Source organism: Schistocerca nitens, chromosome 5, assembly GCF_023898315.1.
Source record: "Schistocerca nitens isolate TAMUIC-IGC-003100 chromosome 5, iqSchNite1.1, whole genome shotgun sequence".
Classification (NCBI taxonomy): Eukaryota; Metazoa; Arthropoda; class Insecta; order Orthoptera; family Acrididae; genus Schistocerca; species Schistocerca nitens.
The window spans coordinates 370,382,978-370,527,156 of record NC_064618.1 but is presented as its reverse complement, the minus strand read 5'-3'; the positions used below and the strand labels follow the sequence as shown (position 1 = coordinate 370,527,156).

At 40.5% G+C, this 144,179-nt stretch overlaps 2 protein-coding genes across 3 annotated transcripts in view; one reads left to right on the top strand and one right to left on the bottom strand.

The window, feature by feature from the left end:
• LOC126259622 (putative RNA polymerase II subunit B1 CTD phosphatase RPAP2) overlaps positions 1-6,718 on the top strand; it is a 39,446-nt gene extending 32,728 nt beyond the window's left edge. Inside the window, exons 7-8 of one of the 2 annotated variants that reach the window (XM_049956541.1) lie at positions 3,110-3,306; positions 5,119-6,718. In XM_049956541.1, coding sequence (XP_049812498.1) covers positions 3,110-3,287 — 178 coding nt within the window. In that variant the 3' untranslated portion in view covers positions 3,288-3,306; positions 5,119-6,718. Of the gene's footprint in view, positions 1-3,109; positions 4,518-5,118 lie in introns of those variants that run through there. The other variant, XM_049956540.1, reaches the window with a different exon arrangement.
• A 25,414-nt stretch (positions 6,719-32,132) lies between these two features.
• On the bottom strand, positions 32,133-143,440 carry LOC126260963 (RNA polymerase-associated protein CTR9 homolog). Its single transcript, XM_049958488.1, has 21 exons — positions 143,300-143,440; positions 143,014-143,112; positions 125,403-125,642; positions 124,740-125,008; positions 122,614-122,809; positions 122,359-122,466; positions 95,732-95,851; positions 95,231-95,541; positions 80,606-80,814; positions 80,345-80,526; positions 75,671-75,851; positions 74,218-74,366; positions 58,564-58,680; positions 56,491-56,636; positions 51,808-52,015; positions 51,163-51,392; positions 50,164-50,299; positions 49,760-49,905; positions 43,418-43,837; positions 36,267-36,349; positions 32,133-32,412 (listed from the first exon to the last, which is right to left on the bottom strand). The coding sequence occupies exons 1-21, from the start codon at positions 143,342-143,344 to the stop codon at positions 32,378-32,380; spliced, it is 3,630 nt and encodes a 1,209-aa protein (XP_049814445.1). The 5' UTR covers positions 143,345-143,440; the 3' UTR covers positions 32,133-32,377.
• Positions 143,441-144,179: the final 739 nt, after the last annotated feature.

The following is a 144,179-nucleotide window of genomic DNA, read 5'->3' as shown; positions in this document are numbered from 1 at the left end:
CTCAGAGATGTCATCCATGTCCTCCATATGGTGCCCTACTACAGTCCTGAGGTGTAGATCGACATAGAGGCTTCTCATTCAGGAAAACTTGGATGGGAGGGGCTATCTTCAGTGCTCATCACAGTGAAGAAGATGTGACAATGCAACACGACAAGTCACGGACAAGATGTAGATCTAAGATGCTGTAGTCAACTGTAAAGATAAATTGTGAAACAGAGGGTCACTCTTTCTCTAGCAGAGAGAGCAGTGCTACAATCTGTGCTTCATCCCGTGGGGCGTAGCGGTTAACATCACTTGCAGGTGTGAAGTGATCACCATTTGAAATCCAGTCACCATTTGTTATTAGTATTTATCATTTCTGGGAGGTTCTTGAAATTGTTTGCATATCTTGGAATATTCTATTATTTAGCAGTACTCTCCATCCAGGAGGCAGCTCTGTTCTCTCTGTACATGGATGTACATAATAAATGTGCTTTCAGTGTTAGGTGTATTACTCTGACACTACTCCTCTTGAACTGGAACTTGATTGTGGCCATGAGGTGTGGTGAGTTGCAGCAGCTACACTAACATTGCATATTCCATCAGTAAGGCTCTACTGAAAACTGAGCATAAAGGAAAGTTAGGAAGAAGAAGAAGAAGAAGAAAAAGAAGGAATTGCTTGAAGACTTCCTGCAGTAATTGTGTTATTTGCTTTTCTTAATCATAGAAATTGTTCTTTTGTTTTTGATAAAACCACAGATGTGTTCCAGTCACTTATACCAAATACAAGTTTATCTGTTTCATAGTCAGTGGAAAAAATACTATCATATATGTTAAATTAACAATGAGAAAGATAAGCAGTACTTAACCTTCAGGGGGTGGAGCTTCCAATACAATCAATAGAAAAGTCTGTAAAAAGATTAAAAAATAGTATCCATAGCTTTCTCTGGGGAGAGAAAAAAAGGCAGAAAGTTGGTAGTGGCAGAGAAAAAGTGTGTGTGTGTGTGTGTGTGTGTGTGTGTTTAAGAGGAAACCCAGGATGTGTAAAAAGGAAGGATACAATATTGACAGAAAAGACATCAGACAATTGAAAAGGTAAAACATAGCAGTTACCACAATTCAAGGATAGTAAGAAGCATGAATTGGTACAAATCTATAAAGAAAACAGCAGGTGGAGAAATAGCCATCAAATAACAGCAAAATGATTATGAAATAACACAGAACACGATTATCATGTTTTTTTCCCCGCAGACTTACTTTTTTTTTTCTTTTAGTTGTCCTATAACTGTCCGTAACCAGGAATAGCAGTGTCAGCTAAAAGAATAAGAGTAGAGTTTGATGAAACTTTTAATTAGTCTGACTGTAAAGATCATTGGCTTAATTTCTTATTTGCAGGTGTGCTTTCTCAGTTATTTAGTATTTAGGTTTACCAATTGTAACATTCAGCAACAGGAGTAGAAAGAGCATTCAGTTTACAAGAAATGAGAAGCACAATTTAAACTGACAAAGTAATTTGTATTTGTCAGCACAGAGACAGATTCAGCAGGTTACAATTGAATCGAAGGTAAGATAAAAGTGTATATAGTTTTGTTTAATAATTCACCAGAAAGAAATTAACACAGAAAACTAAAAATCAGAGCAGAAGAAATTGGGAAAACACTTATAAATAAAGTGCATACAGAAGAAAACTCTTTCTTTTATTTCGTAGACCAAAGGTGCTGGAAAGTATGGCTTCAGTATTTTGTATTTGCCGAAATAATTTAGGAGAAGTGCAGCAGCACTAGTGTCTTCTTGAAGTTGTTAAATTGTACATTATCCATTGTTTGCATCATATAAACTGTGGGATGAGTATCTGGAAAGCATTTACCATGATACAAAATTTAATCAGAGGCAACATTACTCTGTCACTGTGTGAGACAGGCAATTCAAACAAATGATAGCAAATATATAAAATCATGGTGATTAACAAAGAACCATCATTTTTGTCTTCAAAACTGATTAAATGAACTACATAAAATTAAGAAGACAAGACAGCTGAATGGAATCATGCTAAATGGGGAATTTTGACTGATTACGCGATAACACAGTGAAGCTCCTTGTCCAAAAATGATAGCCTGTATTTAAGTTGAATACACTAGGTACAGTATTATTTCTTCTCTTTTTTTTTTTTTTTTTTTTTTTCAAAGTAGAAAGATATTTTCCTTTGTTATCAGAAAATGTGCTTAACTATAATAATATGACTTTTACACCTTGTTTTCCAGATTTATTTATTCAATACACAGTGTCATTTGACAAATTTTCCATGTAAACTCAGCTTAGCTCTTTTACGTTTTGAACATTTTAAACTACTTTAGCTGTGTCTGTATTGATGCATAGTGTGAATACAACTGAACTTTTCTACTATTTTGTACATGAAATGTATTCCTTTAAAACTGTGTTACTGAACTGCCCTGTTGTCTCTTGGTAGATCATTCTGTGTGGTCGGTTTATCTCATATGGCCTTTATCTCTTAATTTTCTTCTTTAGCAAGAGGAAATGTTTATTGCAAAAATGTTGGAATCATTTCCTCTTTTAGGCCTATCTCAGCATTACAGTATTTGACGGTACCCTTATTTATTTGATTCTAGAACCACTTGTGGTAAATTTTCTGTACAGTAATATTTCAATTTTAACTGGATCTTGTGTACTGAAACTACATACGAGGGTTCTGCTGTATGTGTAGGTTTGGCAGCGTGCGTGTGCACGCTCACTTACACACACACACACACACACACACACACACACACACACACACACACACACTATCGCGCGCATGCCTGTGCATGCACCTGTTGTTTATTATCTGTTGTGTGGACCAGTTATGGGGAGTTGTATTGCAATGTGGCTTTGTTTGCATGACCACGAACAACTGCATATGAAAGCTTAGCAATTTATTACTTATGTACCATTCTGGAGGTTACACCAGTGTGAATGTAAGTTTGTTATTTCAAAATAAAATTATTCATCGCAGTTTGATCTACAGTATTCAATAGAAAAATGATACGAGTGTGATTGTGTAATCACTGGAGAGAAAACTCTGAATCATATATTTCTTACAGTTCATATATACCGTATTTCTTTTTCCCCCCAGGCTGTCACTCAGGGACAAGCGGATCAAGGCTGTGTTAGAAACTGAACAGTCGAAGAAGTACATGACTATGATGCTGATGGTTTTCCAAGAAGATGCTGGATATCTGGAGAGACTTGTGGCCTGGTTGATGGATATTGACTATCTTTTACAACAGCATAGTGGCAGAACAGGGAGTTGAAATTGTTGGAATACAACTGGTATTAATATTTTGATTGTGTGAAATGCCATTAGAAATAAAGTGAACTGGAAAAATGCTTCCTTTACTATAGCAGCTCAGGAGCAAAATTTAATGAATGTTGTCTGTTTTCACCACCTAGTGTTATCAAGTTCACCTATTTCAATGTGCTCCATACTGAAGTAGCACTACAAATCAGATGTAAAAGATAATTTTATACCTTCACTTTTCCACAATTTAACTGAAAAATAGAAGTATTTGTAAAAAATATTTTGCATAACAATTTTATGTAATACGGGTGTGAAACCATTCCACAGATTATCACTTTAATTTTTGAACACCATATTTTTACATGGCAGATTGGGGTAAGTCTGCAAGCTAAGTTATAGAGTGCAAATTCATTTAATGATTATCCAAATGAGGAGGATCTTAATGGAAGATCCTTTCAAGTAGCCTGTCAGAGTGACTCCCTTTGGAAAATGTTGGAAATAGTTGGAAATATTCTACTACCAAATGCATTTGAACATACATTATATAGTGATGCTGACATTTTTTTCTCAGGTATGACCTGACGAGAGAAGAAATAGTGTTGCATGGGAAAGTATCGTACAAATTAACCTCTGCTTTTGAGCAGATACAACAGTTATTTTTCGCAGTGCAGAGGGACAGATTCACACTGCAATAAGGCACGTATTAATTTTACAAACATCATTGCAAGAAGGCTTAAAAGAGAGGAAAGATTAGAAAGGCTGTAACATGCGCATGAGAGAGGATGGACCTTGAAAGGCAGTTGAATATGAAAAAATAATATTCTTGAGAGTGATATCAGTTGGTCAATGAAGTCTGCAACAAGAAAAGGTTGCAGATGACTTAGAGTATGGAAATGACAGGTGGAAAATATCATTTTCAAGATTAATATATTATGGATCAGCTAGAAGGTATGGTTTTTCATAACTCTTTAAATCTGACGTATTTTCATCCACCAAAAAAGGATCACGTATTAAATGCAAAAAGACCCATCAACAATAATATGACATATGTAAGCAACACTTATGCCAAAATACTACAAAACTTGCTATAGAAATAATTTTATGGAGATATCGATCTCAAAACTTGAAGCTTGGAATATTATCTTAAAATGCATAAATTGATCTCGGAACTGAGCTAAGAATCTATGAAATGTACATGTTGTTGAGAGGGAGAGGGGTTGTTGAGAGAGAGAGAGAGAGGGAGCATGAAAAAAAAGCTGGACAAATGTGAATAGGATTCACACTATGAGAGTTCTGTACAAGCTTAATTATGTGTACTGATGATGATGATAATTTTGTGTGACTTAGTGGCCTGGTGCGAGTCTTTCTACTGGATGCCACTCCAGTGACTTGCCTACCCCAGTTATCCAACTTGGGAAAGGGGACCTACAGTTTAACATTGAATCTGAAACACACGTTGTTTTTGGTGACTCCTCACATCATTGAGAGATAAAAACGGGGTTAAAAAGAAGACTGAATACTCTGCGATCTGACTGAGACTTGATCCAGTGACCTCTCTGTTTCCAGGCAAGTGCTTTACCACCAGATCGCCAGGCCCAACATATATACAGATAATTCATGTGTAGATTTTTCATTGCCAGGGAACAGTAGATGTGTGTACCTGTCATATATTTCAACATGATGCCCATTTCTGAGAAAACGGGGACTAAACTGATGGGCAGACAGACAGATGGACAACAAGTGGTAAAAAAGTTATATGATTAATTACAAATTAACAATTTCCAGATTTTTTCCTTTACTTGTACTATGAAATCTTGGTTTTTGTTAATATTTCATGGTTCTAGGTCAACAGGAAGCACCTCTTCACAGCACTAAGGGACTGTAGACCTTGGCAAGTGACATAAATTTCAACTTAATACATCTACCCATTCCTGAGAAAAAGGGTTCTTAACAGTCAGTCGGTCAATCGGACAGATGGACAGACAGCGAAGTGATGCTACAGGGGTTCCTTTTTAACTGTTTGAAGCACCAAACCCTAAAAAAGAATAGTTCAAGTGAGATGCAGAACAACAAAGAATTAAAAAATATTGACCCTAAACCAACTGAAAAATTGGCTTCGTATATTCCCAAAAGGCTGAAAGTAGCTGTAAAACAAAAGGACTATATCATGATATTAGAGTTTTGTGCATTTCAGCTGTGCCCAGTGGTAAAACATGGTTTAATTTTACATGACATGGACAGTAAATATTTGTAATTTACTTTGTCTTACTTCTACATAGCATATAATAAATGTCAGTGTAAAGATGGATGATATTGAAGTTACACAGACTTTCACATGTTGTGTAAATAAAAATACCTGTTCTTAAGTTGGAAATGTATTTATCTGAACAGCTTTGTTAAAATGGTTGTGCTTAAACATCACTGCTGTTGTGTAACAATAAGCCTGTAAAAACCTCAATATGACTTTTACTATATATTTCTGGTACTCCACTGTATGGTCATTATTTTATTATGGACTATTCTGTGCTATTAATACAACAAAAATGAACAAAAAGAGAAAATTTTTGTTAATACAGAGATGTTCAAATTATTAGGCTCAAGTTCCGTACAAGAGAAAAGACAATACTGTAATGTATAGCTGAGATAACTTGGAATTGAAACAGTTATTATTCAATGTGCATTTTATTATTCTTTGCTTTCATATTATCTTCTTTACCATTCTTCTTATTTGCCCAGTTTTCACAAAATTTTTGTACTGAAACATCATTATGCCTTTGTTATAACTGCAGATTCCGTGAGTTTCCTGTTCACAATGGCCCATTATTTTTCTGTGAGGTTCATTGAGGACCCTCCAATTAAATCTTTAACCTGCTCACAGTCTTCTGCAAAATCTTCAGTCTGTTTGCTCTTTCTCAGCAAGTGTACTTTCTTTCATTGAGAAACAGTAAAATACTTGTGACTTTTCTGGTTAAAATACCTTTTGTCTTATCCATAACCCCAAAAGTATGAACAATTACGCATCTGCTTCCTCTGTACCAAAGTAAAAAATGATGTGATAAAGGAACAAAATAATTACACAATCAAGGAAATACTTATAACATTTCTGAAGCTAAAAAAATTAAGCTTTGATTGACACCACTGTGTGACAGTCAACTGGAATACACGACATAATAGTAAGTGAAGTGTCAGTTACATGAATAGTCTCATTTTCACTAGCAAAAGTTAACCTCTAAACCACAGTTTCTTCAACTTTTCTGTTAGTGACGCCTTTCGTGCAGACATTTTCGATGATCCCCCCACTCCCAGCTACAAATGTAATTCCTAGTAATTTTATACAAAAATAACCAGTGTACCAGTTCCTATGCTTTTTTTTCCCCCCATTAACACTACTCCAATGCAGCAGATGTGGTTGCATTTGTGTAACACAATTATTGTACCTTGACCACAAATATTTTTTTACTGAATAAATTTTCCTTACATCTTTTGGCCAATGTCATTATCAGTGGATTTCACAACAATAATAAACCATTAGAAATCAGTTATGGAGGTAAACTATATTAAAATTCACAAGTTCAAATGCACCCAAATTAATATAAAGTACCTCATCACAATGACTGTCACCAAACTTAAGTAAGGGAAAGAAAAGGGCAAGCAGTGTCCAACGTTAAAACAATTTAATATGCAGTAACACTGTAGCAAATGTTCGGTATGTCCTTGAAATATGTACATGCCATACCTACCAAAGGTTTACTCTGTATGTGATAAGTAATCAGTTATACTGGATAGGTTCATGATAAAACTACTGATACAACTACTATAATACCATGCAACGTGAAGTCCATCGATCTTGTGCATAACATTACATGTTCTTCAATGAAACAAGTAAACTTGAAATTAAATAATAAATAATTGTTATATTATCACCTGATATATGTGAATTCACACAAAAATTTTAAATATAATAATGCAAAAGCAGTACACAAGACAGAACTAACTGCAATTTGTGTGTTAATGTAAAATAAAATATAATGAAACCACAAATAAGCTCATCAGACAAAATATTAGTCATTCCCCCTTACAAGGGCACACAGGCCACTTTGAAGCACTGCAGATGGTGTTGAACTGATACCAGGCAGTCATGTGATCCTCCACTGCTGATTTTAATCATGATAGTGAAGTAATGCGTATGTGCGTAGGTTGTCTGGAATCATGCAGTAACATGTATCATTGTGCAGATATGCTCCTGGTCACACTGTGAATGCATTTACCTATTTGTTCATGTACCAATATGGAGTGCCAAAAGTGTCTACAAGGAATGGTGTACCACTTGTAGCACAATGTAAGAACGGTTGTCAAAAGATCCTAACCAACAGGGGCCAGAGACGAGTGTATCATTTTGTCATTGGTAATTTGTTTCGAGCCCAGTAAGGATTTCTGCTGTCAGGAAAATGCAGGTTCATATCAACCAGTTTCCAAGTGAACCCTACAAAAGGAACTACATGTAATAAACCTTGGAGTTGGGTACCTCACAAAAGGGTATTGCTGACAGTGGCACAGAAAGCTGTGTGCCTGCCATGGTCCAGACAACATTGAAACTGGACAATAGTTGACTGAAGAAGTGCAGTGTCAATTTGACGTCTTTTGAAATGCTATAAGGCAACGGCAGCCTAATAAGGCACTTAACCTGCGGGGTATGGATGGTGTAGTGAGAGATGGAAGGGGTTCTCTGATTTTTAGGGGGTGTTTTGTTTTGTACAAGATTCTTTTAGTTTATTGTGAACATGGACCAGAAAGTTTATTTCAGCGTTTTTGAAAACCAAGTAATGCCCCGTGACCCATGTGATGAGTATGCTGTGGACATGCCTATCTTTTACGATGACGACAGCTGTGTTCACAAGACATGCATAAGCATCTTCCTGATTTGATGAACACTCAGGCACCCTATTGCAACTTGACTGGCCGGCTAAATTACCTGATCTTAATCCCATAGAAAATGTCTGACACTATTTGGAACAGTAAGTAACATGTAACAAACAGCCCCCCCTCCCCCAATTTAGTAGCTCTGTAGGATCTATTCATCAATGACTGGTTGAAACTGGATATGGGATACTTCAAACACCCTTGTGTACCCTTTTCCTCACTTAATTGGGGCCATTATCAGGGCTAGAGGTGGTGTTACAGGGTATCAGTGTGATGTCTTCTGGGGGTGAATAATATTTTGTCCAGTGTGCTCATACTGCCTATGACGCCATGAAACTTGAGGCACATAGATCACCTGTGTCATCTCGTGAATTTTGTAACAAAACAAGCTCGCTCATAATTCCATAATCATAATATGATCAGATGATCCAAGTGGACACATCAAATAATTGAAATTACTGAACAGATTGTGTCATGTATGAGGAGGAGAAACGTAGTGAGAAGAAAATTATTATGTGCCGTTTTATTCAACCAAAAACATAGATAATGAAATGTGTGACACAAAATTATGCTTGCAACAAACTATCACAGAGACACTGAAGGGACTACCAAAATAATAGACATTCATCCATGACATAACATAGTACCTATAAAAGAACCAGAATTTGTGGATAATGCTATAGAATGTAAATGTGTCACCACTTATAAACAGACAGAAGAAAATTGCTACACCGAGGATGAGTTGTGTGACATAAACAAAAGTCGGTAGGCATGTTTCTACATCTGAAATACACTACTGGCCATTAAAATTGCTACACCACGAAGATGACGTGCTACAGACATGAAATTTAACCAACAGGAAGAAGATGCTGTGATATGCAAATGATTAGCTTTTCAGAGCATTCACACAATGTTGGCACCAGTGGCGACACCTACAATGTGCTGACATGAGGAAAGTTTCCAACCAATTTCTCATACACAAACAGCAGTTGACCGGTGTTTCCTCGTGAAATGTTGTTGTGATGCCTCGTGTAAGGAGGAGAAATGCGTACCATCACACTTCCGACTTTAATAAAGGTCGGATTGTAGCCTGTCGCGATTGCGGTTTATCGTATCGCGACATTGCTGCTCGCGTTAGTCGAGATCCAATGACTGTCAGCAGAATGTGGAATCGGTGGGTTCAGGAGGGTAATGCGATGCTGGGTACCAACTGACTCGTATCACTAGCAGGTGAGATGACAGGTATCTTATCCGCATAGCTGTAACGGATCGTGCAGCCACATCTCAATCCCTGAGTCAATGTTTGCAAGACAACAACCATCTGCACAAACAGTTTGACAACATTTGCAGCAGCATGGACTATCAGCTTGGAGACCATGGCTGCAGTTACCCTTGACACTGCATCACAGACAGGAGCGCCTGCGATGGTGTACTCAACGACGAACCTGGGTGCACGAATGGCAAAACGTCATTTTTTCGAATGAATCCAGGTTTTACAGCATCACCATGTTCGCATCTGTGTTTGGCAACATCACAGTGAACGCACATTGGAAGCGTGTATATGTCATCTCCATACTGGCGATTCACCCGGCGTGATGGTATAGGGTGCCATTGGTTACACGTCTCGGTCACCTCTTGTTCGCATTGACAGCACTTTGAACAGTGGACATTACATTTCAGATGTGTTACGACCCGTGGATCTACCCTTCATTTGATCCCTGTGAAACCCTACATTTCAGCAGGATAATGGACGACCGCATGTTCAGTCCTCTCACTCCAGTCAGAATGCAGTGCTGTAACAATGTATCCATGTGTGTACATGTTTCAGTAGCTTGTCAGCTCTCAAGAAGGTCACTGTCTGAAAACTTATCAATGGTTTTACTCATGTTTGCATTCCTTTTGACCACTCAATTATTTGGTGAGTGGTAACTTTTAATGTTCCCATTAAAAGGTCTATTGTACTCTACAAACTTCTACAGTTAGCTGTTTGCTTTGTCTGACTGTAGTGTAATGTTTTTTCCTGTGCAGTTGATAATTTTAGTAAATATCTTGTACACTGTGCATAGAAGATCTATAGTCTCCTATGCATGCCATGTTTGTCTTCTTTCTTGTGGAGTAATATAATTACAGCCTTGTTCTAGTTTAGGGTAACTATCTTCCTCTGCAAATATTTGATAAAAGTTTTTCTCCTTTCCTATAAGTTTGCCTCCATATGTAAGACATTTCTGTCGAAACACAATCCCATCACCAAGCAGCTTAACTTTGTTTGTACTTTGAATGGCTTCATTTCATTCTCCATCACTTCTATAATCTCATAATTTTCATTGTCAATACTCTGTGCTCCTGATTCATATTTTTAACTCTGCAAATACACTCCTGGAAATTGAAATAAGAACACCGTGAATTCATTGTCCCAGGAAGGGGAAACTTTATTGACACATTCCTGGGGTCAGATACATCACATTATCACACTGACAGAACCACAGGCACATAGACACAGGCAACAGAGCATGCACAATGTCGGCACTAGTACAGTGTATATCCACCTTTCGTAGCAATGCAGGCTGCTATTCTCCCATGGAGACGATCGTAGAGATGCTGGATGTAGTCCTGTGGAACGGCTTGCCATGCCATTTCCACCTGGCGCCTCAGTTGGACCAGCGTTCGTGCTGGACGTGCAGACCGCGTGAGACGATGCTTCATCCAGTCCCAAACATGCTCAATGGGGGACAGATCCGGAGATCTTGCTGGCCAGGGTAGTTGACTTACACCTTCTAGAGCACGTTGGGTGGCACGGGATACATGCGGACGTGCATTGTCCAGTTGGAACAGCAAGTTCCCTTGCCGGTCTAGGAATGGTAGAACGATGGGTTCGATGACGGTTTGGATGTACCGTGCACTATTCAGTGTCCCCTCGACGATCACCAGTGGTGTACGGCCAGTGTAGGAGATCGCTCCCCACACCATGATGCCGGGTGTTGGCCCTGTGTGCCTCGGTCGTATGCAGTCCTGATTGTGGCGCTCACCTGCACGGCGCCAAACACGCATACGACCATCATTGGCACCAAGGCAGAAGCGACTCTCATCGCTGAAGACGACACGTCTCCATTCGTCCCTCCATTCACGCCTGTCGCGACACCACTGGAGGCGGGCTGCACGATGTTGGGGCGTGAGCGGAAGACGGCCTAACGGTGTGCGGGACCGTAGCCCAGCTTCATGGAGACGGTTGCGAATGGTCCTCGCCGATACCCCAGGAGCAACAGCGTCCCTAATTTGCTGGGAAGTGGCGGTGCGGTCCCCTACGGCACTGCGTAGGATCCTACGGTCTTGGCGTGCATCCGTGCGTCGCTGCGGTCCGGTCCCAGGTCGACGGGCACGTGCACCTTCCGCCGACCACTGGCGACAACATCGATGTACTGTGGAGACCTCACGCCCCACGTGTTGAGCAATTCGGCGGTACGTCCATCCGGCCTCCCGCACGCCCACTATACGCCCTCGCTCAAAGTCCGTCAACTGCACATACGGTTCACGTCCACGCTGTCGCGGCATGCTACCAGTGTTAAAGACTGCGATGGAGCTCCGTATGCCACGGCAAACTGGCTGACACCGACGGCGGCGGTGCACAAATGCTGCGCAGCTAGCGCCATTCGACGGCCAACACCGCGGTTCCTGGTGTGTCCGCTGTGCCGTGCGTGTGATCATTGCTTGTACAGCCCTCTCGCAGTGTCCGGAGCAAGTATGGTGGGTCTGACACACCGGTGTCAATGTGTTCTTTTTTCCATTTCCAGGAGTGTAATTAAAGAAGTTCTGCAAGTGGCTTGTACAGTTTTCTCTCCATTGTTAGTTACTGTGCCATCTTAATTAAGGTTGGCTGAAAATTTGCATGTGTGATCCCACACCTTCAAAGGGTGACAATATCTAGATTACATTCCATAATTACATAGAATCAAATGAGATGATGCATCAGAACTAATATAAAGACAAATCTTTATTAATTAATGAGTGTGAAAACTTGAATATTCATTTTGTGTGTGTTTCAAGGGCGACCAAGAGACAATAGAATAAAATGTTCCATAGAAATAGGGATATTTTTTCTGGTTTTTGAGAGTTGATAGATAACAGCACTCACAAATTACAAGCTATTGCCAAACATGGACATTTCCATTAAAATCAAGTCTTTTTGTAAGAAAAGCCTGTCTTCACATGCAGGGGGCATACCTGCAAGGCGAATTTTGGCGGCAAAAAGTCACCATAGCCTCGCAAACTAACATCCCAGAATAGTCTTTTTGGAATTTGTGCAAAGAACCAGTTAGATTGGTCATAAAAGAAGTGCCCCTTTGTTCTGTAGATCCTTTTCTTAGGACAAGTAGTTTAAAATAAAATCTGTCAAGAGCAGTTATTCTCACTTTCTAACTGGCCTTCAAGAGCAAGGCAACACTTCCGCAGTTCAGCCTCCACACAACATGGATCTCCAGTTAGGTCCATAGAAGTTTACCTGAGAAGTGAAACCTCAAAATGTTAGCAAAGGCTACCAGTATTCAGTGAGGAATTATTTTGATTGTCTTACTTGGAACAAGTACTAATCTAATCTAATCTTATTGTTTGCTAATAATGCTTAAAAACTAAGGAAGTTTTTACAGTAAGTGAAAGCCACGGTCTTTTAGCCCAGCAGACAGGGTTACAGTGCAAAATACCTTTTCGCTTCTTTCAAGAAGACCAGAAAAATTAGTGACAGCTGATTCTTGTTTTTCACTAAGCTCTTAGCATAGTCAGTCTGTAAAGATTACTCAGGTAGTGTAACTTTGCTTCATTAATACAAGTGTAAGACATCAATGAAATGGCAAGGGGTCAGCTATCTCAGAGTGTGGGGAGGAATGAGAGGGTTATAGAGATGGAAGTCTACAGAATAAGACCCCAAAAGGGTTGCTGGAGCATGCCAGAAATACTGAGTCACCAATGAGCACAAGGGGCTGATGCAGAAGTTTGGTGTTGGGCATTGTGGAGTGGATGCAGTTCTCAATGACACAGTTAGTGCCTAAATACCAACATCTAACCAAAGTGACACTCGGTGCACATAACAAAGGCCAAGTTTTTGATCCTTCTAGATTAACTGAGCCAGTGCTGCCTCTGAATTACTCAATGGAGGCTAGCCAGGGAAATAACACCAAACACCCTAGCATTTCACAGATGCAGTAGGCTGGCATCTTGTTAGTGTTAATGGGCATGAAAGAAGTTATGAACAATCAAATGGAAATCATTAACACAGAATCTGATGAGGAAGCTGAAATAACCAATAATAATGTAGGAAAAGACAAATTGCTACTTACCGTTTACAATTTGCAGACAGGCACAATAAAAAGGCATTTCGGCCCGAGATGCTGGAGTTGGCAGTCATGTGTATGTGAGATGTGCTTGCTTGTGTGCCGAATGGTGTGTGTGAATGGCGTGTGTCCCCCTCTTTTACTAATGAAGGCTGTAGCTGAAAGCTTATGTAAGTGTCTTTTAATTGTGCCAGTCTGCAACTTGACATGTCTTCTTTACAGTGAGTAGCAACCTGTCTTTTTCCTACATGGAGTTTAATAACAGGATTAAATTACAATGATGCACAAAACTTATAGATGAACGTAATTTTCACATGATGTGTCACTGCGAAGTAGCACAGCTCGATGAAACCTGAATCATACATAGGAAGACCTGCTACAGTATAATGCAGAAGGTAACTGAAAGAAATATAAAATGAGACAAATGGAAATAACACTTTTATTCAAAGACAATAATTACATATATGTCAATGCAATTTATGATGAGGTTAATTGTCCCTGCAATTACATTAATATTTGTGGAAATTGTGAGACTGAAAAATAATGGGCAGAATGAAACCAAACCCAGATGATGCAGACAACAGTGTACCAGCATTAAGTAATACAGTTTACAGGGAGATGATGTATAAGTAGACCCAACAGTGGCATCTCTCATGTCAGTGGAAACCTTAGTGTTATGTTAGTCACTGAAGATCCATAAACTGAAAAGGAAACAAATAAAGTGTAAGTATGCCTTATCTATGCTAAAAGAAGTTGAAAAGAGGAAAAATGATTAAGTTTCAGGGAACAGATTGACTCTATCATGGCATCTGAGTTCATTCTGGACATACTGTTGTTACATTGATGCATGAGTGGAATGAAAACTAAAAGAAGGTAATATGAGTCAACAAGCAAAACTGGACTGTGCATTATGAACACAGAACTTGATCACTGCCATCTTGTCCACATGGCAGTAACCAAGCATACTGTTCCCATCCACCAAGCTGGTTTAACAGTGGAGCACTGCGATGGATGTAGATCTGTCTGCATAGACAAGTATGACTGTCTATTGCAGGCAGTGCTGGTGGCTTGTATATTAATGCATCAGCTTCCATTATCCTGAAACCACAGATTGCAGTGGGTGCTTGAATGCTATTGTTTTGTGTGTGTGTGGAGGGGGGAGGGGGGGGCATGCATGCAAGTGTGCTGCTATCAGATACAACAAACAATTTGAATTCTAGTTATTCAGAGCAATCTGAAAAACAACCACACTACATAAGAAAAGTTTTAGAGGACAAGGTACTGCCCCACTCTCAGACAACTCTATGTGTCATATTTCAGCATGACAACACTAGACTACGTACGTCTAGTGATCTTCAAATCTGTTTCAAAGAGTACGTACCTCTTCCATTGGTTGCATTTTTGTCCTTTGATCATAATGTGAGGGACATTGTAAGCAACTTGTTTGTCATGATACTGCAGAAACAACTGGTTATGCTTTGTAAATTAACACACAAATAGGGGCGAAGATTTCCCAGGTATATATATAGTCCCTCTTTAATTACATGCCATGACCCGTAGAAGCTCTATCTAGTTTTCAGCAGAGGGGACTTCACACTGATTTATCTAAGTCAAGAGATCAAGAGCAATTCTGTAATCCCCATCACTTTCATGTTATCATGTACAAAAACACTGTCAAGTTAATACTAGTCACATGTACAAATTTGACGCTGCAATTTTCACAAATGTTAATGAACACTCTTGTCTCATGCAAGTTTGTTGCGTTTTCACACAGGAAATCACAGTTGCATCAGCAACAATTTTCTAGGGCTGAACTCTTCTCATAAGTCTGGCACAGTGATGTACCAAGTAGCCAAAAAAATTAAATCATGGACTTTGCACTGCCCCACAGGATGAAAAGATTTATTGAGTTTAATGAGTGTTATTTTGAGAAAGTAGTACAAGTAGGAATGTGCTATTAACCTTCCCTCTAAGACATTTCTCATATAACATCTGCTATATTGTTATTATTATTATTATTTTAAGATCTTCACTGTTTGTGATTTCAGTGTTTTTTCTTAGTACATTCTGCAAATTGGTTTATCTCCATACATAATATAATGGTCATTCCCTATTTAGCAACTTTAGTTTACTCAAGACATTACACAATTTATATGGGGAGAGTTTTCTTATAAAATTTATGAGGATATAGCACTATTTGAATTGCACTACTGCAAGTGGCGATTTTATGGCAAAATTCTCAAGGCTTTATGTGCACCAAATGGAACAAATCCTAGAGTTTATCTGGAAGATTCATATGATGAAAAAGACTTACTTGGGGAGGGAAAGGGAGATATTTTAGTATACTGTATGAAAAATGTAAGATTTATAATTCAAGCTATCAGAATATTAGCCTCAAATACACATAAAGGATGCCAGGCAGCTGGGGGTTTGTACACTCCATGGCAAAACTTTACTGTTTCATAATGTTTTGCTTATGGACACTAACTAATCAAATAAAAATTCTTCCAGCGAGATTATTTTTGTAACTGAAAATTATGTATGGCAATGCATAACTACGCAGTTTTCAATTTTCTTGCAATAGACACATTATTAACCTCAGTCCTTATTTGGAATATACAGGATGGGCAAGAAGTCCCCAAACCCCCGTTTAAGATCAAATGGTGTTATGCTGGTTGGTAGCTATGTTACTTCTTATCATTTGTTGGAATTCATGTTTACATGTTTCCAGTTGCAGTTGAGTATTAATTTCTGTCCATGGCAGATGTGAGCATTCATAGTTACACTACTGAGGAGTGCTTAGTGACAAGCATGTGGGTGCATGAACAACACCACACAGGTCAGACAATGAGACAGATTATGGGAGCATTCCAGGAAAGATTTAATAAGGCATAACCATGAAAGGCAGCACTTCTGGATTGGGAAAGATGTGATTTTGCTTTTGACAGTGTTAAAGACAGATCATGGAACAGAGGGAAGAAAGACGAGAAGAAACGTGTGCTGGAGTCTCTACTTTGGCTGAACAATCTCTTATGAAATCGATGTGTAAACATGCTTCAGAACTCGTTATACTGAGGACAACATTGTGAGATCATATGAAAAGACTTTAAGGTCAGACCTTTTTGACCGACGTTCGTAAATGAGTTATCAGATACATACTGGAAAGAGCATGTTTTAGCACATCATGCTTTCTTAACTCAATTTCCAAATGCAGTGAACCACACCAAGGTTATGTTTTCAGATGAATGAGCCATTTATTGTAGCTCACATGCTAGAAATATCCTCATTTCGCAGTTGAGTTAGAAAGGAAACCACCTGACTTAATGATGTGGGCAGTGATGATGTTGCAACATCTCCTTGAACCATATTTTTTTTGAAGAGACTGTGGATGACACAGATTATTTACACATGTTACAAACATGGTTAGTATCTCAGCTTAAAGAAAAGGGGCCTCACAGAATGCATATGGTTGCAGGAAGATGGAGCACTTCCTCACTATGCTCTTGCAGTGCATAATTCCTACATGAACACTTTCCAGGACAGTGGGGAGGTTGTGGTTCATCAGCCACAACAGGCCCCTTGAAATGGCCACCAAAGAGTCTTGACCTCATCATACCTGACAATTCTTTATAGGGAGTCATTAAGGTGCACGTGTTTGCACATTGCTGTGCTACAAACGAAGAACTGCACAGTGCTATTGAGGACAAATTTCGCACTGTAACTCCTGCTCAAAAATATGTAAAGACCAACATGATGGTGTATGGATGTGTTTACAGCATGTTGGGGAACATCCTGGTATGTTGGACACTTAATACGTAAGTACTTGTTCTAAAATGAATGAAATCAATTAGCATTTGATACTACAGGGACTTCTCACCTACCCTGTACATTTTTACTGTGTTCAAATGCATTGCTGGAGGATTAGAATTTTACATAAATGTAATTAATGAGACATCAAAGGACTTGAAGAAAGTCTGCAAGAAACATAAAATTACAACTTTACCATCACCCCTTATGGAATTTTAGAGCAATTCCTTATGATGTGTGGAAACTTGAAGCAAATAAAGTACCATCACTAAATTTTGTCAAATTATTAGAAAAATCACAAAGCACAATAAAATGCGATGTGTTAATAAAGCTGATCTGCAGTAACAGGTGGTAAATAACTTCAACTTCATTTTACCACAGGATCACGCTTGGATGGGACCAGAACAATCTCTGCCTACATGGTGGCCCCACTTTTCATATTTCATGATGGAGCAATATGCGACGTACAAAAATTTGAGATACAGGAATCTGATGACAGAGTTAAAATAACATTTATTAAGGCATAATGATTCACTTACTGTAATTATGCACAAATTACAAAACTGGTAGTTGATTTCATCTGAATCTAAGTTTGGCAAATATCTAGCATAACTGTGTCATCATTTGGAAGGGACCTGCTGGATGTGGTAATATTAAAAAGTTCTTTGTCAACAAGCAGCAGTTAATAAGTGTAGGTATGTATGTATGCACTAGTAGTAATAAAGCTGTCCTCAACCCAAAGTTCAGTTTGACTACCACGGTCCTTCCTCAGACTGGACTGATTTACCCAACCATTTATCATAAAGTAAGTATAATATCTTATGATAATCCCCCCTAATATAATACTACCGGGAAGTATAACATCTTATGACAAGCACCTATTTTGTGGCCACATCTCAGTCATACAAATTTTTTCTTGCAAAGCTATATAGTTCCAGTATTAAATTAGTGTATGTTTTTTAATTGTTACTTGCAAGAGAATGGTATTTCATAGTGGAGTGTATTGAGTTCCAATTTTTGCTATAGCAATTAACAGCATAGTTAACAGCTGTCAAAATATTGGTCCAAAGGTATAGGGGTTTCATCCCTGGTCAGTCCTGGGATTTTTATTGGCCATTTATGACTTCTGGCAGTGTTTGTAATGTGAAAAATGCAAGTTGTACAACAGTCCAGAGGCCACATTACACTATAGGTCTTCCTATAATTGGCTGGTTAATTCAGTTCAAAGGTCGGAGAAAGGCAAGGATATAGCATCTCCAATAGGACTACTGTGACGTTCAAACCAACATTAAGGTTGGTGACAATTCTTTCTTTTTTTTAATAAGTAGTTAGGAGCCTTGGGCAATGTCATAAATACAGAGTCTTCTGTGGTTGGTGTCAATCTAATTAAAATACCACGCTCATGTTTTGGTCATAGTGCAGTGGTTTTCCTCAAAGGGTGTAGAATGATTTAGCCATTATACCAGTGGTCTGTGATGAAATAGATTGAGGGGAAATATGGAAGATTATTTCTGGATTTAAAATAAATAAATAAATAAAAGCAAGACATAGGAAACGAAATGGAACAATTTCCGGCAGCTTACTTAACTCATCTTAACACATGTTGTGGGTGATAATGATCAAGTATGCAAGGTGCTTCAGCAAAGAAGTCATCTGATTTTCCAGATGCAGGTTTTGTTACGCCTAACCTTTTCAAGTGATTTAATATCAGTTAAATTCATGTCAGAAGTCAAGGGTACACAAGTGAATAGTATGGGTCTGAAGATTTATTTATAATTTTAGAATGGAATTATAAATTTTAAAAAATGGCTCATTTTACGAATCCAAGCAACTTACATGGCTGGCTAATAAAAATGCAACACTGGGAATGAAATTTGATGAGGGGTATTCAATAAATAAGGCAACACTTTTTTTTTTTTTTTCTGAAAGGAGGTCGGCTTTATTCAGGATTTCAATATGTCATATTGTTCCCCGCTATCTTGGCTACAAAACTCTACATATCAAAATAGCCTCTGTTCTATGCAATGGTCTTGTGCCACATTACTGGGAAGTCCTGTATGTCCACATGGTACCACTCTACTGATCAACGTCGGAGCCAACTTCTTGCTGCATCAATAACCACCCTAACGTCCATGTACTGCTTCCTGTGAGCGCATCTTTCACTGGGCCAAATTGATGGAAGTTGGAAAGTGTGAGATCTGGGCTTTAGGATGGATGAGGAAGAAAGTCCAATTAAGTTTTATGAGCTTCTCTTGGGAGCACAGACTTGCCTCAGGCCTTCCATTGTCATGGGGAAGGAGAAGTTCATTTGCACTTTTGTGATGATGAACACGTTGAAGTCGTTTCTTCAATTTCCTGAAGGTAAAACACCACAATTCAGAGTTAATCATTGCGCCACCAGGAAGTCCACCAAACAGTCCCAGAAGGGTGACACTGTGACTTTACTAGCTGGGGGTGTGGCTTTGAACTTTTTCTGGAGAGGAGAGGTGGTGTGGAGCCACTCCATAGATCACTGGTTCGAAATGATGAACCCATGTTTCATCATCAGGTTTATAACTTACAAGATGGTCTTTCATTGCTCTCTAGTGTCTTCTGTTAGGCAGTGAGAAATCCAGCAGGAACACTCTTTTGAGTATCCCAACTGGTGGACAAGTGTATCAGCCGTACGAACAGAAATGTCCAGTTGTGCAGCGAGGTGTTTGTTTGTGATCCAGTGATCGCCTTGAATGAGAGTGTCCACACATTCCAACGTTGCAGGAGTCACAGTTGTGTGCCACTGGCTGGCTATGGGAGATTGGACAGGTTTGCTTGATCTTGCAACGATGACAGACACCTCACCCAATGACTCAGTGGTCTGTTGTTCACTACCAAGTCTCCGTAGACATTCTGCAAGTGCCTATAAATATCTGCTCTCATTTTGCACCAAAAGAAGTCAATGACAGCTCCCTGCTTGGAATGCACCTTCTTTACAGACGCCATTTTGAATGCTATGTATAGCACTGCCACATATCAGTACTTCATGTATCTATAGGAGCTGAAGTGGGAATATTCCACAGGCTCCTGTAACAAATCCTGCATTTTTAGAATTGAAAATGGTCAAGAAAAAAACGTGTTGCATTACTTATTGAATTCCACTCAAAATTACCTTGTTTCTGTACAGTAGGAAGCATACATGACTAAATTTACAGGCTATGTGGTGGTGGGAGGGGGGGGGGGGTATACCAGATGTGAAATTTAGTACACAGAGCTGCCACTCCTGATGACTGTGACAACGAATCTAACACAGGTGCTCAATGAGTTGAACAGAGCTTGGGTGACAGATGTAGGTACAGCATTCTATGCTGCTTCACCTCTACATCATAGTTCATCAATTATACTGGCTAATGGGTTGTGTCTCGTTGTAGCCACGTGTGGTTCCTGAAGAGGGGCAGCAGCCTTTTCAGTAGTTGCAGGGGCAACAGTCTGGATGACGGACTGATCTGGTTTTGTAATACTAACCAAAACGGCCTTGCTATGATGGTACTGCAAACGGCTGAAAGCAAGGGGAAACTATGGCCGTAGTTTTTCCCAAGGGCATGCAGCTTTACTGTATGATGGCATCCTATTGGATAAAATATTCTGGAGGTAAAATAGTCCCCCATTCGTATCTCTGGGTGGTGACTACTCAGGAGGACGTCGTTATCAAGAGAAAGAAAACTGGCATTCTATGGATCAGATCTTGGAATGTCTGATCCAATAATTGGGCAGGTAAGTTAGAAAATTTAAAAAGGGAAATGGATAGGTTAAAGTTAGATATAGTGGGAATTAGTGAAGTTCGGTGGCAGGAGGAACAAGACTTCTGGTCAGGTGAATACAGGGTTATAAATACAAAATCAAATAGGGGTAATGCAGGAATAGGTTTAATAATGAATAGGAATGCGGGTAAGCTACTACAAACAGCATAGTGAACGCATTATTGTGGCCAAGATAGACACGAATCCCACGCCTACCACAGTAGTACAAGTTTATATGCCAACTAGCTTCGCAGATGACGAAGAGATTGATGAAATATGATGAGATAAAAGAAATTATTCAGATAGTGAAGGGAGACGAAAATTTAATAGTCATGGGTGACTAGAATTCGACAATAGGAAAAGGAAGAGAAGGAAATGTAGTAGGTGAATATGGAATGGGGATAAGAAATGAAAGAGGAAGCCGCCTGGTAGAATTTTGCATAGAGCATAACTTAATCATAGCTAACACTTGGTTCATGAATCATGAAAGAAGGCTGTATACATGGAAGAACCCTGGAGATACTGGAAGGTTTCCGATAGATTATATTATGGTAAGACAGAGATTTAGGAACCAGGTTTTAAATTGTAAGACATTTCCAGGGGCAGATGTGGACTCTGACCACAATCTATTGGTTATGACTTGTAGATTAAAACTGAAGAAGCTGCAAAAAGGTGGGAATTTAAGTAGATGGGACCTGGATAAACTGAAAGAACCAGAGGTTGTAAATAGTTTCAGGGAGAGCATGAGGCAACGATTAACAGGAATGGGGAAAAGGAATACAGTAGAAGAAGAATGGGTAGCTTTGAGGAATGAAATAGTGAAGGCAGCAGAGGATCAAGTAGGTAAAAAGACGAGGGCTAGTAGAAATCCTTGGGTAACAGAAGAAATATTGAATTTAATTGATGAAAGGAGAAAATATAAAAATGCAGTAAATGAAGCAGTACGTGAAGCAGGCAAAATGGAATACAAACGTCTCAAAAATAAGATCGACAGGAAGTGCAAAATAGCTAACGAAGGAACCTCCCCATTGCACCCCCCTCAGATTTAGTTATAAGTTGGCACAGTGGATAGGCCTTGAAAAACTGAACACAGATCAATCGAGAAAACAGGAAGAAGTTGTGTGCAACTACGAAAAAATAAGCAAAATATACAAACTGAGTAGTCCATGCGCAAGATAGGCAATATCAAGGCTAAGCTGAGCTCGGAAGCGCCGTGGTCCCGTGGTTAGCATGAGCAGCTGCAGCTGCGGAACGAGAGGTCCTTGGTTCAAGTCTTCCCTCAAGTGACAAGTTTAATTTTTTATTTTCATTTTATGTGACAAACTCTTATGTTTTCATCACTTTTTTGGGAGTGATTATCACATCCACAAGAAAACCGAAATCGGGTAAGGTAGAAGAATCTTTTTACCCATTCACCAAGTGTACAAGTTAGGTGGGTCAATAACATATTCCTGTCATGTGACGCACATGCCGTCACCAGTGTCGTATAGAATATATCAGACGCGTTGTCCTGTGGAGGAATCGGTTGACCTATGACCTTGCGATCAAATGTTTTCGGTTCCCATTGGAGAGGCACGTCCTTTCGTCTACTAATCGCACGGTTTACCAGTGCGGTCGCAAAACACAGACACTAAACTTATTACAGTGAACAGAGTCGTCAATGAACAAACAGACAGATCATAACTTTGCGAAAATAAAGAAATTAAACTTTTCACTGGAGGGAAGACTTGAACCAAGGACCTGACGCTCCGCAGCTGCCCACGCTAACCACGGGACCTTGGCGCTCCTGAGCTCTAATAACCTTGATGTTGCCTATCTTGCGCATGGACTACTCAGTTTGTATATTTTTCTTTTTTTTCACAGTTCCACACAACTTCTTCCTGTTTTTTCGATTGATCTGTGTTCAGTTTTTCAAGGCATATCCAGTGTGCCAACTTATATCTAAATCTGAGGGGGGTGCGATGGGGAGGTTCCCTTGTAAGCAGGGATGGCTAGACGACAAATGTAAGGATGTAGAGGCATATCTCACTAGGGGTAAGATACATACTGCCTACAGGAAAATTAAAGACACTTTTGGAGAAAAGAGAACCACTTGTATGAATATCAAGAGCTCGGATGGAAACCAAGTTCTAAGCAAATGAGGGAAAGCAGAAAGGTGGAAGGAGTATACAGGTCTATACAAGGGCAATGTACTTTAGGACAATAAAATGGAAATGGAAGACAATGATGAAATCGGAGATATGATACAGCATGAAGAGTTTGACAGAGCACTGAAAGACCTAAGTCAAAAAAAGGCCCTGGACGGAGACAACTTTCCATTAGGACCACCGACTGCCTTGGGAGAGCCAGTCCTGACAAAACTCTACCGTCTGGTGAGCAAGATGTATCAGACAGGCGAAATACCCTCAGACTTTAAGAAGAATATAATAATTCCAATCCCAAAGAAAGCAGGTGTTGACAGATGTGAAAATTACCGAACTATCAGTTTAATAAGTCACGGCCGCAAAATACTAACATGAATTCTTTACAGACGAATGGAAAACTTGTAGTAGCCAACCTCAGCAAAGATCAGTTTGGATTCCGTAGAAATACTGGAACACGTGAGGCAATACTGACCTTACGACTTATCTTAGAAGAAAGATTAAGGAAAGGAAACCTACGTTTCTAGCATTTGTAGACTTAGAGAAAGCTTTTGACAATGTTGAATGGAATACTCTCTTTCCAATAAGGTGGCAGGAGTAAAATACAGGGAGCAAAAGGCTATTTACAATTCGTACAGAAACCAGACGGCAGTTATAAGAGTCTAGGGGCATGAAAGGGAAGCAGTGGTTGGGAAGGGAGTGAGACAGGGTTGTAGCCTCTCCCCAATGTTATTCAATCTGTATATTGAGCAAGCAGTAAAGGAAACAAAAGAAAAATTTGGAGTAGGAATTAAGATCCAGAGAGAAGAAATAAAAACCTGGAGGATTGCCGATGACATTTTAATAATGATGCTGTATGCGCAGAAAAAGGACTTATCTGAAAATACACTGTAGAGATGCTCCTTTGCCTAGTATTGTCAAAGTGTACGTCACTGTTGGTACAGCTCCCTCTGTTACCGGGACAAAGGAAGCTGCAAAAAATGGTTATTGTGGTAGTAGTCTGTGGTGGTTCAGATGTTGTCACAATGTCCACATGGATATTTACCTTGCTACAACTACACTAATTTCCTGAATACAGGCATGTGACCATGCACAGCTAATCAAACAATGTGTACGAGGGGCAACTGAAAAGTTCCCAGCCCACCCATAAAATACTTGTACTAGCCAAATGTCAGATTAGCAACTAATAGTACATTTTTTTGCTAGGTTATGTAAAAAATTTTTCATTAATATTTTTTGTTTCAAATATTGGAGTATTAAGTGTCCAAGGCATACACATTTTGAAAAATGGATAAAGAGAACAATTTGCAGTACCTGCTGAAAATGGGCATGAGTGCACAGGAGAACCATAATGACATGATGGGAACAGAGGAAGATTCTCCCTCCTATCCCAGCTAGCACTCAAGCTTATTTCAAGGTGGATATTGAGTTTAGGTTCAGTTGAAAATTCAAGATTGAAAAATCAACCTGTTACACAGCTTATTTCAAGGTGGATATTGAGTTTAGGTTCAGTTGGAAATTCAAGATTGAAAAATCAACCTGTTACACAGTTTACATCAAGCTGTAAAAATTTAGCTTGAATTAAAATAATTTTCCCAAGCTTGAAATAAACTGTAATTTCCCTGGAAGGCTGTACAGCAGATGCGCGCGCAGCATAGCTTCCGTAGACGTAGACAGGAAGCGCCACAAGCGTTTATAAGCCTTGCAGTTGCACTGACTCTGCTAGGTTTACGGCCATTTTATTTTTGTGATGTGCGTTAATGATTGTTGACTGTTGTGAAGTTTGTTTTATACTGGAAAATATTTCGGAAAGTGTGTGGCGTCCCCTGCCTTACTGCTACACCGGGTCTGAAGAAGATATATAGTGTATTACAGGTACGCGTGTGCATTTTTTCTCTAGTGGTACATTAATATTACAAATGTTAAATATTACTATGTAACGTAAAGAAATATATTCTTTATATCTAAAAAGAAAGATGATGAGACTTACCAAACAAAAGCGCTGGCAGGTCGATAGACACACAAACAAACACAAATATACACACAAAATTCAAGCTTTCGCAACAAACTGTTGCCTCATCAGGAAAGAGGGAAGGAGAGGGAAAGACGAAAGGATGTGGGTTTTAAGGGAGAGGGTAAGGAGTCATTCCAATCCCGGGAGCGGAAAGACTTACCTTAGGGGGAAAAAAGGACAGGTATACACTCGCACACACACACATATCCATCCACACATGGTCTTACCTTAGGGGGAAAAAAGGACAGGTATACACTCGCACACACACACATATCCATCCACACATGGTATGTGTGGATGGATATGTGTGTGTGTGCGAGTGTATACCTGTCCTTTTTTCCCCCTAAGGTAAGTCTTTCCGCTCCCGGGATTGGAATGACTCCTTACCCTCTCCCTTAAAACCCACATCCTTTCGTCTTTCCCTCTCCTTCCCTCTTTCCTGATGAGGCAACAGTTTGTTGCGAAAGCTTGAATTTTGTGTGTATATTTGTGTTTGTTTGTGTGTCTATCGACCTGCCAGCGCTTTTGTTTGGTAAGTCTCATCATCTTTCTTTTTAGATATATTTTTTCCACGTGGAATGTTTCCCTCAGTTATATTCATATCAGAAATATATTCTTTTACGTAGAAAAATTGAACCTGGATGAAAGTGAAATGGATTACCAGCTAAGAAAACATATTACAAGTTGTTCAGCAAAAAGAGGTCGTTTTAAACTAGCTCTCTAGTACGTGGCACCAATAAATTAAAACTTAATGTTATTTTACCTTTTTAAAATCTTGCCTTTATATATATATATCACCCTATTACATTTGTTTACTTGTAAATACTTGCGTGTGTCACACCATGAATGAATTATCATGAAGTGTGAAAAGTTTCTTTGCTAATACAAATAGTAATGACATGGTGAACGGGAAAAGTGCATCAAGAACCAGTCACTACATAGGTGTCAGTCTTTTTTATTTGCGTAGCTTTGACTGGTCTTCAATTGCTCTTAATTTTGTTGTTCCCTAGGTGAAATAATACTGCAAGGCCTACTGGTATTTCTTACTTTTATTGTTAGGCTATTTGTAATGTGGCTGAAATCTAATAAAAGGCAATATTAAAATATGACAAGGAGAACATTTTTTGTTCTTTTACATTTCAGTTCCACTGAACTGGTAATTTCTTAGATTCATTTCGATTTCATCTTTTATTTCATTTTGATTCAGTTTTACTCCCCGAAATATAATTGTGGATAGAATAAAATGTCTACTTTTTCTAAACGGTAGTTTCCTTATAAGCTTACAGTATGAGGTGTATATGATTTCAAGTAATTGCTTCTTTATAATTCAGATTAAATGGTCCTGAAACTGTTAGAAATAGTGATGTGTGGCTTCTTCATGAAGTCATCGCAAAATTACCCAAATGTCATCTTTACTTTCAAAATTTCAAACAAAAAGATATTTCAAATTACTTTAAAAACTGGAATGAAGTCACCAAAAGCAGCTGCTTACTCTGTGACGTTTATACTAGTTAATGATTCTTACTACGTCAGTGAGTTTGAAGTTATTTTGCTAATCTGGGGCATGAATTATATTTAGGTTGATCAGTTTCAAAGTTTTACATTTTTTATGTTTGGGTATGGCTAACATTTTCTTTTACCTGTTACAGGAGCATTATACCAGCAGAAGTCAGCGATATTTGATCCTGCTCTGGTCTGTGTGCTGGGGCTGGAGGGGCTTCAGAATAATTAAATTTTAAATTAAAACAATTTTAAACACTTTGAAAATAAATTTTTTTAAACATACATGTCTTGATAATTTTTTTTCACACCATTTCCATTCTGATATTTATTTCATTAATTAGGTTCAATAAATTCAGATTAATAATTATGTAGCTTAAAACAAGCTGTAAATACCAGGCTGTATTCCACGTGTGTAGATACAGCTGGAGCCAAACTTGATAAGTCAAGCTTGAAATATAGCTTGAACTCTGCCAACTTTGATGTTTGTTTCAAGCTTGAATCCAACTAACAGGCCGGAATATTCCAGCTTTGATCAAGCTTATAAACTTGAACTTTACATCTGGAAACAAGTTTGAAACCGGCTTACTGTGCTATCTGGGATTCCACTGTGAAAAATTGGATTGCAGAATTGTAGAGCAACACCTCTGACCAAGATGCACCTCGCGGCGGAAGACTGTTAAAGGCCAATTTGGAGGAAAATGTCACTGCAATCCAGGATATCATCATGGCAGACTGGCATATGGCAGAATACTACATTGCTGAGTGTGTGGGCAATCTTATAAATGCATTGGACACATCATAAGTGTAGTACTTCACATGCATAGGTCTCATGTTAATGGGGTCCAGGAATGTTGGCAGCAGGAAACAAACACCAGGACACATCTTGCCCGCTAAAAGCTTGACCCTTTTGAGACAGATACTGGGACATTTCACAGTTTTATGACAATCGATGGGTTCACTACTTTCACCCCAAATCCAAGGTACAGCAGAAATATCCCTCCTCACCCACTTCCATGAAGTTAAAATCAGGGTGTTATCCTCAATGAATACCCCAAAAAAGCTGGAACAGTGAATAGAGCATACTGTGCTGCTCAGCTAATGCATTTGAGAGAGGCCATCAAAGTTAAACATGCCGGGCTGTTGACAAAATGAGTGTTCCTTCAACAGGGTAATGCGCCCGCGCACCCACCTGTCTCTGCGATGTCTGCCATCAAGTCCTGTGGCTTTGAACTGCTTTGGTACTCGCCTTATTCACACAATTCGGCACACACTGACTCATCTCTTCCCCAAGCTCAAGAAACATCTATGTGCAACCAGCTTGCAATCAGACAATGACATCATGGCTGTGATGGGGGACTTTTTTTTGCCATGCTGTAAGGAGGGAATAATAGGCATACAGCATCAGTGGTGAAAGTGTGTGGCCCTAAAACAGGACTACATTGTAAAATAGCCATGAACATTTGGACTACTGGCAACCTTCAATGGGTGGGACGAGAGCATTTCAGTCACCCCTCGTACATCCATTTGGTATTGTTATGTGGGGCCATTGAGATCCAGCAAAGCTTAGAGTACAGTCCTTCTGAACACACAGATTCCAGAGAAGAAGATTAGGATTTAAAGTCCTGTCGACATCGAGGTTATTACAGACTGAACACAAGTTCAGAATGTTTCAAGAATGGGGAAGGAAATTGGCCATGCCCTTTGAAAGGAATCAACCCAGAATTTGCATCAAGATATTCAGCAAAATCACAGAAAACCTTATCAGGATTGCCAGATGTAAATTTGAACCATCATCCTGAATGTGAATCCAGTGCGCTAACCACTGCACCATGTCACTCGGTCACAGATTCCATATTTGTATGACAGTCATGAGACCCCAACAAACACAAGTAGCAATATTCTGTAATGAAAAACTGCAGTCTCAATAGATCATGATCCTGCCACTGTCTAATTCTGAAATGTGCTGAGAGATGTTTCTCCTCCTCACACAAGCTATAACACTATCTTCTCACTACTGACCAACATTCAAGAGTTACTTCTATGTGAGAAACCTGCTGCATAATCCTTCTTTATATACAGAAACTTGTATGGTTGTGCTGAGATACTAATCATTTGCACATCCAAGGGTATAATAAACTTCATGCCACCTTCACTGTGTGGTAATTTCAATTGCCATCAATGTAATTAACTAAGATTCGATGCTGTTATTTGATATGTTGTAATATTCACGTGGATACTATTAGGTGAAAAAAGTTTCTGGTGGTGCACTTAGCTTATATCAAGGACGTCGGCTATTAGGTATACAGAATGCTTCGGGAAGGAGACATTAAATAATACTTTCCAGAGTGGCTACAGGACCAGAATTTGGTAATGTCCGTTAAGGATGCTGTAAAAGCTCTGGATACTGGAGATGTATAGGACATATACTAACTAGTGGAGTGCCACCCGCATTGGGGAAACCGTGAGACCAATTGGCATCCGCATATCAGAGCACAAACTATAAAGCTCGAGTACTTACAAGACAGTTGTAGACATGCACTCACAAAATAAGAGAACAAACTGAAATCTTCATGCAGCCTAACACATACAGAGAAGATAGCAACAGGCTCCTGACTTCCTTCTTGCCAGTGATCCCAGTGTGACAAGCAAAGTGGGATCACTGGGCTATGGTATTATTAGACACTGCCATACTCATCTAAATAAATAGCAGGTGTGGAACTGGTGTTACCTTCCTGCAACTAACAGAGTGATAACATAGCTCTCACAAGCTTGTCGCCAGTTGCAAGCAAGCAGTGTAACTCATACATCCTCTTACCCTCTTTTACCATCAACCAGTGCACTTACAGACCATAAAATATTAGGAAGTGGTCTTATAACACCTTTACAAATAAATGAATTGAAGCACCCACTTCAAGGAAAATCAGTCTGTATGCAGACGGCAGCTACACCAATACCAAAGTGACATTTATTTTAGTATTCTACTACTTTATATGGTGACATGGCAGTATTACCAGAAAGATATTACTGAGAGCATGCAATGTTGTTTATGATTTTCTGTTTTGGCTGCAACCTTTCAACTAACTGATGCTTGCGTAGCAGCACTGACCAGGAAAAGTCACTACTGCTGCAACCACACCGAATGCCATTATCAGCTTGTGCTTCATTTCACCACTATGGCCGGACTCACTTCACTGGTACAACAACCAGGTAGACAACCACCAGGTAGACAACCGGCAGTGTTACTGAAATCCAAGATGCTCCAGCATTGTTCGGACAGGGCGTGATGCCTGAGGCATCTGCATGTCAATACACTTGACCTTAGCATGTGCGAGTACTGGCTGCTGAGGAGTGGGCTATTGCATCATCATTCTACTGCTGTCTGTAAGTGCAGTCACTAGTGTCCATCAATCTATGAGACCACCAGCTAATACGACTCAGTTGTAACCACTGACACTCTTAGCATATTGTCAGGCATCACCACCAATTATCAGGGGGCCAGAGTTTCTTCCCTGGATGAGACCAGCTTTGCCACAAGTCACAGCCAGACCAGCCAGCAACATCACTCAGCTGTTGCTAAGGTGTTCGGCAGGACTGCTTGGTCAGCACTGACTCACCATCAACAGTATGCTAGGTGCCTGTTTAGCAGTGTTCCAAGACATGCTGCATTGTTTACATACTATGGCAGGGAGCTTCACAGCACACTGTTGCCAAGAACCATGGCTTCAATGCCCACCTCCTGCATGGTGCATATGGGCACTGGACCTCTGGTGTACGCTGTACAAGAGAAGTAAATCAACTAGTTCCAACTAGAGTGTAGCTCCTGCTTCCCACTTGAGAACACACATTCCTGTGGCGAGGAGACCATACCAGCCAGCCTGACAAACCTACTAGTCTCCTTTCCCCTACAACAGGTATGACACTACCAACGCTGCTGCGTTGTCAGATACGAATGACACTGAGAGGAGTACAGGTTCTTGCCCGGAAAAAGTAAGAGTGTGTGTGTGTGTGTGTGTGTGTGTGTGTGTGTGTGTGTGTGTGTGTGTGTGTGCGCGCGCGCGCGCGCGCGCGCGCGCTAATTATAATCATTAGCCCCATCGTTTTAACATAACCGCTCCCTGGGAACACAGTTGTCAGCCTGAAAGAATCAGCAAAATTCCAAAGCCTCTTTTCTCCCACAAAATATACTGATTAACAAACATAATAGTTCTTAAATAAAGAGGTTTAAAGGTTCTAAACATTTTGAAGAACTCGCCAGCATGACTTGTGGTGCATACAGTATTTCCTTCTTATTGTTTCAATACTGTCTTAGTTCAGTCCAAACCCAGCATTTGTGACAAATGCCCACGAGTCGTCACTTTCCATACAGTGACAGTTCCTTACAATATGCTATTTTTATAAGTTTAAGTTATTCCCCCAAGCCTCAGTCTTTAGTATTATTGTTTGACCCCAAGATGAGGGTGACTTACCTGCCCTTCCTCTTACATCTTCCCAATCTATTCCCCTCTCTTCCTTGAAGAAAGAAATAATAGCCCCTGAAGCTAGGATGGTGTCATCACTTTTATTGTTCTATGCATCTATCGGCAGTGCTAAACATTTCGCCTCGTGAAGGTAAGCTCTGGCCAACAATTCTGACTCACTTCATTAGTTTTTTCAACTGAATTTTCGTTTTATATATAGAAATGTATTATATCACTGTGACTTGATAGAGAATCGTGGTATTTACTGAAAGATGTTCGACACCTTATTTATAGCCTCGGGGACAATTAGTCAAAATTTGAAAAATTCAAACAAAAATTCTAAGTAAATGGTATCTTTTGGTCACAACATTATTAGCATCACAAGTGTTTCCCTTGCAACAATAGTAGATGTAAGGTAGTATTACATGTGACATTTTCTTTAGGGCTATTTTCACTTATCACTTCAAGCTTTCAAGGGCAGTCAATGTCTTAGCTATTTTCTCTGTTGTCTCTTCCTTGTTTCTCTGCCAAATCAGTCTACAGTCTTAAATGCCTAGCTTTACAGCATATTCGAGGCACTGTTGCAAACGAGAAGAGATTAAGCCTTAAACTCCCTTTTTTTCCCCTCATATTCCTTTATTGCCCTTCAGAGTATTCAGAAATATACCCAGCAAATAAAATTGTCCAAAACATCCTTTTATGATACAAAGGGAAACTGATGTCCTCCTTTGAGTACCAGGGCACAAGTAGGGAGAAGGGGAGGAGGAGGAGGAGGAGGAGGAGGAGGAGGAGGAGGAGGAGGAGGGGGGGGGGCAGGTGTTGAGCCTGTATTATCAAGGAGTCAAAATTACGTCTCATGTTCAAATATAAAGTAAATAGAACATTTTGAAAGACAGTGTATCTTTTAAAATTTGTACACACATAAAAAACATACTTTACATGCATATGTAAATAAATTTATACAGGTCAGCTAATCCTAAATAGTAATAATGAAATATTTTATACAGTTTCATTAAAATAGTACTTCTTTTTGAGTCTGTTGTCATTACACAACCATATATTTTAAAACCATGTTGTACTTTGAGCACAGCATTTGTGTATGCAACAGTATATGAAATAATCCACCGCAAAGGATTAAAAATATGTTCCAATGTATGCTGAGATCTTTCAGTCACTGCCACTGCCAGAATTTCTCTCAGCGTCTGCAAGGAAAAGCAGAAAACATCAAATAAATACACAATAATGTTTCAGTGTTGTATGGCATTCGAAACAGAATTGAACATGGATACATATTTCCTTTATCTTACCATCACTAATGCTTTAGAGCAACAAAACAATTTTTACAAGCAGACAATAAAAAAATAATTTTATTCCTTTATAACAGTGGATTTGCTTCCACAGAAACCAAACAGCCTCTTTTTTCCATAATGACCTCTGCAGATAGAGTCACAACAATTCGGTTCTCTCTCCAGTTTATCATAGTGCAATCGTCTACTGTTCCTCTTGTAATTGGCTTAAAATCCTTTATTTTCCCACTTCATTATACCATAATCTCCCTGGGTTCCAAATGTTATTGCTGCCTGTTGGTGTGGGCACATAAGTCAGTAAGGGAAGTGTATAAATGGAGCAGATATGAATGGGGAATCGTTCTAGCGAAAATACAGACCATGTATGGAGAAATCCACTGACAAAATATTTTTAAAAAAGACAGATTGTTATGAACTAGCACCTAGGAATGACCATCTTGGAAATTGTAAAGCTCACCATCTGTTCGCATGCTACTGTCATGAGCATCTATGGAAATTGGCTGATGGTCAGTGAAACCAAGTGCAGGCAACAAGGTATTGGATGCCCATATCTTGTCACAGAACACAGAGGTCAGAGGTTTGTCCACTCTGTAAAGCAGGATAGGTGGCTGATGTGAGGACAGTGTACAATGCAGGAACAGGCACAAATGTTTCTGAACACACCACTCAGCGCGCTTTGCAGACCATGGGGCTCTGCAGCAGCTGTCTCCTATGTTTCCATGCTGACCAAACAGCATCATGAATTATGATTGCAGTGAGCATGGGATCATTGAGGCCTGAGTATGGATCAATGGAAATGAGTCGTCTGGTCAGATGAATCATCAGACTGATGGTCATGACTGAATTCACCATCATCAAGGCAAACTCTAAACACACACTATGCCATCGATGCAGTATTATGCTGTGGGGTACATTCGTTTGGGCTTGAACTTTACTTTGGACCACTTGAACAATGCCAGATTCATGCAACACTGGTTTGCAGAGAATGATAGTAACTCACTACTGGGTGCTGACTCTGTATTCACAAACCACTGGTCCACAATTTCCGGGAATTGCGTGACCTGTGTCTAGGCATCAGGTGCCACATACCTTCAGAAACCTATCAAGGACTTGTCAAATTCATGCCACAGAGAATTACTGCTGTACTGCATTCCAATGTTGGACCAAAGCACTATGAAGCCAGTGGTGATAATGTTTTGGTTTGTCAGTGTTTATTATAGTACTTGATGAACTGAAATATGAACTTAAATATGTCTACCCAGTGTCTCTTACACAGAACACTGCTGGCATATTTTTAAGTTTTAAAGATGAAGATTCTGAAGCATGTTCTTATGCAGCTACTGGTTGAATAATTGTGATTTGAAATAATAGGAAAAATAGACGGAAGACCAGGGTCTAATGACAGTATTTTCAAAAGAGATGCAACACAACCTGATAGCACAAGGAGGCAGATAGAAATTGGTCTTGGAATATCCAAATATATCATACTAAAATTCATTTTAACTGATTTAGGGTAAAATGAAAGATCTAAATTTGGATGGCCAGATGGGGATTTGATCCCCTCTCTTCCTGAATATAGTGTAACTTTAATGTCTTAACCACTGTGCCATCCCACTCCGAAGCAATGTACGAAAAACTAACTGCACCAAGCAAAAGAATACCAGGGAATAACGCATATAAAAAGGTTTGCAGTGAATAGGTATACGAATAGCAAAATTTGCACAAGTTTCTCTACAAACATACGAGGGACATTCAGTAAGTAAAGCAACACTTTTTTTCCTTAGGCAGTTTTGAGTGAAAAAAATGTGGAATTTGTTGTGGGATATCAAATATTCCCACTTCAGCCCCTTTAGTTTTATGAGGTTCCGATAGGTGGCAGCATTATATGCAGCATTCAAAATAGCATCTAATGGAGAGGTGTTTCAAATAGAGAGCTGTCGAGTTTAGTTTGATGGAAAACCAGAGCATTGCAGATTTTCATAGGCACCTGTAGAATGTCTACAGAGTCCTGGTAGTGAATAAAAGCATGGCGATTTGTTTGGTGAGGTGACTGTCATCGTCACAACAAGGTCACACGAACCTGTCCGATCTCCCACGTGCCGGCTTTCCACACACAGCCATCACTCTTGCAATGTTGGAACATGCACACACACTCATTTGTGGTGAGCAATGGATCCCACTCAAAGACCTCGCTGCTCAACTGGACGTCTCTATTGATAGTGCTGACACATTTTTCCACCAGTTGGGACACTTAAAGGTGTGACCCCACTGCGTTCCTTGCCACCTAACAGGAGACCATAACAGCAACAAAGAACCATCTGTGTGGGATTTTTTGCACATTACGGAGCTGATCGTAACAATTTTTGTCACACATTGTCACAGACAATGTAACATGGATTCATCATTTCAAACTGTAAACCAAATGGCAATCCACGGAGTGGCACCACACCACTTCTCCTCTGAAGAGGACATTCACAGCCACACCCTCAGCTGGTAAAATCACGGAGACAGTTTCCTGTGACTCTGAAAGGATTATTCTGTTTGACATTCTCCCTGAGGGTGCAATGATCTACTCTGAAGTGTATTGTGCTACCATCACGAAACTGAAGAAATAACTTCAGTGTGTTCACTGCTACAAAAATGCAAACAAATTTCTCCTTTTCCACGAGAACGCAAGGCCTCACCCAAGTCTGTGCATCCGACAGCAGTTTACAAATCTTCGTTGGACTGTTCTTCCTCATCCAGTCTACAGCTTGGCTATTGTACCTTTTGACTTCCATTTGTTTGGCACAATGAAGGATGCACTCTGTGTGCAGCCATACGTGGATGGCACGGAGGTTGCTGATGCAGCTAGATGTTTGCTTGACATCAACCAACAGAGTGGTACCACGCACACATACAGACCCTCCCAGTAAGATGGCATAAGGCTGCTGCATTGAATGGCGATTATGTCGAAAAATAAGGTTTTGTAGCCAAATGACTAGGGAATAATATGATGTATTGGAATCCCGAATAAAACCAACCTGCGTTCAGAAAAAAATATATAGCATTACTTATTGAATCCCCAGCATATGATATGATTTGACAAGTGATTTACAAATCTGTTATTTTGGTGGAAAATATGTCATATGAATAATTAAAGCACAATGTATCAACTTCACTGAATGATGTTAAGTGCTTCCTGTAAGATGGTTCTCTTTCAAATCCTACCTTATGAAAGAAGCAACAACTGTAGTTCCCTTATCTGTGGATTCATTGTAGCAGTACCATTATTTGGCCTTCAAGATCTCCTGACTTATCACTGTTAAGATTTTGTGTATGGTATGGGATGAAGTGAAAACTGTACAGAAGGTGGGTATATGAGCTCATCTGCTAATACTTTCAGAAAGGATGTACTCAGACAAGTAATGCAATATGTTTTCATAGTTCTACAGTAGTTAAGTAACACTGATGGGCCACTTTAATGTAAACTGTAGTAAATGTTTTGCAATAAAAATGCAAATCTAATGTAGATAACTGTAATCAGACAAATAAATAATACTGTCGTGCAAACACGACTCACAACGTAAAACTATTTCATAATGATGATAAAACATTTACAAGTGATTTTACTAAAACCCTTCAAAATAAAACATTGCCTAACTTGACTATACCGCTTTAAGTAACCATTTCTATCACTTCCTGGAACACTGAACTTTCCTCACATTTGTTATGAAACAGTCTACAGACTATAATGACTTTCAACTGACCTGACCCTTTTGCGGCAGGGCTGGACCGTCTTGATCCAGCTTCACTCCCTGATCCAGATTTTTTTGATCCAGGAGACCTCGATCTGATTTGAACAAGCAAACAAAACACAGAAATAAATAATCACAAAATTTAAAATACACTGCTCAAAAGAATTAGGAGAACATGACTTTGGGCATCTGGCTTGAGAATTGGGTATGTTACCAAATTATACCTGTATCTTTCACAAATAATGTACACAACAAAACATTATAACATGCTTGATCATTTATATAAAAAGAACTGAAAAGTGTGACAGGTGTTCGAAACAAAGTGCAAACAATAATTCATCCCATCATCCTGGGTACTCTTCACTGGACTTTGCAAGCTTTAATAACTTGTATGCCCTCCGTGAGCACTTATCACTGCCTGGCACTTTATGCGAGATGCTCTGTGTAAGTCTGCAAGGTAACCCTGTAGCATCTGTGGTGTCACCAGAAGGCACCACACTTGCTAGGTTGTAGGCTTCAAATCGGCTGCGGTCCATCGGTACACATAGGACCTGCGAGTCACCACTGTCGACACTAGCAGACCGAGCGCTGCCACTCAGCTGGTCTTACGAGACAAGCTATCGCACTGGCCAGTTCTACTGCCGACTTTAATAGGAACGGCTCACTTGTTATAGCTTCAGAAATCTCATTTCCAGAGACACTAGTTAGCATAGCCTTCAGCTAAGTCAGTAGTTACAACCTAGCCAGGCGCCACATACAGTTTATGCATTGACAATTGATCTATATGTGTGAAGCAATCAGAATTGTAAAGAGGTATTCGCAGTTCAGTCTATAACTGCACTTGTAAATATTATTGTGCAAACTCAAGATTGACGTTCACCCCTGATGCTGAATTAAAGCTAAGTTTTTAATTGTATTCCTGTGTACTAACTTTCCAATCACCTAAAATGTTCCAGATACATCCCGCCAAGTATAGTTCATTGATCCTCACGTCAGCCTACGTGTTCAACGCATGTAATTAATGGCCACACCTAGCGATCAGACCATGAGTCAAATAGCGTGACTCAGCCAGGTCACCCTTTTTCCACGAGGCCCATAGTTCCGTCTCATACATAACAGCATCCATTCTATTTCTTCAATAAGAGCCCATGATAGTTCTTGGAGAATCTGTGGTGAAACGGGATGATCATGAACACACCTGTCAAGATGTCCCACAAATGCACGAAGGAGTTTACCTTGGGACTCACCACCAGATGTTCCAATACCTCAATGTCCAGGCTTTGCAAGACATCCCTGCTGATGCCCACCACATAGGGCCTGACATTACAAGGAACTCAGGGCCACCACCGCATGCAGCGGCCACCACCGCATGCAGCAGCCACCACCTGGTCCAACAGGATCTATTCGATGTACTGCCTGGCGATATGGTGACTACGGCCAATGACAAGATATGTGTAGCTGTCAACATTGAAGCCTCCTCACAACATACAGAACTTCAGAAATCTGTCAATTTCCTCAAAAACTTTCAGCATAGGAACATGGTCATCACCTTACATCACAGGATATCTGGATCATCTGTGAATAGAACATTATGCCAGTGACATAGCTGCCAGTTGACAGGGGAATGACAGAACTGAAGGCAAGCTGCAAGATGATTATTTGTCAAGTGGGGTACTCTGACAGGTCATCTTGGCTGTAATGTCTTTTCTCATTACCTGTTAATGACAGTCTGATCGGATAGTCAGATATCGATCTTCGGTAGGGTTGTAATGCATCAGTGACCTAGTCCAATTTGCCTTGTGTAGTGACCTGTCTCTCTGTAGTGTATCCACAACCTATGGATGACATGGAGAGGCACTGGCCTCTGCAGCAACACAACAGAAAGTCCACCCTTTTTGGATCAAAAAGTCACCCTTGCAACTTGTACTACACTAAGATGTAGCATTTCATGACCTTGGTAGAATACAATGTCCACAAGTGACAACTTCCAGCTGTGTACCTTGCTAGAAAACACTGGGACACCAGTACTCACTTCTTTCTGAGGGGTCACCTGACAATGTAATGCATAATGCAGCCAACAGATGGCGAATGACTAACTGTTGCCTAAATTGAAAGTGAAGATCTAAAGCCATGCAATAAGAACACACATATTGCCTGCATCAAAACAGAGTTAACTGGAAGATGATGAACCTGCTCCCATGATTCTTTTGACCAATGTAGCAACACATACCAAACAAAGTTTTTTTTTTATTTTTTTATTTTTTATTCCAAAGTGAAAATTTTCTTTCACAAACTTGAACATTTTATTTGTGTATCCAATTTTTCTGTTTTAAACTAAGCTGCTTTGATGAAATGTACAACATCAAAATAAGTGTGATGCCACAATGCTCGGAAAACAAATGGAAAAAATCTGTTCTTCAGAAAGAATCCCACAGAGCATTAATTTCATTCAGTACAATAGCAATAATAATTCAGTTCTTCAATGACAAGTTTCTCTCAACCAACTTAGGACTTTCTTATTCTGAGTGCAAACGATTATAGTTATCTTTTCTACTCACAAAACTGCATTAAAGATGCATAGGTGTGTATGAATGTTGCTAACAACTACCTTGTTTTATAAACAAAGGAAAATCCAGGATGAAATGTAACTAAACAATGGAAGGAATAGTTGCGACTCACCATATAGCGGAGATGCTGAGTCACAGAAAGGCACAGCAAAAAGACTGTCACAATTAGCTTTTGTCCAACAAAGCCTTTGTAAAAATTAAGAGAACATACACACACGCACACAGACACACAAACGGAGGTCACACCACATGACCATAGTTTCTCGCAGCTGAAGCCAAACTGCAAGCAGCAGGGCATTATGGGGGATGCAACTGGGCCGGGATACAGAGGAGGTTGGGGCAGGGAGGCGTAGGGATAGCAGGAAAGGTGTGGAGGATGATAAAGTTCTGCTGTGAATGTGTAGGAAAGTGGGGCAGCTAGGTGCAGTTGGGAGGTTAGATGCAGGGCGGGGGAGAGGGGTTAGCAGAAAAGGAGAAAAATAAAAGGACTGGGTGTGTTGGTGGAATAGAGGGCTGTGTAGTGCTCGAATGGGAACAAGGAAGAGGCTAGATGGGTAAGGACAATGAATAACGAAGGTTGAGACCAGGAGGGTTACGGGAACATACGATATATTGCAGAGAGTGTTTCACCTGCATCATTCAGAAAAGCTGGTGTTGCTGGGACGGATCCAGATGGCATAGGCTGTGAAGCAGTCACTGAAATGAAGGATATCATGTTGGGCGGCATGTTGGGCGGCATGTTGAGCATCATGGTGGTCCCATTCCTAGGCCACGGTTTGTCGATGGCCATTCATGAGGACAGACAGCTTGTTGATTGTCATGCCCAGATTGAATGTAGCACTTGGTTGCAGCTTAGCTTGTAGATCACAAGACTGGTTTTATATTTAGCCCTGCCTTTGATGTGATAGATGATGTTTGTGACAGGACTAGAGTAGGTGGTGGTGGGTGGGTGCATGGGTTATGCCTTGCATCATGGTCTCTTACAGGGATCTGAGCCATGAGGTAAGGGATTGGGAGCAAGGGTTGTGTATGCATGGACGACGTTATTGTGTAGGTTCAGTGGATGGCGGAATACCACTGTGAGAGGAGTAGGAATAATAGTGGGCAGGACATTTCTAATTTCAAGGCACAACGACAGATAGTTGAAATCCTGGTGGAGAATTTAATTCAGTTGCTCCAGTCATGGATGGTCCTGAGGTACGAGGAAAATACCTCTTTATGATCTGATGGTGGGGCTCTGGGAGGAGGTGGTTGACTGGAAAGATAAGGCATGAGAGATACGTTTTTGCACAAGGTTGGGAGGGTAATTATGACCTGTAAATGCCTTAGTGAGACCCTCAGTATATTTCAAGGGAGATGGCTCGTCACTACGACGTGATGGCCATGGGTGGCTAGCCTGTGTGGAAAGGACTTCTTGGTATGGAATGGATAGTAGCTATCGAAGTGGAGGTACTGCTGGTGGTTGGTAAGGTTGATATGGGCAGAGGTTCTGATATACACGTCTTTGAGGTGGAAGTCAACATTGAGGAAATAGGACCAGGTGAAGCAAATGGGGAGGGGGGGGGGGAGGTGTTGAGGTTCTGAAGGAATGTGGATTAGCTGTCCTCACCCTCGATCCAGGTCATGAAGATGTCATCAATTAATCTGAACCAGATGAGGAGTTTGGCGTTCTGGGTGTTTAGGAATGATTCCTCTAGATAGCCCATGAATAGGTTGGCATAGGACGGTGCCATGTAGGTGCCCACAGCTATCCCCTGGATTTGTTTGTAGGTAATGCCTTCAAAGGAGAAGTAATTGTGGGTGAGGATATAGTTGGTCTTGGTGACTGGGAAGGAGGTGGTTCGTCTGGAAAGGTAGTGTTCAATAGAAGTAAGGCCATGGGCATTAGGGTTGATAGTGTAAAGCGAGGTGACATCAATAGTGATGAGCTGGGCACCGTGTGGTAAAGGAACAGGAACTGCGGAGAGTCGGTAGAGGAAATGGTTTGTATCTTTTATGTTGGAGAGTAGGTTGCGGGTAATGGGCTCAAGGTGTTGGTTTGTGAGAGCAGAGATTCTCTCAGTGGGAGCACAGTAACTGGCCACAATGGGGTATCCTGGGTGGTTAGGTTTATGGACTTAAGGAAGCAGGCAGAAAATAGGCGTGCAAGGAATAGTAGGGGTGAGGAGAGAGATGGACTCTGGGGAGAGGTTCTGGGATGGGCTTAAGGATTTTTGAGTAGAGACTGGAGATCCAGCTGGATTTCTGGAATGGGGTCACTGAGGCAGGGTTTGTATGTGAATGAATCTGACAGCCAGTGGAGTCCTTCTGCCAGGTAATCCTTGTGGTTCAAAACAAGTAATTGTCAGCGGGTAGGATTATAAGGTCGGGGTGTTCTTTGGTGATGGATTGCAGACCTTTCTGTGGATTTAAGATTGATTCGCATTTTGAGGAATTTGGGGAATGATGGTGAGGCAAGGTTTGAGATTAGAAATTCTGGAATGTTAACAGGTGATGATTTGGGGGCAGTGAGGGTGGATCATGGTTGGATGGAGGAGTGAACTGAGTCAGGCAAGGTTCAACACTGGTCTTTGGTTTCGTCTGGTTGGTGACTCAGTACCACCCTGGACTGGAGCAACTAAATTACATTCTCTGCCAGGGTTTCGCCCACCCCTCTTCATGCCCTGAATTGAGAGAAATGCCCTGCCCACTATCTTTCCTACTCCCCCCACAGTGGTTCCGCTGGCCACCGAACCTACACAATATTCTCATCCATCCCTATACAACCCCTGTTCCCACCCCTTACCTCATAATTCATATCCCTGTTAACAGACCATCATGCAAGGCATTACCCATACAGCCACCCACCACCACCTACTCCAGTCCTGTCACAAACATTATCAATCCCATCAAAGGCAGAGCTACCTATGAAACCAGTCATGTGATCTACAAGCTAAGCTGCAACCAATGTGCTGCATTCTATGTGCACACGACAACCAACAAGCTGTCTGTCCACATGAATGGCCACCGACAAACTGAGGCCAAGAAACTGGACCAGCCTGTTGCTCAGCATGCAGCCCTACACAGTATCCTTCAGTTCAGTGACTGCTTCACAACCTGTGCCATCTGGATCCTTCCCACCAACATCAGCTTTTCTGAACTGTGCAGATGGGAACTCACACTGCAATATACCCTACGTTCCCGTAACCCTCCTGGTCTCAGCCTTCGTTAGTCATTGTCCTTACCCATCTAGCTTCTTTCTTGTTCCCATTCTAGCACTACACAGCCCTCTATTTCACCAACACACCCAATCTTTTTACTTCTTTCCCTTCCAGTTAACCCCCCCCCCCCACACGCCCTCTCCCCCACTCTCCATCTGACCTCCCATCTGCACCTAGCTGCCCCACTCTCCACCTCTTCCCTGCATGCTCCAGCAGTACTTTATCATCTCCCACCCCTTCCCTGTTATCCTTCCCCTCCCCGCCCCAACCTCCTTTCCCCAGCTCGCAGTCTGGCCCCATATGCAAGAGACTGTGGTCATGTGTGTGTGAGTTGTGTTTGTGTTACTGTGAGCGTGTGTGTATGTTGTCTAATTTTTACAAAGGCCTTGTTGGGCAAAAACTAATTGTATGACAGTTTTCGTTGTACCTTTCTGTGACTCAGTGTATCTGCTGTATGGTGAGTAACAACTATCCTTTTCATTCTATTGCTATGTAGTCTACAATGTTACTTTACCAACTTAACCAGACTATTTGTCAACACTATGTAACAGCTTTCACATGGTTCTCTCTTTCAATACTCATTTGAAGTCAGTGTGTCTTGCGTGGTCCAATTTTCAAGAGCATTCCCAAAATATGAAAGCCATATTTTATAAGGTTTAAATAGAAAGTAAACTAAACATGTTTCAACATACTTAATATCATTATGCTAGGTAGCCACTTGAACACAAAAGTGACGACTTGTGTATCTGTATCTCACCACTGTGGAGATGGAAATGAGCTCTCCAACAGAGATATCAACATGCACCTATTTTTAAGCTCTCCCCTCCCCTTCCTCCTTTTTAATTGTTTTTACCCATTTCATGTTCTGTTCCAGATCCTTATCGCATGCACTTTTTCTCTCACATGTTATTTCTTTCCTGAGTATTTGCTATGAACACTTTTTTTATTTCAGCAAGTACCAGTAGTACTCTGAAATTTTAATCTTGACTGTTTGACAAGAGTTAATTGCTGATCTCTCCCAGTCCCTTGTCTCTTTACATGTCCGGAGTTCAAAGTGACATTTCCTTCCCTTCAGTCGCCTGTACATGTGCCCTTTCTTTCCTATGCTTTTCATCTTTATCCTAATGAAGGAATTTAAAAGAAAATTCCAAATACTAGATACGCAACCTTATTTTTAAATTTGATTGTCTCCACCAGCTGTTCACAATTTGGCACGCAGAAGGATTTCAAAAATGTGATTACATTTCTGGTCACACAAACTGCAGTAATGATTTCATTGTGAAGCAAATCAATAACTTCCTGTTTCATTTTTAATAATATATGGTCAATTCCTTAGATATATCAAAATTTAGAATTAATGAAAGAACAATTATTTATACAATTAAGTTATTCTCACCGTGATTTTGACTTTGCTGAACCACTTGGTGAACCACTTCTGGATCTTGATCCTGATCTAGATCGTGAGACACTTTTCGATCTTGATCTGGAGCGTGAACCACTTTTTGACCTTGATCTGGAGCGTGAACCACTTTTTGACCTTGATCTTGAACGTGACACACTTTTAGATTTAGATCGAGACCGTGACCTCGAAGCAGATCGGGAGCGAGATGGGCTCTTAGATTTTGAATGACTCCTTGATCTGGATCTTGAAACAGATCTGCTTCCTGAACGAGATCTTGAGCCACTACCAGAACGTGACCGAGAGCGAGATTTCTCTGATCTTGAGCCTGATCGAGACCGAGAACGGCTCGAGTTGGATCCAATGCGTCTCTTCTTTCCCTTTGGTGGCCGATCACTTCCACTTTCACTGTCACCACTGGAAGGTCCAAATTAATTCATTAATTATAATTCATTACAACTACTGCAACTGTTTACACATACAAATAAATATCAACATATAATTCATTTGCCTATTTGCTGCACTAAAACACGGTGTGATTTTAAACTCCCTTGAGTAAAGATTAGAGTAATACCTGGCATCAGCTATACACTAAGAAAAGATTTTCAGTATCTTCATGACCATTTTTTTTTTATTACAGTGACAGAAACTGAAAGTGTTACATCATGAACACAATGACCGAATGTTATCAAACTGATGCTCCAGTATGTCTATGTCTTCATGATATGTTAATTAAAATTTCATCCTTATGTGAGCTTACTTTCAGCATAGAAAAAAGCCATTGTTACAGTAGGAGAATGGTATGCATATGAGATGGCTATTGGGTCTGTAACATTAATGGAACTTCCCAGGAAGAGATCATAATGCAGCATTGCAAAACAATGAGCACTTGCAACTTTTCCCCACCTTTTGGACTTTGAGAAAAGTCTAATCATTAGCATGAGAAACATACTGATGACTGCAGACTGAGTGGTCACACTAGATGGACTCAACCACAAATCATTAGGAACATATCATTGAAAGCTGGGTTGAGAACTCACGCTGCCGTGTGCTGATGCCATATCACAAACAACAAAGATTTGCATGGTGTCAAGCCAGGGTTAAATGGGAAATCAAAAGGCATTCCATGGTGTTCTGCAATGAGTCTTGCTTCTGTTCCAGTTCTACACCAATGTGTTCTCAGACGAGCTAGTGAAATGTCACACAGGATGCAACAATTCTCGAGACTCATACCTCTCCAACTCCTGTAATCATGGTCTGGGGAGTTACTGAATATGACAAGACTGATTTGATAATTATTTAAGGGTGGCCGATGCTTGCTATCTTGTGATGAGAATAGATAACCCTGCTGTCACTTCATAACAAGGTGGTTGTTGTGGTCTTCAGTCCTGAGACTGGTTTGATGCAGCTCTCCATGCTACTCTATCCTGTGCAAGCTTCTTCATCTCCCAGTACCTACTGCAGCCTACATCCTTCTGAATCTGCTTAGTGTATTCATCTCTTGGTCTCCCTCTACGATTTTTACCCTCCACGCTGCCGTCCAATACTAAATTGGTGATCCCTCGATGTCTTAGAACATGTCCTACCAACCGATCCCTTCTTCTAGTCAAGTTGTGCCACAAGCTCCTCTTCTCCCCAATTCTATTCAATACCTCCTCATTAGTTATGTGGTCTACCCATCTAATCTTCAGCATTCTTTTGTAGCACCACATTTCAAAAGCTTCTATTCTCTTCTTGTCTAAGCTATTTATCGTCCACGTTTCACTTCCATACATGGCTACACTCCATACAAATACTTTCAGAAACGACTTCCTGACACTTAAATCTACAATCGATGTTAACAAATTTTTCTTCTTTAGAAACGCTTTCCTTGCCATTGCCAGTCTACATTTTATATCCTCTCTACTTCGACCATCATCAGTTATTTTGCACCCCAAATAGCAAAATTCCTTTACTACTTTAAGTGTCTCATTTCCTAATCTAATTCCCTCAGCATCACCCGATTTAATTCGACTACATTCCATTATCCTCATTTTGTTTTTGTTGATGTTCATTTTACACCCTCCTTTCAAGACACTGTCCATTCCGTTCAACTGCTCTTTCAAGTCCTTTGCTGTCTCTGACAGAATTACAATGTCATCGGCAAACCCCAAAGTTTTTATTTCTACTCCACGTATTTTAATACCTACTCCGCATTTTTCTTTTGTTTCCTTTACTGCTTGCTCAATATACAGATTGAATAACATCAGGGAGAGGCTACAACCCTGTCTCACTCCCTTCCTAACCACTGCTTCCCTTTCATACCTCTCGACTCTTATAACTGCCATCTCCTTTCTATACAAATTGTAAATAGCCTTTCGCTCCCTGTATTTTACCCTTTCCACCTTCAGAATATGAAAGAGAGTATTCCAATCAACATTGTCAAAAGCTTTCTCTAAGTCTACAAATGCTAGAAACGTAGGTTTGCCTTTCCTTAATCTTTCTTCTAAGATAAGTCGTAAGGTCAGTATTGCCTCACGTGTTCCAGTGTTTCTACGGAATCCAAACTGATCTTCCCCGAGGTTGGCTTCTACTAGTTTTTCCATTCGTCTGTAAAGAATTCGTGTTAGTATTTTGCAGCTGTGACTTATTAAACTGATAGTTCGGTAATTTTCACATCTGTCAACACCTGCTTTCTTTGGGATTGGAATTATTATATTCTTCTTGAAGTCTGAGGGTATTTCACCTGTCTCATACATCTTGCTCACCAGATGGTAGAGTTTTGTCAGGACTGGCTCTCCCAAGGCTGCCAGTAGATCTAATGGAATGTTGTCTACTCCGGGGGCCTTGTTTCGTCTCAGGTCTTTCAGTGCTCTGTCAAACTCTTCACGCAGTATCATATCTCCCATTTCATCTTCATCTACATCCTCTTCCATTTCCATAATATTGTCCTCAAGTACATCGCCCTTGTATAGACCCTCTATAGGCTCCTTCCACCTTTCTGCTTTCCCTTCTTTGCTTAGAACTGGGTTTCCATCAAAGCTCTTGATATTCATGCAAGTGGTTCTCCTTTCTCCAAAGGTCTCTTTAATTTTCCTATACGCAGTATCTATCTTACCCCTAGTGAGATAAGCCTCTACATCCTTACCTTTGTCCTATAGCCATCCCTGCTTAGCCATTTTGCACTTCCTATCGATCTCATTTTTGAGACGTTTGTATTCCTTTTTGCCTGCTTCATTTACTGCATTTTTATATTTTCTCCTTTCATCAATTAAATTCAATATTTCTTCTGTTACCCTAGGGTTTCTACTAGCCCTCATCTTTTTACCTATTTTATCCTCTGCTGCCTTCACTATTTCATTCCTCAAAGTTACCCATTCTTCTTCTACTGTATTTCTTTCCCCCATTCCTGTCAGTTGTTCCCTTATGCTCTCCCTGAAACTCTGTACAACCTCTGGTTCTTTCAGTTTATCCAGGTCCCATCTCCTTAAATTCCCACCTTTTTGCATTTTCTTCAGTTTTAATCTACAGTTCATAACCAATAGATTGTGGTCAGAGTCCACATCTGCTCCTGGAAATGTCTTACAATTTAAAACCTGGTTCCTAAATCTCTGTCTTACCATTATATAATCTATCTGATACCTTTTAGTATCTCCAGGGTTCTTCCATGTATACAACCTTCTTTCATGATTCTTAAACCAAGTGTTAGCTATGATTAAGTTATGCTCTGCGCAAAATTCTACCAGACGGCTTCCTCTTTCATTTCTTAGCCCCAATCCATATTCACCTACTATGTTTCCTTCTCTCCCTTTCCTACGCTTGAATTCCAGTCACTTATGACTATTAAATTTTCGTCTCCCTTCACTATTTGAATAATTTCTTTTATCTCCTCATACATTTAATCAATTTCTTCGTCATCTGCAGAGCTAGTTGGCATATAAACTTGCACTACTGTAGTAGGCGTGGGCTTCATGTCTATCTTGGCCACAATAATGCGTTCACTATGCTGTTTGTAGTAGCTTACTCGTACTCCTATTTTTTTATTCATTATTAAACCTTCTCCTGCATTACCCCTAATTGATTTTGTGTTTATAACCCTGTATTCACCTGACCAGAAGTCTTGTTCCTCCTGCCACTGAACTTCACTAATTCCCACTATATCTAACTTTAAGCTATCCATTTCCCTTTTTAAATTTTCTAACCTACCTGCCCGATTAAGGGATCTGACATTCCATGCTCCGATCCGTAGAACGCCAGTTTTCTTTCTCCTGATAAAAACGTCCTCCTGAGTAGTCCCCGCCCGGAGATCCGAATGGGGGACTATTTTACCTCCGGAATATTTTACCCAAGAGGATGCCATCATCATTTAAGCATACAGTAAAGCTGCATGCCCTCGGGAAAAATTATGGCTGTAGTTTGCCCTTGCTTTCAGCCGTTCGCAGTACCAGAACAGCAAGGCTATTTTGGTTAGTGTTACAAGGCCAGATCAGTCAATCATCCAGACTGTTGCCCCTGCAACTACTGAAAAGGTTGCTGTCCCTCTCCAGGAACCACACGTTTGTCTGGCCTCTCAACAGATATCCCTCCGTTGTTGTTGCACCTATGGTACGGCTATCTGTATCATTGAGGCACGGCACGCAAGCCTCCCCACCAACGCCAAGGTCCGTGGTTCATAGGGAGGGGGAATAACAAGGTTACCAAATGGTAATTGAAGCAGGATACTGTAAGACCCCAATCTGCAGTTCATGCAAAAAATGCCTTGAGGATGTTGAAGGTTCTAGACTGGCCTGCCCAGTCCCCTGATTTGTCACCCTTAATGCATGGCTGGAATGCACAGGGAAGTTTCCAGCCATTAGTCTTCACAAACCTATACAGCATGTGTTTCAGGCATGTAAGAAATTCCTCATGATGACAGAGGTTGTTCGCTTCCAAACCACAAAGAAAACATGGCTCTGGGGATCATGCATCATTCTACTACTGATTCTTATAATGGACATCATTTCCTAATATAATGAAAGTTTTATCATTTAATAGCTGTTATCTGATGAACATCTTCAGAAAATATGATTAATTTGGACTGATTTTTCATGGTGTAACACTTTCCATTCCTGTTAGTTAGCTTCTGTACATTTTTGCAGACACTGTAAAATGCCAAGAAAATCAGTGCAGAAAGCAGTATAATGAACTGCTAACTGAAGAAAATTTGTAAAACAAGGATATAGTGTAATTTCAAAACTATCTGTTGAAGTTATGCTGGAACTCGTGAACAGTACTAACTTCTTCCAGTAATTTAGTGACGATAACATGAGTAACTCAATGGAATGTTACTCTCAGGAAATTAAATTTTGGAACTGCATTTTCAGGAACATCCAAAATCACAACATAAGAAATATACTGGATATTAATACAGCAAAGCATAACAAAGTTCATATAAAACAGCATATCTACAATTTTTAAAAAGACAGTTCATGCCCTTCTACCAGTGTAAAGTTACAGTTAACTGGTGTTGGGGAATCTATTTTATGGCATAAAGGTTCTCTGGAATCACCTTAAATTTTAAGAATAATGATTTAACAGTACCCATTTGTTAGAAGAATTTTGTTATAGAAAAATGCTCGTAATCCGTATCTTATTTGGTGGCGTGACTTATTCTGTTATAAGAGAGCAATGGTCAAAGAATCTTAAATCTTTAATCTTAATATTCTCTGCATTCAGGCTATTATTTTTCATTCCTGTATTTTAATTATCTACTAACTTACTCGGATGCTAGTAACAGAGAAAACTGTAATGCCAGTAGCTGACTTTATTAAACTTCTGTAAGTACGATGGTTGTGCAATGAATATAAATGAAAAAAAATCAAGAAAATTAGGAAGTTCACAGTTTAACAGTCTATCAATGTTGAGCTCATTAGAGGGAAAGCACAAGCTCAGGTTGGAGAATGAAACTGGCCTAGCCCTTCTGGATGAACCATCCCTGTATTCACCTTAGGTGATTCAGGGAAATCATGGAAAGTGTTTAACTTGGAAGAACAGACAAGGAGTTTGAAATAACAGCCTTGCAAATAAATTTAAATTACACACAATGGCCATCCACCTAACTGGATATGGAAACCTCTCAAAAATTTACTGATGAGGAAGCTTTAATTTTACTGTGGTCACCCCAGAGTATTTCACAAAGCTAGTGCACTATAACTGGGAAACTCTAGCAAGTTTCTTAAATTTTCAGGTATCGACATCCGATGCCAAAAAATCTATTGGTATACATGTGTTGCTCTTCCAGCAGAAGGCACTCAGACTCAAGCAGTATATCACTGCAGTATTTTTTCAAACAGCTATGGACAAATCAGCAGCAAAACTTACCCACTAGCAATCTTTAACTGGTGACTGTCACTGTCAGATTCGCTGGTGGAAATTGTAGCTTTTGATACAATACGGCTCTTAAGTTTAGCTGGAATTCCATCGTCATTCTTCTTTGCCTTTCTAACTTTTGGTTTTGGTTCCCTTTCCTAGAAAAAACATTATTTCGTAAGAAATCACAGAGATGGGTTATCAATTATCTGTGAGCTAAATCTAATTACATTTGAGTATTTTGTACAAAGTCTGTAATATATTTCAATTTAATAAAACCTCAGAAAACAGATACAAAAATAGCCTAGTTTCCAATGAAATATATATTTTCATGAGTGTATTTTTTGTCAAAGGGAAACATTGGCATAAAGTTTTTTCTTGTTTGAAAATATATCATTAGATAAAAGTTATCCCACCTTCCGTGGCTTTCGACCCCTTGGAGCCTTCGGACGATCTTCATCAGATCCAGAGCTGTTATCTCTGGCATGTTTATCACGCCGTTTCTTTGTTCCAGGACCTTTCTTCCGGCCTCGCTTCTCTCCATCAAGATTACTGTTCCACAAAAATAACAATGTAATTCCAATTCCATCTTAAGTAAGACTATTTAAATAAAATGTTGAAACATAATGCGGAGTTCTAGAACCTCATTCTGCTGATGTTCATAAGAAGTAAGAGAATTATTAGATAGACATTAGCCTATATGTAAAGGGTATCCTATTTAAATATTGGATTAATGACTCCGACTTAAGTCAATTGACCACTTTGTCAAATGACAAAATAATATCAAAAACATGCGTGATTCTTCGTCTATCAAGAGCAGTCAGTCTGCAGAAGAATATACAACAATAACAGAAAAAGGAAAAATGCAGAGAGATAGAATCAAATAACTATACAGATAAAACATTACTTTCATTTCAACTGTACAGTGTATATTCTTTATAATATATGTTTTTTACCCATATGCTGCAGTTCCAGTACTCATTTTGACACAGATAAGTCTATGATTTAAATGCATATGAACTAAAATTGCCATTTAAAAGAAATACTGTCATTAATGAGGTCTGTTATACCTCTATATAGATGGCAGCAAAATAATTCAAAAGCAAACATATTTAAAGCTCACAAAAAGTGAAATTATTTGATAAAACACTCAGACAATGCATACAAAACTCACTATGTCGGAAAATTATAAAAATAATAGTTCACAGAGAGGAACACTTACATTACAAGCAGTACCAAACCTCTTGTACTAAAAACATGCAGTAAGTTTAAAACCTTACCGCTTATATAGACCCTACATCAGGGTTGTAGATGTAATGGTTCCCATAGGCAATGTGTATTAAATACCCACATAAAATATCAGGCTCTGTAAGTAAGGACCAAATTTAATTACAGAGAGAAAAATTGTTACTCACCTCTTTTTACGTTTCTTTCCTTTCTCACGATTGATTTCCTTATCAACATTCCCTCCATCACTTCCTCCTGAATCTGAAACATATACATCAGTCTTCTTCTTTCCTTTCTTTCCAGGCTTTTCAGCTGGCATCTCACCAAAGAGAAGTGCATTCTTTGTTTTTTCTCTGAACTCTTGGCGTTTCTTTAACATCTCCTCCATTTCCAACCTTCTTTTTTCTTCCAGTTTTTTCTGTCAGACAATAAAACAGGTAACCAATAAAAACCAACGCCTGGAATATTGTAGGTACTATCACTAAAATGCCTGTGGTAAACTGTATAGTAACTCTGCATAGTAAATGTCAGTTCAAGAAACTCAATTTTCAGACACCAGCCATTGTCAGACTACATCTATTTTCCAGTATTTCTGCAATCACATTATATCCAGAAGGCACTTGCTGCTAAGTAAACACTTTTAAGGCAGGAAAATGTATCTGATTATCTATCGTTCAGATTAACCAGCCATTTAGAAAAAAAGGATATGGATACACAATAGTTTGTCACAGTGATCTCAATGACTAAATAGAATTTTTTTTAAAACTATCATTTCATTTTACAGAGAGAATGATCTATGACTGTCCATAAAACTTCTGAATTATGCCTCCTACCTGTTCCTCAACTTGTTTAAGCCTAAAGGCTTCACGCTCTTCTTCTTGTTTGCGACGCAGTTGTCGTTCTTCTTCATCTACTCTACGGGCACGTGCCACATGATACTGAGCTTGTGACAACAGATCTTGACACTTATTAGCTTCTTGTGCTGCTATGTTAACATCATATCTTAAACGATCTCCATGTACTGATAAGTACTGGAAATATCTGAAATATCAAATTAGTTTTAAGAAATCAAATACGTACCATTTGTTTACAGAAAACCACAAAAACATAGAAGATTCTATATTTACCCCATTTGGAGGAGGTAGAAATGTAAAAAATGTGAGGCAGAGAGAGGGGGCAAAAAATTTATATTGGGAGGAAAGCTGGAGGAAGGAAAAAAAGAATGACAGTTTTGAGCAGATATGTTCAACACAGTAAAGGTATAATGAGACTCATATGAAGAAGCCTTAAGTGCAGGGAGTAAACATGTGGCAGTATTAATGACAGATGCCAGCTTGAAATTCCTTTAAAAATGTGTAGAATTCTCTGCTACACAGACACAATTTTTAACAGAATTCACCAAACTGTGCACAGGAATTATTGCAGTAAAGATACTGGTACCTATGGTTATTGGTTACAAGCTTGGAAAAGCAGTTTTGCCAAATCAGTACTTCACTTTTAGCAAAAGGCATTTGGCACTATTCAGTCAGAAAATGTATCATTTCACTAACAGTTATGAATTTAGGACTTACCGATGGCAAATTACCTGCATTATTCACAGGTTGAGGCTTTCAAGAACATGTGGCGGAAAGACTCACAAAAAAATCATCCAACCCTGACAAAAAGAATTAGTTGCATACAGGAGGGACAGAGGAAAAAATAATCCTAAAACGGGATACAGCAGAATAAGCATTGCACACAAAACCTCAATGGAACTTCCTAGTAAAAGTTTTTTAGATTGTTATGCTTCATTTGAATACTAAATATGCAGATGCTCAGAATTTTCAATGACAAAATGTTCTTTAACCATTCAGTTAAAAATGTAATCCTCAGCCTGCAACACACTAAAATTCGTATAGAAAAAGGGCAGGGTATGGAGAGATAGATAGATGGAAAGAGAGAGAGAGAGAGAGAGAGAGAGAGAGAGAGAGAGAGAGAGATGCAGTGTGTGCCACCACTCAGACGACGACACCAATCCGTGTGTCTAGAACCTCAACCTATATGACAATGCAGATCTAATGTTCCAGAGCTCGTTATTATGATACTTCTAACTCACTAATCAACCACCTAGTATGAAAATAACTCTTTGTGATTCAGACTAATCTCAGAATGGGTATAATGGAATTGTTGAAATTTAACAGCCATGGCCACAATGATGGATCTCCTGATGCTACATATGCCTGTTGTAAGGGATTACCCAGAAAGCCTATAGTTTTCTCTTGGAAGAGAGCAGTCTGACTTGGCATATTCCCCATTAACCCCCCCCCCCCCCCCTCCCCACTCCTAACAAAAACACCCTGAATGAATTTTTCGATCTGCAGTGGAGCATGCACAGTTATGAAACTTACAGGCAGATTAAAACAATGCGCTGGACCAGGACTCGAACCCAAAACACTGTCTTTTCAAGAGCACAAGAGCAGTGCTCATATCGATAATTATCCAGGCACAATTCATGACCCAGGGACAGAAAGTTCGCTGAAACCAGATGTAAACAGTAATGAAATCCTAAACTCAGATTGGAATGTATACCGCAGAGACAGGCTGGACAGTGAAGGGGGAGGCGTGTTTATAGCGATAAGAAGTGCAACAGTATCGAAGGAAACTGACGGAGATCCGAAATGTGAAATGATTTGGGTGAAGGTCACGGTTAAAGCAGGCTCAAACATGGTAATTCGATGTCTCTATAGGCCCCCTCGCTCAGCAGCTGTTGTGGCTGAGCACCTGAAGGATAATTTAGAAAATATTTCGAGTAGATTTCCCCACCATGTTATAGTTCTGGGTGGAGATTTTAATTTGCTGGATATAAACTGGGAGGCTCAAACGTTCATAACGGGTGGCAGGGACAAAGAATCCAGTGAAATTTTTTTAAGTGCTTTATCTGAAAACTACCTTGAGCAGTTAAACAGAGAACCGACTCGTGGCAATAACATATTAGACCTTCTGGTGACCAACAGACCCGAACTATTTGAAATAGTTAACGCAGAACAGGGAATCAGCGATCATAAAGCGGTTACGGCATCAATGATTTCAGCCGTAAATAGAAATATTAAAAAAGGTAGGAAGATTTTTCTGTTTAGCAAAAGTGACAAAAAGCAGATTACAGAGTACCTGACGGCTCAACACAAAAGTTTTGTCTCAAGTATAGATAGTGTTGAGGATCAGTGGACAAAGTTCAAAACCATCGTACAATATGTGTGCCAAGCAAGATCATAAGAGATGGAAAAGAGCCACCGTGGTACAACAACCGAGTTAGAAAACTGCTGCGGAAGCAAAGGGAACTTCACAGCAAACATAAACATAGCCTAAGCCTTGCAGACAAACAAAAATTACGCGAAGCGAAATGTAGTGTGAGGAGGGCTATGCGAGAGGCGTTCAATGACTTCGAAAGTAAAGTTATATGTACTGACTTGGCAGAAAATCCTAAGAAATTTTGGTCTTATGTCAAAGCGGTAGGTGGATCAAAACAAAATGTCAAGACACTCTGTGACCAAAATGGTACTGAAACAGAAGATGACAGACTAAAGGCCGAAATACTAAATGTCTTTTTCCAAAGCTGTTTCACAGAGGAAGAGTGCACTGTAGTTCCTTCTCTAGATTGTCGCACAGATGACAAAATGGTAGATATCGAAATAGACAACAGAGGGATAGAGAAACAATTAAAATCGCTCAAAAGAGGAAAGGCCGCTGGACCTGATGGGATACCAGTTCGATTTTACACAGACTACGTGAAGGAACTTGCCCCCCTTCTTGCAGCGGTGTACCGTAGGTCTCTAGAAGAGCGTAGCATTCCAAAGGATTGGAAAAGGGCACAGGTCATCCTCGTTTTCAAGAAGGGACGTCTAACAGATGTGCAGAACTATAAACCTATATCTCTAACATCGATCAGTTGTAGAATTTTGGAACACGTACTATGTTCGAGTATAATGACTTTCCTGGAGACTAGAAATCTACTCTGTAGGAATCAGCATGGGTTTCGAGAAAGACAGTCGTGCGAAACCCAGCTTGTGCTATTCGTCCACGAGACTCAGAGGGCCACTGACACGGGTTCACAGGTAGATGCTGTGTTTCTTGACTTCCGCAAGGCGTTCGATACAGTTCCCCACAGTCGTTTAATGAACAAAGTAAGAGCATATGGACTATCAGACCAATTGTGTGATTGGATTGAAGAGTTCCTAGATAACAGAACGCATCATGTCATTCTCAATGGAGAGAAGTCTTCCGAAATAAGAGTGATTTCAGGTGTGCCGCAGGGTAGTGTCATAGGACTGTTGCTATTCACAATATACATAAATGACCTTGTGGATGACATCGGAAGTTCACTGAGGCTTTTTGCAGATGATGCTGTGGTGTATCGAGAGGCTGTAACAATGGAAAATTGTACTGAAATGCAGGAGGATCTGCAGCGAATTGACGCATGGTGCATGGAATGGCAATTGAATCTCAATGTAGACAAGTGTAATGTGCTGCGAATTCATAGAAAGATAGATCCCTTATCATTTAGCTACAAAATAGCAGGTCAGCAACTGGAAGCAGTTAATTCCATAAATTATCTGGGAGTACGCATTAGGAGTGATTTGAAATGGAATGATCATATAAAGTTGATCATCGGTAAAGCAGATGCCAGACTGAGATTCATTGGAAGAATCCTAAGGAAATGCAATCCGAAAACAAAGGAAGTAGGTTACAGTACGCTTGTTCGCTCACTGCTTGAATACTGCTCAGCAGTGTTGGATCCGTACCAGATAGGGTTGATAGAAGAGATAGAGAAGATACAACGGAGAGCAGCGCGCTTCGTTACAGGATCATTTAGTAATCGCGAAAGCGTTACGGAGATGATAGATAAACTCCAGTGGAAGGCTCTGCGGGAGAGACGCTCAGTAGCTCGGTACAGGCTTTTGTTAAAGTTTCGAGAACATACCTTCACCAATGAGTCAAGCAGTATATTGCTCCCTCCTACGTATATCTCGCGAAGAGACCATGAGGATAAAATCAGAGAGATTAGAGCCCACACAGAAGCATACCGACAATCCTTCTTTCCACGAACGATACGAGACTGGAATAGAAGGGAGAACTGATAGAGGTACTCAGGGTACCCTCCGCCACAACCGTCAGGTGGCTTGCGGAGTATGGGTGTAGATGTAGATGTATGGATCGTGCCTGGATGTTCAGCTGGTAAGAACACAGGCCATTAAAATCAAGGCTCCAGGTTCAAGTCCCAGTCCAACTTACAGCTTTAATCCGCCAGGAAGTTTCACAACAATGCCTGTTTCATCCGTTCAAATTTAAGGCATCTTCACACAGTTCAAGAATTTTCAAACTGAGAAAAATACAACAATCTGTAACATGAAACTTTCACATCCACACTTTCCCATTTTAGGATTAGGGCACTTAATTATTTCTGCTATATGATAATATTATTCTGAGCTTAATTTGTACACAGAATGAATACTCAGAGAAATAATAGGAATCAAAAGTACTTGTGTGATAGTCCAAGCTCATGGACAGCCTGCAACACTGTCTCCAAAGTGGACTTCTGATCTTCCAGAATTTGGGTAGCAAGCCTCTGCAGCACAAGGGCAATATTATAGAGGAGTACTGTATCCTGCGGAGCCACACGTCGAGCCTGAAAAATTGAAATGGTGAGCTGTAACTCTACCACTGTGGTATAAAAAGCTCACAAAACATCAAAACAAACTCCACAACAATGGGTAAATATGCATACATGGTTATTGAAGTCTTGAAATATTTTCAGGATACCAACTGCAACAACATACAGTGTGCCTAGTGTGTTTTGAGAAGCATATTATTCTACTATCTTCTGGAGAAAAATTACTTCATTAGATGATGAGAGAAGAGCACATCAGCATATAAAGAAGGCATCATTAGGAAGAAACATATTTATAAAAATTATATCAAGATTTGTACCTTGACTCATACGAACTCGTATTTTCATTTCTGTCTCCACGACGATCATTCCTAGGAAGTATGAGAGAATCACCATCATTGCGATTGCATTTGTCCTCCAGATTGGTTTCCTTCAAACATCACACCCAGATGCACATGAGCTACAGTTTTTCTGGCTACTTTTTCTGATACTTGTTTTTTTTTTCAATGTTATTTGTAGTTTAATTCATCACATAATTACAATGGATCACTTCCATCTGCTATGCACTATCTTTTCCTTTATGGTGCAAAATAGAATAGTATCTGAAGTACATTGTACTTGAGAAATTTAGTTCATCACTATAATGACAAGATGTTTCCGAGGATTGTTTTCTTACACACATTATGAGAACAATGAATTCTATTTGATATTGTAGAATGCCTTACCGAGTATCTCATTTAGGGTAACAGTTCTTAGCTGATAGCAAATTTCACAGATGCATTGTTCTGTCTCTCTCTTCATGATGGGGGACTCTACAGGCTTTTCAGTCCTTTCAACTGCAATGTATCATCTCTTCACTATAAGTAATGAAATATTATCTGCAGTACATTGAATAATGAATGTTCACTGACCTTTTTGATTTTTATAGTTACTGCCACACACTCAACACAGCCTGCAGAGCCTCAAAAAAGAAGGCACAGAGAAAGACAGCAAGATAGATAGATAGATAGATAGAGAGAGAGAGATTTCTGTCACTTCACTTGCATATGAGATTGTATGCTATCAGTTTTCTTCATTAGTCAGGATTACCAGTCTCTTTTCACTCACACTGCTGTGTTCTGCCAGATTCCTTGAAAGGTAGTCTCTGTGTTTGCTTTTGTATATCACTGTGGCATATCACTCTTGAAGCATCAGTGCCTATCTTGTCAGTCAGCCCGATGGATCCCTCAGGCTAGTCAGCCAGCATAGAGAGTGGTGGCCCATGACAACAGTGAACGATTTGCCAAATAAATACTGCTGGAACATGTAGATGGCCCAAACAATTGCAAGATACTCTCTCTTGGTTGAAGAGTATTTATCTCAGACTTTGAGAGAGTACTAGAAGCACAAGCTAGTACCTTTCAGCACCTTCCCCAATTTCTTTTTCTTTTTCTTTTTTTCCTTCTGTATTGCTGTCAAGTTAAGATGAAAATTTTCTGTGATTCGAAAGTGACTGTGCTGTATGGCACAAACAGGAAATATGTTCAGCTGACAGGAACCAGTTGACATTTTAATCACATTATTACACACGTATCAACATAAGAAAACAAAATTTCATTGATATCAATGGCACTTGTGTGCCAAGTCAAGACATTTAAAATTTTAAAATAAAAAACTATGAACATTTAAAAATATGTGATACACAAAAGTATCTAAATACTGGTACTATTATCACATGCTTCTCAAACAACTGTTTCATAGCCAAGAACTGCTTCAGTGTCTCATTATCATCTGTTGCACTTACACTTAAATCTCTATAATGTCTGGAATAGAGTCATTTATTAATATATGTTTTTATCTACTCTGAACATTCCCACTTTAATTTGTAATCATATTTTCTTATTAACCCTATCAGAACTTACTACACCTATTCAAGTTTAATCACTAAAGTAGGACCTTTAGTTACCTTAAGAAATGTCATTTTTGCTTCCTTCAGCTTCCCTGCCTTAAAGTAGGCTCTAGCTAGATACTGCAACACTTCGACATTGTGATACTTGTAGAATTTTCTTAGGCAGTTTTCATACTGTAAAATAAACATAACAAATGTTGATTATACACTAGTGAAAAGCTCAATACAATGAGAAATCATTCAATGAAGACACAAAACAAAACAGAAGAATTAAAATTTAACAAAAAAAAATGGCTCTGAGCACTATGGGACTCAACTGCTGAGGTCATAAGTCCCCTAGAACTTAGAAATACTTAAACCTAACTAACCTAAGGACAACACACACATCCATGCCCGAGGCAGGATTCGAACCTGCGACCGTAGCGGTCGCGTGGTTCCAGACCGTAGCGCCAGAATCGCTCGGCCACCAGCGGCCGGCTAAAATTTAACAACCATTCATCAATTTAAAATAATATATTAATTTAGCTATATCAGTATCTTGATCTAGAAAGGCTTGATCTAATTTAAAATCTTAATACATTCAGAGATTCACAAATGGGAATAAAATTTATCAAATTACAAGAAGACAGAGTTGGATGGTCAGTACTCACCTTCAGGATACAAAAGTGAGTACCGCTGATATACACACATAAAATTACAAGAACTTAATAAATATTCTAATTTTCAGTAGCATTATTTCCTTCCTTGCAGAGGAAATAGGGAGAGGTTGGTGAAGGTAAGGAAGGAGGGCAGTTCACTCAAATCCCAGAGAGTGAAGAACCTACCAGTTGTGAGGATGAGTGCAGACTGGACAGCACGCAAATTCTCTGCTTGGGGGAAAAAAAGGGCAGCAACCAGAAGAGGAGGACAAAATGGAAACATACTTCACTGACAGGAAGGGCATGTGATGTTATTTCAGAGATTGTAATATTCGGCAAAATTTACAAAGAACTTGCCAATGTGAGCCCATTTATCAGTATGATGTTTCACCTTCTCTTGCCTTTACGCATGCACTAATTCAGTTGGGACAGGGGTTATAAAACTGTCATATCCTTTCCTGAAGCAGGCTGGCCAACAACTGTTGATATTCTGGTTATTGGCACTGGGACAGAGTTAACATTTGAGCTGATCTTGCACGTGTCCTATCAAGGCACATATGGGAATCTTGCTGCACAGAGGACTACGATAACATCACGCAGAAAGTTCATAGAAAAAAGTGCCATGTGTGAAAAAGCATTGTCCTGTTGAAAAATGGCACCTCAATACTGTCACAAGAGAGGTAACACATGAGGAGACATGATGTCCATGACATTCCATTTTGCCATCATCAGAATTCCCTCAATCACTACCAGCCACGACCTGAAGTCAAACCCAATGGCACCCCTCACTATGACACCAGTAGTAACACTGCTGGACCTCTCCAAAGCATTGCAGAAAGGGGCCTCTCCCCAGGTCTCCACAATGTTCACCAACTGGGGTAATATAGAACTGTAATTCATCACTGAACATAATACAATGCCATTCATCAGCAGCACATGTTTCCCAGTTACGGCACCACTCAGCTGCCTGTATTGTGGTGTTAATGGAAGCCTATGCATGAGACAGTGAATCTCTAGTTCGGCTGCTGTTAGTTTCTGATGAATGGTGCGGGATAACATAGAGGTGTGGATGTGAAGGTGTTACAATGTGCTTGGCGCACAATATGGTAATCTCCCCTTGAAGTGATCAGATGTGGTTGACTGGAACCATTATGATGCAGTCCAACATCAGGCCACTCTCATATTCAAATGCCCCACAAATCTGCGTAATGCACAATTCCAATAGCAAGCCAAATGGAGGCCCACAAAAAGGCCTGTTTCAAACTCTGTCCAGTGCTGATAACACCATCTTAACAGACTACAGCTGCACAACACAGAAATTCAAGAAACAAGAATTCTCCCCATATTTAGAGTAGCACGACATTCGATATTGCCACCTGAGGCAAATCCATCCTATTGGCCTTTATTGAATTAGAATAGAATCTGTGAAGTCAAGTTGTGAGATGTGTCGCTCACAAGAGTTAAAGAGTCCAGATAAATTCATGGTCTGTACTATTTGAAGTGTTGGGATGGTTCCTCAAACAAGGCCATGCCCCATTGGCTGACCAATTGTATTTAAACATATCTGTGTACATTTGTATGTCTCTGTATATGTTTTTTCTTGTATGATGCTCCCAATTTCTATAACATTGTAAAAATGGTCCTTGAACAGCTAAATTACCACCAGCACTACAGCTATAATCTGCTCGAAATTTCTGTGTGGCTGGGGTGAGGGTGGGGTGGGGGGAGGAAGTAGTTATAGACACACACAGATAGAAGAAAAGTCTGAATGTAAACAGTAAATGGGAGAAGGAACTTGTGCAAATGTGACAGAAAGGTAAAGAAGGAGAAGTGACTAGTGAAACTAAAATCACGCAATGAGTTTAAATGTCAACATACAGTAAAACCTATTTTTAACAAATTTCTGAGGACACAAATATTTTTTTCCTTAAAAAGGATTTCCTTTACATGGGGGTTTTACCAGAGTAAACAGAAGGAGGGACCCAGAATCATAATCTGGCATGTTTAGGTGATATAAGTGCTTTTTCATTACAAAATTACCATATCTTGTGCCACAAATGTAAATGTGGTCAATATGTAATCATCACACTTTTCATAGAACACATCCTTTATTTGAAACTTCCTGGCAGATTAAAACTGTGTACCGGACCGAGACTCGAACTCTGGACCTTTGCCTTTCACGGACAAGTGCTCGGTCCGGCACACAGTTTTAATCTGCCAGGAAGTTTCATATAAGCGCAAACTCCACTGCACAGTAAAAAATCTCATTCTGGAAACATCCCCCAGGCTGTGGCTAAGCCATGTCTCCGCAATATCCTTTCTTTCAGGAGAGCTAGTTCTGCAAGGTTCGCAGGAGAGCTTCTGTAAAGTTTGGAAGGTAGGAGACGAGATACTGACAGAAGTAAAGCTGTGAGGACGGAGTGTGAGTTGTGCTTGGGTAGCTCAGTTGGACTTGCCTACGAAAGGCAAAGGTCCCGAGTTCGAGTCTCGGTCTGGCACACAGTTTTAATCTGCCAGGAAGTTTAATATCAGTGCACACTCCGCTGCAGAGTGAAAATCTCATTCTGGTGACATCCTTTATTTATTTATTTATTTAAATCGAGAAGATTTGTTTATTTGTTCTTCCAGTGCATTGTACTGAAAGAAGTTGTCATTACAGTTAGAACTCATTCAGCTACATTAAAAGAGGAAATGAAATTGCTGAGGATAACAGCCCTTGCATAGTAGCAGCAAAACTTTGTGGAATGGTCTCGTTTTCATAGTCATCATCTTCATCAGCTCCTAACTCAGTGTTCTTTCACAAATATTTTGCACATTTCACTTGCATCAATTTCAGGTTTGAAAGTAAGGATATCATCATCACAACAAACAAATTTCTGGAATAACACATTTTCAGAAATGTCAGTGATCCTACTCCATTCTTCTTCTAGAACAATGCGGTCTTGAACAGCAACTGATGTACTGCAATCAGTCTTTGTGTACCTTAAAAACAGTCTGTTGTGTTAATGGAATATGATTTTGCAGGACATAAATTACAAAAGATGCTGGTTTCATCAGTGTTGAAAATGGCTGTACGCTCACAATTTTGTATCAGTTGTGGCTATGTAATGTTCTTCCAATAGTTTACACTTTCTAAGACCTCAACATCACTTCCTCTGTTTACACTTTGAAATGACAGATCATGCCTTTTTTTAAAACAATCCAGCCAGCTTTTCAATGCACTGAAATTTCCAACACTGATCTTCATGGAAATTTCATAAGCCTTCTTTCACAACATGTTTCCATTTACAGGAGCTGTCACTTCTCATTCCTTGAACCCACTTTAAAAGAATATTTTCCATATCACCACATGCAGACAAATGAATGGTCTTGCTTTTGGATATGCAGGAAGCAATAGCTTCAGCATTCAAGAACGCTTACTTATTTTCTGGGTATGCCACACATGTACATGCAGATGGTGTTAAATCTTATTTCGTCGTCATGTCGAAAAGTTTTATATTCCAATTGTCTCTGATATTCAGGATGATTGTCAGCTTTTGCTGAATTGTAAGATTTCTAGGTTTGCAGCTCATAACTTCACAAAACGGACAATTTTGACAATTCAATTAAAAATTACACTTTTCACACTTCGTAGAATCAGTAACTGTGATGTCAGGTCATACTAGGCAGGGTGTAAATCTCCTTCTGTTTCATTCAGTGCATCAGCTTGTATCAATACAATAGAAGTCAAGTTAATGATCTACGGAATGTGCCGACTGACAGACAATTACCATTTACTATGTCACGTAACACAAAGTATGACTTTTGTGAAACAAAGATATCAGAAACTCAAACAGACATCTGCGGAAGTGCATAAAAAGTGGATTTGAATTTGCAGAGTGTTTCAAGTTTATTCCTGAAAAATGGAAGTTTTCTTAAAGCAGGGCTTGTTAAAAATGGGACAGTGGGGAGGAACGTCATTGTTCTTATGGGAGTTTTGCCACAATCAATGTAAATATTTGTTAAAAGGGGAATTTTCTTACAAGTGGGTTTTGTAATTCAGAGTTTACTTTGTAAGGACAACAAAAAAATCTGACGATTTGCAACATCCCCTGCTTGATGAAAATAATAATACTTCTGGGCAACAAAATACGATAATTAATGCTTTAAACAGGATACTTCAATGAAATCACATCTACTTACATCATAGGCCAATGATCTGTAGATGAACATAACAATCAAGAAGAAATCCACATTAAACAGCAGCAGGCATGGTAAATATTGGTTCGGAGTGTACATAACAGGACTTTCTTGATAAATTAAGCAGATATGCAATAACTTAAAAGGCTTTACACAATGAAACTAATGTAACAAAGGAAAGAAATAATATAACACACACTGCAAATCACATGCTAGTTGAATTTGAAGTCATAGCTGTTGCCTTTTTAACTTCCTGCAAAAAGACTTGAGAAAATTTGTCATAACAGGGACCAGAACTCCTGGTCTTCAAAATAGAAAGACTCCACAGATTCACTGGACATGGATGATCTGAACTTTGTTCTATTTTTCTTCACAAGGCTGCAAACACGTTCGCATTCTGCATTGATATGGGTAAGAATAGAGAGCATTACTCTAGAAATTCAGTTATACTTAAGAAGCCCATTGGCTCCAAGAATTCTCTATATTTGTGCCCAATTGGAATCTCGATTTGCAGCCAAAGTGTCATCTACTTGAAGATCTGTAAACTGCCTCTGAAGCTCATTCACCACCTCGCATAACAAGAAAGAGAACTTTTCCAAGAAAAAACAAATGGAAGAAAAATATTCATCTTCAGTTTAGTCCAACCTAACAACTTGAGCATGATTTAAAACATCATCGTTTAGTAGAAACTTGATGATGTAGTCACAGGCAGTACAAAAGTAGTTTCTCACTGATGAAAAGAAAAGGGATTTATCTGTATCCTGGAGATCATTCACTATGTTCGAAGTCTGAATGCCAATAACTAACTCATCATCACTTCTCTGATTTTGAATAAGGTTGTATTCAATTTCAAGCAATGAGGAGCTTTTGACAATTTTACACTTAACAAATTCGGTGAACAACTGCTATTACAAATCCATTACAAGTTCTAACAAAAAGTGAACTTGAGGGGAAGAAGTCTGAAGGCCAACATTCAATTTGTCCAATACAGGAATAGCCACAGGAAGGAAAGTACCAAAGGCCTTGTTCAAGTTTGAGGACAGGAACGTAAACAATTTTTCCTCCCAAGCTATAACAGAAGTCTTACTTTTTAGGATGGGTTTCTCACATCTGGAAGAACATGCTATTCTCTTAGGAGCATGTGTAGGAGCAAAATCAAGAATTCTCTTCTTGTGATACTCTTTGGATCCGCTTTGTTCAACTCTAGATCCACTTTGTTCAGCTTGCAGAAATTCTTTGGGTACATAATATTACTTCCTCACTGAAGAAAAGATGTGGTTCCCACTGATAAAGTAAGTTTCGAAACATCTGCTTAAAGGTAACCACCTGGTACATACGTTTCAGAATTTTCTTTGCCTCTTTATTGTGCAAGTTTTGAAATTTCTGAAGACTTTTTTTCTTTTGATACTCTTCTCTAAGAAATAAAACGCATCAACAAGGACCTCATCCACTTAAAGTAGTAATCTACCAGCATCTTTCTCAGCTGCTAGATTAATCAGCTTAACTTAATCATCACCAACACTTGGTTTAAGAATTGTGAAAGAAGGTTGTATATGTGGAAGAGACCTGGAGACACCAAAATGTTTCAGACTGATTATATAAAGGTAAGACAGACATTTAGGAACCAGATTTTAAATTGTACAACATTTCAAGGAGCAGATGTGGACACTGATCACCATTTATTGTTTGTGAATGGTACATTAAAAGTAAAGAAACTACTGCAAAAAAGTAGGACTTAAAGGAGATGGGACCTGGATAAACTGAAACAATCAGAAATTGTACAGAGTTTCAGAGGGAGCATTAAGAAGCGACTGACAAGAAAAGGGGAAAGGAAGACAGTAGAAGAAGAATTGGTAGCTTTGAGAGATGAAATAGTGAAGGCAGCAAAGGATCAAGTAGGCAAAAAGAAAGGGCTAATAGAAATTCTTGGGTAACACAAGAGATGTTGAATTTAACTGATGAAAGGAGAATGTATAAAAATGTAATAAATGAAGCAGGCGAAAAGGAATACAAACATCTCAAAAATGAGATCGACAGCAAGTGCAAAATGGCTAAGCCGGAATGGTTCGAGAACAAATGTAAGGATGTAGAAGCTTCTATCACTAGGGGTAATATAGATGCCGCCTACAGGAAAATTAGAGAGACCTTTGGAGAAAGGAGAACCACCTGTATTACTATGAAGAGCTCAGATGGAAAACCAGTCCCAAGCAAAGAAAGGAAAGCAGAAAGGTGAAAGAAGTATACAGAGGGTCTATACAAGGGCGATGTACTTGGGGGTAATATTATGGAAATGGAAGAGGACGTAGACGAAGATGAGATGGGAGATATGATACAGCATGAAGAGTTTGACTGAGCACTGAAAGACCAAAGTTCACACAGGGGCCTGGGAGTGGACAATATTCTGCTAGAACTACTTTTAGCCTTAGGAGAGCCAGCTATGAGAAAACTCTTCCATCTGGTGAGCAAGATGTATGAGACAGGCGAAGTACCCTCAGACTTCAAGAAGAATATAATGATTCCAATCCCAAAGAAAGCAGGGCTGACAGGTGTGAAAATTACTGAACTACCAGTTTAATAAGTCACAGTTGCAAAGTACTAACACAAATTCTTTACAGACGAATGTAAAAACTGGTAGAAGTTGATCTCGAGGATGATCAGTTTGGGTTTTGAAGAAATGTAGGAACATGTGAGGCAATGAAGACCCTATGACATATCTTAGAAGGTAGGTTAAGGAAAGGCAAACTTATGTTAGGATTTTTAGACTTAGAGAAAGCTTTTGACAATGTTGACTGGAATACTCTCTTTCAAATTCTGAAGGTGGTAGGGATAAAACCCAGGGACCGAAAGGCTATTTACAATTTGTAAAGACACCAGATGGCAGTTACAAGAGTCGAGGGGTACGAAAAGGAAGCAGTGGTTGAGAAGGGAGTGAGACAGGTTTGTAGCCTATCCCCAATGTTATTCAATCTGTATATTGAGCAAGCAGTAAAGGAAACAAAAGAAAAATTTGGAGTAGGAATTAAAATCCAGAGAGAAGAAATAAAAACCTTGAAGGTTTGCCAATGACGTTTTAATTCTATCAGAGACAGTAAAGGAGTTGGCAGAACAGTTGAACGGAATGGACAGTGTCTTAAAACGAGAACATAAGTTGAACTTACATAAAAGCAAAACAAGGATAATGGAATGCAGTTGAATTAAATCAGGTGATGTTGAGGGAATTAGATTAGGAAATGAGACACTTAAAGTAGTAAATGAGTTTGGCTATTTGGGGAGCAAAATAACTGATGGTCGAAGTACAGAAGATATAAAATGTAGACTGGCAATGGCAAGGAAAGAGTTTCTGAAGAAGAGAAATTTGTTAACATCGAGTATAGATTTAGTGTCACGAAATTGTTTCTGAAGGTATTTATATGGTGTGTGGCCATGTATGGAAGTGAAACGTGGACAATAAATAGTTTGGATAAGAAGAGAATAGAAGCTTCCGAAATGTGGTGCAACAGAAGGATGCTGAAGATTAGATGGGTAGATCATATAACTAATGAGGAGGTTCTGAACAGAATTGGGACGAAGAGAAATGTGTGGCACAACTTGACTAATAGAAGGGATCGGTTGGTAGGACACATTCTGAGGCATCAAGGGATCACCAATATAGTATTGGAGGGAAGTGCGGAGGGTAAAAATCATAGAGGTAGGCCAAGAGATAATACACTGAGTAAATACAGAAGGATGTATGTTGCAGTAATTACTCAGAGATGAAGAGGCTTGCACAGGATAGAGCAGCATGGAGAGCTGCATCAAACCAGTCTTTGGACTGAAGACGGCAACAACAGATTAATCAGGTTGCAAATGCAACCTACAATGGCAATACCTGGTTGAACTGTCTTCAGAACTTCTGAAACCCAATTTTTGTGTTCTATCATAACAGGAACATTGTTGGGACAGAAAATCACACAGTTTTCATTTGTGTATGGTATGAGAATTCAGCTGTGATAACATCAGGTTACTTATGTTTTGCTCTGTTGAGCCCCTGTTTAATGCTAGTATAGATAGCATAGTGTTCTCTACTTCTTCCCACAGAATACCATAGAATGTAACAACAGAATACAACTTGACATTCGTATCATTGATTCAAATCTGTTGCCAAAGAAAATGGTCTGTTCTGAAAGCACTTAAAAAATTAAGAGGAAGCATTTTTTGCCATTTTATTTACAATGCATGTTGTTTTCATGTGACCAAAGCTATATTTCTTTGTGACTTCTGATGTGGGAAACATCACCTTAAATAAAGCACCAGCATGATCAGCCACACTTAAGGGCACACTGTGTTCCACCAAGAAGGAAGTAAACAGACACTCGACCCTATTTATGTCACTGTCAACGTTTCCAGACTTGTCGAAAAAGGTGTTGATTTTCTCGTTATCTCCTTTCGATTTAACATAACTTACATGTTTACCACACTTCACATGATTACTTAAATCGTTTCTTCCACAACGTGCAATATTAATATCACACCCACATACTGTGTAAAAGGCAAAATTTTCTCCCTTTCTTGATTTTAGCATGCATGGAAAATCATCAGAGCTTGATTCTTTCAATGCCTGGAAGTACAGTTTCTTGTTGGATTTATTCACAAATTTGGCAATAGGAATACAGCATATGACAATTTCTGAGAACAAATGTCTTAGTGTTTACTGAGACATCGAAAGGAACCTGGATCACTGGACATCACATAAAATTATAACAAACACTCGAGGCATTCAAACACTTCGTTGAAACATGTCAACACACACAAAGTCTTAAACCATTAAATGAACATGCCACCAACCTCGTGAACAAAGATTACACACGTGGTAAAAAAAACACACACACATATGGAACGAATGTAATTAGTCCATACGTGGTCAAAGTTTATGGGTTAAATTACAACAAGTGAACAGAGCAGAATGAAGTATTTGCAGAGACAGCCTGTTGACACATAAGATTCACATGGAAGAACTATTATCCTGACTTTAAATTCAATTCCAATGATGACAGAAAATATTACACAGTTAAAAGTACTTATCGTATCAAAGAATGAGTTATTGACTATCGTAGACTTGCCTTTGACCCACGCAAATAATCGATTGCATGGAGGAGGTGTGATATTGAATGTTTACGTTTCACATTTTTGTCCACAAAGTCATAAAATGACATCGTCCATCCATAAAACCATAACATGTTGCAATTTCTGTAAATTTTATGGATAAACAGTAAAAGCTGGCAGGCTTGCAACAGGTTATTGGATGTGGTCAATCTAAACTGTATGTGTATATTTGCTCTGACTGATACCCTAGTAGTGGTCATCTTAGTGTGGAATGTTGGGTAAAACACTTATCATCTGACAAGTCATATGCACACTCATCATATCCATGGTTATTTATTTATGATGATGATGATGTGAGGAGAGGCGAGGGGAGGGGTGCTCAACATCATGGTCATCAGTGCTGTGATGAAAAGTTGGAATGCGAATCTCATAGGCGGAGACAAAGGCTGTCCCCATATGCGGAGCAGTTTATAATGTCAAAATCTGCCTCCCTTCCCCAAAATTTAGCGATGAGGCATGACAGTTCACAAAATTTCACCACTCTTTTAACACTGGAATGAGTATCTGGGAGGATGTTGGGTAAATCTCCATCGGAACTGGAGGCTGCCCTAGTATCAATATACAGGGCACATGTCACCAAAATACGCTGAACTTAAAGTGGCACACCACAAACTTCACAGTGTTGGAGCTTCCCACCAGAGGAGGAAGTCACGTGTTAAAGGGCAATGTCCAATGCGCAGTCTGGTAAGCAGAACCTCCTTCCAGCACTGAGGCTGCCATGAAGTCCGCCACGTCTGTGTGGTCGATTTGAGCAACCGCAGTCTGTTTTCTGTCACCTGCAACCATTCAGTCTCCCACTGTCAGAAAATGCGATGATGGCATACAATGGGATGGGACATTGATGGACAGCACCATCCCAACAACCTTTAGCCATATCTCCAGTAATATCATCCTTCCTGTAAAGATGGTAGCCCTGTAATGCAGGTGTCAGTGAGCAAGATGCATTTCTTGTAAGCAGATGCAGAACAGGTTCTCCTGGACTAGGAGCTGTAATTCTTCCAAATGTGAGCGATATCCATTTGAATTCCACGGCAACACAGAAGTCCATTGTTTAGTGATGGTTATTATTTTCTTTCTCCCTCAGAGTCAGTGATTTATCGTGGAGGTCAGGGGGAATGTTAGCCAGTTCCTGGCTCTCCGGTTCCTCCAACTGGAAGTCCATATCCTTGAGAGCATAGTCACCATCAGAGAGGGAGAGAGCTTGCCAATCTGAAGGTTTAACTACCACTTTCTTCAACTTGAAACTATTTTTCAAATGATGTTTTTCTTTACTTATGGGAGGAGATGGTTGTTTGGGTTGAGAGGATGGCTTAGTAGGCTTCTGACAACGGGCAGTGGTATACGGTTTAGGTAGTAAGCCCATTGCCAACAGCTTCTGAATGACTTCTGTTCCAAGCATAGCATTTATCCCGCAGGTACACTGACAAGTGCATGTGATCATACTTGGATATGTGGTCCGAGTGTGTTTGGAGGCATCACACTTGGCGATTGGCGTCTTAAGGGCTGATGCAAAAGAAGTAGCAAAAATTGGAGATTGCATTGCTTTGAAAGGTTTTCTAGCTTCACTGTAGGGTATGTGTCTCTTGACTAACTCCTGAATTTTTCTTTCCTCATTGTAAACCTCACACTTTCTGCTCCACACTAGGTGATCCCAGTAGCAGTTTACACATTTCTGAGGAAGTGTACAAAAACTGCCCTGTGAGCTGAGCCTCCACAATTGCCACATGTAGGTCTCCCATTACATCCCATAGTGGAATGGCCAAATGTTTGACATTTGAAGCATCACATTGGGTCAAGAACAAATAGGCGAACCTTAAGATGGATACAACCTGCAAGGATACGTTCAGGAAATTCTGGAGTATTGAACATTAGAATAAATGTTGCAGATTTTTCCAATTTGCCATTGACTCTCCTCATATAGTTCTGCACTTCCGTGACACTCATATTTTTTCATTCTTCACCTAACTCTACGGGGTCCACCTCCATTATATCAGAGCAGGTAACCACGCTCTTACTAAAGTTAAGTGTGTTATGTAACTGAGCCCCAACTGAGTAGTCACCTAAGGCCTTACATCCCGGAAGCTTAGATGCTTGGATTGAATTAGCAGTTTCAATTAGAAGTGTTCCATTATGAAGTCATTTGACACTTTTTAGGAACCCAACAATACCTTCCAGTGCTTGGGAATATAGAAAGGAGAGATCTTCTCAAAAGTCCCTCGTTCTCTTGATTACAATAAAAGAGTTATCGCACACTAACACCCTGTTACTATGATTCTGAGACTTCTTTTGGGAGGACTGATCAACCGAGCTCTCTTTTTGATGAATGGGTGTAGATACTACCTGACAGTACACCCGTGTCAGGAGTAGTAGTTTAATGAGACCATTCCACGGGGATCCCACGAGACGCTAGGGAAACAATCATCGACTCAGGCAGAGCCCAGCACGCCCGAGCATGACTTATACAACTGGGTGCCCCAGAGGTTTCATGCTAGAGACTAATTTACCTCACCAGCCATTCACCTCATCAACATGTAGCACATCTCGCTCAGGGTCCAGGCACTGAAGCCGACGTCCCTGATCTCCAAAACACACAACATTCCACTGCTGCGCTGCATGGTGGTCACTGAAGCTTGCCCAGAGCTTACAGTAATGGAGGACTGATGGCACTTACCAATCTCCAGCTCAGGAACCCGGGGTCATCATGTCTGTACCCAGCAACCAAATGCTGAGCCCCTGGGGGGAAACCCCATGGCTCTGAGTTATTAGTAATGAGTTTTGAACGTACACAATAATATTGTTCCTCATCGAATTTGGTTTTGCTTTGGTTAAACATACACCTGCTGCAATATTTCTGTTATTTAGATGAATAAGTAGTTGTTAACTAAATTTAGTATCACTTTCTCGTCCTTTTGTTACGGCCTCTGTAAGACCATGGGTAGCACCTTTGTGGATGTTTTCTTTCATCTTCTCGTCCCAGAATATCACCCCTTTCCTTCTCTCAAGTTTTTCTTCTGAGATCTTCAGTATACTCTTCTCTTGCATGTTCCCCTGATGGCACTCCAATCTTTGTCAGCACCCTTTTCTTTTGTTGGTCTCTGGCGCAGTGCTAGGCATTTACTTGCTTTTCCAGTTTTCCTTCCCTTTCACCTTGAGTCGTATGTCAGACAAATCCTTCCAGAGTTCCAAAAGAAAATTTCTGTCTCTCATCTTGTCTTCCACAGTATCTTGGTCATTCTGTCTGTATCCATTTACATCACGTGCTGGGAATCCTACCATTTCCGGTCTGATTACTTCGTATTTTGTACTTGTGTTGTAACACAGTTGTTCCCAAAGTTTTCACACCCATTTTCACCAACTCTTTTAGAGTTTTACATCCACAACATGTCTTTCCCAATCTTCTTTATCCTCTCTCGACTGTCCCCTCACTGCTCCCATTTCTTCCTGTTCTGTATTCTCCCAGATATTTAAATTTCGCTATCTTTCACAGGGATCCTTCTAGTCTTTTCCAGCCCACAATGGTATCCAGTGTCTTTTTGCCTTGTAGGCTATGACCACTCCTACCCTTCTGGCTATCTTGATCACACTGCTGAGTCGTTTCTTTTTATCTTCTTTCATCTCAATCACTTTAACTATGTTACCTGCAAACAGTCCACTTGAGTCATATTCTCTCTTTGGTACTTTGTTTTGTTTTGTTTTGTTTGTTACTCTCCACTGTCTGATCACTTCAACCAATGGTATGTTGAACAAAACTGGTGAAAGTCCACCTCCCTGTTTGACACTTGTCTCAGCCTCAGTCTCTTCCATTCCACTATTATCAAATACCCTCCTGATTAGTACGACACAACATGATTCTGTACCAACCTTCAGCATGTACATGGTCTGCAGGACATACTGCTGTCTGTTGCCCTTTTATTGTAAATGTAAGGCATACTTTTCTGTCATTCTGATCAACTTCATTTTTAATAATAATGGTTTCACTCCCAAGAGATGATTAAGTTCAAAAAAGAAGGTATATAACCAGATGAACATATATGTGGCATCCTCTGTGCCAATCACTTGAACCAGCATCATGGAGACTGCTTTGTTGGTATCCAATGGTTGGTACCCTCTGATTCAGTCTAGATTAACATATTGTTATTTTTCATACTGAACTGAACCTCCCTTTCTTTTTCTTTAGCAGTTCAGCTACTCCTTTCTCACAAAATTCATACTGCCTTTCTCCAAAATCCATATTAATATTTTCAATACTGATATCTCTTATCACAACACTCCATCTCACAACAAGCCCACTAAAAAAAAAAACATTTTACCTTCCTTCAACCTGGCAACTACCTCCTCTTCCACAGACTTGGACCATGTGGAAAACAGATTTGTTATGTTACAAAACATCTAATTAAATGTAATGTCAATTTTGTGTTCCAAAACTACCATGATGAGCTCATGTGTAAGCATATTCTGTACTATCCACTGAATCTTCCACAGTATAATTGTTATGCTGCCTCCTTACCCCATATCTCTTACCCGTGTATGTAACCTACTTGAAAAACTATGCAATGCACCATGTCAGTAACGTGTTCAGATCTACAATTGGCAGTACACATGCATAGAAGAGAGAGTAACATCTGTGAGAGCAGGCAGTTGATTTTAATATGATTATCTCTTCCCTTTTGGCATCTCCATACTCTTCTGTCACTTTCTTCTCTCATTTTTCTCACAATCTGCATTTTTGCCTGTCACATGTTTCAAAATTCACCTCTTTTCGTTTATTATTCACAGTTTTATCTGTATCCTATTTCTGTTTAATGTGTTCTTTGTTTCAATTTTATGCCTGTAAACTTTTGAGCTTCCTCCTCATCTCCAACCTACTATCTACCAACAGTTCACTATCAGTACTCTCTAAGTTTTAAATGTTAATTAGTCCAGTGTTACGTCTGGAAAGCACATGAACCCATTGCAACTTCTGGATCCTTGTGTATCTTCTGATCTGTGGCTTGTGGTCATGTTTCCTTTTTTGCAATACCTGTAATTTTCTCTCCTCTTTTCTCCCTTAAAGTTTATCCCACATGTAGCCTGATCTGCTAATACTGGCTAATCACCCATCTATTATTTGCAAATTATTTTTGTTTCATTTTGTCCAATGGAAGGAAATTTGTGTAGGTTATCTGTTAATAAACTGAATGAGTTTTTTCTGTTTACACTTGTATTTTAACTTTTTTTCAAAATGAAGATAGGAAACCCATCACTTGAGTGGCCCATGTTTTTATTTCTCTTGATGAAGGAAATGATAATAATTCCACAAGCATGAGAACAATCATGTTCTTGTGTATAAAGCCTGCTTCAGCCTTTGCAATTGGGCAAACACAATTTTTCTGCATCTAACTGTCAATTCTTTATACTTTTCTAGATTATGTTTACAGTTTGAAGACTTATGGGATGTTTAATAAGAGATCCAAACACCACATGAAGACATTCAATAGCAGCAGAACTGTACAAGCATCAAATTAACCATATTTTCAATAAATTAATAAGAAGAAAAGAAGGAAAGCAGATGGGTTTACCACACAGAGTGCGCTATTATTCAAGACACAAATTTCTAATACAACAATAAAACGTCAGTGTCTGCAGTAGCTTTTCTGTAATTAACTCTCATTTGTTAAACAGTTAGAAATATTAAGCTTTCGGCATTACAAATCACTTTTCCATACATCTGTGTAAATGAAGATATTACATATAAGTAAGTTTGCACACTCACCATTTGTATTGCTCCAACATACTGCTTCTGTTCTACATATATGTGGGCAATGTTTAACCAGACATCACAGAAGTCCGCAGTGGCTTCTCTTACTTGTGCAAATATGTCACGGGCTTCATTGATGCATCCCTTGTGTGCTAAAACAGCCCCTGTAAAAAATTCAGAAGGCTCGCTGAATGATATGACCTCTTCTTTTAATGAAAAGGACATTTACTGCAAAACCTGGATTCTTTTTCTTCTTTTAATGAATAGTATGACGTGTATTCCAATACACAAACTGTTCATATTAAGTAACACCAGAAATACATACATCTAGCATGAACTGAAGCAATCAAAGACTAATTTTGAAACTTTATTGTATTCTTCTGCTGTATCTAGGAACTGTTGAATCACCAGCATCATCATTCTCTCCTACAGTTGTTGCTTCTACACACACACACACACACACACACACACACACACACACAAAGAGAGAGAGAGAGAGAGAGAGAGAGAGAGAGAGAAATTTAAAGAAGGTATAAAAATGACAATGGTAAAGAAGACAAAAATACCTAAGGATATTTAATTTTGAATAATAAGTAAACTGTTTTTGTTCCATTGATTTTTTTTACTTATTAATCAGCCTTAAATATGGAACTGTCCTAACAAGAAGTGATGGAAGAATCCATAACTATGGATATTTATTATCACAGTTGAATTTTTTTGTGTGTACAGAAAATATTCTCAAATCAAGAACACAGTTTGAAAATTAATTTGCAGTAAAATATACTGCTTCATAAATTACAGAACTGAAGTGTCTGAGCAGCACAGTTAAGACAAACAACAACCTGTTTAAACCATTTACATAATTTGCTCATTAACAATACTGATTAGTTTAAATAATCATTTTCATTTCTTAACATACAAATTTAATAGTTCAGTTTCCAAAACTATTGTCACACGGTTACTGAGAAATGCTTACTGGCAACCCCATGCGACATACAGTTACAACACATGTTTGATTAACTAGTATGTTAGGAAAAGTTATAAAAGAAACAGTGAAGGAAAAGCAAAACAAGGTGCCTGCTCAACTATAGTTGCTCAGTACTGTAAGACATTGTGTGTCTTAATTTCATGCCCTGTACTTCATAGCAGAAATCAAGTAGCAGTTATCAAAGAGAGTCACTTATAGCTAAACCTTAAATTACTCAAAGCTCTGGAATTGAAACTGTGAAAAATGTCAAAATAATGGAATAATAATCATCTAAAATGCATTTTAGAAACCCTACCTGTCTCCTACATCGGCAAGCGGCAATACTGTGGTGAGAAATCAGTATCATAACTATATACAATCCTTTCATACTATTTCGTAGCATATGATGGCTAACTACAATTTCAACAGAAATATGTCAATTCACAAAAAAATAAAATAAATTCATACATTGGACTACCAAACAATGTGTGAAAAACATACCTATACCATTGGCAGCCCAAATGTTGCGAGGATCATTCCGAAGAACATTCTTGTACATAGCCAGGGCACGATCCTGATGTCTTCTCTCTCGCTCCTTGTCTCTGGTTGGCTGATGCAAAGTTTGCAGCCATACATTACCAAGAGCAATTAAGGAATATGCATCTGCTGATGTAGCAGGATTCTATGGAAAAACAGGTTTCACTGTCAGAATCTTGGCAGTGTTAGATGTAACGATAAATGCACTCGTACAATTTACTGCATTCTTCGTGACACCAAATACCTAAAGGTCCAGTTAATAAAAGATCAACTGCTGACAGTCATAACTTTACCACTCACAATTAAATTTACTGGCCAGTGTAATAGATACTTCTTTAAAGTTATGATGCACAGGTAGTAAAAAGTACAGTTAGATTTTTAACTTAAACTTCTGATATCTGTCTCTTCACCACCAATTTTGCCACGATGTGTTCATTATGAACAACCGTCTAAAATTGCCCATACCATGTAGCATAAAGAACGTGGGCAACGGACTACCAGGAGCGGAGCACGAATAAATTTTGTCAGGCTTTATCACCAACAAGTGCAGGATTTGTCAGATACCTAATGACTGGCACAGAAAATTGTGCAATGGCCTGGTACCAAAGCATGTCTTAGATATACGGTCCTGCAGATTCAGCAGGGAAGTGAGTTAGTATTGTTTCAGCTCAGTATCACTTACAGATTTCTGATACTTCTCATAGTTATCAATGGTAATTTGAGGGCTGTTTTGGTATCAGGACAGGATCCTCTAACCTTCTGTCCAGCTGCACAGTCAAAACATATTACCAGCAGCAGAGTTGATTTACAAATTTGCAAAGATGCACTTTTTTGAACAAACTGCCTTTATTTTGATTATTACATTTTTTTCCATGGGGCTTGTTCTCTCATGCATTTCTCTCTTTGTATCTAAGACTACAAATGTTTGTTGAAATTCGGATAGTGCAATACTTATTTTAGCAGTTTAATTCAAATTCTGCAACAGAAAAATAATAGAGTAAGCTGATTGAAAGTCTTTGGCTTTTCTTCTGTTCCTTACCCCAATACGATTTACAACACACACAGGTCATTTTCTCCAAATGAAGCTAACATCTAAATATTGTTGCATGGCAGCTATAATTTTCTAACTGTAGATATGATGTCTGAGGGCATCATGACCACTTTTAATACAGCAAATATAAATATATTTATCTGGCTCACTTTTTATATATATTTGGATTACCAGTTTTGACCTTTGGTACAGATCATCTTCATAACCATACCTAAATGCTGCAAATCACAGTTCATCTGCAGGGTGAGGATTCTGTTAGAACTCACTCTTTGAACAAGCTATAATTTTCATCATGTTTCGTAGGACTGGTGAATATTCTTACTAGTCTCTGTGCCTTAGCTGCAAAATACAAGGTAGACCAGAGGCCTTATTACAGCAACCAGGACAAAAGTGAGAAGGAACAAATTTGAATAATAATGACTATTGTAGTCTGAGATACACAAGCAATTCAGAATACTGTGCATACCAACAAGCTGGAAAAGATCAAAAATCCTAATCCACTACAGTTCAAGCTTTTAACATCAGGATTATTTTGTTCAGTGAGTAGAGTGAACATACAACCGAGAAACATAAGAGTGTTTCCATAGGAACAATAAAATATTTAGGTGGTGGTAGCATAGACTAATTTGGGCAGAGGCCATGGAATGCGTGCATTTTTTATTACATGTGTTGGTACTGCAGTTTCTATGGGTCCTTTTATCGACTGGCGCTTTGCTATGAAGTTCAAGCCATAAAGTTGTGCTTGAGTTTACATAATCGAGTTTTTCAACTGTGACTGTGATTTGTTGGTCAATTCTACTGTATCTTTAAAGCATGTCACACATATTTACAAATGATGGGTATTCAGATATGCAATTTGTGTAGAGGTTTTACAACACAAAAGCTGCTGGTGCTATTTGTACTGAATACAGTACATGATTTTCTAACTGCACAATACCAGACTCGAGGGTGCTTACTCGCATTTTGACTACACTGTGTGACACTAATGCAGTGTCCAGCAGTCGTATTTCATCTGAATGTGCAAATGAAATGAGAGTTGAAGAAGCAGATGCTATTTATTTGGTAACCACAGTCCTCAAACAACAATTTAATATTTATACATGTTTTGGTGTTCTACATACAAGAACATATGTGACATTACATGTGTGGCCTCTATCCTTGTCATTTCCAGTGAGTACAACACATTCAAGTGGGGAAAAAAGGCAAACAACAGGAATTTCATCATTTGCTACATGCAATTTGCTGAGTAAATCTGTGAATACTGCTTACTGGTGAAGTTATTTTCATTCACGACAGTGTGAATAAGATTCTTAACTAACATTGGTAGTCTGATGAAAACCTACATGCTTTTGAGGAGAAAGTGTTTCCAGAACACTTTGCTGCAAATGTGTAGTGTGGTATGACAGACACCTGTTGTGTTAACAGCACTGTCTTACACTGGTCCATCTTGAAAACTAGCTTCCAGCATTATTAGAAGTTCCCTTGGCTACAAGAATAGGTATGTTCTTCTAGTGTTATGGGGCCACTGTACATTCTAGTTGTCAGATGACATCATCTAAACCTACTTTTCCCTGGAAGATGAACTGGGTGAGAAGGCCACAATTCTGGACCATCACAGTCTCCTGACTAAGCCCCTTTAGATTTTTGCCTGTGGAGGTGGTTGAAAGGCGAAGTCTCCATACAAAAAGTAAATGCAAGAGACAAATTGATTTCACCTATTAAAATAGTGTTGCCATTATAAAATAATGCCAAGATGACCTCACCAAGACATATAAGACAAGAAAATTCAAAAGTGCTATGAAATCTAGGTGGAATTTATGAAAATCAACATTGAGCTTTCGGTTTGCTTTAGATCTTGTGTAAGCATTATTTGAGTTACATTCTAACAGCTACATGTCTGTAACCAATAACAACTGGACAACTGTCTTACAGAATGTCTTATCTGAATTAGTTTATGCTACCACGTCTTTCTGAAACATCTTTTACAAACATTTTGCAGAAGAAGATGGGGCAGTTAACCAGAATTCCATACATTTATAGATTAACACAATGTGTTCCACAGATATTGTCTAGAAGAAGAAGGGGAAGAGAGAGAGGAATAGGAAGAAGAGGAAGAAGAAAAAGAAGACAAAGAAGGAGGACTCAGAAGTGAGAAATGGCTCAAAACACACATTACCACAGAGATGCACCTATGATGAACAGCTTCCATCGATTTGTCAGAGGCACTTGCTATAAACTACTTGCACTTAATAGGACCAGAAAAATAGTGTATTATATATGTGGCAGGAAAAAAAAGTTACTGAGGAAAGTGTTCTAGTTTCTGTAAGAATACTACTCATCTACTGCCATCTGCTTAACAATCATTTGATTATACTGATTAATGTTGAAAAACAGCAGTTAATATGTAGTGAATGACGGGAGGCTTATTTAAATGATCATTACCTCTTAAAATGTTAACAGATATTTGTAAATACAAAACTCTAATTTTCAGGTAATCTACAAACGGAAAAGCTTGTCAGGTATACTTCTAATTTAGTTTTTGAATTTCTGGGGGCCAAATTTATATTTTATCATTAGGGAAGTAATTTAAAGCTAATAACATGGGAAACTATTTGTTACAGTATAAAAATGACAATGGTGAACAAGAACAATGTTGGCATGAAGCATCACTATTGCATAGTCACAAAAATTGAATTAAAAAAAATGTCACTACTCTTTTACTGAAGATTGTACAGAATTTTTTTTATGATTAACGTTTATCTGAAAAATTACTAGTCATTATACCTAGCAATGAGCCTATACCACATACATTTGACCACTCTTATTAAACTGATAAACAATTAACAAAACAACCTTCTCTTGGAAACCAATAATACAAAATCTATGGTCATTGTTATGAAATGATACTGCCTCTATCTTTAGCAGTCAATGGGCTACATATTGACAAGTATTGGCAAGCTCAAAACGCAAGCTACATCATTTGAGGTAATGTTAATAATAAAGACATCAGAGACTGTGTATTTACTTTTACTCTGCTGGGTAAGGACACAAGTATGATTCACATTAAACTGGGAATCAATATGTTATTTGCATCGTGATCCACTGGAAAGCACAGAAGCTAAATGAGGATACAAAATGCAGCAGCGAGCCACATAGGCCTCTGAATATTGGCACTTGGGCCACAGCACTGCTTCTGTTTGCTGTCGAGTTTCCTCATTCATATCTCAAATAAATGCTAATTGCCTCCACAGAGCAAATGTTACAATGGCATTTAACTGAAGATTCACGAGATACTATAATTTCACAGCGTTCAAAAGGGGAAATCTGTAAGCTTAACTGTTAGAACAGATAAAACCAATATTGATTTTTGCATGTCCATTAAAAAAGAGAAAGAATTTTTCATTTTTGTGACCAGTGTCCACATTTGCTTTACAATCATTAAGGATTTAAATTCAGACTATGCAGCTACCACTTGTACCATTAACAGTGGCGAAAGCCAGAATTTAAATACCTTGATAAGTGAGAATTCTACTGCTACATGTCATCTGTTTTGTAATTTTATCAATTATCAATACTCATCCACTCACTTTAAGAACTCTTTCGAATTTCTTCTGGCCAGGACCCCACTCCATTTTTGCTAAATGCAAATTTCCCATTAATGACCATGCATCAGGATGCTCGTTGTTAATTCTCAGTGCTTCTTTGAACCAATCTGAAGACTCGTATATCTGACCCTTGTCTCTTGCCATGCAGCCAAGACGTAAATAACCTGAGATGGGAATTGGTTACAAAATTTGTACATTGGCCAGTGAGACCCGTAAAAACAACTACAATAATTTTCCACATACAGTCTACATAATTTGGATGCTCCTTCAAGATGTCCTTATAAAGTTTTTCTGCTCGATCAAATTGACACAGCGACTCATATAACCTTGCTAAATTGTAGGTTGTTGTTACTGCTATTGCATTGTAATATTTTGGATCTTGCTCTGCTTCAATTTTAGATCTATTTAATGATTCTTCCAAGTTCTGTTTTGCTTCTTCCAAATTCCCTAATCTGGAAGAAAGAGATATTAGATAATATTTTTCACTACTACTACTACTACTACTACTACAAAACACACACACACACACACACACACACACACAAACACACACACACACACACACAAAACCTGCAACATTTTCAAAACAGCAAATTAAATGCGAGGAGTTAAATCTTTTATTACATCAGCCATGCAGAAAACATGATAAATACAAATAACACAAACAAATATTCCTTTACTGTTCATATTCAGTTTTCTTTATGCATAACAATACATAAAACACAACAATGTACTGGAACTGGTATCAAATATCTTTATTCCTATTTCAGATTTATACCTTAGAAAATCCGTTTCACACAGGGCATGCATTTCCATACAATGACACACCACATATCTCAAACACATTTAACCCATAAGTCACAAAGTGACTATTCTGTAATACGTACTGTAAATTGTGAACTCGAGGAACCCTACGCTTAAACCGAAATTGAAGGAATATCATCAGAAAATTTAATGCACGTTACATAACATTTATTTTTACAATTGTGTAAGTGTTATTTAAATGCTTCCTGTTGATTTTACTGCACTAAATAAAGCCCGCTCTATTTTACTTTTTATCATACAAAATCAGGTATTTTTGTGCAGTTTTTTAAATTGAACACATAAACTGTTAGAGAACTGAAGTTTACACCCTGAAAAATTATAGTATCTCTGTAGCTAGTAAATTTTCATATACAGCTAAATTCCAGGGTTTAAACTTGCACATAAAAATTGCACTCTACAGGTACAAAAAGAAAATGTGCTAAACTGACATTCAGTGCTGAGCTCTACGTTTTACTTTACCACCACTTGGAACATACTTGATTTTAACTAACCTTTCAAGTATTTTATTGACAAAACAGAAAGGACTCCACCACCGTTGTACTGAAGTTCTTCCTCTGAATGAGCCTTTTGCTTGCAGAACTGTAATCATTGGCTATCGCAAATCACCGTATTTTTTGTCTATTTCTTGAGTTGTATCATTGACATTTTCCTCCATTAAAAAAAAAACCACCCCAACATGTGGCAATAATGAACAAAGATGTGATAAAGCAACCAACAGTAAGACATTTGCAGGGTTGGTGATTTAAAGTGGTCTGTGGTCAGTGGTAGTGGTGGTGATTGGGGGGGGGGGGGTTTAGAGAAACATACTGCTAGATTTGACCTTTGAGAGACAGTTCGAAAATTCTTGTGCGGTAGGAAACAGAACGCCAAGTGAATTAAGGCTTAACACAGAAAAACAAATAAACAAAGAAAATCCAGCTGTTTCGAGGCAACTGTAAACTTTTAAAATGCTGCAGTACAAACTAAATGTGTTTCAAATTTCTATTTCATATTAACTATTTAAAGAAAGAACAATCTTGGATTTTGTATTTTATTTGCACTAGCACAGTCTATATAAGAAGATAATATTGGCCAGTGAACTCTACTTGGAATTTAGGTGCTGATGACAGCTACCCTTCCTCCTTCCAAAGTGGTTAGAAATTATCTTTCTCATGGGAGATATGCTTAAGAAAAGATCTCAGTCATTGAGAGAGGTATACTGAAGGATTTGGTATTGTAGAAAATGGACTGATTAAAAATATTTTTAATATTTAAATGACTTGTAAAAATAGATATATTTAAGACTATCATAATAAATTCCCTCTTATTGCAAAAATGGACGATCAGGGTGTGTGTGGGTGTGGGTGTGTGGGTGTGGGGGGGGGGGGGGGGGGAGGATTAGTGCTACTATTACATTAGTGAAAACTGTCAGTTTCACCTCATGTTCGCACTAACTACCAGAAAGTATATCGTTAGTAAAGCACAGAAATTGAAAATACAGACAACTACAAAATCAGCTTAATATGTTTACATATAATATAAAATCGTTTGTATTGCTGTGATCCTGGGTTTGAAACAGTTAACAACAGAAGTCAGCAAGGTGCTCCCACAAATCCCCTTCCATTCCCTTTCCCCTTTCAAAGATAAACTAACTGCAGACATTCTTACACTAAAGCAGTCATTTATATCACAATGTGAGCTGGTTTAAAATGATGTAGATATAGTTTTGGAAATTAAGAGTCAATGAAATTCTTTTTCAAAGACACACTAAACAGAGACATATCACTCCATACAGCTCATTTTGCATGGCCTTGCGATGTTGTTAACATGCCCACAAAACTCCCTTGAACTTTCTGGAGATCCAATATTAATAAAATGGATTACATTTTGTCCCATAGTGCATTCAATTCATCATTTCTGCCACTTGAAAAATGAACAAGACTATCAGCCTTTCAGTTCAAGTAGCCAATACTACAAATTAAATACTTTACATGGTGCAAGTTTCAATAGCAAATCAGACCTTTAGAGACCACGTGGTGTAACACACACTATTCTTGTTTTGAGATATTTACTAGGATTCAACAGTACTTTGTATTAGTTTTTTTATCATATACAGGATGTACATAAAGTCCAGGAACACTTTCAATTATTTATTGCACAAGAACTAAACATTGCACAGATGTCATACATATTGCATTTATAAGAGAAACTCTGAAAGTTTTTTTTACAAAGATTTGATATGCGAAGCACGAGTGACCCAGCAGACATCAATACAGTAATCGAATTCTTGCCATACCCATCCTAGCATGGCATCATCGACTGTGGCAGTTGCTTCTCATATTCTCTCCTGGAGCTCTGTTACATCGCGTGGTAGAGATGAGACATACACCAAATCTTTAATGTGTCCCCATCGGGGAGGCCAGTTCATGAACTGCAACACACACAAAGCTCGCTCCGCACCTGAAATCGCCACATTTGCGACCAGCACTGACTATCGGCAAATTACCATACTACGTTGTGGCAGTATACATGGAAAACAAAAACAACAACAACAACAACAACAACAACAACTTTCACGGTTTCCCTCCAAAATGACAAAAAAATGGCTCTGAGCACTATGGGACTCAACTTCTGAGGTCATTAGTCCCCTAGAACTTAGAACTCGTTACTCCTAACTAACCTAGGGACATCACACACATCCATGCCCAAGGCAGGATTCGAACCTGCAACCGTAGCAGTCGCGCTCAAAATGACATGTCAATGTTTTGTTCTTGTGCGATGAATAACAAAGTGTTGCTGGACTTTATGTACACCCTGTATGTTACTGGAATAGTTTTTTCTATCCCAAATTAACAATTTCAATACTTTTTTCCAATTATAATTGTGACATAAGGGCCAAAATGAAGTTACACCTCTTGTGATACAAACAGGTAAAATGTTTTTGCTATGAAAACATACGTGGCAGTCAACAACACTGCACTTACATAATCTTTGTTACTCATCATCAATACTATCATTTCCATTCACTGGCTTAACGTCTTCAGCATCATCAGATGAAAGAAGACTCTGAACGTAGTGGTGAAGAACAAGTGAAATGAAGAGAAAAAGTTCTTTCAAGTCGTTCTTCTCTTTTTTAACAGCCTGAGGTCTTTGGGCACAGTGTTCCCAGAGGTATAGCAACAATAAAGAAAGTATATATTGCTACTCACCACACAGAGGTGAATCACAGACAGTCATTATAAAGAACACTACTAAAATATTAAGCTTTTGAACAATACTTCCTTCTGAAATAGGAACACACACACACACACACACACACACACACACACACACACACACACACACACAGAGAGAGAGAGAGAGAGAGAGAGAGAGAGAGAGAGAGAGAACCTCACATATACATGGCCAGTGTCTCCAGGTGCTGTGGGAGTTGTGTGAATGTGTAAGAGTTCTACTTCTGAATGCTGATAATATTTCTAGCGTTATTTTTGACTGTACCTGCCTGTGACTCAGTGCCTGGTCTACGTGGTAAGTAGCAATCTACCTTTCCACATCATTATTATTTCAGCCTGGGCTTTCAAGGCTTTGACTTTCTTGAGGTATGTTAGAGAAAATATGTATAGTTCTTTTTAAATCCTAGATCCACTAGTGAAATCCCATACTTGTGAAAGAGTTTCCTCAAAAAAGAGTGTGAACATATCACTCTTTTAATACTGAATCCACTGCATCTTTAGCGATGACCGTATGTTTCTCATCATTACTTTTTCTCTTGGTGACTGACTTTCAACACTTTTCCACAGACAAGAAATCATTGTTTGTCCCCCTTTGACTTGGCAATAATATTGTACCAATCTTTGGGATAAAATATCTGTCGTAACTTCCTGTAGTTTTCTGCTAAGACAAAATCACCATCACTGGGGAGAGAGGAACTGTCACTATCATGAACTTTTGGTCTTTGATTTCAGTATTATTCTTTTCACTTAAAACTTTTTTTTATTGATGTCAAGGCTATTCTCCAATTCTTGTTCTGTCTAAAAGTATCACTATTTAGTACAACATGTTTTGTGGGCAGTGATCTTGTTTCGATGTATTTGGCCAAAGAGTAAATCTTGAGATCCAGTCATTTTGATCCAGCAGTATATAAATCCTAATTTTGATGATAGCTCTTTGTAATCCAAACTATAAACATATAAATTACAGTTGTAATAAGCTACTTGACATAGCAAGTCTAGGAAAGGAGAGTGTCTTCTCCAAATCAAAAGTAAAGGCATAAGAAGAGCTATAATGAACTGATTCTTCAGTGTGCACTTTCATGGACTCCCGAGCATTTCAGCCTTACATAGATGCAATTCGTGGTCTTGTTGAAGCTGTATCTTTGGTTGTTCATCTGCTGAATGCTTGAATTTGTTAGCAAAAGTATCACACTGTACAAAAGTGTTCTTGGGATAGCTGTGGAAATGCAAGTTGAACTCTGTGTTCTATCGTAAATGACTTCTGCATCAGGCTCTTTTCCTTGACTTTTGAAGTATTCTTTGTACAAATTATAGAGGAGTCAAAAATTCAAATTTTCTAGAAAATATCTTCTGTTTGGGTTGTAGGATACTGCATAGTGTTACTGATATTGTGGTGTCACCGCCAGACACCACACTTGCTAGGTGGTAGCCTTTAAATCGGCCGCGGTTCATTAGTATACGTCGGACCCGCGTGTCGCCACTGTCAGTGATCGCAGACAGAGCGCCGCCACACGGCAGGTCTAGAGAGACGTCCTTGCACTCGCCCCAGATGTACAGCCGACGTTCAGAGCAAGGGTTCACTGACAATTACGCTCTCATTTGCCGAGACGATAGTTAGCATAGCCTTCAGCTACGTCATTTGCTACGACCTAGCAAGGCGCCATTACCAGTTATATTGAGCTTATTATACTTTTGTATCATCAAGAGCGATGTACTCCAATTATGGATTAAAGTTAAGTATTACATCATCTACGTACTTTATTTGCAAGTCTCAAGACATTGTCCTGTTCCAGACCTCACGCCAGTCTGCGTGTAATTAAACGCGTGCATTTCAGCCTCCTCTAGCAACACAGTGTTGGCTCTTCTGCCAACACTTCAGATATGATGAAGAAGTAGTATGTGTTTCTTCTGAAGTTTTGTTGCCAGGAACTTATTTGCCTCATTTGTCTTACCTGAAGGCTCTGTAAGTTTTACCTTTTTTTGGCTCCAGTCATTCTAACATCAGAGATTTTGAGGCAACCTAAAGGTATTTTTACATACTATTTCAATTCCTCCAGCTATGGTCACATGAAAAATGTTAATTTCCAACTGTTGGTGATCAATGTGGAGGCATTCTCTGTTTCATTTGGGCACATATCAATGTATAATTTATCAACAATTTTATGTCTAAGATGTGCTTTACGCTGGCAAACTAACATATACACAAGAAACTGTTAATTTTGATGTAAAATAATAAGGTAATGAGAAAATATAGAACACTGAACAACACTGGATGACAGTGTGATGGAAAATATTTTATACTGGATCCATTATAGTCCCTAATTGATTCCAGGATGCTGTCTTTTATCACAATAACTTGTGAATCACACTGGACACAATTCATCCCTCTCAACTACATCACTTCATCTGTCAACAGAGAGCTGTCTTTGCTTACAGCATAAAATTGTAGTTGCTATGTGATTTACAAATTACACCATTAACAGAAAGGCAAAAGCTGAATAAGATCCGGACTCCACTAAAAAATTACAAAATGTTGAGTTACACTACTCTAACTTTAAGGGGCTCAATTATCTCTCACTTTTCTGTACTTCGCAGATTGTCCTATGTATCTTTTACATTTATACCAAAATCATAAAATAGCACAAATGGCTGTTTTAACACATGTTAGAATAGCCAGATTAATTTTTCATGTTCTCTGCTATGGAAAAAAACTCTAATGAGCTGCTGTGACAGTAGGAGAAAATACAACGTCCATTATTAAATCAGTTTGAAAGAAGTGTACTATTCAATGTCACAAAAGCAAATGTAACAAATTTATGACTTTGGCACAGTGATGCCCACAGGTTGCATGTATACTGAAATGCAGGGCGGTGTGATGTGGGACAGGCAGGTTGGGCACCATAACATAATAAGACAGTGGAGGCCTTGGGTGTATGGTGGGACACAGACAGCAAGCATACTTACACTTGTCACAGTCCCAATATAGGATTTCCTCCTGTTGGTAATACCAATACTACTCCCTTTCTGGAGCAATAGATGACAAACACATGACTGCAAATGAACCTGCAATGTGAGGCTCTTCCTTTTAGAACTACAGAAATCATATTCGATTTATACTTGCAGTAAAAGTTGAAGCGAACTATAGCTGTACTACAATTGATGTAGGCACAATTAAAAAAATCCATCTGATTAGTTTATTTCTTTAGTTATCCTTTGCTGTATTGAGTGTCTCCTTCAAATAATCAGAATGACCTGCATTGTGCAGAAAAGTTTGGACACACCAGTCCCACTAATTCTTCTGGTAGCATATACAATAACTGGAAAGCAGACCCTCTGTGGTAAGCACGAGGCAAGAAACTGCCACTAAACAAGTCCTATGCAGCTAGATGCACAGGTAGCTGATCTGCACAGCAATTTGCACTGTCATTAGAGAGCAAGTGTCACACATTACAGGTATGTGATAGTTGCTTCCTAGTGTATACATGGTCGTACCACATAATGTCAGAACAGAACAGAAATGACTGACCTCAGATTACCATGCAAGCATGGATATGCTGCATAAATTGGTAAGATGCCATTACTAATTTTCTTATTTGTGATGACAATAATATATTTTGTTGTTATTTGCATCCCATCACTCATAAAAATGCAACTGAGAACAGTTTACCTATTCATATATGAGCTCAGTTTTACTGGAAGCTCACTTGTCCTATTATCAATTCCTCAGGATTTACCTGATAAATTCTAGTTTTCAAGCTAGACCGAATCAACCAAATCTGATACTGACTATTGTTAATTATTGTGGTAATACCAGCCATTCATGTCACACAACTTTATTTTTCTTTTCTTTGCCAGCAATACAGATACTCACAATCAGGATGAAGAAAACCTAAGTAAAAATGTAACAGAACAAGGCAAATCATTGTGGTTTTCATCACAGACTAAATGTGTTAATAATTAAAAATTATTTCAAAGCTGTGAAGAGAGTGTCAGAAGAGCTAGTGTGGGTTACCCGGGTACCAGAAGCCATTTCCACTGGTTCTCCCAGCACCAGTGGGCCTTTGCTTCTGCCATGCTACATCATGTTGTGGAACAACACAGGGCATCATATCCTGCTGGGCAACCAGCGACGCAACACTGACAACAGCAGCAAGTCCTTGGAGGCTGGGTGGAAAGATAACAGAAGGTTACGTAGTATGAGACTGTTCAGAACAAGCAGTACAGCTCTCAATATGAAAGTAAAGGTTACATCAGAGAGATCTGAAATTAATGTAAGTATTTCTTATGGTAATTGTCTAGAGACTGACGGAGAGTTTTGAGGCATCTGCAGTGTAATTTAATTGGGTACAGTGCTCTATGTGCTCAGTCAGCACGTGTAATATGCCACAAACATAATTTACCTGTCCCCTATTCAAGGGACTGCTGAAAGAGTGCATGGGTAGTACGCTGAAATAAGAACAATGTGTGAATGAATGCAATGTGATTAGAGACCCAATAGCTCTTTGGGTACTGTTTTCCCTTTCTACTCGTTTCCTGGCATCCTAGTACTTAGGCTTTGCAATGTCCAATACAGAGAGTGAGAAGGTGATCAATAAAAGGTAGTCCAACATTTGCTGGATCAAATAGTTCCGGTAATATTGAATTGACCAAGCAACTACGTTTGTTAATAGAAGAAAGCAATCCTCACCTATGGTATCAACACCCATCCTACATGCTTGAAGGTCTCTCAGGCATGCAGCCAGGTTGACTGGTTGTTGTAGAACGAATTTTCAGCGGAGTAAAGTGCCATCATCATTAGGTTACTCCTGTTGACTGACATCCTAGGCCGGCGGGTGGTGTGGTATATATACCTGTCGCCTCTCCCCTCCACTGACTCCGTGTATGGACCGAGGGACGTGCAGGCCGCAGTGGTGGGGGTAGCTTGCGCTGACGAGATGACTGATGGGCATCAGTATGCATGCCGCCTTCGGCGGGTGGGGTGCCCTGTTTCCGCTGCTCCTGCAAAACTTTTATTGCTGGATTCCATGCTTGGCTGAGTTGAAATCCATTGTCCTTGTTAATATGGTTCTCATGCAGTCGATTTCAATTGCTTCCTTGTATACACAGCCCCAAAAGCGGAATGTGTTGTGCAGGACTTCTGTGTTCTCGTATTTCATACGATGATTTGTCTCGAGGCAATGTTCTGCAATTGCAGATTTTGTAGGCTGTTGGAGATCGGTGTGCCGTTTGTGTTCAGTACACCTTTCCTCGATCGTGCGAATGTTTTGCCCCACATATACTTTCCCACACTCGCATGGTATGAAATAAACTCCAGATTTCCGGAGTCCTAAATCGTCCTTCACTGTCCCTACAAGGGACTTTATCTTTGGCGGCAGGCGGTAGACGCATTTGATGTTATGACGTCCTAGAATCCTGCCTATGTTTCCAGATAAGTTGCCCGTGTATGGTATGTAGGCTGTCGCTTTTGGTGGATCATCATCAGGTGTCAGCTGTGGTGTGGTCTTCTGCTTGAAGGCGTGTCAAATTTGGCGGTCACTATAGCTGTTCTTCTGGAACACATCCTTGGTATAGCACTTTATATTCTACTCCAGGAGAAAATATGAAGCCCTGTGGGAGTTACGATGATAAAGCATCGTGTGCTGACAGTCTATAATTTACCGAAGAATGGTGTTCTGTAAATTTAGACATAAACAACACAAATTAAGAAGTAACGTCAAGCCTAGAGGACTTACCAGACAAGTGCTGAAACATGTCTTGTGATCATAAAATATTGTGTTTCATGAAAGGCAATTTGTAAAATTCTCTTAAAGCTGTCAAAATAATTGAAACAAAACATTTTATTCAATACTACTGACTAAATTTGGTTGGTTCATCATTTTCAAGTGAACACTTACATACATTTGAAATATAGCATTAACAGATCTTACATTATGTAATAAAAGGCACAGGACATAAGAATATTCTAAGAGCTTTGGAATTCTGTAAACCTCATTAAAATGCATAATTTGGCGTGAAGTGCACATTCATCAGTCCAGATTCATGCTGAAGTCGGCCCCTACCTGGTATTAAACTTTTCAGCATGGTTTTCAGAATGCCAGTTTTCTTGGATAGAAGTACTGTATTACCTCAAGTGTCGTTCTTTATTGTGGCATTATGCCATATATGTCAGAAGATGAAAATGTGCACTTGAAATTCAGCAGACAGTTGAAAGTAGCTAACAGTGTGGAATGAAACACTTCGCTTCAAATAAACTGGCTGCCTCTGAGAAAAAGATTAATAAAAGCCAAATTTCTGTCACAAACCAACAAAAATAACTTCATTGTTCTGCACGATGATTAATGCTGGATTGCCAATAATGCGGAAATAAAATAAAATAAGAAAACTGAAACTTCTAACATATTTTAGTATTCCATAATTATCTGAATGTATTTCAATTCACTTGATAGCTCCCAGTCACAGAAAGCTGTTTTGTTTTCATTTGACGTGAGTGCTGTAAACTAAGAGAAAACAGCAAACTCACGAAACAAACATGGATCATGTGGACACTAACATAACCTCATCTGCAGGACGGATCATCACCCACAGTGTCGCAAGCCCTCACTTCATGACACACTGCAGATAGGTTTGGAATTTAAGCCAGGACATTGGCACAGAAATGAATGATCAGGCACTTCATGCCGCTACCCGCCCTGTCCCCTCTCCCATAAAGACAAAGAAAAAAATTGTCAGCACCATGTGGCATATCCAGACGGTCACCCATTCAAGTACTGGCCAAGCCTGATGGTGGTGATCAGATGGGAGGCGGTGTATCCAGTTCAGCAGAGCCATTGCTACATTACAGCTCTGTGGAATGTTCACACACAGCAGTGAGCAGGGTACAATGTTTTAACAAAGATCAAAGCAATGGGTACTGGATGAGTGTGTGTGTGTGTATAAATTAATGTCTACATCCGAAAATAGCTTTCCTAAAAAGTTATCCAGAAAGTCGATTAAGAAAAAAAGTAAGATCAGGATAATTAAAGCAATTAAAATTTCACGTAAGAGGGAGAGGGAATTTATATGGAGACCAGAATAAGTCTAGGTCCATTGTTACTTGCATTCTTTAAAAAGTACTGGAATATTTTAAAAGAAGTCATTAAAATGTCCGGAAATATGCATATCCTGCTAGAAAATAAAATGCAGATAGTAAGATTAAAACTATATGGGATACTGTGAAACAGGAGACAGGAAAATCAATCCGTGTACAAAATACCACAACAAACTAAATAGCAATGTTCTTACTGATAATTCTTAAGTTGTAAGCACTTTTTGAACAACTTTCTAAATGTAGCTGCAAAACCAGGATTCAATAGTTTAGTTGAAGAAGCAAGAGAATATATTAGCAATATCATTTCACATAACTAAGCATCTAGAAGCAGCACCAACATGCTTCACTTAAATTTATAGAATTATAAAAACTCAAAAGCCAAACCTCATACTTTAAAAAAAAAGAATACAAAAAGTTGTGCTCAATAAGTCTAGCAATACTGAAAGGAGAGAAATTTTAGTGACTGGGGAAGAATCACAAAGGAAAGTTAAATTTGGATCCACTCCTATTCCTTATATATGTGAATGACCTTTCATTTAACATACATTAAGCAGAATTGGTACTTTTACAAATGATACTAGTGTTTTAATCAGTGCTTTTTTTCTAAAAAAAAAAGTTTGAGGATAATCTGACATTGGTTATAATGCAGTGAAAATTACTAATAACTGAATCATGGGATATCACCCCTCTGCTTTTAGCCATGATGTCATCAACATCATCATCATGTAGAGGTACCGTAGAGACATCTATCGGTAGCTCGGCGTTTGAGCGTACGCATATCCATTTAGCACTACCATCACCCACTATTAGCGGGTGAGGGTACTACATGTTTGTTGAACTGGCTGCCAGTGAGTCAGTTGTCGAGAACGGTTGCCACAGCTTCAAAATGCTTGAAACAGTCAATGACATCGCTTTTCCCAACAAAAACTGCACTGGTATCGTTCGTATTGCAATTACCAACACAAAAAAAAAAAATTGAAATAAAAAATTTATGTCCGTGAAATAAATCTTTGGCACTCTTCCAAGTTCTCAACATCGTAAAAAAATTATTTTGTCGACAAAAAAGTTTAGGGGTATGCATCCCCCAGAAAAGCAGGGCTGGTTTTAATAAATATCATCAAAGAGAAAGCAACAGAATACTTTGTAACAATGTTTTTCAAAGCATTATTTAGTGGTTCTCTGAAAACTGACTTCCCCTTATTTTGAGAAAATACACTACATCCACTTATGTACAACAGAGAGATATATCAATAATTTACATAGCACACACAGAGGAGTCAGTGAACAGGGCAGAAATGTCTAAATTTTTGGGTGTACATACTAATGAAAAGTTAAACTGGAAGAAGGATACTACTGAGCTGATCATAAAACTAAGTTCAGCTACTTTTGCTAGTCTTAGAAACAAACAAATCAACCTCTATCAATATTTAGCATACTTCCACTCAATAATGTCTTATGGAATTATTTTCTGCACAATAGCAAGCAGTAAGAATAATGCCTTGTGTTCACCCATGGTCATCACGTAGGCACCTACTCAAGGAGTTCGGCATTTTTGCTGCACCATAACAATACATACATTGCCTAATGAAATTTGTCATAAATAATCACAATTTAAGAATAATAGTGATGTCCATAACTACAACAATAGAGGAAAAAATGACCTTTGTTACCCATTATTAAAGTTGACAATGGCTCAGATAGGACTTCAATATACTGGGACAAATAGGAGGGACAGGGGCGGAGGGAGAGAGGTGCAAGGGAAAGGTTACAACTATCTCATATCCTCACATCTGTGAGGGCAGTAACAATAAACCAGATGCAAAACAATCCCTTATCAGCTGTTTCTGATTTTTAAAGCCCTGAAAAACGTTCAAGTGATTGTGTCTCCAATGCCATAGAACACACACACACAATTTTGGCAAGAACAGGATGATATAGTTGTTAATGCCTTGGCCTCAGCTGGTTTTGGAATGAAATGTCTGTTCTGCATAAAGGGTTGAGGGGAGTAGTGCCAATAACTTTCAGGGATGAAGTTTCACCTTCTGAGTCATTGCCTATCCTCAGATTCAATCTGACAACTCTGAGAGAAGTTATGATACAAAGAAAATGGGTCAGACCATTAAGCATGCCTGGATTGCTCAGTGTTACTCATTGAAGCAAAGGTCTGTGCTCAGGTCCCAGCCTGGCACACAGTTTTAATGTCAAGCAAGTTCTTTATGGCAAGCTTGCTATAGTGTCCAAGTTTAATACATAAAGCAATATTGGGAGGCAGGTTACAGCTTAGTATCTTGTTGATATGGTAATCATAAGACTGGAGTATTAGTTCCATCAGACAATGATATAGGTCAGAATCTGTCGTGACTCATCAGAAGGAACCATCCCTGCAATTGTCTGCAGTGACTAGGGAACTAAAAAAATGTTAAGATGGATGAAACTGAGTTGAGACCAGCTCTCTTAAAAAATCAGTTCCATGCTTTAAATGTGGAATCATCCGAATTTTTCACAGAAAGTCACAGATTGTGACTAAACCATCTAAATTATATCACCTATATTTACTGAACAGCTAACCCAGTTCATGGCATTTGGTGCTAGTTGTAAGTTGCTCAGCTAACATCAAACAAAAATTTGATTTTCAATATTTCATATATGTTAATTATTGACCAAATTTTAAAAAATTGAAAATGTCAATCTACTAATTATGAGGTATACTCTTATGTTAAAGGTTGCACACAGTAGGAGAAGTATTACATTAAATGAAACAACAAGTTCACTGTTACCAGGCACTGTTTTATTTATTTCCACGACGCGTTTCGAAGGTTTAAACCTCCATCATCGGGTGGATTTACATTAGTAAGTATTACATTTGTGTGTGTGTTGTGTTACGATTTTGGAGGAACTTGTGGCACTGCCTTCAGTGGTCACAGGTTCCTTTTGCTGTCGTAACACATCACATCACATGTATACTGCCACATTTGTTACAGCAGTATACATGTGATGTGTTACGACAGCAAAAGGAACCTGTGACCACTGAAGGCAGTGCCACAAGTTCCTCCAAAATCGTAACACAACACACACACAAATATAATACTTACTAATGTAAATCCACCCGATGATGGAGGTTTAAACATTCGAAACACGTCGTGGAAATAAATAAAACAGTGACTGGTAACAGTGAACTTGTTGTTTCATTTAATGTCAGTAACAGTCACGGTAAAGCCTAACCTAAAAATGTTCGCATTTAAAGAAGTATTACAGTTAGAAACTGTGTATTTCTTGAGGCAGCATAACTCAACCGCCCATCAATACCTACACCACATTCATCTAGTATATGAAAATGAGAGTACTTATTGATATGCAAAAAAACTTTACACATAATTTCAAACCTTTTCTAAACTTTTTTCTCGCTTACATGCTAAATGTGAAATAATTAACACGTTAATGCATTTGTAAAGTAGTCAGTAATTTAAAGCAGTTTTATACAAGGGAGTTTGTTCTTTAAATTATCACGGGCTACTGGTATTTCGTGACCTAGCAAACAGGCACAGGCACAAGCACATAACGAACATTGTAAAATTACAGGGAGCTAATTTCAGACTTAAAGCTAGGAGGTGGACCTTGACACGTGGCCCATATTGCACCACAGCCAACACATGGTCAAGCTGTCATTCATTAGTGCACTTACTCCACAGCAGAGTTCTGTTCTGTTTGCAAATCAAATACTGAATCAACAATTAAGTATTATACCTGTAGTGCAAAGCTCCAACATTGTTCAAAATTTCTGGTGGTATCTCTGCTTGTACTTTGTCTTTAAGTATTTTGGTTGCTGTTCCATAAGCATTGAGAGATGCCTGCAAATCAGACTGTTCCAAGATCTGTGCAAGTTCAATCCAAGCTTCAATGTCATCTGGGAACTGTTCTGTTACTTTTCGAAGGTGACTCTTGGCAATATCACGTTTTGACTGACTTGTTGAATTTGCATACAGTGAACCCAAAATCTTCATTGTCTCATAATTTCCAGGTTGGGCTTTAAGCACTTTCTCAAAACACTGAGCTGCCTGTAAGAAAAGTATTTATATTCAGTTTTGCAAAGACTAAGACTTTCTTCATACTGACAGTCTTAACTTCAAAATATTTACAATAATATGAATGCACAAGTTATATATAATTCAGTGTCAAGTTATAGTTTTTATGTGACAAGTCAGCTTCCTCTCAGCATATTTTTTTCTGTCTGCTGATCCAACTTACATTTTCATTGTCCTCCCTGTAGATATACATCTGTCCAAGGCCGAAGTGTGGAAGAACAAAGGAAGGTGGAGCAAACTGGGTTGCCTGATAGTAGTACTGGAAGGCTTGGTCATAATCTCCCTGCCAAAAACAATCAAAAGAACATAACACACATAATCGTAAATTATCAACATTAAAGAAAAGCTTTAAATGTTTCCACCACAAAGTTAACACATTCCTCTGGTCTTGTGCTTCTCGTGTCTTTTTTGCCATTACATACATTATATTCTACGCCACCTACTTCCTGAATTACAAGTTAGGAAGTTAAAATACTATCATTAAAGAAAAAGTACCACACCATAACTACTGCTTTCTGTAACAAATAACTATGTCTTTTTGTACATTCATTTGTACATTGTACATTCATTTAACAAGCAGCATACAGCACAGTTACATAGAGACCAGCAAGAATGAACGATAATGAAATCAAAATTGTGTCGTGCAACACATGAATATAAAGAAGTATATGCAAAAACAATAGCGCTAATGTTGTTAATGTATTATTAGTGTAAAAACAATGCAAAGACAGAAGAGTGACCACAGAAATAACCGAGTATCAAACTGCACTGTATTGAACACTTCTTTGAATGATTTGCCGCAGTAGTAGAGGTATGAAAATAAAAAAGTTTGCATTTCTGACTTCGTAAAATGGGAAAAATTTAAACCTTTCTCAACCACCTTTGGCACCAATAAGATTCTGCAAAATATTGGATATTCGCTATAAGCAGGATTACCAGCTCTGTCTGACAGTGTGCTCTCCTTTCTTTTTGGGTGCAAAAACAATTAGGGTCATGCCCACACATGCCAGAACCATAGAACACAAAGTCAAAAAAGGAGGTAGAAATGACTACACATTAAGCCCAATTGATGGTTGGTTGGTTGGTTGTGTGGGGTTTAAGGGACCAAACAGCAAGGTCATCAGTCCCTTGTTGCAAATGTGGTCCATTCCGCTAGTGTGACATCTCAGGAAAGTCAGAACAATAAAAGGGAAAAGGCTAAAAACGTAAAATGGCAGTCATGTTGTCAACGGTAAAAACAAAATGAGGGAAGTCAGCAAGAGAACGAACCCAACACTATGCTGAAGCAGCATAGGCAAGATCACCTGTGACTTAAAAGGTGCAACCGCTAGAATGTAGAAGTACGTATGGGAAAAGGAGACTAACCAATCCTTAAAAAAAGGGTTAAAACAGAGTAAAAGGGGAAGAAAAGAGGATCTCGGGCAGGGAGGTGAGTCGGGAATCTCCAAACACAGCTTACAGTGGGAGACACCCCAACACCCACCGCCCTGCCCCAACACCAGAGAGAGATTAAAAACCTTAAAACTGAGAATAAAAACCACTTTCCCGGAGGAAACCGAGAACCAGAGAGACAATCCGGGAATCATCAGCCAACATCAAAGGTAAAGTGTGGGGGAGTCTGTACTTAGCACGCAGAGCCAAAAGAAGGGGGCAATCAACCAAAATTTGGGCTACTGACTGGAAGGCTCCACAACCACAAAGTGTGGGTGGCTCATCCCGCAAAAGAAAACCATGGGTCAGCCTGGTATGGTCAATGCGGAGACGACACAGTGTGGTCAAGTTCTTTCGGGAGAGGCGAAAGGAAGAACGCCACGGGCCTGGTATCACCTTAATCGCACGAAATTTATTAGACAGGGGAGTAGCCTCCCAAGAATTGGGCCATGACTGTGCAAAGTGGGATTTGATGTGAAGCCGTAAATCTGCTGCAGGAGGAGTTACAGAAAACGGGGGATAAGTGACTGCTCCCCCAGCCAAACGATCAGCGAGCTCATTACCCGGGATACCCACATGGCCAGGGACCCAAAGGAAGTCAATGGAACAAGCAGCACGGTGAGTAACAGCGAGATGGTCATTGATGGCAGAGACCAAGGGATGGCGCGAAAAACAGCTGTCAATAGCAAGAAGGCCACTCATTGAGTCCGTACATAACAAAACGCGGTTGTTTTGGGACTGTTTAATAAAGGTAAGGGCCTGGGAAATTGCCATCAATTCCGCAATAAACACCCCACATGTAGGCGGCAGCAGATGATTTTCCATTCCAACAGAGGACGTGAAGGCATACCCCACATGATCAGCAGATTTAGAGCCATCAGTGTAAAAAACAACAGCATCCCGAAACTCCCATAAAATTTGTCGGAAAAAGGAATAGAACACCATCGGGGGGAAGGAATCTTTCGGACCTCGGCGGAGATCCATCCGAATTCAAGGTCAAGGAACTAACCAGGGGGGGGGGGGGGAGGGGGGGGGCGCGAGGAAGACAGGACAAAGAAGGAAGCTGAAAATCACGACAAAGAGACGCAAGGCGGAGCCCAACAGGTATAAACCTGCCCGAGGGCGGGAATCGGGTGGGCGACGTCCATGGTCTGGGAACAGGATAGAATAGGAAGGATGAGTGGGAGAGGAACGGATAGCAAGTGCATAAGACACCAGAAGCTGGGACTGCCGAACAGAAAGGGGGGGGGGCATCCCAGCTTCAACCAGGAGACTATCAACAGGGCTAGTAGGGAAGGCACCAGTGGCCAAACGGATACCACGATGGTGGACTGGATCCAGCACGTGCAGTGTGGAAGGAGCAGCTGAACCATAAACTTGACAACCATAGTCCAAGCAAGACAGAACTAGAGCACGATAAAGACGGAGAAGGAGGGAACGATCTGCACCCGAAAAGGAGTGGGCAAGGAAGCGAAGGACATTGAGTTTACGGAAACATCCTACCTTCAGGAGTCTGATATGGGGCAGCCAAGTGAGCTTGTTGTCGAAAAGAAGACCCAGGATACGAAACTGTGGGACCACAGGCAATCGTTGTGCATCGATATAGAGCTCTGGATCATGGTGGATCATAGTACGGTGACAGAAGTGGACCACCCGCGATTTTAGAGGAGAGAATTGAAACCTGTGGGAGAGGGTCCATGCAGAGGCACGCCGTATAGCTCCCTGGAGCTGCCGCTCTGCAGATGCCATCGAAGAGGAACTAACCCAAATGCAGAAATCATCCACATACAGGGCAGGGGAAACCAAAGGACCGACAGAGGCCACAAGTCCATTGATAGCAATGAGGAAAAGAAGGACACTCAAGACAGAAACCTGTGGGATACCAGTCTCCTGGGTCCGTGGAGAACTAAAAACAGTACCAACTCGAACTCTGAATGACCGATGGAACAGGAACTGGCGGATAAAAATCTGGAGTGGGCCCCGAAGACCCCACTGATGAAGGGTAAGTAAGATGTGATGGCGCCAGGCTGTGTCATAGGCCTTGCGAAGGTCAAAAAACACTGCAACCAAATGGCGGCGCTCAGAAAAAGCATGCCGAACTGTGGATTCCAAGCGAAGTAAATGATCGATTGGAGACCGTCCCTCTTGGAAGACACACTGGTAAGGGGACAATAGATCCCGAGATTCGAGGACCCAATTGAGCCGACAGGCTACCATCCGTTCAAATAACTTACAAACAACATCGGTCAGACTAATTGGCCGATAGCTGTCAACAGATAGGGGGTTCTTACCAGGCTTAAGGACAGGAACCACGATGCTATCCCTCCACTGAGAAGGGAAGCCACCCTGGAGTCAGATACGGTTAAACACCCGAAGAAGATGTTGCCGTTGTGGAGCACTGAGATGTTGAAGCAGTTGGTTATGAATGGAATCTGGGCCAGGGGCTGTATCATGAGAAGAAGATATAGCAGAAAGAAATTCCCATTCAGTAAAAGGTTCATTGTAAGATTCTGACTCACAAGGGGTAAAACATAAGGTGGAAGCTTCAGCCCACTGTTTCTGGTGAAGGAAAGCAGCTGGATAGGAGGCCGACGCTGATGCCACTGCAAAATGGGTCACAAGATGTTCTGCAAGAACTAATGGGTCTGTACAAAGGCCATCTGGGAGGTGAAGGCCTGGGAGGGTGGACTGCCGATGGCAATCTTGGAGAAAGCGAAGTGTAGCCCATACCCATGACAGAGTGACAGTAGAACCGAGGGAAGAAACAAATCGTTCCCAACATATCTGCTTGCTCTGTTTGATTAAATAACGGGCTTTAGTGCGGAGGCGTTTGAAGGTAGTAAGGCTGGCTACGGATGGGTGCCTCTTAAAATGTTGCAAAGCTCGACGGCGATCGCGGATGGCAATGGCCGTACTCCACCACGGAACTTGCCGGCGACGAAATAGTCCAGATGAGCACGGGACAGCAAGGCTAGCAGCGCGAACAATCGCGTCAGACACGTCACGTAAGACGTCATAAATACAACCTGACAAAGAGGGAGAAAACACGACCTGCGCAGTGTATAGGGGCCAATCGGCGCATTGGAAAGACCAACGATGTAACCTGTCCATCGGGGAGCGGGAAGGGAGAGAGAGAATCAACGGGAAATGGTCACTAGCACAAAGGTAGTCATGTGGCGACCAGTGTAATGAAGGGAGGAGAGAGGGAGAAGAAAGAGAAAGATCAATGGCAGAAAAGGTACCATGACCGGCACTGAAATGAGTAGGGGAGCCATCATTAAGAAAGCACAAGTCGTGGTCTGCAATATACTGGTCTATGAGAAGACCTCGTCTACATGGAAAGGCACTGCCCCACAAGGGGTGATGAGCATTAAAATCCCCAAGGAGGAGGAAGGGAGGAGGAAGTTGCTGAAGAAGGGCAGTTAAGGCAGCAGGTGTAAGAGTCCTGTCAGGAGGGAGGTAAAGATTGCAAACCGTGATCTCAGAGCCCAGGTGGACCCTAACAGCAACCGCTTCCAATGTAGTTTGAAGAGCAATCCACGTGCTAGCAATGTCTGTATGGACCAACGTACAAACACCACCAGAAGCCCGCAGGGGTCCGACCCGATTTCGACAGAACCCACGGAACCCACGGAGGGTCGGTGAGTGAGCATCAGAGTAAAATGAGATTCCTGTAGAACCACACAAGCTGCAGAGTAAGACGAAAGAAGGGATTTCAGTTCCGGAAGGTGACGATAGTATCCATTACAATTCCATTGGAGAACCACAGAACGATGATTTAAATTGGGACTGAACACGCTAAAGCCAGTCATACCGCCGGGTCCCCACCTGTCACAGACAAGGAGGGGGCGACATCCATGAACAACAGGTCAGAATCCGGTTGTGAAGCCGGGGATGGGACCTCTGGTGACACCAGACGCTCTTTGTCCCGGGTCTTATGTTTCTTCTTCTTCTCAGGCTGAGATCGAGGAGGGCTGTGTGGCATAAAGGAGCCAGCTGCAGCAAGATCGGGAACAGAAAGAGACCGGGCGACCTGAGGGCTGACAGACCGCGGCTCTCGCAGTCGTCGCGTGGCAGCAGACCTTTGGCCTGGAAGGTGCCGGGAAGGGGCATCCCGGGAGAGGCACCCTTGACCGGCAGACGCCGAAGGAGTGGGACACTTCTCCGGCTGGGGAGGGGGAGCAGCGCCCAAAGGAGAAGGTGTGGGAGCCGTAAGGGAGGGGGGGAGGAGTGGGGTCTGGGATGGGGGTAAGGAAGGGGGAGGAAGGGGTGAAGATGTAACCAAAGCGTAACTAGATGTCATGGACACAGGGTGAAGTCGTGTATATTTCTTACGGGCCTCTGTGTAGGTTAAACGTTCAAGGGACTTATACTCCTGTATCTTCTTTTCCTTCTTATATACTGGGCAATCTGGTGAATGTGGAGAATGACTGCCATGACAATTTACACACACAGGAGGTGGAACATAGGGACTCCCCTCATGGAGTGGACGTCCACAGTCACAACAGAGGGGCGCCTGTGAACAGCGGGAAGACATGTCCAAAACGCAAGCACTTAAAACACCTCATAGGAGGTGGGATGTACAGCTTCGCATCACATCGATAGACCATAATCTTAACTTTCTCAGGGAGGGTATCCCCTTCAAAGGCCAGGATAAAGGCACCAGTATCAATGCGATTGTCCTTAGGACCCTTCTGAACACGCCGAACAAAGTGAACACCCCGCCGCCTGAGATTGTCTTGAAGTTCCTCATCAGTTTGAAGGATGAGGTCCCTGTGAAAAATCACACCTTGAACCATATTTAGAGACTGGGGGGGGGGGGGAGGGGGGGGGTTAATAGACACAGGAATTGTGCCAAGATGGGTACAGGCATGAAGGGCCACAGATTGGGCAGCTGAAGCAGTTTTTATCATCAACGAACCCGACCACATCTTGCTCAGGGAGTCCACTTCGCCAAACTTGTCTTCAATGTGTTCCACAAAGAATATAGGTTTGGTATTGGTGAAAGTATCCCCATCAGTTCTGGTGCAAACTAGATAACAGGGGAAAGGTTTCACCCCTAGCCGACGGGCCTGACCCTCTTCCCAGGGGGTAGCCATGGAAGGGAAGGCCGAAGGGGCAAGAGAAGCAGCACTCGAAGAAACAGTTCCACGCAGAGAGACGGCCGCAGAAGAACGGCCACAGTTCTGGACCCGTATGCGTCTCATTTGCATAGCGTCCGCCCTGATACCACCTACTCCGATCAGGGGCTCTCCTCACGGGCACCACCCAGCCACAGCAAGGGCCGTCTGGCACGGCGGCCATTGCCGGGAGTTCCAATGCTCCAGGATGACGAGCAACCACTCCAAGGCATGCATGAGGAGGTCACAGCTCAGGTATCAGAAGTGTGATCCCTGTGTGTTCAGGGGGCTCAACCAAAAGGGTACATAGCGACCCAACCACACGGGCTGGCTACCGTGCAGGCTATGCACCCTAGCATCAGACAACGATGTGGGAAAAAAAAAAAAAAAAAAAAAAAAAAAAAAAAAAAAAAAAAAAAAAAAAGGTGGAATGTACTAGGAGGGCACACGTCGGAGACACTAGGTAAGGTGCTCTTCCCCAAATGACTCACACTATGGAGGAGAAATTTAGGAATGGAGGTCAAACCCCAGAGGGGGACCAGGGAATGCCAAAAGGAGGAGGTGATTATGCAACAAAGCCAAATTGTAAAACCAACAGAACCAGGAGGATAGCGGGGGCCAACATAAGCAAGGACACCAAGAGAGGGAGAGGAGAGGGCGAGGGGAAAGGAGCAAGGAGGGGAAAGGAGGGGAAGGGGAAGGAAATGCAGCCCTGGAGAGAAAGAAAGCTGCAATAGCTCGGGGCCCCGTGCTCGCCACGCACGTATCCACAAAAGAGTTGTGGACCCCCCCCTGGGGGGCCCAATTGATGGAAGGAAAGACAGCTAAAAACAGGGAGTTAGAGAGAGGTCCATAAAATACACCATAAAAAATGGAGGTCCTGAGCTAAAGATTAAATGTCCATCATATTGTTCATAAAAAGTAAAAAGCCCATGCACTGTTTGCTAAAGCAGCTGATAACTCAGATGGCAAACCTAAATGAGAACATAAGTAGTTAAAAACAGGGCATTCCGTCAGGAAATGGTAAACCGTCAAAGGTTGAGGACAAGAAGTACAAAGTGGTGGGGGATCACCACTTAACAAATGATGTGGGCTAAAAAGACAGTGCCCAATATGCGACCTAGCGAAAATAATCTCCTCGCAGTGAGAGGAGGTCGTCCAAGCTGCTGGGAGAGGTTTAATTCCCCAGAGCTTTTTCCCAGGAAGCGAGGACCAATGGTGATGCCAAAGTGACACCACCTGCTGACAGATAGTAAAACGGAGATCATCGGAGGGAATAAATGAACTAGCAGGCTGAGGTACTAGGATTGCAGCCTTGGCAGCAGCTCAGCAGCCTTGTTTCCCATGAGACCAAAGTGACCAGGGACCCACATAAACATCACAGTGGCTCCGTCAAGAACGAGTACGTGACAGCTCTCTTGGACCCGTTCCGCTAAGGGATGGACAGTGTACAGCTCACAGAAGCTCTGAAGGGCACTGAGAGAGTTGGAGCAGATGACACAATTGAAAAGCCTGTGTTGCCTGATACAGAGAGAAGAGCTCTGCTGTACATACTGAGTAGTGTTCATGAAGCCAATACCGAAAAACATCAGTGCCGATGACGAAGGCACACCCGACACCATGGTCAGTCTGAGAGCCATCAGTGTACACAAAGGTACTACCAATAAGTTCCAAGTGAAGGTCGTGAAACTGAAGGCAATAGAGCGAGGTTGGAATAGCATCCTTATGAAGCAAATGAAGGTCAACATGAACACGGGTTGTGTAGTGGACTGTTAAGGCAGCCAGTCCACAGTGAAGTAGCCGAAAGGGGCACGCGTAAACTCACGCCGTCTTGCGTTAAGTCTGGAGCAGGATTCGTAATGAATGTGATAAAGAAAAGAACGTAGCTACTAGAACACTTAACTTTTATATCGTCCTTTGGTATACAGCAATCTTGATGAGACAAGTGAGACTATCTTGAGATACATGCAATGTTACAAATGGCGCCTTGCTAGGTCGTAGCCATTAACTTAGCTGAAGGCTATTCTAACTGTCTCTCGGCAATTGAGAGAAAGGCTTCGTACGTGTAGTCGCTAGCAACATCGTCGTACAACTGGGGCGAGTGCTAGTCAGTCTCTCGAGACCTGCCTTGTGGTGGCGCTCGGTCTGCGATCCTGACAGTGGCGACACGCGGGTCCGACATGTACTAAATGGACCGCGGCCGATTTAAGCTACCACCTAGCAAGTGTGGTGTCTGGCGGTGACACCACAGGTTGGGTTGGGTTGTTTGGGGAAGGAGACCAGACAGCGAGGTAATCGGTCTCATCAGATTAGGGAAGGAACCATCCCGGCATTTGCCTGGAGTGATTTAGGGAAATCACGGACAACCTAATTCAGGATGGCCAGATGCGGGATTGAACCGTCGTCGTCCCGAATGCGAGTCCAGTGTCTAACCACTGTGCCACCTCCCTCGGTCAACATGAACACGGGCCGCCACACGTAACCAAGGTGATGAAGAGTTCACACCCACTGGGAAAGTGGCAGGTAGCATGAACTTAAGCTGCCAGAGCAATAGCTGAAAGCAAACTCCAGGAGGTAGCAGAGAAGAGGGATGTGACCCATACAGGTGATCAAAGGCATCATCGAAGAAGGAGCGATAGTGGCAGACAAATGGGATGCGTATCTGCTAAGGAGGAAGTCACGGCAGTATGACAGTGGTAGTTCAACATTTTCTGCATACAGACAATCAACCGGGCTAGTGTAAAAGGTGCCAGTGGCCAAACAGATGCCATGATGGTGGCTAGTATTGAGATGGTGTAAGAGGGACGGATGTGCAGATGCATAAACTAGACACCCATAGTCTTGTTTTGAATGGAAAAGGGACTGGTACAAACAGAGGAGGGTGGTCAGATCTGTTCCCTGGAATTACAGCTGAGGACATGTAGGACATTGAGGGACCGCGTGTAGTGGGTGGCCAAGTAAGACACGTGGGAGGACCGAGAAAATTTCCTATTGAGCATGAGCTTCAGGAATTTCATAGTCTCAACAAATGGAAGAGCAATAGGCCCAAGAAGTAAAAAACAGTGGAAGAAACAAAATGCGCCACCAGAAATTCATACAAATGATTTTGTCAGTGGAAAAGCGAAAGCCATTGATGATGCTCCATGAATAAATACAATCGAGACAATGCTGAAGATGCTGCTCAAGGAGACAAGTCCGTGAACAATTGTAATAGACTGCCAAATCGTCAATGAAAGGGAGCCAGAATGCCTGGTGATATAGAGGCCATAAGAGGGTTAATGGCTTTAGCAAAGAGCATGATGCTCAGGCTGGAACCCTGTGGCACACTATTTTCCTGAAGGCAGAGCACACATGTGCCTTGAAAAATCGGTCTTTATAAATTCCTGAAGGAAAACGGGGCATGTGGCTAAGGAAGCCCCATGTGTAGAGAGTACAGAGGATACCAGTCCTACAGCAGGTGTCACACACTTTCTGCAAATCAGAAAACACGGCTACAGTCTGGAATTCCCGCAGAAAATCATTCATGACATGGGTTGACAAAGCAACGAGATGATCAACTGCACAACGGTGCGCTCTACATCCACAGTGGGCAGAGGTTAGTAAATTGCGAGACTCGAGCCACCATACCAGCCAGGCATGAATTGTATGTTCCATCACCTTGCAAATACAGCTGGTGAGAGAAATGGGGTGATAACTAGATGGAAAGTGTTTGTCATTTCTGAGTTCAGGTATGGGTATGACAGAGGCTTCAAAAGCCAGCATCTGTGAAACATGCCCTCTGCCCAGAAGCCATTGTATGTATGAAGGACAAAGTCCTTTTCCGCAAGAGTAAGGTTCTGCAACATCGGAATATTAACATAATAAGGCGCTTAGGTGGAGGACCGAGATGAAGTGAGAGCATGGTCTAGCGGTATAGTAACACTCACAATTCTGAGAAGAGAAGGGTATCACTCGGGCCGCCTCCACTTGTTTCTGATGGAGGTAGGCAGGGTGATAGTGGGTGGAGCTCGAAATCTCTGCAGAAAAGCGGCCCAAAGTGTTGAGATGGCAACAGGGTCCACTATGACATCATCTGCTAAGGTCTGGCCGGAAATTGGTCCCAAAGAGCCATTGAATGTGTGCCCACACAACAGAAGAGGGAGTGTAACTGTTAAAAGAACTAGTAAATGAAAGCCAGGTAACTTTTTTTGCTATCTCGAAGAATGCGATGAAAGTGCATGCACAACTGTTTGTAATGAATGCAGTTTGCCATCGTAGGACAAAAGTTAAAAATGCGGAGAGCACGTCTCCTTGCGTGAATTGCGTTGCGGCGTGTCTCGGACCACCAAGGGACCGGGACACAGTGCAGTAAAAAAGAAATGTGAGGAATGGAACATTTGTAAGATATTCTACCTGGTCATCACAACTAGGGGAATGTTTGTCGAAGGTTGCCAGGGATGAATAAAGCCTCCGGTCGGCCTTACACTCATTTGGTTTGTGCACGGAGGTGGGGTAGGGAAATGGTCACTAGAGTATGTGGTCAGAGAGAACAGCCCACTTGAGATGATGGACAAGCTGGGCAGTACAGAAGGAGAGGTCCAAATGGAAATAGATGTGCATCGTGTCTGAAAGGAACGTGGGTGCACTAGTGTTAAGGCATATGAGGTCCAGTTGACTGTGAAGATCATCCAAGAGGGCATCTCTCTGACAGGTTCTGTGAGAGTACCAAAAGGGATGGTGCACATTAAAGTCACCAAGCAGCAGAAAGGGGTGCGGGAATTGCCCAATAAGCTGGAGGAAGTCTACCCCAGTGACACCGAATGATGGAGGGGTATAAAAGGTACAAAGGGATAAGGTGAAGTGAGGTAGGAAAATGTGGACTGCAACAGCTTGAAGTCAGGTAGTAAGAGAGATGGGTAGACTATGAATGTCATCCCGGATGAGCAGCATGACTCCCCCATGGGATGGAATGTTTCCCCATGGGATGGAATGTCATCCTCAGGGAGGGGGGGAGGGAGAGTGGGGGAGGTCGAATCGGACAGGAAAAAAATATAAGAGCTCAAAGTGGCCATGAGGATGCAATTTTGTTTCCTAGAGACAGAGAAAAAGTGGACGCTGTGATTCCAAGAGTAATTCCTCCTTGCTGGCTCTAAGACCATGAACATTCTATTGGAGGAGAGTCATGATGAGGAAAAGAGAGGAGAGAAGAGAAAAATGAAGGGGTGTCACCTCGGTGGCTGCCGAGTGACAGCCTTTGATGACTCACAGCTACATGGTGCACAGGCTGGAGGATCCTGCTCCATGGGATCTACAGAGGCGTTGGTGTTCTCCCTCTATCTGTCTGTCTGTCGAGTCCAGGGCAAAAAAAGTTGGCAGTTCGCACCGGTAACACTGTGGTCGGCCTGGTGAGGGTATCACATGGTAATACTGTTGAAGAGGATCTCCGAGTCGGTTAAGGAGAAGACCGCTTGCCTTTGTTTGATTTATTGGAACCTTTCTGGTTGGCAGAGGAAGAATCTGATGTTTGTTGGCTGGTGGGATGTAAGAAGTCTTAGCGGGAGTATTCCTTCTGTCCTTTCCAGCATGTCAGGTGCGTAGCAGGCTACTTGTCCTAATAGGCAAAAGTTTGGTGGTTTGTTGCAAAGCTGAAGGAGGAGATGGGGATGTTACTGTGACGCTGGGCAATTTTACAAGTGCGATGCTGAATTTGTGACCGTGGCCATGTCCTCTGTGGAGCAAGAAGTGGCAAGAACAGTACTGTAAGTGCCAGATGCTAGAACATGGAGTTTTTAACTAGCCAACAACTTGTGAGCGACCAGGTAGGGCACTTTTTCCGGATTGATCATAGCAAAGGACTGACCGTCATCAGTACGTGAAACCACGAGGAACTGTGGTGCAGCTGGGAGGTCCTTGAATCTTGAGGTTCATTCTGTTTAAGTTTGCTAGTGCTGCCAAAGATGCACTCCTTCTAATGCCCCTCCCCCCCCCCTCCTGCCCCCCCTCAGAGGGGGCGCACCCGCCTTATGTGATTGTTCACACCTCCCATACTCCGGACAGAGAGACCAATTGGCAATTTGGAAAGGCTGGCCTGTACCACTGCATACATGCAAACCTTAACTGTCGACCAGGGGCTGAGAATTACACATTAGCCATCACCTTTTACACATCAGATGTGTGGGCCGGCCTTCAGGAGCACACAGGGCGGAAGAAGAAACAGAGGAACCTCAAACACTGAAGTGGAGGAAGGATAGAAGAAAGGGAACGAAGAAAGAAAAAAGGAACTAAAAACAGTGGAGAGGCTGTTCTGATGTCTTTTACTGAAAATGCAGAACACGTTCCCAAAAATATCACAGACATTCTCCCCAGGGGAGAGGGAAAAAGAATAACGAGAGGATAGACATGCAGCATGGAAGAGAAAAGATGCTGCAAAGGCTGAAGCCCCTTGGTAGCCAAGCATCAACCCACCAATGAGTGGCGAGCCCCCTGGGGGTGGTTTTGTCACACAGTGGACAGAGGCAGCCTGGAGTGAGTGACATTTTGCCTCCCCCCCCCCCAAAAAAAAAAAAAAAAAAACAGCATACATGATCACAGAAGGACAGTTTAAAAGATCTGGCAATTTTCAACTTACTACCTGAATCTGAATACTGATGAACAATGGCCATACATTGAAAAGGCAAGAAACAGAAGACGAACAGAACCAAGAACTGATGGAAAAAGAACTAGTTCAAGGCCATGAGATTAACTGTTTTCAGTTAATCACAAAAGTTAAATCAGTAACACCCAAACAATGTTAGGTGAAAGAAGACAGTCTGACAACACGAAGGCAGCTGGAAATCACCTCCAACTGGGATTTTACCAAGAGTGCAATGTGGTATTTTCCCTTTGGCCTTGAAAATTCTCTAACGCTTAAAAAAAAACCTATTTTAGGCATTTACTGCTCAAAAAATTTACAAGCCTGTGTACCTAAATACCTTTTCTTTAAACGAAGGTTACCTTATGTGGATATTTCTTTCATCTACATTGAAGAAGTGACCCAAACACAGAAATGTAACAACATTTACCATGATATATAAACACTAATAATAAGCATGTAATGTGCTCAAAATTAATCTATAGCCTCACTTTAACTGGCAGGATTATACTTTTAAATATCCTTCAAAACCACAAAACATTGTTTTGATTTGTAAGCAAACATCCAACAGAAGAAGACATAGTATTTATGAATAAACTGTTCCAGCCAAATTATGGCATATGATTAATGTGAAAAGAGGTACTAGGAAAAAATATTTAATGTTCTGGATAACTTCTATTTTTCAATATACCACTCAAAGAAGGCAGTTTCATATCATATTTCATTGCTCTGTGACAGGGTATAAATTATAACAATGAAAACAATCAATTGTTGACAAATTTATTAATTGGATAGATAAAAAAAATCTACTCACCAAGCAGTGACAGAACACACACATAAAAGACAACTGTAATTGGCAAGCTTTCGGAGCGAGTGGTCCCTTCTTCAGGCAGAAGGGTTGAAGGAGAAGGCAGAGCAGTGAAGGAAAAGGAATGGAGAGGTCTAGGAAAAGAAGTAGATGTCGGGAAAGTCACCTAGAACCGTAGGTCAGGGGAGAATGTGTGAAGGCATAATTCATGTGATTGTCAACCTTTAAGCCATCAGTATAAATAGATTTTGAACCAGTAATTCGCCAATAACTGAGAGAAACAAACGCCAAAATGCAGAGGTGCCTAACATTAGCTATGGCAATGAAGAGATCCAACCAGATCTTTGGACAAGATATGCACCATGGGTGGGTTCATGAAGGTAACATGACAAGAGGGTTCATTGGAGGTATTATTATGTTCCTAGAGTGGGTCTCAACGACTATGTCTGGTAGTAGTTTACAATGGCTCTTTATTCCTTTGAGGAGGGTAAACCAAGAACAAAAATTACACAGAAACTAACTTCCACTCCTCCTGCAGGATGACACATACGCTAACAATCTGAACTCTGGCTACTGCCAAAGAGTCGGACTTACCGTATGGTAAGTCTCCCCTGGCCAGCAGTTTTGGGTGACTTTCCCAAAATCTACCCCTTTTCCTAGACCTCTCCAGTCCTTTTCTTTCACCCCTCTTCCTTCCCTTCATCCCTTCTGCCTGAAGGAGGAGCCACAGGCTCCGAAAGCTTGCCAATTAAGACCGTCTTTTATGTGTGTGTTCTGCCACTACTTGGTGAGTAGATTTTTTTTATCTGTACAATTAAATAAAAGGGTTTAAATTATGATTGTCTTCAATATGCAAATAATTGATGGCTTCAGTTAAATGTTAAGTTTTCCATTTACTGGCAATAATGATAACACTTTCACAGACATACAATTTGACAATTTGTTGCAGAAAAGAATGTGATGATTGATTTATTTTCAGTTCAAAACTTTGTTGGTGTTGGTGGCATCATTACTATTTAATTCATCTTCCACACGACAAATTTAGGGAAATATCTCACTTTAAGTGAATTTTTGTTGGTTTTTACAAGTTGAATGCAATGCCTGCAATGTGTGAGCTGCTACATAATCCTGCAGCTTCTCCTACAGATATTGATATATAAAATTAAATTCACATTTCTGTTTATCTGTATCACAGCATCTACCTACTTCCACACTTTCTGCAAAAAAGATGGCACTTTTGGAAGGTTTTCTCAAATCACCACTTACTTTTAACAAAGATATATATTTTAGGCATAAATCTAAATGAGCAAGCAAGCAACAAACAAAGACTTGTATCTTTTTAATCATGCAGTTGTTTCAACTGGTACAATGACTTGACGTACGACCATTCATTTACCAGTGAACACGCTACAGTGAATGAATTTTTAAGGGGAATGAAAGGGACTAAACATCAAGTTCATCAGTCCAGTTCTCTCTTTAATAGTTGAAGACCAAACGTTTGCAGGAAAAGAAAAGAAAGGACTGCCTTTGTGGTTCATAGCTTGTTTGTAGTGACCACAGAGAGCCATTCCTTGTTTCAAGTCTCCAAAAGCTGAAGTTGTAATGTTGACCGCAAGCTGTGTCCTTGCATCCTCATCTCCAGGGTTTCCATTTCGGTAGCTTTCTTTGTTAAGGGATCTTGGAGTCTACATGAATACAACAGGGTTCCCAACATAACAGAGGCTACAAAGAAGATTGTGAATCATCAGAACCAATGGGTTCAAAGGATAGCATTGCCTTACAGCCTGCTTAGAGAGTCACTAAAGAATAGAATATATATATGTGTGTGTGTGTGTGTGTGTGTGTGTGTGTGTGTGTGTGTGTAGATGTGGTCTTGGATAATGGCAACACACAAATACTTTTGAGTAGTTCGTAGCCCCCAGAATGAGTGAAGGCATAATTCCTGTGATTATCGACCTTTGAGCCATCAGTATAGATATGAATATGAAGCTGGTATCTGTACAGATACCATTGGTGATCTTGCAGCTCTCAAAGAATAAAATTATAATGAAATCCAGACCTTTTAGCTGCTTATAGGCATTGATAAATATCAACTGGGACAGCTGAAAAATGTGTGCCCCAACCTGGACCTCCTGCTTACATGGCAGACACTACGTATGCGACTGAGCCACTGAGGACACAAACGATAGGGTGACTGCAGGGACTTATCTCTGGCACACTCCCTGTGACACCCACACTTTCCAACTTTCTGTCCACACACTGTATTTATAGTGACCCTCTCCACCATACTCATTACTCGCGGCAGTCAATCTACCGATTTCCGTAAGAGTTCGGGCAATGTGAGTGAATCCCCACTTAATCACTGGCCAGTAAGCTTTATCTATATGTAGATGGTATCTGTTCTTTCGGACATGTCGGAAAGAACAGATACCATTGGTGATCATGCAGCTCTCGAAGAACGAAATTACAAAAACTGCCGTAATGAGTATAGTTGGCATGGGCACAACAAATGGAGTGTGTGGACAGAAAGTTTGAAAGTGTTGGTCTCACGGGGAGCATGCCAGAGATAAGTCCCTGCAGTCGCACTATCCTCTGTGTCCTCGGTGGCTCAGACAGATAGAGCGTCTGCCATGTAGGCAGGAGGTCTCGAGTTCGAGTCCCGGTCTGCGTACACATTTTTCAACTGTCCCTGTTGATATTTGTCAATGCCTGTAACCAGCTTAAGGTCTAGATTTCATTATAATTTCATTCTTCGAGAGCTGCAAAATCACCAATGGTATCTGTACAGATATCAGCTTCATACAAATAAGGCTTATCAACCAATGATCGTCTTCAGTGCGGATGCACTCACACTGCCCAATTCTTACAGGAATCGGTAGATTGACTACCCCGAGTAACGAGTATGATGGGCAGGGGCACTACAAATATAGTGTGTGGACAGAAAGTTGGAAAGTGTGGGTCCCACGAAGAGTGTGCCCAGGGTAAGTCCCTGCAGTCACACTATCGTCTGTGTCCTCAGTGGCTCAGTTGGATAAAGAGTCTGCCATGAAGCAGGTGGTCCTGGTTTCAAGTCCCGGTCAGGGCACACAATTTTTCAACTGTCCCCGTTGATATTTATCAACACCTGTAAGCAGCTAAAGGTCTGGATTTCATTATAATTTCATCAATTTGGATGGCTTTTGAACCAGGAATTCGCCAATAACTGAGAGCAACAAATGCCAAAATGCAGAGTTGCCTAACATTCTCTATGGTAATGGAAAGATCCAGCCAGATCTTTGGACGAGATAAGCACCATGGGTGGGTTCACGAACGTAACATGACGAGATGGTTCAGTGGAGGTATTATGTTCCTAGACTGGGTCTTAATGACTATCCCTAGCGGGAGTTCACTATGGCTCTTTATTTCTTCGAGGAGGGTCAACAAAGAACAAAAATTACATAAGAAACAAACATCCACTCCTCCTGAGGGACGACACATATACTAACAATCTGGACTCTGGCTAGTGCCCAAGAGTCGGACAGAAAATAAACAATCTACAAAAAGCTTCAATTCCGGTCACTGTCTTACTTCGCTGACACGTAGCTGAGAGCTGTTGAGGGACTGCAGTGCAGCCAGTACAAGAAGAGGCCAGCTCGCAGTGATGTGAACTGCCTGCTGTGATCACTGTGTCTTGCTTAAATACCCATACTTCTAGAAGAGATGTGCTAACATCAACACACATGACCGGCAGGGGTGTGACTAAGCGGTACCACAGCAGCCTCTGGCTATGGCTATGGCTGGTGAGGCTCCTCACTCCCGGTACTCCCCCTGGTGACTTGCCAGTAACTTAGGCATCCAGTGATGTCATGGACATGTGCACGAGCGGCACCCTTCCTTGCCTGTGCAGCATAGTTGTCGTGCCCCTGCGCACCACAGCAGGGGGGAAGTGGAAGACAGTGAAGAGACTACATAAGAACTGCTGCCGCTGCTGTTGTGGTCTTCAGTCCAAAGACTGGTTTGATGCAGCTCTCCATGCTGCTCTATCCTGAGCAAGTCCCTTCATCTCCAAATAACTACTGCAACCTACATCTTTCTGAATCTGCTTACTATAGTCACCTCTTGGTCTACCTCTATGATTTTTATCACTCACACTTCCCTCAAATACTAAATCAGTGTCCTTTGATGTGTCAGAATGTGCCACGTCAACCAATCCCTTCTTTTGGTCAAGTTGTGCCACAAATTTCCTTCTCCACAATTCTACCAGTACTTCCTTGTTAGTTAGGTGATCAACCCATTTAGTCTTCAGCATTCTTCTGTAGCACCGCATCTCAATAGCTTCTATTCTCTTTTTATCTAAACCGTTTATCATGCATATTTCAATTCCATACAGGGCTACACCCCAGGCAAATACCTTCAGAAAAGACTTCCTAACACTTAAATCTATATTTGATGTTAATAAATTTATCTTCTTCTGAAATGCTTTCCTTGCCATTGCCAGTCTACAATTCATACCCTCCCGACTTCAGCCATCATCATTTATTTTACTGCCCAAAAACCAAAACTCATGTACTTTAAGTGTATCATTTCGCAATGCAATTTCATTAGTGTCACTTGATTTAATTCAACCATATTCGATTATCGTTGTTTCGTTTTTGTTGATTTCATCTTGTATCCTCCTTTTAAGACCTTGTCAATTCCGTTCAACTTCTCTTCCAAGTCTTTGCTGTCTCTGGCAGAATTACAATGTCATCAGCAAACCTCAAAGTTTTTATTTCTCCTCCATGAACTTTAATTCTTACCCCAAATTCTTCTTTGGTTCCCTTTACTGTTTGTTCAATGTACATATTGAATAACATGGGAGATAGGCTACAACCCTGTCTCACTCCCTTCTCAACCACTGCAGCACTTTCATGCCCCTCGACACTTATCACTGCCGTCTGGTTTCCATACAAGTTGTATGTAGCCCTTCGCTCCCTGTATTTTACACCTGCTACCTTCAATATTTCAAAGAGAGTATTCCAGTCGACATTATCAACACCTTTTTCTAAGTCTAAAAATGCTATAAATGTAGGTTTGCCCTTCCTTAACCTATCTTCTAAGATAAGTCGTAGGGTCGTATTGCCTTGTGTATTCCTACATTTCTCCAGAATCCAAACTGACCTTCCCCAAGGTTGGCTTCCACAAGTTTTTGCATTCTTCTGTAAATAATGTGTTAGTATTTTGCACCCATGACTTATTAAACTGACAGTTCAATAATTTTCACATCTGTCAGCAACGGCTTTCTTTGAAATTGGAATTACTACATTATTCTTGAAGTCAGAGTATTTCACCTGTCTCATAAATCTTGCACATGAGGTGGAACAGTTTTGTCATGGATGGCTCTCCCAAGGCTCTCAGTAGTTCTGATGCAATACGTATACCCCAGGGCCTTGTTACAATTTAGGTCTTTCCGAGCTTTGTCAAATTCTTTTTGCAATATCATACCTCCCATCTCATTTTCATCTATGTCCACTTCACTTTCTATATTATTGCTTTCAAGTCAACTCTTTGTAAAGGCAGTCTATATAGTCCTTCCACCTTTCGGCTCTCCCTTCTTTGCTTGAGCTACTGATATTCATACAGCTGCTTCCCTTTTTCCCAAAGGCCTCTTTAATTTTCCTGTAGGTGGTATCCATCTTTCCCATAGTGAAACATTGCTTCTAATCCTTACATTTGTCCTCTAGCCATTCCTGATTAACGATTTTGCACCTCTTGTCAATCTTATTTTTTATCCGCTTTCACTTGTTCCATTGGCTGCATTTTTAAATTTTCTCCTTTCATCAATTACATTCAACATCTCTTGCGATATTCAAGGAATTCTACTAGATCCTGCCTCTTTACCTATTTGATACCCTGCTACATTCACTTTTTGATCCCTGGAAACTACCAATTCATGTTCTTCTGTATTCCTTCCCCTGCTCTAGTCACCCATTGCCTAATGTTCCTTCTGACACTCTCAACAACCCCTGGTTCTTTCCAACAACCCCTGGTTCTTTCAACTTATCTAGGTCCCACCTCCTTAACTTCCTATATTTTTCCAATTACTTCAGTTTTAATCTGTAGTACATAACCAATAAATTGTGGTCAGAGTCACCATCTGCTCCTGGAAATGTCTTGCAATTTAAAGTCTGGTCCCTAAACCTCTGTCTAACCATTATATGATCAATCTGAATACCTTCTTATGTCTCCAGGTCTCTTCCACATATATGACTTTTTATAATTCTTAAACCAAGTGTTAGTGATGATTAAATTATGCTCTTTGCAAAATTCTACCAAGCGGTTTCTTCTTTCATTCCTTTCTCCCTGTCCGTATTCACTTACAATTTTTCCTTCTCCTACTACTGAATCCCAGTCCCCCGTCACACTTAAATTTTTGCCTCGTTTGACTATCTGAATAATTTCTTTTATTTCATCATAAATTTCTTCTCTCTCTTCATCATAGATGGTATGTAAACTTGTACTATTGTAGTAGGTATGAGCTTCATGTCTATCTTGCCTAAGATAATGTCTTCACTATTCTGTTCATAGTAGCTTATCTACATTCCTATTTCCTTATTCATTATTAAATCCACTCCTGCTTTTACTACTATTTGACTTTGTATTTATAATCCTGTACTCACCTGACCAGAAGTCCTGTTCCTTCTGCCACCAAACTTCACTAATTCCCACTACATCACAATACCAGTGCAGCAGGGCCTTTTTGGTTGATGTAACAAGGCCAGATCAGTCAATCATCCAGACTGCTGCCCGTCTCCAGGAACCACACATCTGGCCTCTCAACAGATACCCCTCCATTGTGGTTGTACCTGCAGTACGGCCTTTTGTATCACCAAAGCATACAAGCCACCCCACTGACAGCAAGGTCTAGGGTTGACATAGGGTCCATGCCACTAGAACACTGAAACCGGGTCATCCAAAACGGAGGTAAAGGTTCTGTCAGTGAAAAGGATATAATGATTTCACTGGGTAACTGCATACACATATTGCATAATTTAGCAGTAACTGGCAACGTCCAATTCATAGGGGAAGAACCCCACCCTCTACAAAGAGGTAGTCCACAGAGCTCATTCATAAAGTCTGGACACAAGCTATATACTGTAGTGGTGAACTGGATCCAGTAACTGCAAAGCTGAAGGGGCTGCTGATCCATAGATCAGACACCCACATCCCACATAGGGTAACACTATTGCTATGCACAGACACAAGAGGGTGGTGAGGTCCCTATCCTACATGTGACTCAGCAGTGGAGTGTGTTAAGTTTCAACTGGCACTTCTCTTTAAGCTGACATATGTGCTACCCATGTCAATCGAGCACCAAATAAAAGTCCTATAAGCGAAAGAAATACACCCACGCACGCACGAGAGAGAGAGAGAGAGAGAGAGAGAGAGAGAGAGAGAGAGACTACCACATTTAGAAGTTCATTACGAAAACACACTAGAATAGAGATTGGTATATTACCTGCATACCCACCAAAATAATTAACTGTAGATTTCTACTGTTTATTCTTTTAGCAATTCACCATAACCTGCTTGAAAAATAAGAGCTACCATCTCTTATATTTTAATTTGATAATTTGTTCTTTCACATTCCTTGAAAGTAAACTAGGTTAAAAGAGGTTTCAATAACATTGTTTTGAAAGCAGTTTCACTGGAACTAACAGAAGAGTAAGGTATTCATCATTTGGATTTGTAGATCCTTATGTTGACCGTGTTTGCAGTTAAAATTGTAGGACGTGAGGTCCGCCTGTTATGCAAAACACTGTTTCTTCTCAGTACCCAAACATGTTTCAGCACCACTGTGCCATCATCAGTGGGTTTCCATTTTATTTATTCTGTAATGTGAACATTTCTATTAAATGATCACAAAATTATGTCGATGTTTAGTTCAAACAATAGTTCATGTCTTTTGTTAATACCTTTACACTTGGTGTACATGATTTTTCTGGATTATTTACAACAGATAGCTTGTCATTTGCAACCAAACGATGTTGATGAGAGATTTTTCTCAGAGTTAACCTATCGTCTAGAATGTAATTTAGTTTGTTGCGATATTTCATGCCTAGATTCATTTTTACTTACATTTTCGTGTGGCAAGCTCTTTTATTCTCAGCATCATGGCGAGTTGTCATAGTGCACATGTAAATATAACACGCATTTTCCACAAATAAGGTCATAAAAACACTTTTCACTTCACCAAAACACAGTGATTTTGTGGTTTGTTGTGTGTCCCAGCCCAGTCAGTGTTCATTTGTTCACCAGAGTGTTCGGTGCCAAATTTGAAGTTTGTTTACATTCTCTCTCTCTCTCTCTCTCTCTCTCTCTCTCTCTCTCTCTCTCTCGTGTGTGTGTGTGTGTGTGTGTGTGTGTGTGTGTGTGTGTGTGTGTGGTATGTTTGTTTTTGTACTGTTTACATAGTTTTTGATTAAACTTGTCTACCATATGGGTATCATAACCATTTTCCACTGTTATTTCTTTTACTGTGTTTAGTTCTTGTGTGTAGTTCTGTTTGTTCATGTGTGTTCTGTTTACCGTATTTACTCGAATGTAAGCTGCACTTTTTTTCCGGTTTTTGTAATCCAAAAAGCCGTCTGCGGCTTAGAATAGAATGCAAAGTAAGTGGAAGTTCTCCAAAATGTTGGTAGGTGCTGCCTCAACTAACTTCTGCCATCGAATGTATGTAGTGCTACACAGGCATGCTTTGCAGGCACAAAGATAAATACTGGCACCAAAACATCTGCATCAGTAAATAAAATTAAAAAAAGGTAGAATACGAGATTTTTTCTCCGCCCCAAGTTTCGACCATTGCATTTTCATACATTATCCAACAAAGTAAACAGAAATTCCGTATCATTCATCTTCGAATGTAACAGCCTTTCAAATATTCGTAGCAACAAAACAATTTCTTCACACAAAAATACCAACAATGCACAAGGCTTTAGGATTTTTGCACAAGTTGATACGCTGGGTCGCATTAAGATTTCAAGTAGCGGCACCTATTGCTTCGTGGAATTTTGTGAAGTGCTTGTTGGTGTTAGTGAACCATAATGAAGCGCTTTCATTATAGTGCCAAATTCAAGAGGGGAGTTATTTCTTTTGCAGAACAAAGTTCTAATCGTGCTGCAGGTCTGCAATACAGGATTGATGAGAGCAACGTCAGACGATGGCGACTACAGAGAGTGAAATTATTTGAATGTTCAAGTAGCAGAAAAGCATTTAGTGGGCCAAAGTGTGGCCTATATCATGCATTAGAAGTGATTTTAAATGAATTTGTTAAGGAACAGCGTCAGAAATTCCTGCCTGTGAGTGCTGAAATTTTAAAAATTAAGGCACATGAAATTGCTAGAGAGCAAAAATCGAAAATTTTAAGGCTAGTCGCAGCTGGATTGATCTGTTTATGAAGCGCTGGGGGTTTTTCACTTCGGAGACGAACTTCAGTTGCGACCGATGACCGTAGCAGTCTCGTCCCTTTAATCTCACAAACCAACCAACTTTAGTTGCACAGAATCTGCTGAAAAATTATGAAGAAAAACTTGTGGAATTTCAGTGCTTCATAATTAGGTGGTGCACAGAAAAGCAATACCTTCTTGGTCAGACAGGAAATGCTGACCAAACTCCTGTATATTTTGACATGCCATCAAATTATATGGTTGACACCAAAGGAAAGAAAGACATAAGTGTTCTTACATCAGGGGGTGAAAAACAGCAGATTTCCATCATCGCTTGCTTGCACAGCAGATTGACATAAATTACCCCCATTCATAGTTTTCAAGCGAAAGACTTTACTGAAATCTGAAGTGTTTCTAAAAACTGTAATTATACGAGCAAACAAAACTGGGTGATTTTCGGAGGACATGGTGGTGAAATAGATTAGGCGTGTGAGGAATCGTCGTCCTGGCGCAATGCTTGGTTTATGCAGTCTGTTGGTATTAGATGCGTACGCAGGCCATACAACACCTGCAGTAAAATAAAGATTAGAGGAAAGCAAAACGTACTTGGCAGTAATTCCAGGTGGGATGACGACAATTCTGCAACCATTTGACGTCTGTTTGAATAAACAATTTAAGGACAAGATTAAATGTATGTACACAGACTGGCTTTCGAAAAGCGACAGACAACTGACACCAACAGGACGTGTAAAACGCACAAGTTTGTCCCAAGTGCGCCAATGGATTTATGATGCATGGAAGTGTGTTCAAAATCACTTTGCAACAAGCATTTAAAAAATGTTTGATATCCAATGCACTAGATGGTACGGAGGACGATGCTCTGTATGAAGAAATGAGCAACAAAGAATCGAGTGATAGTGATTCAGAATCATGCTAGTATGTTAAACATTTTGTATAAGATGTATTACAAACCTAGTAAAATTTTATTTTAAATTTCAGCATTTAATTTCTAAGTTATTTTCATTCCTATTTTATAAGCGTTGCTACTCTGTGTTGCACAGGATAGAAAAGTGTGGAGAGCTGCATCAAACCAGTCTACAGACTGAAGATGACAACAACAACGACACACTCTGCATTTGAAGTCATCACTAAAAATCTACTAGGGAAATCCGACTGGCAAGACTGTTTGGGGTGTATGTCAATATGACCAACTCTATGTTCAGAATTTTTTCCTACCTGTGACAAGAGATGGTTGCTAATAGGAACTTTTATGAATCTTGAATAACATGCAGTATTCTCTTCACCATAAGAATAATACGAACATAAATATTATGTCATGTATTCTTTCGTGTTTGCTGCTATCTCATTTAAATCCTGTCTGCCTAATAAACTACGAAACTAGAGTGAGACAACAGCAAATGCGGAAGAATATACATGTCAGGTCATGTTTATATTCGTATTATTCTTATGCTGAATAGTGATACAGTCAGAAATGAAGCACAGCAACTGACTAGATTTTTAAATCTAAGATGACTAATTTCTGCAAAGATTTTCAAATGGAGAAAAATTTTCACTAAACTCTCGTTCAGAACATCTTCTGTCATACGGAGTGTATTATTTGGTTCTTGTTGATCATTATCAAAGAAAGCAGTAGTGTAAGTAACAACAAATAGCAGTCACTTGCCACTGTTTCGCTAATGAGACAATTCCTCTCTTTTTTTTTATTGCAAGCAGTGGTAGTGCGCACAAAAGCAAGCCGTGCTGCGAGCGGCGACAGGTCGTAAACATTTATTACCAGAATGCACGAACAATGCATGACACAGTACAATAATGCATTTTCAGCTTAGAGTGACATAAACACCTATAGCAAAGAGAACGGCACATATCAGATCAAAGCAAAATAAGCAAACGATTCAAACCAGATGAAGCACATGAAAAAGGATGGGTACCCGTATAAATACGGATGCACAGCAATGGCTACCTGGTAAAGCTTAACTGCTAAGCTTACGACTCGAACCAAACTAATGTAGCTGTATCCTCATCCATTCGACCTAAATTGCATCTCACGTTACAAAGCACCAAGTTTGTTTCGATTTGGAGGCGCGATCTAAATCTTTTCTCTCCCCTTGAATTTCGGGTCTCAAATTTCAGGTGTGGCTTACATTAGGGAATTTTTTTTTTTTTTCCCTTAATTTCAAGCTTCATTTTTCAGGTGCGGTAATATGGTAATCTATGGAGCATGAATCTGAAGTGTGCTTGCTTATGTGTCAATTGTTGATTTGACAGGTTGTGAATGGTGGCGTTTGTGGTTGTTTGTTTCCTGAATATTGTGAAGTTGTGTGTGTTGTTTGTTTTATGTATGGTGAGATCTAGAAAACGTAGTGTGTTGTTAGTTTCTGTTTCTAATGTGAAGTTAATTTTTTGGTGTAAGTTATTTCATAGTGTAGCTGTTTTTGTGTGTATGTGGTTCATCAATCAGGCATATTATGCCATCAACATATGCCTGATTGATGAACCACATACACACACAGGACAGCTACTGGGCTGGGACACACAACAAACCACAATCACACTGTGTTTTGGTGAAGTGAAAAGTGCTTTTACGACCTTATTTGTGGAAAATACGTGTTATATTTATGTGTGCATCACGACACCTCACCATGATGCGGAGAAGGGCTTGCCACATGAAAACTTAAGTAAAAACGAATCTAGGCACGAAATATCGTGACAAGCTAAATTACATTCTAGATGATAGGCTAACTCTCAGAAAAATCTCTCATCAACATCGTTTGGTTGCAGATGACAAGCTACCTGTAGTAAATAATCCAGAAAAATCATGCACGCCAAGTGTAAAGGTATTAACAAAAAGAAACGAACTACTGTTTGAACTAAACATCCACATAGTTTTGTAATCATTTAATAAAAACGTTCACATTACAGAATAAATAAAATGGAAACCCACTGATGATGGAACAGTGGTGCTGAAACATGTTTGGGTACTGAGAAAAAATGCTGTTTCGCATAACTGGTGGACCTCACTTCCGACAAATTAGTAGAGGTGGGTTTTGTTAATGTTGGTTTGTTAATTCATTATGAAGAAAATGAACTACGAAACCACCGTATACTCAAAGACTGAAGAAAAAAGTGATTGGTTCTTTTAGCTTTCTACAGATGCCAGATGAAAAGATAGGAAATGCAACAAATGTGTTTCTGCCGCCTTTGTTCACATCTAGGTATGTTGCCATTTGTTAAATGAAGTTTTTCTTGTATCTTTATCTTATTTTATTTTATTTTAATACACAGTTGCTCATCTAGTATAAATTTTCTACAGTATAGTAGCTTTAATTTATATTGAAGTGCTGTTGACACTTTCCTGTTTATATTGCCACATATCTCAAAGATTATCTGAAAGACTACCTGAACGTGAAATGCACGTGCTAGCTGGTAACAGCTTTCAGCCCTCATTGCTTCATTTTCGGTGTTGTGAAATGCATGTAGTGCCAGATGCTGCACTTTGTTGTAATCCTGAGAAAATAATGTCAAACTTTTAGTAATATGTAAGTCAAAATAATGAGCAACTTGGATACTCAAAAATCATCGGTATTTTAGTGATTATTAAGATCAATAATTTTTAGATAATTTAAAACAAGTACTTATGCATAATTAACATACCTTCTTGAAAAAGAAATGATTTGCTAGATGATTTAGTACCATTGGATTTGTTGAGTCTATTGTATATGCTTTAGATAACATCTGAACTCCTGTTCGGATAGATTCTGGTTCTTGTTGATTTAATTTTAAAATAGCCAATCCAACAAGTGCCCCAACACATTGTGCATCCAACTGCAAGGCACGTTCAAATGCCAACCTTGGAACATAATATGTATTGCACACATAATTCACAGCGGGTCTACAATTAACATTGAGGAATAAAACTGCAGTGGACAAGAGGTAATTTATTCCACTTTTAGAGGGCAAAGGTAGCTCCACGTTTATAATTTATACAACAGAATACATAAGTCTCATTTCTATGGATGTAATCTGAAACCAAATTGTGAAAATGTGGACAAGACTACAAGAAGTTAAGCAACTTACACTACTTGAGACATTTAGTTATAACACCAAATCAATTCTCAAAAACTTTCTGAATTAGGAGACACAGCCAATTCCTTTCAAATTATCATTCACTACCTTGCATTCATAAAATTCTTATGCTGTTGTAAATATCACATAGCAATTTGATATCAATGACAGTATCCTGTATGAAAAGCTGTAACGTAAGCTGTAAAGATACAATAAAATAAGCAGCGGTGCACAGTGTGTATGCTCTTTTTTTATTAATGAAGGGCAAATGAAAGGGATATGTAACAAATGTTTCACAAAAAGGAATTTTAAGATATATTCAGAAAATAATGTCACACAATTGTATACATGGCTATGTCATAAATATCAAGTTATCGCAAAAACTAAAATAGGCTAAAAGTGTGTGTGGTTGCTCATGTGCTGAAGTATTGTTTGACTTTAAATGTTGGCACAAAAATGCTGTTTGTTCGAAAGTGTTCCACTGTTAAGATGTAGGGAAAGAAGTTGTCAAGAAAAAGAGCATAACTGATTTGAGTACTCGATCAATGCAAGTGAAATCTTAACAAGGTAAAACAATGAATGTGTGTGTGTGTGTGTGTGTGTGTGTGTGTGTCATTTATTGCTGACGAATGTCTTAATGGCTGAAAGCTTTATTTGTGACAGTCTTTTTGTTGTACCTATCTGTGACTCAGCACCTCTGCACTATGTCATGGGAACAATTATGTAGTTTAGACAGAAGTCATACTGGCAATTGTTGTAAATAGCTAACACACAATAGTTTTGGAGATATTAAGGAAACATTTTCCTAAGCCGTTAGACATGTGACACTTTGCCAAAGGCAATTTTAGAACAATTTTTGATTTCACCCTCAAAGGATGATATACAACACATTTTGAATCTACTACTTTACTTAGATATACAGAGTGGCTACTCAATAACACTTTGGAGTAAAAGAGTTTAGTAACCATAGGAAAGCAAAATAAGCAAGGATTTGAATTGAAGAAGACAAACAGCTTTCAGACTACATAATTATTAGTCGATTTCACCTATCAATAAAATATGTACTACATGTCACTGTACAATATGTACATTGTGTAGACCTATTACTATTTTAGTGACAGCTGTGTTCTGGCATACATTTCAATACTTTAACATATGTCTCTGCGCTTAAAAATATAACTTCATGTTGCTGTTTCTTCCTTGCATGTAGCTCTAAAGATAAAGATTTTTTTTAAACTGAAAGTAATTCCACTCATGGTCTTGACAGATAATAAATATTACATTGAAGCAAAGAGACTATAGTGTTCTGCACACAATGCCCTTTAGCACAAAATTTCATCCTTAACACAGCTAATGGCTAGGGAATACCGCAGTGTCAAAATGTTTGGAATGAAATAGTAATGGATGATTATCTAACCTACTACTTATGCAAATAATATTGTACAAAAATTAAAAATGTGAACTAAAAATCTGAGCTGTACCATACAACATGAAATCTAGCATTGTCACCGACAGAAGAAAAATACTGTTAGCTAGGAAATTACTCAAAACTGTGTATGCATCTAGTAGCACAGTTATGTGTATTGTTCTTTCTAGAAAGGAAATAATCAACTTCACTTTATGTACTGGAAGCCCAATAATCACATTCATATTACATCGTTATACATATTTTTAACATATTTCTGATAGTTACACACAGAAAGAAAATGTGTTACCTAGCTTTTTCCTGATTTCCAAGCTTCATGAAACAATGCCCCATACCAAGCCTAACAGCAGCTGGACACTGTGGATTAGTGCGAAGTGCCTTCTTATAGAAAGCCAAAGCTCCTCTGTAATCTTTCTTGTTAAACGCAATGCAGGCTTTACCCAGCAATGATGGGATATTATTTGGGGACTGATTTAGCACAAAATTAAACTGTGCATCTGCCTGTTCCATTTTATCGCCTTCCAACAGACAGAAATATGCTCGACCCAAAAGATGGTTCTGCAAAATAGTAATAATGTTGTAGGAAAGATCAATCAGTCTAGAATGTAACAATAAGGCTTCATAATTCTCATCTTTGAGACAATATGGGATGAAGTGTTATTTCAGCTGAATGAGGATAAGAAAGGAAATCAACAGGAATACTAGAAAAAAATATTGTCAACCAATGTATTAAGAATATAACTTATTCAAATTTAGAGTTAAAAATAGGAGAAGTAGATAACAAATAAGAATGAAGCAACTGGAATAAAGTACGACCTATTGCCACAAAAATCATTCAAGACAATGGCAATCAAAGCATTATGCCTTAGACAACAACTCACATCACAAAACTAGAGGATGTGTTAAACTTCCACACTTCAATGATTAATGTGTGTGGCTAATGAAGACGTACCTGATCATACATAATAATTTTGTCAGCTGTTGTGTAGAGCAATGTCGCTTTAGTGAAGAGCTCTCTCTTCTTATCTTTGTTCTTTTCTCTATTGGCCTCTTGTACATAATATGCTGCCAGCATATCCAAAGCTCGCATTTGGTCTTTTTCGAAGTCTCTGTAATCGATGTTAGCATCTGTCCGAGATGCTTCCAATATCTTAATGAAGTCATCAATTTTTTCTTGTTTATAATATTCCAACTGAAATAATGTAAAGATACTGTGATTATTGTCACGGATACACCACATATGACAAAAGATGTTAGCAATGTACTTATTTTCTATAAATAATACCCATGTGTAACACCATAAAAAGAGAAGTAAGGTTGCTATAGATCTGCACCTATTTCCCATGGTCTTCTTTCTGCTAATGCAAGATCTTTGTCTACAAAAACAGGTGTAGTGTTTACTATTCATTTTCTTGCAGACAGTACCACTTAGAAGCATCCCTAATGGTCTTATCATTTCCCAACAGCATCTCTGGGTGTGCCTCGGTTTTAGTTGCCAATATGTAAATTTCGGTCTCAATAAATAATCTGTTAAGGCTTTCCACTGAGCAAGACAGTATATCTTTAAGTAGCTGATTTTTTGTTCATCTTCAATTTCAAATGAGGCAGAGCTGGTTATTGCTCACCTAAACCTATTCATGAAGATGTGCCTGCAACATGTGATTAATCAGAACCATCAAAATCTTTTCCATCTCTATAAAGCTGGTCACTTGTTATAGTAGCATACGGTAGATACTGTATCTCTCGAGACTGACTAATTTCAACCACACACATGTTTCAAAAGGAAAGTTCTCACAAGACGACATTCATATTACAAGACTGAAAGGCTGGCTAGTACTTCAGGAGAAATGTCAGTATTACTGACACACACTCGTGAAAGTACTTATTCTATTCTAGCTTTAGGAATTAATAGTCTTGTTCTCGGGAAGGGGAGAGAGAGATATTGAGGAAGGCACACTTAGACAACAGAACGAGAGAGAACAAGGTTGGTTGGTTTGAGGGATTAAAGGGACCAGACTGCTACGGTCACCGGTCCCTTTTTCCAAAACTAAAACACCCACACAGAATATAAACGACAATGGAAAGGACGACAGACGACACAAGACAAGAATGACTTTTACAGATACAAGACAAAACGAATTAAAATCACACAGAGTGTGATGGTGGTTGGCCGACCAAAAAAAACACCACCGAGAACAAATTAAAAAAACTCAGTCTAAAATCATAGGCCAAAGGCCAGAATCAAAACAGAAAGGACATAACAAACACTCAGATTAAATGATAAAAACCCCCTGCCCGAATAAAACGCAAAACTAAACCTGCCATAGCAGAGTCATCAGTTAAAAGGGCAGAGAGTGTATCAGGCAGCGCAAACGTCTGCCTGAGCACAGCTAAAAGTGGACAGTCCAACAAAGTGTGGACCATTGTCCATGCCGAGCCGCAGCTACATAGAGGGGGGTCCTCACGGCGCAATAAGTGGCTGTGCGTCATCCATGTGTGCCCAATGCACAGTCGGCAGAGGACGACAGACTCCTTGGGAGAGACTCGCAAGGAGGAGCGCCACACAGTCGTCGTCTCCTTGACGGCACGGAGTTTGTTAGGGGTGGTCAGACCGCGCCATTCAGCGTCCCATAGCGCGAAAACTTTGCGGCGCAAGACTGCTCGCAAATCAGTCTCCGGGAGGCCAACGTACGGAGATGGTTTACTAGTGGCCTCTTTCGTCAGGCGGTCAACATTTTCATTGCCGGGTATCCCAATATGACCACAGAACGGCCGAAACAGGCAAGAGTATGCAGGGACTCCTGGATAGCCATCACCAAACGAGAACGAGGGAAACACTGGTCGATAGCTTGTAAACTGCTCAAGGAGTCGCTACAGATAACAAAGGACTTACCTGAGCAGGAGCGGATATACCCTAGGACACGAAAGATGGCGACCAGCTCAGCAGTAAAAACGCCGCAGCCAGCTGGCAATGAATGTTGTTCATAGTGGTCCCCTAGAGTCAGAGCATAACCGACACAACCAGCAACCATCGAGCCGTCAGTGTAAACAACGCCAGAGCCCTGATACGTGGCCAGGATGGAATAAAAGCGGCGGCGGAAGGCCTCCGGAGGGACTGAGTCGAGCCGAAGGCAAGGGCGAGGAACACACCATGGGGGTGTACGCAAAGGGACCCGGAAAGGAGACGGAACAGGCAAAACCCCAAGCCCGGAGAGAAGCTCTTTGACACGGACCGCGATCGTACAACCTGACCGGGGCCGACGTTCTGGCAGATGGAAAACCGATTGTGGGAACAGAAGACGATAATTTGGATGCCCGGGCAAGCTAAAAACATGGGCAGCATAAGCGGCCAGCAAACGTTGGTGCCGTAACCACAGTGGAGGGACAACTGCCTCCATGAGGATGCTGTCCACAGGGCTGGTCCGGAAGGCACCAGTGGCAAGTCGTATCCCGCTGTGTAGGAGTGGGTCCAGCACCCGCAACGCAGAAGGGGATGCCGAACCATAAACCAGGCTACCATAATCCAGACGGGACTGGATTAACGCCTGGTAGAGCCGTAAAAGGGTAGATCGGTCAGCGCCCCAGCTGGTGTGGCTCAGGCATCGCAGAGCATTTAGATGCCGCCAACACCTCTGTTTAAGCTGCCGAATATGAGGCAGCCAAGTCAACCGGGCACCAAAAACTACACCCAAAAACCTATGTGTCTCAACCACAGCAAGAAGTTCACCATCAAGATAAAGCCGTGGCTCCGGGTGAACAGTGCATCGCCGGCAGAAATGCATAACACAGGTCTTGGCAGCCGAAAACTGAAAGCCATGCGCTACAGCCCAAGACTGTGCCTTGCGGATAGCGCCCTGAAGTGACGTTCAACGGCTGCAATGCCAATAGAGCTATAGTAAAGGCAGAAGTCCTCAGCATACATGGACGCTGAGACAGACGTTCCCACCGCCGCGAGCCCGTTAATTGCTATTAAAAACAGGCAGACACTTAAAACAGATCCCTGTGGCACCCTGTTCTCCTGAACTTGGGAGGAGCTATGTGAGGCTGCACTTGCACGCGGAAGGTTCGATGCGACAGAAAATTTCGGATGAAAATCGGCAGTGGACGCGAAGACCCCATCAATGAAGCGTAGAAAGGATGTGATGACGCCATGTCGTATTGTACGCCTTCCGCATGTCGAAAAAGACAGCGACCAGGTGCTGACGGCGGGCAAAGGCAGTACGGATGGCCGACTCCAGGTTCACCAGATTGTCAGCGGCGGAGCGGCCTTTACGGAACCCACCCTGAGACAGAGCCAGAAGGCCCCGAGACTCCAGTACCCAATTCCAGCCCCGGCTCACCATCCGTTCAAGCAACTTGCAAAGAACGTTGGTGCGGCTAATGGGACGGTAGCTGTCCACCTCCAAAGGGTTCTTCCCAGGTTTCAGAATGGGGATGACAATACTTTCCCGCCATTGCGACGGAAACTCACCCTCGACCCAGAGATGGTAGTAAAGGTCGAGGAGCCGTTGCTGGCAGTCCATTGAAAGGCGTTTCAGCATCTGACAGTGGATGGAAATTCCCACTCACTGAATGGAACATTGTAAGATTCTGGATGGTGGGTGCGAAACGAAAGGATCCGACGTTCCATCCACTCTTTAATGGAGCAGAAGGCCAGGGGGTAATTTGCAGAAGCGGAACTCAGAGCATAATGCTCTGCCAAGCAGTTGGCAATGACGTCGGAGTCAGTACAAACTGCACCATTCAGTGAGAGCGCTGGGACGCTGACAGGCGTTCGACAGCCATAGAGGCGTCGAATCTTGGCCCAGACCTGCGATGGAGAGACATGGAGGCCAATGTTGGAAACATACCGCTCCCAGCACTCCTGCTTGCGTTGGCGGATAAGGCGGCGGGCCCGCGCACGCAGCCATTTGAAGGCGATGAGGTGTTCAATGCAGGGATGTCGCTTGTGACCCTAGAGCGCCCGCCGGCGATCTTTAATTGCTTCAGTGATCTCAGGCGACCACCAAGGCACAGTCCTCCGCCAAGGGTTCCCAGAAGAATGGGGAATGGCAGATTCTGCGGCAGTAACGATGCTGGTGGTGACTGAGTGAACCACCGCATCAATGTCGTCATTAGAGAGAGGCTCAATAGCGGCAATGGAGGAGAACAAGTCCAAGTCAGCCTTATTCATAGCCCATCTGCTGGGGCGCCCAGAAGAATGACACCGTGGGAGTGACAAAGATCGGAAAGTGGTCACTACCACACAGGTCGTCATGCACACTCCATTGGACAGACGGTAAGAGGCTAGGGCTGCAGATTGAAAGGTCGATGGCGGAGTATGTGCCATACGCCACACTGACGTATGCGCAGGCACCATCATTTAAAATCGAAGATCGAGCTGCGCCAATAAATGCTCAACGGTGGCACCTCGACCTGTTGCCACTGACCCACCCCACAGAGGGTTATGGGTGTTGAAGTCGCCCAGTAACAAGAAAGGTGGCGGCAATTGGGCTATCAGCGCAGCCAGGACATGCTGCGCGACATCACCATCTGGTGGAAGGTAAAGACTGCAGACGGTAACAGCCTGTGGCGTCCACACCCGAACAGCGACAGCCTCTAAAGCTGTTTGTAGAGGGACAGACTCGCTGTGAAGAGAGTTAAGGACATAGATGCAGATGCCACCAGACACACTTTCATAAGCTGCCCGGTTCTTATAATAACCCCGATAGCCACGGAGGGCATGGGTTCGCATTGCAGGAAACCAAGTTTCCTGAAGAGCAATGCAGAAGAAAGGGTGAAGGCTGATAAGTTGTCAGAGCTCAGCTAGATGGTGGAAGAAACCGCTGCAGTTCCACTGGAGGATGGTATTGTCGATAGCTGAGAAAGGCGTGAATGAACTGGGAAGGCAAATTACGTCGCTGGGTCACCTGCTGCCTCCGATTGAGCACATGTGCGAGTGCTATCCATGGCGTCTGAGGGACCCGCGAGATCGAGGTCCTCAGTGGACGCCAGAATCTCCACCTCGTCCTCAGACGTAGAGCTGGAAGGTTGCGGTGGGGTGAGTGCCACCGCGAGTTCCTTGGGCTTAGAGTTCTTCTTCTTGGATTTCTCACACTGCTCCTTGGGTTTCACTGGCTGGGAGGGCTTCACCGATTCAGTCTCCGGGACGGAGGAGGATCGCGAAGCCCTACAACCAGCTGATTGTTGGCATTTACGCCACTGTCGGTCGTCAGCCTTCCCGCTTGTGGAAACCTGGGAATGGAGGGCCCCAAGGGACCCCTTGCGAGCATGAGAAGCCGAAGAAGTTGGACCCTTCTCCGGCTGAGAAGCGGGGACGGATGTCCCCGATGTGTGAGGGGGTGTTGCTCCTGAGGTAGTTGGCGCAGGAGCAACAGGGGGGATAGTGCCCCCCACAGGCAAGGGGGCATGTGGAGTTGTACGGCTCTGTGATGTGGCTGGAATATGCTGAACTGATGGGGCTAACACGGTTGTCATTGCAGCAGCATAGGAGGAAGTCATTCGTACCGGATGTAGTCGTTCATATTTCCGCTTGGCCTCAGTATAGGTCAGTCGGTCCAGGGTCTTATATTCCATGATTTTGCGCTCTTTGTGTAAGATCCTGCAGTCTGGCGAGCAAGGTGAATGGTGCTCTCTGCAGTTGACATGGATGGGAGGCGGGGCACATGGAGTATCGGGATGAGATGGGCGTCCGCAATCTCGACATGTGAGGCTGGAAGTGCAGCGGGAAAACATGTGGCCGAACTTCCAGCACTTAAAGCACCGCATCAGGGGAGGGATATAGGGTTTGACATCACATCAGTAGACCATCACCTTGACCTTCTCTGGTAATGTATCACCTTCGAAGGCCAAGATGAAGGCACCGGTAGCTACCTGATTGTCCTTCGGACCCCGATGAACGCGCCGGATGAAATGGACACCTCGACGTTCTAAGTTGGCGCGCAGCTCGTCATCAGACTGCAAAAGTAGGTCCCTATGGAAAATAATATCCTGGACCATATAGAAACTCTTATGTGGGATGATGGTAACATTAACATCCCCCAACCTGTCACAAGCAAGTAACCTGCGTGACTGGGCAGAGGATGCCGTTTTTATCAAAACTGACCCAGAGCGCATTTTAGACAAGCCCTCCACCTCCCCAAATTTGTCCTCTAAATGCTCGACGAAGAACTGAGGCTTTGCGGATAGAAAAGACTCCCCATCAGCTCTCGTACAAACTAAGAATGGGGGCGAATAACTGTGACTGCCATCCTGAGACTTACGCTCCTCCCACGGTGTGGCCAGGGAGGGGAATGTTTCCGGATCGTACTTCTGAGCATTAAATTGAGCCCGAGAATGCTTAGAGACTGCTGGCGGCTGGCCACCAGCGAGAGATGATGTACCACGCTTCATTGCGCTTCATGGGCGCCACCCAGCCTCAGCAAAGGCCACCTGGCAGGATGGCCATTGCCAGGAGTCCTGATGCCCCAGGGAGATGGGCATCTACTCCTTGGCATACGTGGGGAGTTAACAGCACAGGCATCAGTAGAGCGATCCCTGTGTCGTCAGGGGGCTACAACCAACAGGGTACATGGCAGCCCCACCACAATGGACTGGCTACCGAGCTGGATTTTAGGTGACACATAGTCCACGGTCGTCGTCTCCACAAAAAGCAACACTACACAGTGCATAGTGAAAACTGCATCCATGAACACATCCTCGCCCAAGAGATGGAGAACGAGCAGGACGGCAATGCGACGACGAGAAAGCGGGCTAGAGGTCTTAATGCACGATGGACAAAATGCACCATGTAAGGCGCCCTTCCCCAATTGGCTCGCTCTGCGGAAGAATTTGGAAAAATGGAGGTCAAACCCAACAGGGGACCATCACATAAAGGCCTAAACTTTTGAGACTCCTTTTAGTTGCCTCCGACAGGCAGGAATACCGCGGGCCTATTATAACCCCCGAACCCGCAGGGGGCGAGGGAACAAGGCCTCCCCTTGATCTCACAAGAGGTTAGTTGCTCCCAATCTACCCATTTCCCCTCTCCGAGGTACAAACTATTAACTCCAAAAGTTAGGATAGTGTATGTACTTTTATATGTGTCTTTTGATAATAATGAGATTTCTTGTACTGGTCAACAATTCTGTCTCATATACAAGGTGTCACTTACAAGAGTCAGGGGCATATTCTCTGGTATTTTGATAGAAACTTGCAATTTCGTTTTTGTAATGCGTATCTGGAGTCATTCCATACAAATACTGCCCACTATGTCTTTCATGCAATGCCCACTGCCAACAGAAACAATTTGTTTCCTGCTAAAAAACAAAATCATTTTTAAAGCAGAATTTTATGTGCCCATTTGATAGAGCAGCCCCAACTGAGTCTAGTGCTATATTTATTTTATCAGTATGCATTGACAGGAACAGTAAAACACGAAAATTGACAAAGTACTCCATCAGCACTGAGGTACGGTGGTAGCAGCCAACATGGGCTATGATGGTCCTGTCGCTTTTGGAGTACTGAATATTCTTCATGTTTTATTGTTTCTGTTCATAAATATCAATAAAACAAATATTGCACTAAGGTAATTTTAGACCACTGTATCAAATGGGCATGTAAAATTTCATTGTAAAAATAATTTTGTTTGGAATGGGAAGCAAACTGACAATGGGTGTTGCTTAAAAGGCATGAAGAGGGAAATACGGAAGTGTCCGATCCCGCCCGTCTGCTTTGACCCATGACGTCACAAATATGGTGGAAACAAAAACACACACACACACACTTTCCACAAGAAGCCTAATGACACTAACGGGACAAGCGCGGGAAATGGGGTATTTTGGGTGGGGGGCAAACTAAATATAAACAAATTTAGACGCCTTGCGTAGCTACAACGTGTAAGTGAAGACAGCCATGCATGAATACCCACCCACCTCCCCAGGGGTCGTAATCCCTGCAACCCATAGAAGATAAAGATGCTTCAGTAGCTGATTAGTGTTTTTTGTCTTAAAAAAAAAAAAAAAAAAAAAAAAAAAAACCTCACGGGATAGAACGAACAGATCAGAAAGATAAATATAATAAACTAAAACAGAAATTGGAGGAAACAGATAATTAAAATAAGTAATAAGTGTTTTTAAATTTTAAAAAAAATCTCACGAGATAGAACGAACAGATCAGAAAAGTAAATAAAATAAGATAAAACAGAACTGGAGACAGCCACATTCAAACCAAACTCCGCGCCGTCATGACGTCACACGACAACACCCTTACGTCACGGGTCAAAGCCGACGCGTGGGATCGGACGCTTCTGTCGACCCTGAAGAGCAGTATTTGTTTGGCTGACTCCAGTTACACATTGCATAAACAAAATTGAAAATATCTGCTAAAACGTCAGAGAAAATGCACCTGACAACTCTTAGAAGAGAGACTGTGTGGGCACGCACTTTCTTGTGAGTGTGTGCATCTCTCTCTCTCTCTCTCTCTCTCTCTCTCTCTCTCTCTCTCTCTCCCTCCCCCCCCCCCCCCTTTCATTTCTGCATCTAATAATGTTGATGACATTTGTTTATTGGTATGGGATCATGTTGTTTAGTAATTTTAACTTATTTAGATCTAAAAGTGCCCACTTGTTGGTCACTTCCCACTGCACTACATTATCTGTGGTGTAAGAGAAAAGCAACAAATCAATTTTTTAGAATAATCCAAAAGTTCTACTGAAATATGTTGTTCTCAATACATTCTGAAGGCATGTATTAGTACCAGAAAAAAGTGATGAATTAATGGCTTGGGATGATCCAGTTGTTTTGCTGAAATACAGTTTTCCATGTACCTGCCCTTACAGCTGGATGGTAAGGCTGGGGTATAAGGACCAATCCCATAAAGCCAGAGCTTCTGCTCTTTTTGGATGAATGTTCTGTATCTCTAAATAAAGCAGATCCACAGCAAGTGGACCGATGGACCCCAACTGACTATCTCCAATCCGAACAAAATTTTGCACAGAAGCTCCTTCTTGAATAAAACCAAGCTTAGCAACATTTGAGTTCAAGACAAAAACAGAATAATAAAAAAAGAATCATGGTTTGATGGCACTTTCAGTAGGAAACTGAAAAAATGTTGTGAGAGTTCTACAACAGTTTTAGTAAAAATTATGACTTAAAAGTAATACCAGTAATAATCCAAAACAGATTACATGAGATGCACAACCTCCAAACCTCTATCACACATTTGTTTCGATTTGCAACAATCCTTACCACAAAATGTGAGTACGGACAGCTAACAAGTAATTTTAAGGGGAAACACCATCACTGACCCCGAAATATCGACTTTGAGACTAGCCTCAAGGTGCACATGAACCACACAACTCAAATGCCTGCAAGTTTCCCTCTTGCTATAGTGGTGTGCAAGAAAGAAGGGAGGTATGTAGTGTGCTTTGCAAAGATGAGCGCTCTACCCACTGCTTACCCCAGTAATTGGAAACACTGTGGCAAGTGCTGACCTGGGTCACTGTTCTTGCTGGAAAAATTACCATATGCTTGAAAAACTATTGCAACAGTTGATGTTTACTTTATGCCACCTGTGATGAATATTATAGTGGCCAAGTACCTTCACCATACCTAAACTAACATAAAAACCCACGCAGAAAGACACTATTGGCCAGAGCCACTGTGCACCACACCACCACATAACTGCTTATGTGAACACCACTATACTGATATGGCGTCTGCTACTGTCTGAAATGAACACGACAATGGCAAGACAATCCTTAGCCCACTGTGTTTAGACATTAAACAACATTTACAAAGTGAGTGACATTGTTCGCAGACCTCCAATCCATTATCTGTCAGGTAACTGACTGTGTGTGGGGTGCACACAAGGTTTTTCCTAGATTAGGCGACTCTCCATCCAATCCAGATAATGATAACTGAAGGCAGCCCAGACCCAACAGTGTAAGATTGAAAGAAGTGCCTCCCACAGGTGAGAGCACTAAAATCCTCTTGGTTAACTGTCAAAGCTTTCACAACAAAGTGCCAGAGTTTGTAGTGCTCCTGAAAAGCAGTGAAGCTCACACAGAGCTAGATATAGAAAGCTGGTTGAAACCTAAAATTAAAAGCAGTGAGGTTTTTGGGGAAAATTTAAGTGTAAATCAAAAGGATATGCAAATGGGAAATGGAGATGGGGTATTTGTCACAGCAGACTCAAACCCACCAAGATAGAAACTAAAGCTGCATGTGACACTGTTTGGGCTAGACTAAGTATCAGAGATGGGCATAAAATAACAACTGTATCGTTCTATCGCTCACCAGACTCATATCCTGATGGAACTGAAAAACTTACAGTAAACCTCAGTTCACTTGTATGTAAGTTCTCCAGTCATACTGTAATCATCAGTGGAGATTTTAATCATACAACAATCAACTGCAAAAATTACAGTTTTGTTAGTGGTGGGCATGGTAAGACATCCTGTGAAATATTACTAAATGCCTTCTTTGAAAACTACTTATAACAGATGAAATACACGGTGTTTGGAAATTCCCATTACAAACTTCTAGGACTCGTAGAAGGGAGCGAATAGACTTTGAAATGCAACCCACATCTGGAAACGTATCATTTCCATGCAACAACCATTTGAAAACCTGTTGGTAATGCGACCACTTTTATATGTAATTGATTAGGATTGACCCAGTACTCTCACTTGTTTTACAGTTCCACTTGTTAATAGCCCAAGAAATTGCCCATGTACTCGATGCAGTACAGCCTCTTCCAATTTGGGTGAGTGGCATCTCCTTGGAGCACTGCAGTGCAAAATGAGATATGTGTGTGAACAATGCACTGTTGGAAAGAGCAAACTCTCAAGTTTTACATGGTTTCCACTAGGTAGCACCAGTGTACGCCCACTTCAGTTGTACTAAGAATGGTGTCGGGACAACAGAAAGCATTTTGTGTTCTACATTTTGCACAGTGTGGGTCAGTAATAACTGTTCAGCGTAACTTTCGTACTACGTATGGCGTGGATCCTCCTACAGTGCAGAGCATTAGACAATGGCTTGGGCAATTTCAAGAAACACGTTGTTTGCGTACATTCGCCATGCAGCTTGACAGCTCAACATGCCTCCAATGTCCATCTGGCATGTCTTACATTGATGTTTACACATGAAACCACACAAAATTCAGCTACTAAAACCCTTCATGAAGGTGATAAACAATGACACATGGAGTTCTGCAATTTCGTTCTTAGCAAGATGGAGGATGACAGTTTCCTTCCACTCTTAGTGTTTAGTAACGAGGTAACATTCCATTTAAATCAAGATTTTAAACATGGCTGAAACAGCAACTGTTGAAATTCTTCACAGTAAATGGTAACTGCCAAACAGTTGCAATTTCCATTTAAATGGAAAAGTGAACTGTCATAATGTGCGATTATAGAGTACGGTACAACATATGAAGGACTCTCCAAAATTTAATGTGTTTTGTACAGTTTCACGGGAAAAGGTGTATGGTCCATTTTTCTTTGCTGAGACCACTGTTACAGGAAGCACATTTTTCAATATGCTTGAGAACTTTCTTTTTCCACAGTTGGAGACTGATTTGAAACACTTCATTAACCAACAGGATGGGACACCACCACATTGGCATCTGGAAGTGCGGGAATTTTTAAATCAAAGGATTACTGAATGACGAACTGGTTGCACTGGACCAAATGATTCAGCCTTACATTACTAACTTCCACAGTTACCGGACGTGACTGTAAGTGATTATTTGTTGTGGGGGATTATGAAACACACTGTTTATATGCCTTCGTTACCCACATCAATGAGTGAAATGAGACATCGTATAACAGCAGCTGTGTAAGCTCTAACTCAAGACTTGCTCCCTGCAGTGTGGGAACAGTTTGAATACAGCATTGACATGTGCCGTGCTTTTCAAGGAGGGCATATTGAACACCTATGGGGGGGGGGGGGGGGGGGGGGGAACAACTTTTTGAGTTTCCCCGTTCATCAAAAAACACAATTCAACATATATGTTTATTAGTTTTGGAAATATAGACATGCCAAATCGGATGATTCTTCCTGATACACCCTGTACGTTCAGTAAACTAGACAAAAAAAGCTGTTGTGCCATATTTCAATGAGGAACTTGAAACTTTTAGCACAGGGCAGGAGCATGTGTAGAGGAACTGTGGCTCAAGTTTAAAAAATAGTTGACCATGCACAGGATATATATGTACCCAGTAGAACAGTTCAAATGGGAGGGAACCTCCAAGGTATACAGTCACTGTAAAGAAACTTCTAAAGAAACAGAGATTACAGTGTAATAGGTGTAAAACAAAGCATAGGACCATATGTAAGGAGGTGCTGAATGAAACGCATTTGGCTGTCTAAGACAGCAATGCATGGTGCCTTCAATGATTGCCATAGCAGAATACCATCACATTATCTTTCGCAAAATACAAACAATTTCTGGTTGTGTGTAAAGGGTGTTAGTGGCACCAGAGTTAGTGTCCAGTCCCTAGTGAAGGAGACAGGAACTGAAACTGAGGGTAGCAAAAGCTGAAATGCTTAACTCCATTTTGAAATACTCCGTTACAAAGAAACGCCAAGGAGAACTGTCCCACTTCAATCCTCGTACCACTGAGATGATGAGTGAAATAAGTATTAGTGTCAGTGGTGTTGAGAAACAGCTGAAATCATTAAAACTGAACAAAGCTCCAGGGCCTGATGGAATCCATATCAGATTACATAGTGAATTTGCAGCCGAGTTAGACCCTCTTCTAACTATAATCTACCACAGACCCCTTGAACAAAAAACTGTGCCCAGTTCTTGCAAAAGGCACAGGTCACACCTGTCTATAAGGATAGTAGAAGTGATCCACAGAACTACTGTCCAAAATTCCTGTCACTGATTTGTTGTAGACTCTTAGAATATGGTTTGAGCTCAAACATAACGATGTATCTCGAACAGAATGACCTCAACCAGCACAGATTCAAAAAAAAATCGACTGTGTGAAACCCAACTCGCACTTTTCTCGCATGAATACTGAAAGCTATCGATCAAGGCAGTCACATAGATGCAGTATTTCTAGATTTCCGAAAAGCATTTGACTTAGTACCACACCTACATGATCACATGGGGTATCAAGCGAAGTTTGTGACTGGACTGAAGACTTTTTGATAGGGAGGATGTAGCATGTTATCTTGGATGTAGAGTCATTGTCACATGTAGAAGTAATTGTGGGTGCCCAGGGAAGTGTGTTGGGAACCTTGCTGTACATGTTACATATCAATGACCTTGCAGACAATATTATATTAATCTCATACTTTTTGCAGATGATGCAGTTATCTATAATGAAGTACTGTGAGAGAAGCTCCAGAAATATTCAGTCAGATCTTGATAAGATTTCAAAGTGGTGCAAAGATGGGCAACTTGCTTTAAATATTCAGAAACATAAAATTATTGTACACTTCACAAAATGAAAAAAGGGATACCCTATGACTGAAATATTAATGCTGGAATTGACCAAGTCACACAAATACCTGGGTGTAACATTTTGTAGGAATATGAAATGGAATGATCACATAGGGTCAGTAGTAGGTAAAGAAGATGGCACACTTCGGTTCATCGGTAGAATACTGGGAAGTGCAGTCAGTCAACAAAAGAGATTGCTTACAAGTCACTCAAATGAATGATTCTAGAATACTGTTCGTGTTTGTGGAACCCATACCAAATAGGACTAACAGGGATATTGAACATATACAGAGAAGGGCAGCATGAATGGTCACAAAACGGTTTTATCCGTGGGAGAGTGTGAGGTGAATCAAGAGCTATATCACTGTGAGAGATAGAGGCAAGCAACTGTGCCAAGGCTTACCCCAGTTCACTACTACCAGCACCACATTGTCATAATGCGCATGTGCTTAATGTACAAAGTGTTGCACATTAATCTAAGAGTGAAATTAAAAAGTAAAATAACTTTACTGAACTTCATCAGTGTATGCTTCAATGTATTAAAGTTAACACTGTACGGCCTGAGAATTGAATGACAGAGCAATTAATTAATACCAGGTCCAAGAAAGGGGCAATTTAAATACTGCTACCTGTAGCTAGGGCAGTTTATAGCACATGTTCCATTTGGCAGTCCACTGTGCCCACATATAAGTATAGCCAGAGAGGCAGAAGAAGGGACACTTCACATTGAGATATTAATCTGCCTGCGCCAGTCAAATGCCTGCACGCGCTGTGCCTCAGACGGCGTGAGCCAAGCAGCTACCAAAAGTGCTTCTGATAAATGTACGAAGCAAACTTTTGAGGACTGTACACCATCCTGCATTGTTTGGATTTCATGGAAGTAACTGCTTATGTGCCAACCGGAATCTTGACAAAACTACATTGCAAGAGGTGAGATTATTTTCCACTTTTAAGGAGCTTTCTGGCCGACTGCAAAAATAGTTTTCAGGCTTTTGTAAATGGCGAAGGTAGGTGTAATGTACGCACAGATAACTTATGTGTCTTTTAAACACTAACGTAACAGAAGAAACAACCTGTTTGATATTTACCTGCCGCCCCAAAAGTGTCACAGAGATACTGAAGAAACTGAACTGCCAGACTCCTGAAGAAAGACAAACTATCCCCCAGAAAGTCTACTAACGAAGTTTCAAAAACTGGCTTGAAATGATGACTATGAATATACTTCAACCCCCCACATCACATAAGGATTATGAGGAGAAGATTAGAAGAATTACAGCACACACAGACATTCAATCAGTCTTCCTGCACTCTACATGTGAATGGAATGAGAAGAAACCCTAATAACTGGTTCAATGGGACATATGCTCTGTCATGCACTTCATGATGGTTTGCAGAGTGCAGATATACATGAAGATTTGCAGATAACCATACCTAAGGACAGAGGCACTCAACGAACTCAACCGTATCCAGAAGATTCATATCTTCCATGTTTACTTGATGCAAACTGTATCTCTGGTTGACCACTCAACTCACACAACGGATATGTACACTGTTTGCAGTCTTAAAGTAATGTGCCAATACTGTGCTAGTGGATGTACTGATGCGATTCATCGTTTTCTCTACATCAATAGAGTCATCCTCCAAGTTTTTAGGAATTATTTGGTTTAATGAATAAGAGAAGCTGTCACAATATTCTGTAAAATGTGACATCATATTTTAAGAAAATGATGTCTGGAATGTTTCTGTTTGTTTGTTTCAGTTGTAAATATCAACTGCATATTTTTCTTTTATAATATGTCATTTATTTCTTATGGACAGTTGCTTAGATTTTTTCTTAACTGGACCTATATAGGTCTGGAGGAGTTAGCTATCCAATGTGGGAAACAATGTTTCAGATTTTGTTTCATATTTGATCTATACAAATGAAATGACACAATGTCGGAGACTTACTGGTCTCATACAGATATGCTTTTACGTATATAGACTGAAGTGGCGAATAACAATTTGTACCAGACCGGGAATCAAACCCAGTTCTCCTGCTTACTAGTCAGGTGCATTAGCCACTACGCCACCTTGGCACAGTGGTTCATACAACTGCACAACTCTCTCCTTGATCCAGATTCTCAGTGTCACCGGAGTCTATTTTAAATTCACCCTTATCCATGAACAGAACTGCCAAGGCTCTCCATATTCTGAAATAGCACCTCAGCATCAAATGTAAAGCGGGGACCCAACTTTAAACCCAGGTGCAGGTACTTTTACAGATACCAAAATCCAGGCTGAATCCCCCATTTACATTAGACGCTGAGGTGCTATTCCAGAATATGGAGTGCCTTGACAATTCTATTTGTGTATAAGGAAGAATTTAAAGTAGAATGGGGCAGTAGTAAGAATTTGGATCAAGGAAGGAGGCATGCCATAGTAATCCACGCACCTGTGTGAGCCATTATGCTAAGGTGGTTTAGTGGCTAAAGCACCTGACTAGTAATCAGGGGACCCAGGTTCGGTTCCGGCTTGGTACTAATTTTCATTCACTGCTTCAGTCTATATATGTATGATCTATGTACCTTATTCATTTTATGCGGTTGCGGTGCCAGGCTAAATTATAGTCTTGTGTGATGCCTAGGTTAGGTAGTGTGGTGACCATTTTGTTGCGAGTTGGCGATGCCAGCAAATGTGCCACAACAATATTTTTTAATATACATTTCGCAATAGATAGTTACAGTTGAACTTCTGATCATAACACCTGTTTTCCTCTGTGGTTTGACATTTTCAAGCTTTTAATGTGTTTGTAAGCATTAGTAACAAGAACACCGTAAACCTAAAATCTACAACTCCAGTGGATATTCTATTAGTTTGCCTGATCTTATTTCACTAATTTTTCTTGGTGTGGCCAACTATTGGTCAGCTCTTCACACTTGTATCTTCACAATGTTAATGATATCATCTGTCTATGGATGTGGTACCATGTTGTTAATTAACTCTGAATTATTTACTTTGTTACAGGCCAGCAAACAATTCTACATCAATCATACTCCATGATGCAGAACATATTGTATCAGAAGAATGCATATGTTGACATGGTCCATGGGTTCACAAATCCCTTTCTTGCCACCTTTGGCTGAGTGCATCGCACTACCACTAAATGGAAATCAAACAACAGAAAACAAAGCAAAATGCTGACATTAAGTTCAAATACTGCCACTGGAAGGGGAATATTGGACAAGAGAGATGACTGTGCTTCATGAATAAAAGGAAGAAATGTTATTTGAGACGAGAATGTATACTGAAATGATATTTTATTTCAAATTTGAATTTGTTTACAATGTTTGAAAACTGGAAACATTTTGTTTATGCAAATCATGGACACACAATTTTAAGCGAAATTAAAATACACAAAACGCATTTCAGTTATATTTTCAATAAGAGCACCTAAATAAGACAATGAAAATTGTTGTTTCATTGAAAGTATATAGGCCTAAATAAACAAATTATGGAGGCATATCAGTAGATATCTCAAGAGTAAGTGTGTGTTTATTTCAATACCACAATAACAACACGAGAAACAATATTAACATGGATGTCCAAGGGCTAAAAATAACTAACACCTCTGATATACCAGCACAAAGTATTAAAAATAGAGAAATAATTTACCAAGGGCATTTCTTGTCCTGGACAAACTAATAGGACGATTTGAATTACATCCAAGTTTTCAAACAATATGTACTTCTGAACACAACTGGTATTAAGCTTGCTATAGTAAAAATGTATGATTCCTAAACCTTTGCTATCTGGGCTTAACAGTTTCAAATAGCCTATTAAACATCACAGATGAAAATATTTTCGTTGTGGTGTCATGAAGAAAACATGGGAGGAATTATGAGAATTAATTTTTGCATAAATATACCAATGATATCTTGCTACAAACACACAAATGTAAATAGTTTAAGCTCTATACAGCATTCTTGCAACCTTTAGAGTTCTACATCTTCTCACAACGAAGGAAGGAAACACTAAAAATAGATTGATTATGTGTAGAGACGAGTTTCAAAATGAAACCGCAAGAAACTTAAGAGTAGCACAGAAATTAAAACCACAAAAGCAATATAAACACTTGAACTTACCGCAAGACTAACCCAGTAACTGAGCTGGGCATGTTCTTGTCGCAGAATACCAAGAAGTTCATCGCCATCTGGTAGCTGGTCCAAATCTAGTTCTATCACCTACGGATGGGAAAAACACAATTAACTCGTTGGTAAGGTACCATCAAATGCTGTAACGATAAACATTTCTCCGCTTGTGATTTCGAAGCTCGAATGTACGCATTTGCTGAAATTTACTCGCGAGATTGTGCAGTAGCGTTTGCACCACCAACAAAGAGAGTACAACACACTAAACCATTTCGGTTACCTCTTCACTTGTATCACGGAGCGGTATTTCTATAGATCCTGACATATTGACGTTATTTTAGCGTCAACCGTACACTACCCGCAACCATGCATCACACATCCCGATACGGACTATCTTCTGCACGAAGCTCACAGTAACAAATCAAAGGTGATGTTGCTTTAAGTTTGGCATTTGTTAGCCGGGATATCCCCCTCGGGATTCGGCCGCTGTATTGCAAGTCTTTTTAGTTGACGCCACTTAGGCGACTTGCGTGTCAATGATGATGAAAACGATGATGAAGGACACTCAACATCCAGTCCCCTGCCGGGAATCGAACCCAGGCAACCTTGCCCGATAGGCGGTAAAGCTACCGCTACCCTACGGAGGCAGACGCTTTCGGGCGGATTTTGAGAGCTATCGATAATCACGGGTCAGGCTAGTAATGAAAACATACGCAGGGCTGGTTCGACAACATTTTTGCACGCAAGCGACTTATCATTTGGTGCCCTCCCCTCCCACCTTTTCCTTCGTACTCTTTCAATCACGTCATCCTTCTCTGCTAATTATGAAACGCACTACGTACAAATCTTGCACTCGAGCGGCCCTGGCGCCCCTCTGAGCTTGGCGCCCCAAGCGTCCACTACCAATTGTGATATGTCCTGTGTACAAATCTTACAGCTGTGGAGCACCTGGCACCTCTCTCAGCTTAGTGTCCCAATGAGGCTTGTGCCTTACCGGACCTGATCATACTCCAAGCATTTGCGAACTGATTTACTGTTACTGTACTGTGACTTCTACTAACAGAATCTGACTAAGAGTGAAGATTTCTAAAGGCTGGATTGTGTCCTGAAGGCTAGTGTCCAATAGCAAGTAAATTCCATAAGCAGTGTCTGTAAGTTCT

Coding starts and splice junctions, on each gene's coding strand:
- LOC126260963 (XM_049958488.1), bottom strand. CDS start 143,344: ATGTCAGGATCTATAGAAATACCGCTCCGTGATACAAGTGAAGAG. Junction 122,467..122,613: donor ATCATTTCTTTTTCAAGAAG/GTATGTTAATTA, acceptor TTATTTTCTCAG/GATTACAACAAAGTGCAGCA. Junction 95,542..95,731: donor ACAGGGAGGACAATGAAAAT/GTAAGTTGGATC, acceptor CTTTTCTTACAG/GCAGCTCAGTGTTTTGAGAA.